Source organism: Octopus bimaculoides, chromosome 7, assembly GCF_046866305.1.
Source record: "Octopus bimaculoides isolate indiv1 chromosome 7, ASM4686630v1, whole genome shotgun sequence".
In the NCBI taxonomy this organism is placed as follows: domain Eukaryota; kingdom Metazoa; phylum Mollusca; class Cephalopoda; order Octopoda; family Octopodidae; genus Octopus; species Octopus bimaculoides.
This window is the reverse complement of record NC_142934.1, coordinates 63,211,934-63,353,013: the sequence shown is the minus strand read 5'-3', so window position 1 is coordinate 63,353,013 and position 141,080 is coordinate 63,211,934. Positions and strand designations below refer to the sequence as shown.

Here is a 141,080-nt window from a genome sequence, read left to right as displayed (position 1 = left end):
TTGGTTTTCTAAAAATTCTTCTCAATTTTGGATTGTTTTAACCCTTTTAGTATTCAGTTTACTCTATCAAACATAATGCTTATATATTTACATTATTTTAAATTACTTAGACATTGTCTTGTAGCTTTGAGATTTCAATGATTTTTTACTTTAGAAATGACATTGTAGGGTAGGTGTAAGAAGCCAGATCTGGTTAGTGTAAACATAAAACTGAAAGAATATTTCGGCCTGATACAGCCGATTGAAATGCTAAGGGTAAATTTAGCATTTTGGTAAATTTTGATATTTAAGGCCTAAATATTAATAGGATTTTATGTTGAAATGTTAGCTAAAAGATTCGTTTATGTTTTGCTCCTAGTTATAATTTGCCAATGCCAATTGCCTCTGTTGTCTCAATTTCAAGGTGAGTTAATTGAAAGGTGTTACCTGCCATCATCAACTGGCAACAGAATAGAAAAAGTAAAATAGAAGCAAATACTTCATTCCAGTACATAATCCTACGAATACTGTTGTCATTATCATCATCCATCTGTTTTCCATACTGGCATGAGTTGGACAGTTTGACCGGAGCTGGGGGAATGCACCAGGCTCCATTGTCTGTTCCCGGCATGGTTTCTATGGCTGGATGCCCTTCCTAACACCAACCACTCCATAGTGTGTATTTAACCCTTTACCATTCAGATTACTTTATCAAATGTAATGCTTTTTATATTCACATTGTTTTAAATTAATTATATATTATCTTGTAGCTTTCAGATTTTGATGATGTGATTATTTAGTTTTCAGAATGTCATTGTAGGGTAGGTGTGAGAAAGCAGATCTCTCCTGCTTGAACATAAAGCATGTAGAATATTTGGGTCAGATATGGTCAATTTAAAAGCTAATGGGTTAATACATAATATTTCAATGTCGAAACCAAATGGAACTCGCATAAATGATTGTAAAATCATCTCAATCAACATACTTCCCATAAAAAGGTAAAAAAAAAACTATCATCAACAAATAATAATTTCATTAATATAGTTATATTTAGGCAGTGAAACAAATACAATTCAAAAAAATGTGTCCATATTTTGGTTGAAAATAATTTGATAGCTACTATTTTAAATATTTAAAGAGAAAATATGATTTTGCGTTTTCTCTGTTCAGTCAGGTAATTTTGTAGTTTCTCGTATCCTGTTTCCTCTACCGGGTAGTAGTGTTTTGGTGGTGAGCCTTCCCTTAAGCGTATGTAAATATTGCAATATTTGTAATGTACTACACCATATCGGGGGCCTCTGTGTTTCCGCAAACCTTTCACAACTACACCTTTTGTAGCTAGGGCGTCAGCTGAAATTGAAAAAAGGAGAAAACTACATAAGAACTGTTAACACATTTTATGAAGCCATACATATTTACAGAACATTCTAAGTAAAATGCTTTGCATAAAATCTTTATACAGATGGTCAAATGTTTACATAGGTTCCTCAGTGAAATTTCATTTGAAACTAAGAATATTGGTTTAATTTCAACCTGCATAAGTATAATATATTTTTTTTTGCTGTTATTATAAATGAATTATTTACCCTGCACAGTCAATATCATTGTAACATTCACTTTTCCATGCTTACATGGATTGGACAGAGTTTATTGAGACAGACTTTCTATAGCTGGATGCCCTTCCAATCACCATCTGTTTCCAAGCAAGGTAATATATCCCCATAGCCAAACATGTTTATGCAGAAATGAATAACACTGTTTAAATGAAAGAGACACTCATTTGTAACTACCATGTATTATCAAAGCAAAGATACCAGCATGGTCACAGTCTAATGACTGAAACAAGTAAAAGTTGAAAAAATAAATTGAAATTTCCCAATGTATATTTTCTGTTAATCCCAAACCACTCTGTAAGTTGTTGATATTTTGCATCCATCTCAATAACATTCAAACGCAAATTGTGTGTGTGAGTGTCTCTCTCTCTCTCTCTCTCTGTTTCCCTCTCACTTGCCACGCATATACACACACAAACATGTCCAATGTAAATATATTTTAAGCACAAGCCAGCTCACAACAACAATAATCATTCAATCAATTAAATAAAGCTAAATGCTAATCTGCTATGCTACTAATTCCAGTAATCCAAGTGTCATTATAAAAGGATGCTATTATCAACGCCAGGCAGTAATAGACTATTGAATAGGTATTGAGAAAGATAATGATGTAAAGCAGTTTTTGTTGATAACTTGTATAAATGCCAACTACTGTTACAGGTGACAAACACTTGCCCCATTGCATAAAATAGAGACACGGTGGTAGAGTGGTTAAAGTGCTCTATCATAGGGTCCTTTACTACAAGTTCAAATCATGTTACAAGGAATGTTGCTTTGCGAGTTAATTTGTTTTTGTTTTTTCTTAAGCATATTCTTTTATTGTTTACTTTTTTCAGTCATTGAACAGAAGCCATACTGGGGAACCACCTTAAAAGGTTCAGCTGAAGAAACTAACCCTAGTACTTACTTTTAAGTCAAATACTTATTCTATTGGTCTCCATTGCTGAACCACTAAATTACAGGAATGTAAACAAACCAGCACCAGTTGTAAAGCAGTGGCAGAGACAAACACACACACACACACACATATATATGATGGACTTCCAAATTGTTTCCTTCTACCAAATTCGCTCAAAAGACACTGATTATCTGAGGCTGTAATCAAAGAAACTTGCCCAACATGCTGTGCAATGGAGCCAAAGCCTAGCAACATGAGCTTTTTGACCATACTGCACCTATATTGGTGCTGGTGGTGGTGGCAGCAGCAGCAGTGGTGGTGGTGGTGATGATGATGATGATTATTATTATTGTTAAGGAAGCGAGCTGGAAGAATTGTTAGCATGTCAGGTGAAATGCTTAGTGGCATTTTATCTATCTTCACATTCTGAGTACAAATTCCACTAAAATCAACTTTGCCTTTCATCCTTTTGGGGGTCAATAAAATAAGTATCAGTTGAGTACTGTGGTCAATGCAATCAACTTACACCTTCCCCAAAATTGCTAGTCTGGTGCCAAAATTTGAAATCATCATCATTATGATCATCGTCATCAATGTGGCAAGCTGGCAAAATTATTAGTATGCCAGGCAAAATGCTTAGTGGCATTTCGTGCATCATTACATTCTGAGATCAAATACTGCCATGGTTGATTTTTTTTTTTTCAGGGTTGATAAAATAAATACAAGTCTAGTGTGAGTGAAAATGATTATAATAATAATATTTTTAATTATGAGTGATCTTGACATTCTTTTTACTTTACATAAAATATTCATTCCATTCTACTATTGTTTTATTGCCATTTATTTACAAGTATTATAAATTTTATAAGTAAGATATTTTCTGGAAATGAATTACAATTTATAACATTGCTACCATGGGAAATTATTGGTCTGCTTTATGAGTTCCCACCTTATGAGCAGTCTCCAGGAACAAATTAACTCAAAGCATTACTGTACATTCTTTTAGTAGTGGTGGGGAGGGCTCAAAACCTAGTCTCTGATACAGCATTATAGAAAACTGCCTTCATCTTTAGGCATCATGTCTAGCCCTTAATCAACTTCTGAAAAAATCTCACTTGTACTTCTTAAAGTTTAGCTACACTTATTTATCTAGGATGTCTGAATTTCCAGAACAAGCAACAGAATTCTCTTACAATTAATTAACTAATTATTTCTTGATGGCAATATGTTACCTGATAAATAAGTATCGTGTATAAGGTGATATCAATAATCTGAATAACAAATATCACTTTTACCAGTTGAATTTTAATTCCCACTACAAGTGAAAGTTCAGTTATAATAGCTTGTTAATAAATTTTATAAAACCAAATAAACACCATTTTTATTTAATGACCTAAATATATAATTATCTATTTTGCTGTCACTGATGTTTCTAAAATATAAATGGAAGCAGGCATAATGATAAAAGGTAAAAAGAGATCAATAAATTCATTATATCATTTATAAAGTCTCATACTAAGATTAAATGAATGCCTACTAGTAATTTTTTTTTTTTTTTTTATTATTTAGACATTTAATATATACAAAAGTACAGTATATTGACCCAACTGAAACTGTGTATGTATCCTGAAGACGAACAAGTTGAAACAGTATTATCGTTGGATTCAAATCAACTTAAAAAAAGATTAACAAAAATTAACACTCTCACCCAAGATATAAATACTAGATAGGTTGTTTCTAGAATAAGCACAGACTTTAGTTATTTTATTCAAACACTGTTGGCGCAGAAAGTGGTGTAAAGAAGAAAAAAATTAAATTGTTGATAAACAATCGCTCTCACCTATCCATAAATTAGATTTGAATTCAACTCCATGCTGAAGGATGGTCATTTCCTGAGCTTCTAAAAGAACCTGCAGAGAATAAAAAAAAATAAATGCAAATAAATACCATAACATCCATTCTTAAACAAGACTTTCATAACTGGATAGCTGAAGTAATTGAATACTGATACAAAAAGGATTTGAAACAATTAATGTCACTGAATAATGTCCTTAAGCAAAATGCAGAGCTCTTCCCTATTTCTTTTGTTCAGTGGCTTATTTTCATGGCTATCTACAAAGGCTATACAGTTATCAAATTTCTGGAACCATCTCCAGAAAAGAAACTCATACATGAAATGTTAAAAGAAGCAAATATATATTAATGGGTATTTAAGGACTAGTTAACCCTTTGCATGTCCTGTGTATAAAATGTGATACACAGGACATATCTCCCTAACATTCATGCATCATTTATACTACACATAACCAATTTTTTTCAACCACCAGAGTAGCTTAGGAGTTATGAAAGGAAAGCTTTATATTATTCAGAATGTATGAAACAAGGGCTACTAAAAGCATGAAAACATTCATGGATGTATAGGACAAACTTATGAACTTATAAATATTACACCCACTACACTCTCGGAGTGGTTGGCGTTAGGAAGGGCATCCAGCTGTAGAAACTCTGCCAATTCAGATTGGAGCCTGGTGTCACCTCCTGGTCTACCAATCCTCAGTCAAATCGTCCAACGCATGCTAGCATGGAAAGCGGAAGTTAAACAACGATGATGATGACGATGACAAGTATAAGGGAAATATTTCACCCTTCAAATCCTGAAATCTGGCTGCAGTCATCCATAGCTTCAAAACCAGAAAAATCATCAGGGTCGTCAATACTGTATAAAGTGTCACTATTTTCAAACAAAATGACATTTTCTGTACCATCTAATGCATTACTGATGCCACATTTTTCAAAGGTTTTACTGCTACTTCAATTTTCACAGCGTTCCATGATTTCAGGACCCAATCACACAGCTGAGCAATTGTTGGCTTTTTCAAATGAGCTTCTGGTGATAGGTCATGGTCCTTGGCTCTCATCCACTGAGTCCACCCTTCTTTCATAAGTGCCTTAAAAGCCTGTTGATTAATATGTGGTTGTATTAGGTTGTCAAGTATGAAATTTGTAGTAAGGTATATGGTAAACTTTGACAGCTGCTCATTTTGCGCCATTATTATATTTTGACAATCTTTATTTTTTGTTAGACATCTGACATACCTATTTCTTTTTTCTAACTCATTCTGCACTTTAAGTATTTATAAATTGTTTTTTGCTATTTTTTTGTTAAGAGATAGATAAGTCAGAAATTCATAGTTTTGAAATAGGAGTTCTTTCTTGGAAACACGGCATCACAAACAGCTCGGAATATTAATGGAATATTTCATTCTAATGTTATTACACAGCAGACAGTATCAAATTGGTTTGCAAAATTTCATTCTGGTAACTTTGACCTCACAAATGAGAAACGCAGTCAACCAGAGACAAAGGGTGGATAATGGCGAACTGAAAGCCACCACCATCCAGATCCATCTCAAAGTGCCCATGAATTTTCGTTGTTGTTTAGTGTTGACTCTAGATTGCCAGGCTTTTACAGTTCCTGGCTGGACAAGCTACCGCTGAAATGGCAAAAGTGTACTGACAATAGGGGTGCATACTTTGATAAATAAAACTATTCCTTGTATTTATAAAACATTAGCAAACTTTTTTCCTTTTCTACAAATTTCATACTTGACGATCTAATAATTGGCTTGTTAAACCACCAGGGATCACTGTCATTTTCATCTTCAATTGTTTTGTGGGCACAAAACTGGTCCCACACAAGAAGGGATGGTATTTTAAGGAGGTCACTGGAACACCTTGACAAGACCTTATCTAGCTTCACACCCTCTACATCCGAGCATGACCGTTGCTAGGGCCACAGATTGGCTCCCATGCCAGTGACACATGAAAAGCACCATTCGAACATGATCGTAGCCAGTGTCGCCTTACCGGCACATGTGCCGGTGGCATGTGAAAAACAACTTTCAAGCGTGATCATTGCCAGTGCCACCAGACTGGCTCCCATGCAGGTAGCATGTAAAAACACCTTTTGAGCATGAGCGTGGTCATTGCCAGAACCGCCTGACTAGCCCTCGTGCCAATGGCATGTAAAAAGCACCCACTACACTCTTGGAGTGGTTACATTAGGAAGGGCATCCAGCTGTAGAAACTTTGCCAGACCAGATTGAGCTTGGTGCAGCCTCTGGCTCACCAGTCCTCAGTCAAACTGTCCAACCCATGCCAGAATAGAAAGCAAAAGTTAAACGATGATGATGATAATGATGTTACACTTTATTCTGAGAGATTTAACAGTAGCTTGCTGAGAGAGAATGTGATGTAAGACTGTTTCTTTAATTATATCTTTGTGTGGGTGAAAGAGACTTGGTCATTAGCCCCCACCACCACCACCACTGATAGAGGGCTTTGAGACCATTGTTCATGGAAACAGTGAAATCATTATCCACATTTTATCTAGATACATGTGAATAATACCTGTTAAGCAGGAACAAAGAGAGGTACTGGCTACATAAGAATTAGTGATAGCATATGTCTTTCATTAGATGTTCAACATATAATTACTGCCAAAACACACACTGAAAAGAGACGTGAGTGACAAGTTTGAGAAAGCATAGAAACTTACCTCTTTCACAACAGCAGAGCCTTTTCTCTTATAAAATGACAACTGTTTCAGGGCTTCATCGATGGACATTCCTCGGATCTAACAAGTAAAATAGAATAAATTATCAGCAATAATTATACAGTGAGAAATACACAATTTTAGACCATGTCTAATGTATCTCTGTATTAAAATAATTCACTTGTCCATGATATATATGCACAATATACATGCACTTTATTTGAGGGTTAACTTTCAAATTTAAAATTTTCTTTTGATTTTTATCTATGTTTTTACATTCTCAATACATATTTTTTCTAAATTTATCTTTTCTTTCTAAATTTTTTATGTATATTTTCTTTAGTGTATCATTTTCAATATTTTATTTCCGTTTCATATATATATGTATGTATAGGTGTACACACAGATACACACACACAAATATCAAACAGTGAGAATGAGTGCTCAATACCACACTGGAGGATAAATATTTGTGGGTGTACAAGACTACCATTGGTTTCATGTAAAGTGACCTTCACAATTGTTCAAGCATGCAGCATGAAAGTGTTGGTAGTCATCTCAACACTTTTATGTAGCACACTTAAACAATTGTGAAAATCTCCTTACATAAAATCATCAGTAGCCTTGTTAACCCACAAATAAAGTGCATATATATTGTGTGTACAAACAGATATATGATTGCTGTTGTTAAGTTTAGAGCTCCATGTAGATTATCATTGTCCAGTTTGCTTCCAGTATAATAGTTGAGCAACTACTACACTTAGTATTACTAGTTATGATATACACAGCAAATGTAGGAGAAATTATGGTACACAGAGATTTATATCATTTGTTCCTATGTACGTTTCAACATTGTGGTTGTTTAGAACTTTGTATTGGAAGTTACACTATAAACTTAGATCTTTTTAATTGTATCCTACTTTCATTTGATACAGCTGATTATGTTTAGCTTCCTTGTATTAGACACTTTCCTAATCCTTTTTTCATTAGAACTCCTTGTATTTGCTTTTCATCTTGCAATAATTCACATTAAGCTTGACCCTTGTTCAAACCATTCAGTTAATCTATAAATACTCATCTCAGTTCTGTAGATGGTTAACCATAGCCTGTCCAAAACATAATAATAACAAGAAGAACAATGACAGCAACAACAACTCCATCAAACAATGTAGCAGGGACAAAACTAACAGTAATTGGCAAGATACCTTAATTTGTCTTCTGAATGGGACATGAAAAAGCAGGAATGGAATGTGGTGTAGAAGAGCAATATTCTAGCACACAACATTAAATTTCACATTAGACCATTCAAAGATTAAAAAAAAACTAATCTGTTCACATAGAAATTCTTATTCTATCGCAAAATGCACTCATACAACAACACTTTCCAAATATATACAAAGACATGGGACAAGGTTGTGAAATATGATCTTCAGAAGTTGAGTCTCACGGAGGCAATAAGTGACCAAGACATCTGGTGATTTGCTATGCTAGAGAAGACATGTCAAGTGAAATCATAGTTGTGGCCAGTGCCAGTGACACGTAAAAGGCACCTGTGCTGGTGACACATAAAAGGTACCCATGTCAGTAACACGTAAAAGGCACCTACTACACTCAGTGGAGTGGTTTAGGAAGGGCATCCAGCTGTAGAGACCATGCCAAAACAGAATGGAGTCTGAGGCAGCTCTCTAGTTTACCAGTTCCAGTCAAACCGTCTAACCCATGCCAGCATGGAAAATGGATACTAAATAATGATAATGATGATATATATGTATACATCATTTGCATTATTTTTTAAAGTGGGCATGGAACAGATAAGAGTTACAGGGATTTTTCCCCCTTATTATTATAAATGTAGGCATGGTTGCATTTATAATAATATTTCAGAATCCACAGCCATGTTCATTGAGACTGTGGGTTCAAGTATAGCTACATGACCTTTTCTTTGATATGAAAATAAGAATGGAATACAGCTTGTAATGATTTGTTAAACACTTTATTATGACAGTTGTAAAACAGCAGAATAATAATTATGCCTAGATCATTTCTTCAATTCCATTCTATACCTAAAATCGTTAACTTCTTGACATAACATGAAAGATAATAGATAACAACTCTCAAAGTAGAAAAGATGAGAAGTATAAAAGAACAAGGACTATATAGCTTTCAGGGATGTCTCTTAAAATTGCACATTTAATAATGTTTTTATGAACTTTAACTCTATCTAATAAATCAAATGTTTCGAATAAAATATTATTTCATTTCATGTACTCCGTGGTTCTCTATAAACTTCCAATATATCTTAAAGTTTTACCTGTTATCTCCACAAGTTCCACTAGTTTTAATTGTTCTGCAAAATATGGGAGATAACTCTCGACGTATATCTTATAAGGCCTCATCAGTGAACCATGATTGTCATTGTACTCATCATCATTTCACATCCACCTTCCATGTTGGCATGGGTTGGACGGTTTGCCAGGAGCTAACCAGGTAAGAGACTGCACCAGACTTCTGTGTCTGTTTTGGCATGGTCTTTATAGCTGGATACCCTTCCTAACAACCACTCAGTAGAGTGGACTTACCGAAATATAAAGATGACTATTATTGCCTTTCTAATTAACTTCTTAGTGGAGGCGCAATGGCCCAGTGGTTAGGGCAGCGGACTTGCGGTCATAGGATCGTGGTTTCGATTCCCAGACCAGGCGTTGTGAGTGTTTATTGAGCAAAAACACCTAAAGCTCCACGAGGCTCCGGCAGGGGATAGTGGCGAACCCTGCTGTACTCTTTCACCACAATTTTCTCTCACTCTTACTTCCTGTTTTCTGTTGTGCCAGCAATTCAAAGGGTCAGCCTTGTCACACTGTGTCACGCTGAATCTCTCTGAGAACTACATTAAGGGTACACATGTCTGTGGAGTGCTCAGCCACTTGCACGTTAATTTCACAAGCAGGCTGTTCCGTTGATCAGATCAACTGGAAACCTCGACGTCATAAGCAACGGAGTGCCAACAACAACAATTAACTTCTTAATCTCACTGCATTAAATATGCCCAGAATAAAATAATCCTTTGCCATATCTTATTGCTATTTTAATTCAAATATTGGTCAAACCAACACACTATGTGTGCATGAGTAAAAGAAAAAGCAGTTAGAGAATAGTAAACACAAATGTGAGATGGCTTCCAGTTTTCATCAACCAAATCTACACACAAAGCTTTGGTTAGCTTAGAAGACACGTGTGGGATAGGATAAAGCCTAGAAGACATGTGTGGGATAGGATAAAGATCCTTCCTGAGGCATATAGGCTCAAAGGGCCAGTTTCCCAGTTTTTGTGGCATATATATTCCTCAGCTGGACTGGATGCCAGCAACCAAGTAGACTGAAACTACATGAAATGAAGTGTTTTTTTCTCAAGAACACAACACATCACTCAATTAAGGAATCAAAACCACAATCTTACAATCATGAGTTTGACACCCTAACCACTAAGTTACTCTATACCATGCAGTGGGAATGAACCCAAAATCACATTTTAAGAAACAAACTTGTTAACCACACAGCCATACAAGCATCTAATATTAGTTCAATAATATACATATATCTAAATTGTCATGCCAGTTTGGAAGATTGATGTATAACAAAAAGTGACAATGAAAGTGGACAAATAACTATTTTATCTCCAAGCTAAACTGGCCTCCTTGAATTGACAAACAAGTCTTAGTTCATAGAAAAGAAATAATTAAGTACATAAAACATTCAGAAAGTTTTTAACAAATATAAGATAACTCACCATACAAGCAATGTACCACATTTTTAATGGACTGTATTTAATATTTTCTCGAGAGTGATTTATTTCCTGCAAAGAGAAATACACAAGAAGCAAGGCAATATAGATTAACAACCAAAATAGAAAACAAGCTAACTTTCTGTTTCGACTGATTTAGTTTTTGATTCATAATTCCCAAAAAATAAATTACTATAAAACTAAAATTGAAATATAAGAAATATCTTATGATAGGCATTATTATTCAAATCTCACGTTTATATTCCATAGATGATGTTGTGAGTTTAATAAACAGATAAAAGAAAGCACAAGTAAAATTTAATGCTTTAGGCTATATTGTACCAGAGAATGTTATATTCTTTTACTTGTCTGTCATTGTACTGCAGCACGACTTTGAAGAGCTGAACTAATCAACCCCAGTACTTTTTTTTTCCTTAAGTTTGCTACTCATTCTCTTGGTCTTTTTTGCCAAACCACTAAATTATGGGGATGTGAACAAACCGACACCTGGTATCAAGTAATGGGAGAACAAACACAAGGCATATACACACATGACGGACTCCAATGTCCTTTCTTAAGCTTCAGCTTGAGCTAATGGATTTTACTGGCTCTGTTTCACTGCATTTTTCTCCTCCAGCTCAAGCCTCTCCATTTCTAAACTGATGATAATGATAGTCATTGTCTAGAGGTGACAATCAACATCACCTTTGGCTGTTGCTTCCAAGATGGAGTCAACATCCTTATCAAATGGGATGCACTCTTATTCTTTGTTAGGTTGGAATAACTTTATCTGATGTTGGTCTGTTACTCTGGCATAAGACTGGGATTAGAAACAGCTGTAATTCCAGGAAATATAGTTTCCTGGAATTACAGCTGGAATTACGATGATGATGATGATATATATATATATATATATATATATATATATATATATATGTGTGTGTGTGTGTGTGTGTGTGTGTGTGTGTGTGTGTGTATATATATTTTTCTCGACACTTTAACATCCACTTTTCCATACTATCACAGTGAGTTTAGCAATTCGGTGTGGCAGATTTTTTTGACAAAGAGATGCCCTTCCTATTACCAACCCCAACATTTTTCTCCATAGCCAGACATGTTTCCACAGAAGATTGGAAATAAAGATTGTATGATGCTCATTTACAACAACATTGCCATGTCAAGAGAAGACACAAACACATACACATATATGTGTATATACACCCATACATATATATATATATATATATATAAAATATTCTATAATTATATACATAATTATAATCAGGGGTCAGCTAAGTGCAAATAATAATAGAATATTTTGTACTATTTACCTAAAAAGGTTTTTTTTTTTAACATACTGACTACTTGGTAAAATTATTAATTAATTTTACCCTATGCTATTATTAATATATATATATATACACAATGGGGTTACATATATATAGAGAGAGAAAGAGACAAGAGCTGTTAATGCCAAAAGTTTTTCAGGAAATCATCCATTTGAATCTTAAACCATTTGCAAATGACTTACTATCATAATAAATATTTTTACTGCAAACGGAAAACATTCCACATCATAACAATATGCACAAGATCCGAATTAGAACTTCTATAAAACTGAGTTCAATTAAAATTTTAACTTACAGCAGGCCGTTCTTCCTCTCCAGGTTTTGTTGGTGGATAAACAATAGTGTTGTAATTATCCCACTTGAATCCATGGTTTACTGATGTGGTATGTAAAGACTGGGTTTGTACAGGCAATATTTTCAATGCAGCATTTGCTGTTGGCACACAGATTTGCTTTTCCAAACTAAGTCTGAAAAATGAAAGACTAATTTAGTTTCATCGAACAAGATAAAATATTCAGACATTGTAAATCTTGGATGAGACTGAAATTGCAAGCAATAATACCAGAAAAAATATCCAACATAGTACATTGAATTTTATTTAACAGTGGAAAATATTTTGACTTATTTCCCCAATTTTTGTCAAATCCAATAATTCTGTAGATAACCAAATATTCTAAACACCAGAGGTGGTACAGCTAATAAATTACAGTTTCCTTTAACATAAGTATTAAGCATAAGATTCATAGAGCAAAAAACTGGGAACATGCATTGATATGTTTCTCAAAGATATTAGAAATATAAGAGAGAGTAAGAGAGTAAACAGATGAACCAAGAAATGGAACAAATTTGTAAAATCACATCATAGATAGCTTGATTCTACAACTAACAGCATAATGTTAGGTATCCAGGATATTATTGTATAATACTGATGTCTTTCTCAAGAGTGAAATGCAATTGGCTTTAGTGAAAGTTAGTGAAATGCAATTGCCTTTAACTAGCTCAAAGTGGGTTTACTCTACAACATTCACTGCTGTCTTTTCTAAACATACAGTTAACATTTTTATAGGGAAAGTGTGTAGTCAGTTGAATCACTAACTCTACATTAATGATATTTATTTTCTTGTGCTACCGTCGAATGAAAGACACAAATCAACCTAGATTATATTTGATCTCGATACATAATGGGCTGAATCTAGATGCTTTAAGGCATTTCGTATGACAATCCACCATTTCTGCAATGTCATACATATTGCAGTAGCCACAGTGCTCTATAAAATGCATACAGTCTATACCCTATTAGAACTTAGAGCAATGCTACAACTGCATAATGAACAATGTTGTTCTGTGATGACTAGCACATTCTTATTTGTACACTGCCTCTCAACACATGTTGCCAGGTTAGACACAGTGGACAAGAACGTTCTGTACTCAGCTGTCAAATAGGGAACAAATTTTCAGAAACTGCCACCAGAACCATCTTGGCAGACAAGTTTCCAAAATCAGAGTGTACCATTAGAACTTCAAATAAACTAATGAATGGTTCGTTGGGACCCTGTTACGCACAAAAATTTTAAAATGATATTGTTTACAATGGCAATATAATACCCTTGTGTAAATGTGCTAATGTAAAAAGGTATCCTAAAAGAACAGAAATAATAGAATTGTGAATGATAATATAACTACATATATTTAGTGACAAAAAGAAAATATCTGTGAAGAAATTAAATACTTACCTGCTAAAAAGTGTACGAAGACCACAGCGAGACAACACTGTAAAAAATGTACAAAAGTAAAAAGAAAAAAATTACAAAGAACCTAAGTCAGAGATATTATAAATCAACATCAAAACACAAACACAATCGAGTGATAAATGAAAATAATTTTTAAAAAGTATATTCATTAGAATAGTTTATTAACTTTTCTTTTACTTTATATAACATTTTGTTTTCTTCACTTAACAGTCAGCACCATTAGTATGAACCCTATAATTATAGAGTCACCAATGGAAAACATTGTCTTGAAGTAGTATATTTAGAGTAAGACAGTTTGGCAGAAAGTAAATATATCTCTTTCCAAGAGATATTCACAGGAGAATTTGAACTCAATGTTGCAATCTAATAAAATACCTGTCTATAACACAGTGCTCCTACTAACGAACCTTTTAGCATTCATATTGCTCTATCAAATGTAATACTTATATATATACATTGTTTAGGATTAACCATGTATCATCTCATAGCTTTAAAATTTCAATAATGTGACCATATATGTTTGGAATGGCAATGTAGAGTAGGTGTGAGAAGCTGGATATGGCCAGTATTAACAGGCTGGTTTAAATGCTAAAGGGTTAAAGTCGTGAAATGTAGCACCTACATTCTTTACAGCAAACAGTATTAAGTGGTTGAAAGTTATCTTTGCTATGAACACAACACAATGAACTACTGATCCTCAACTGAGCACACTGTACAGTTGGAAAATGGGCCTAACAGCAGGCAATTAAACGTGGAAATATCTAAGTGCTTTTATTTAGATTCTACTAATTATAAATATTGTTATGAAATGATGGACTATATCCTTGAAACAGCTGGGGAAAAGAAAAATCTTGCTGAGATTACAGGCATGGGCTTGAAATTCCATAAATGCACAGTGGCTGTAGTCAAAAACGTTTTCTTGGTCTAATTAAAACTGGTATCACAGCTTGAATATGATAACCTTGTTTGTGAACCACGTTTGTTCATCTTGTAGGAAATGTCAAGGGAAAGCCACTAAATTGATTGAAACCTTCAGAAAATAATCACATTAAGCAAGTATAAAGGTAAGTCAGTGAAAGGGCCTCTACATGGTCACTCAACCTGCTAGAAAAGGCAACCAAATATCCTTCAAATTCTACCCTATCATTTTGAAAAAGAAGGAGGCTAGAATCTAGTCTTGGATATAGTTTGTCTGAGAATAAAAGACAGCTGATTGAAGGTTGGTCCAGCCAGGGATCTTTTTTTTAATGGGGTTAGTTAGGGAGGAAGGATTTGGTCCAATCATTTTTCCCTGTACCCCTGACCTTCACACGTTTTTCTACACTGATAAGATTGATGAGGTTGCTGAACAAGCTGCAAGATGTTAGCTGTAGAAAAAAAATGTGAACGGAAAATGGGGTACTGGGGGTGACCCAAAATGCATGACGAAAGGGAAACAAGCGTGTCAAATAATAATAATAATAATACTTTTTACTATAGGTACAAGGGCTGAAATTTGGTGGGGAGGGGCAAGTCGATTACATCGACACCAGTACTCAACTGGTACTTATTTTATCGACACCGAAAGGATGAAAGTAAAGACGACCTCGGTGGAACTTGTGATAATAATAATGATGATTTATTTTTTAACCACAAAGGGCTTATATTAAGAAAAACATTATGGACAGTACAGGACAAAACAAAGAATGTGTGTATGTGTGAGTGTGTTTTGTGAGGGTTTTGCGTGTAATCAAGATTAACATAATGAAAAAAAAATTCAACAATGTGCAACAGAAAAGGTCACAGAATTTAAAGGGGGGAAATAAATTAAAATTTTGGGAGACAAAAATATTTTTTGTCCTTTTCATCCTCCATAAGGCAGTGATAGCAGTAATACCGAAAGTCCGCCGATAAGACTTGGGAGACGGGTGTAATAGTAAAAATTTACAAATTATTCAACTGATGAATAATGACCGACTACCAAAGGAGACTATGGAATCGAAGACAACGAACCAATTCAAGAATGGCTTCTGATTTAGGTCCCAAACCAACAATTTTGAGTGGAGGTGGTAAGTCGATGGCTGGTATTTTTATTTCATCGACCCCGGCAGAATGAAAGATAAAGTTGACCTTCGTGAGACTTGAACATAAAATGTAAACAATCGGAACTAAGACGTTAAGGTATTTCTTCCAATGCCGTAATTATCCTGTCAGCTTGCTATCTTCAATCAATTTAATAATAAATTTGATAACTACTGGAAGAGGCTTAAACTTGAAGCATCATTTTAATTCGAGTGGAATAAAAAAAAGACAGAATTTACAGTATTTCTCATTCACGTTTACTGCCCGCACACTGGCTTTTAGACAATGCAAAACATTAACGAAATGTAAAATAGGAATAACTGTCAATACACCCAAAGAAATGAAAATTACATGCATTCGAATCAAAATGTTGCAGAATCTATAATTAGAAAAGCTAAATAAAGGTAATTTTTATCAACAACAAACCTACCACGCTGTGTGCACGCCATGTTCACCTTCTGACGAAAATAATAATTGTTTAGTTTCGTATTCTCTGTCGTTAACGAAATATATATATATTTCAACTTTATTTCTTTAAGTAAAAAAAAATATATACAATTTTACTGTTTAGAAAAACATGTTATTATTTCTTTGAAAAATATCACAACCTAGTTGATTATCAAATTGTTGCGATTTATAAACTTCCTCACACAAAAAGTAAAAATGTTCTGTTGGTTTTTTTTAATTTTGTAGAATTCAATCCGGTCCCTAACAAAGTCAAGACAGCTCTTCGAGCTTGTGATTATCTAAATTGGTTGGTATGTTGATGCATGTATGTATGTATGTATGTGTGTGTGTGTGCGTGTGTACGCGCATGTGTGCGGGTGTGATAAACTTGCGCTGCTGTAAAGGATGTGTACATCATATGAGAACACAAGTGTGTGCTTCGTTGCTGTTTACATGTATATGTGTGCGTGCTTGCATATTTCATGTGTAGATGACTGAATGCCTACGTTCAGCCTAGGAACCTCAAATGGAGAATCCCGGGAATGTTTTACAAATTTTCATTGTACATCTGGTTGATTTAATTCAGATAATGCAAATCAGTTTGCTGTTTTTTTTTGTTTTTTTTTTATAACACCAGCATTTCCAGCTTTTTATGCATGTCTGTCGTTACATAGTCAAGTACCTTTAATAGATATAAATGTATGCATGCATGTATGTTTACTTTCAGATTTATTCTTTTATCTCTTATCTGTTACTTGTTTCAGTCATTAAACTGCAGCCATGCTGGGGCAATGCCTTGAAGAATTTTAGTTGAATCAATCAACCCCAGAACTTATTTTTTTTAAAGACTGCTTCTTATTCTATCAGTGTGTTTTGCTGAACTTCTAAGTTATGGGAATGTAAACATACCAAGACCGGTTGTCAACTGGTGTGTGACAAACACAGACACAAAGATGCACACACATAGGTATACATCATCATCATCATCATCATCGTTTAACGTCCACTTTCCATGCTAGCATGGGTTGGACGATTTGACTGAGGACTGGTGCAACCGGATGGCTACACCAGGCTCCAATCTAATTTGGCAGAGTTTCTACAGCTGGATGCCCTTCTTAACGCCAACCACTCAGAGAGTGTAGTGGGTGCTTTTACGTGTCACCCGCACGAAAACGGCCACGCTCGAAATGGTGTCTTTTATGTGCCACCCGCACAAGAGCCAGTCCAGGAGCACTGGCAACGATCTCGCTCGAAAACCCAACAAGGTCAGTCAAGCGGTACTGGCAACGGTCACGCTCAGGATGGTACATCTTATGTGCCACCCGCACAAGAGCCAGTCCAGGGGCACTGGCAACGATCTCACTTCGCTTGCCGATATGTGTGTGTGTAATGGTAGAAGTTAATTAGTGTAATGGTTGAGTCACCAATTTGTAACAGTAGAAGTTTATTTTTGTAATGGTTGAAATTAATTTGTAAACAATAGTATGGAACGTCAGAGTTGTAATCAGTTTGTAAGGATTGGTTCTTCATTGATTGCCATTATGTAAAGATGAAAGAACAGTGATTGAAATTGTGAAGAAAATATTTATTTTACCATTACATTGTAAAAATACCTTGCCTTGATGGGCAGGTGATAAAATTGTAAAGTATGTGAAGTAAAGATAGATGTAGATTTTTCTTGTATAGTTTGTGTTTGTGTTCTTGTCATTGTGTAGTAGTAATTATAGATAGAGATGGAGTAAAGTTCTAAGAAGAAAGCGAGCTGAGCTAGTGATAGTGAGAGTTGAGGGAAGTTGTCTTGCATAGTTGCTGATTGTAACTTTCTTTTTTCCCCTCTGGCTGTTTGTCTTTAGTGGCTGCCTGCTTGTGGCCATGATTCTAGTGGTCTGTTCACTAACAGATGGTCGCTCTCTCTAACTCAGGTTCTCACTAACTGACTTTTGCTTGGGGGTTCTTCTTTTTATAACTATCCAGAAGGATAGACTTATTGTTGAGAACAATGGATTTCGTTGGTAGTACTTGTTATCTTAATTCTAGCTTTTGGTGGCTTATAAGAGGTTAGAAGGATTAAGTGGTGAAGATATTATTTTGCTTAGCTAAGGCATCTGGCAAATGTAAACTGCTGTCACAGAAAAAAACTATTGTTTTACCATGAGAAAAGTTCTGTTGAACTGTTAATTTAAATTTGGCTATCTAGGATCAAATTCACACTATGCCTGCATGATCCACTACACACACACACACAAATATATATATATATATAGAGAGAGAGGTAATGGTGTCAATAAGTCCCAAAGGTGTCAGGTAACGCTGAGTAAATGCTATGGACAGACTATAGTTAAGTTCTAGGTTCGGTGATTATGTGAATAAGGAGTCCAATGTAGGTCATATATCAGCATGTGTATATATAAATTTTTTTTTCTTTCAGAATGAGATAAAAATCCAAATCTGTGAAGATTTTAGAACATTTATAAATAGGTCTTACAGCTGTTTCCAGGATATTTTTTATATCCCTTCATCAAAGACAGTGTGAGAAAATGGTTAAGCAATAGTTAATTTAGATAAGATATGAAATAGAGAGTGAAGTGGAGGAATGAAAATAGATGTGAGATATGCAGGGATATTGCATTTGTAGATCCATTATTTAGGCAGAATGGTATGCATATAAGATTCCCATACCTTGTGAGTAAATTCCAATAGTGTTTAAAATTAGTTATTTTTTTAATCACCATCATTTTAACATTCAATTTTCCAAGATTGTACGGAACAGATGGAGTTCTTTGAAGCAGATTTTCTAGAGCCATTTGCCCTTTCTGTCACTATACTGCACCTGATTTTAAACACGGTATTTTCTCATAACCAGACAAATTTCCATAGAAGATTGGAAGTGAATAGCACCACCTGTATGATGAGGACTCTTATTTTCAAAGATCATGTGATGTGAAACCAAGAAGACAAACACACACTCGGCAGGTTTCTTTCAGTTTCCAGTTACCAAATCTACTTAAAAGGCTTTGACCAACCCCAGGGTTTATGGTAGAAGACACTTGCCCAAAGTGCCACCCAGTGGGACTGAACCTGAGACCAATCCCACTCTGTGGCACATTGGGAAAGCAATGTCTACAATACTTGCAGGCCTTCACAAATTGGTGACACAAACATGGTTGATATTCATTTTGAACATTTGTAGGTGGCTGGCTGTGGACAGATTATCTGCTCCAGAGTGTTACTGTTCTGGATAAGAATTCACCTCTTTAATACTAACCTATCTGGAATCACCTCTTGTTCTATGATAGAAATTCTATATTTTAAAGTGCTCTAAAGTAAAACTTGCTATCAAAATTTCATGATTATTTATGTTCCAAAAATACCAACATAATCACAAAATTATTTTGATAAATTCATTATTTTTAAAATTAATGGAAACAAAGGCAGAGTATTTCAACAGAAAAATGGTAACAAAATGATTATCCCTTTAGCATTTAAACTAGCTATATCAAGCCCAAATATTCTACCTGTTTTATATTCCAGCTGGCTAGATCCAGCCTCTCATACCTAACCTACAATGTCATTCTAAAAAACATAAGCTATCACATAACTGAAATCTCAAAGCTTTGAGATAATGCAGTATTAATTCAAAACAATTAGTATGAATAAATAAGTATTGTATTTGACAGAGTAATCTGAATGTTAAAGGCTTAAGCAAGTTGTTTTAATGTTGAGACACTGGAGATGGTAAGTGGAGAAGTGGATGGGATGCAATTTGTAAGTTCAGGGGGGAATGGAAATTGCAGAAGCAGTAAAAAAGCAGAAAGAAAATGCAAAGAACTGAAAATAATTTACTGATTTAAATCACCTTTACAATTTGAAAAATTCAGGAAAAAAAGTAATGAAAACTCAGAATTTATTGGAAAACACGGGCAAACAAATAAACTTTTAATGGGTGGCACTCCGTCGGTTACGACGACAAGGGTTCCAGTTGATCTGATCAACGGAACAGCCTGCTCATGAAATTAACGTGCAAGAGGCTGAGCACTCCACAGACACGTGTACTCTAAACGTAGTTCTTGGGGAGATTCAGCGTGACACAAAGTGTGACAAGGCTGGCCCTTTGAATTACTGGTGCAACAGAAACAAGAAGTAAGAGTGAGAGAAAGCTGTGGTGAAAGAGTACAGCAGGGTTCACCACCATCCCCTGCCGGAGCCTCGTGGAGCTTTAGGTGTTTTTGCTCAATAAACACTCACAACGCCCGGTCTGGGAATCGAAACTGCAAGTCCGATGCCCTAACCACTAGGCCATAGAAATATCAGAACATGGTCTCCATTAGTTGCATGTAACCTGCTGAGTTATCTTTTTTTTTTTTTCCAGAAATTTTCAAATTGTAAAGGTAATTTATGGATGCCTGTGCTAATGACATATAAAACAGAAAAGGTAGCAGAACAAGGGTATGTATCAAATGATAAAGCTGACTAAGCTATATCAATGAAAAAATTATTCTATAAATATAGAATTTTTTTATTACCTTGTTAAAGATAAGAAAATCATATTCTTTTAATTAGAAGTGAAGACTTGAAGATATATATGGGAGAGATAACAAGAAAATGCAACATTGGTGTTGCTAGGTTTTTAATTGGTTTGAACTGTTGTGATCCAGTCCATAATGAAGCAAGAATGAGAGATTAGTGGATTAGTTCAGAATAGCAAGCAGCTCAAAGACATTATCTGCCAAATACTTACAAAACATTATACAGTATAAAAAACTGAAGGGAAAGTTGAGCAAAATAAGATTTGAAAAAAACGTATCAGATAATACAAAAAAAAAGCAGCACACAAATATATATTATATATAGAATACATAAACACACATATAAAATGATGATATATATATTGTTGCTATTATGTTAAACTGTCATATGTCCAAATTTGGCCAATGCATTTTTTCAATATTTATCTTTGCTTGCAATAGCCAGTTCTTTTGGTTAAACTATTGTATCTCCAGCTGCTTCAGATGTGAAGCTATCAAAAATTGTCAAAATGTAATACAACGCTTTTGCTATGGAATGGTGACAAAGCAACATTTTGGACTTACAACACTTCTGCATAATAGCAATGATGTATGTGTGTGTGTGTATATATATGTGTGTATATATATATATATATATATATATATATATATATATATAATATATATTATATAATAATAAATATATTTTAATAATGATATGCATATATACAAAGGGTGTCCAGAAATTATTTAAACTGGATTGCATCTTCTAATCCAAGAGTTTGAAAAAGTTTAAGAAACTCTCAAATATTCAACCCCCAATGGTGCACCATCTTGCTGGAAAATAAATGCTGGTTGCAAGTAGTGCAACTGCACTATAACAAATTTTTTTCTGAAATTTCAAAATTGTAAAAGGAATATATGAACACACTGCATGTCCCTTCTCCAATTGCTAGATGTCCATTACATTTGAAACCTTAATTGTTGATATTTTATGCATGCTAGCCACAGGTAGAAAAATTTCTCTAATTTTCCTACCCTATATATTTTCTTAATATATATATATACTTGAGTAAATATAAAGGGTAGCAAAACTATATAAAATTTTACTACCAGTCGCCTAGCATGTAAAAAAGTCTGAAGTTTACTGAAGAGAATTTGCCTAGTAAATTACTTTATTTACTCACAAAATCCGAAACCTATAGGTCTAACCGTTAAAAATAAGGTAAAAGGTTTTATTTTTTCTTCCCTTTGAAATGTTTTACTTTGTGGTTTTCGGTTGTTTTTGACTGTCTTCTAACGTGTAGAAGTTACCTGTTATAGGTAATTTCTCTTATATTTTATACTGAGTATATATGTGTGTGTGTGTGTACATATATATTATAGTATTTTAATGGACATACTGGGTATGAAAATAAATGGAAGGGAAAAAATGGCTTCCAGTGAAGTAAGCAATATCTTCAAGCAATTTGAAAAAAAAAAATGTGACTTCAGTAGCCTCCACAATATTTCTTTAACAAAAACTTTATTGAAATATGAAGAAACTTTATTTTCCAATCATTTTCCTTGAATTAGCATTTTGTTTATTGATTTATTTATTGTATTTTGTGTCCATTTGTTGTTTTTATTTAAGTTGTCTTTCTTTTCCACTCATCAGATGTTTCACTGAACCATCTTACCCATCATTTCTAAGGAACTGGTCTTGTGATCAGTTGGATTAGCTCGTGCTTCATAATTACATATAGTGACTCCATGGCGTTTTATCTGAAATTGGTAAATTTTAACATAACTATCAAAGATACATTATATACATGTAACCATTTCCATTATGTACTAAATTAATAAATATATAAAAACTACAATTACTAATACCAGTACAAATAATATTACATTTGTCAGCAGAGGGTAAAGTCTGACAGCAAAATGCCTAGTGATATTTAGTCTTGTCCTGAGTTTAAATCCTGCTGGAGCCAAATTTCATTCTTCTGATTAATGAAATACATGTTAGTCAAGTAATGAAGGTGGTAGCAGGAGGATCAATATAACTAACTACACACACACACACCCAACAAAATTTATGGCCCTGTGCCTTATGTTAGAAACCATTGTTAAAACTTGTATAAAGATGGTGTGCTGGTAGAATTGTTGGTGCACTGGTTAAAATGCTTAGCAGCATTTCTTCTGGCTTTATGTTCTAAGTTTAAATTCTGCCAAGGTCAACTTTGGCTTTCATCCTTTCAGGATTGATAAAATAAGTACCAATGGAGCACAAGGGGTTGGTGTAATCAATTAATCCACCCCCTCAAAAATTTCAGGTCTTGTGCTTAACATAGAATGAATCATTGAACCCCCATATTATAATTACCAGTCTTGTACCTAAGTCAATACAATTGACAACTCTTCACCTACAAACATGCCATTTATTGCTTTGAAATAAATCATAATAATCTTTATAGGATGATGAATTAACAGAATTGATAAACCTTCTGATGCTAGCACAATGGCTGTAAGGGAGACATCTAGTTGAAATACTGGTGTATATATTTTATCAACCCTAGAAATATTTCCACTCAGAACCTAAACACAAACATAAAGCACCTTACCACTTCTATTATCTACATAGCATTAATAAGGATTTCTTTCGATTAAATATAGAGTCAGCTTTTGCAGTAAGGTATTGTTTGATGAAATGAAATAACTGTTATTACACACTTACTTTATTAATCATATAAGGAGCAAAAAAAATAAGTTAGTCACAGTATAGCATGAACTTGAAATATAGAAAAATGAAATTAGAAAATACATTTCAAATCATTGGTTTACTTTTTCTGCCATCTGACTGTCTTTTAGTGGCAATTTCTTTGAACAGAGAACAAAGATCTTTATTCATCGCCATTTAATGTTTGCACTCAATACAGACATGGGTTGGATGGTTTGACATGGAGCTGACTAGCAGGAAACTGTCCAGACTTCAGTTGTCTGTTGTGGCATGATTTCTACAGTTAGATGCCCTTCTTAATGCAAACCACTTAGCAGAGTGTGCTGGGTGCTTTTTACATGCCACCAGCAGGGGTGCATTTACACAGCACTGGTACGGGTATTTTGTAGGTAGCACTGGCACCTGAAAGGACAAGCCTGTATGTGTGGAAAAAGGAAATTTTACATCAATCATTCCATATAACTTAGTATTAATGACCAGAGTGGTGAGCTGGCACATTTGTTAGTATGTCAGAGAAAATGCTTAGTGGCATTCAACTGCACCATGTTTGACTTCGCCTTTTATCTTTTCAGGGTCGATAAATTAAGCACCACTTGAGCTCTGGGGTCAATGTGATTGACTAGTCCTTCCCACCAAAATGTCAGGCCTCATGCCTTAGGAGAAACAATTAATTTAACTAATCATCAAAGAAATGCATGGCAAAATTTTGACTTTCTGATACAATTTTAACTCGTACAAGAAAGATAAAATTAAATTAAACAAGATATTAACTTAGAGTACTCTATCATTTGTACCCATTTCCACTGCTATCTTTTAACATTAAAAAGAAAAGTTCTGCAAAAGATCTGCAGTCAATGATTGCTATGAACTTACTACAGTGAAATCTCCTCGAAGTCCAATATAATATATTCTTGTTAAATCAGCACCAAAATTAGTAGGAAAATATATTGTAAGGTGTTCTACTTGGTTAAAACGAGCCACTCTAGACAAAAAAAAAAAAAAACAGGAAGTTAATAAAATAATATAAAAGAATATTTATTTAGATTTTATTCATACATCCATTAAGATAACAAATTAAAATTTCAATCCAGTTTTTTATCTTATTCATTTATATATATATATATATATATATATATATATATATATATATATATATATATAGAGAGAGAGAGAGAGAGAGAGAGAGAGAGAGAGAGAGAGAGAGAGAGAGAGAGAGAGAGAGAGAGAGAGAGACAGAGACAGACAGACAGACAGACAGACAGATATATCATCATCATCATCATCATTTAACGTCCACTTTCCATGCTGGCATAAGTTAGACAATTTGACTGGAACTGGTAAGCCGGAGGGCTGCACTAAGTTCCAGTCTGATTTGACATGGTTTCTATGGCTGGATGCCCTTCCTAATGCCAACCACTCCAAGAGTAATGGGTGCTTTTTACATGCCACTGGCAATGGCCACAACTACAGCTTCACTTGGCCTAACAAGTTTTCTCAAGCACAGCATATTGCTATGGTCTTGGCCATTTGTCATCGCCTCCGTGAAGCTCAACATTCAAAGATCAAGTTTCACCACCTCATCCCTCACCTCCATGAGGCCAAACATACATACAAACTATGGACATTCTGAGGTGCAGTGGAGCCATAGGTAGGCTAACAGAGAAGGTGGACTTCACAAGTAGCAGGTAAAGAGAGAGAGTAAGTACTAAGAGCACGTGAAATAGACGCTTTCAAATTAATTAATAAATGAATGAAGATTAGAGTAAATGAATTTTTAAAAATTAAAAAGTTAAGTGAGAAAAAGTACATTAGTCAGTCAAGTGTGGAAAATGAACTGGAAAGATATTCAAGTGGATAGTTAATAGTATTTCTTAGACTGAAGAGTTATAAATCTATATTCTTTAAATGTGTTAAGGTGTTAACATTAGGTGTTGCAATAAATGTAGTTGTTTGTGCAGTTGTATGAATGTGTGTGTGTTTGTGTGAGTTTGTGTGGCAGTGTGTTGCTTACAAATATAGGTTGCATTAAAAGACTACTAAAAAAAGATATATTCATAATATTCTCTAACTAATTTAAAGTTTATGTTATGTATTATTCCAAAATAAATATTAACAATATCATCATCATCGTCTAACATCTGTCTTCCATGCATGCATGGGTAGGATGGTTGACAGGAGCCAGCCAGGTAGAAGGCTACCCCAGGTTACTGTGTTTGTTTTGGCAGGGTTTTTCTGATTGGATGCCCTTCCTAATACCAACCACTCCACTGGACTGCAGCTGTTTGGAATTCCTGCATCAATCACACTTTTCCTGCAGTCATTGACATACAAATTTCAGGCTGAATATTAGCTGCATCAACCTCATTAGTCTTGGAAGGCCTATCAAAATCATGGGCTCTACCCCTGGTATTCTAATTAATTAAAATGAAATTCTAAGTCCTTATGAATTTATGTCATCATCTACAATACAGTGCTGATGAACTCCGTAAAATCACTAGAGCCAAGATATAAAGCATGTTGAAAGAAAGTTTTAGTACTAGGTATAAGTGTTTCAATAATTTAACATGGAGATAGAAGTTGTCAAAAATCTTCAGTGAAAATCCCCCCAAATTTTTGACTCAACATCTCTGTCTGTCTGTCTCTCTCTCTCTCACACACACACACACACACACACACACACACAGGTTGCTATAGAACAGAGGTAAGATCCATTCTATAAACAGGTTTCCATTTTTGCTAGAAGTTATTCATTTCTGTCCTATGATAGTAAAAGCATGCATGTTATGTCATATTTTCTCATTCATTTTCTGATAACACAAAGTTTTTATCTCAAATCAAAAAAGAAATAAAAAACATCATTCTACAAAACAGAAATCTTAAAAGAACAACCAGTTGAAAAATAAATAATGCCTTTAGAACGACCACCTCTCCTTTATTCCTTAATTCAGGGTATGTTTCTCTAGCTTACTGACTTGCATGCAAACACAAAGCTAAATCTTCAGTTTTTATTAGGAAGGTAAAGCATGAGAATAAATAAAGTTCAATTGTTAATAATCTAAGAAACAGTGGTTGTAAAAGAGATAAATATTGGAGATACTGAAAACAAAAATTTACTTTGTTGGGTAGTGCAGTTGGCCTTCTGGGTCAGGATTAAGATCAAATTCTTGGTCTGCTGCAGCATTTGTGTCATCAAATGTCATTGCTGGACGGTTTTTGAACCTAAACAAAAGTTGATTGAATAACTGATAGGAGGTTTTCAATATCAAATTTCAGTCAAACTTATCACTATAGAAAAATATAGATGTTAAAACGAAATATATGTTATAGAGGTGTAGTGTTTAATGATAGTGGTCTCCAACCTTTTAACTAATTGAAACAAAGTCAATATACTCCAACAGACATATGATAACAAAAAAAGTTAAACTAGTTAACTATCCTCTCTACCTAGACCCATATACTTCACCCCTCAGAATCCACACTAAACACTTTACTCAGACCTTCGTCTGCTGGACTGCAGCTGTTTGGAATTCCTGCATCAATCACACTTTTCCTGCAGTCATTGACATACAAATTTCAGGCTGAATATTAGCTGCATCAACCTCATTAGTCTAGGAATGCCTATCAAAATCATGGGCTCTATCCCTGGTTTTCCAATTAATTAAAATGAAATTCTAAGTCCTTATGAATTTATGCCATCATCTTCAATACAGTGCTGAGGAACTCCGTAAAATCACTGGAGCCAAGATGTAAAACTGGAAGAAAATGAGGATAAAATTTTTTCTTAGCTTTGTGACTGTATTATTACCAACAACTCCATGGTGTTGAGATTTAGATCAAGCATGGTATAGGAATTAATGTTTTATATATTTTCATATCTTTAGTTCAAATCCCTGAAGTCCATAGAAGATATATATATTTGTTTTGAGCTTTGAATAGTTTACATATATTTCATCATGTTACTGGTTTATTTCATGTTGTTACATTCACATTGCTGATCAATAATTCAAAACAATACAATTTGAAGATAAAAATTTACTATGAGCAAAATATTCTTTTAAAAAAGAAAAAGGAATGAATTGTCCAACCCATGCCAGCTGTAAAATGACAAGATGACAATGACAACATTGATGATGATGGTGATGACAATGATGATGAATAACTTACAGCTTCATCTTTGATGGATCCATATTTTCACCACCTCCAATGACAATAATACTTTTCAGCTTAACATGGCCTGTAAATCTAGCAAAAAGAAGAAAAAAGGGGGAATACATGAAGTTGACAAATAATGAAACTAAGCAATTGGCAAACATATTTTCTAATCAGAATAACTTTGTTATTGATCTATTTCTCAACACATAAGCATATGTATGACTTTCAGCATTATAATAAACCACATGTGCATGACTGTGACATTAAGAAATTCTTGATTCAATCCCAATGCACAGCATCAGTCAAGATTCTTTGACCTATATTGTTAGAAAGATGTAAAACTTCAGTGTATAACAAAGTATTATTAGTTGGTCAGAAGTAAAACTATAATGCATAAGTAACTATTAATTATATCGAGAAAAGAAAATCTTTGGTGTATTAGTAATGATTAATTAATAAGAAAGAAGTAAGACTATCATGTAACAGTTAACATTATTAAGTAAGCTTAGGCGGTGATCTGGCAGAATTGTTAGCACACAGGGCAAAATGCTTACCGACATTTCATCCATCTTTATGTTCCACTGAGGCTGACTTTGCCTTTCATCCTTTCGGGGTCAATAAATTAAGTACTAGTTGAGTACAGGGGTCCATGTAATGGACTAGTCCCCTCCTATCAAATTTTAGGCCTTGTGCCTTTAGTAGAAAGGATTATTAAGTAGGCTAAAGGTAGGAATTTAATGTATTAGCAATCATTAATTAGCTGAAGAGAAGACTGATGCTTTAGTAACAATGAATTAGATCAGTGTTTCTCAACCATTCTTTATCTATGAACCCCTTTAATTCCTATTTTATTTGGGTGGACCCTCATAACCATTCGATGTTATTTCATTTCAATTACATTACAAATACCCTTAGGAAAGATATAATCATTACACTGTCTATTTCGATTCCTTCTAAAAATTCATGTCCCCCCCCCCCCCCCCCCGCAACACTCAGAGTTATTTCAACATTTTCTAAGGATAAATTACTGATTTTGAAATATATACTTACGGAATATTAAATAATAATTCTTCATCAACATCACTGTCAACATACTTTAAAAGAAAAGAAAAGGCACAACAATCAAGATGTAGAAATATAAATAATTATATAAAGACAAAGCACAACATTGAATATCACTTAACCATGTAAAAGCATGATTATACAAAACAAGTGAACTCATAAGATTGATATTTAGCTATATCTTTGTAATATAAGCAGATTATAATACAAATTAATGCAATGTGCTTGGAATATTGATAGAAATTAAAGTGAAATTCCTAAAGAAAATAAAATTAGCTCTCCGTTGATAAAAATGCATTCTTAGAAGGCTACCATCAAAAATGATTGAAACTCACTGCATTTAATGAATAAATTATGAATCTTTCCTCAAATAAGACACTCATCAATCACAGATAAAACATTTCCAGCAAACCTGGAACCTATTCCAAAGAATATTCACCCCCAACAGCTTAAAAAAGAATCATTTCATCTTTAGAAAATTGTTTTGTTTCTTTCTAGTATTACTAAGTCTAATTAAAAAAAAAAAAAAAAAAAAAAGACTTAGAGCTGGTCAAATCCTTTCAGTGAAGTTTAATGATTCAGTCCTTGTAATCAGTATACTGTTGTTTCCTCGTGGAAAAAACCATGCACAGTTTAGTGATCTCTTCAGTTCTAGTGAAGCTCAGATCAATACTGACGATATATCATCATTTCCCTATGCTAGCATCTTAAGGACAGATCAACATGATCAAAGACATATCACCAAAGCCAGCTTTCTGCATACGTTTTGGTGCATTTTATCATGCCACTAACAATGGAAAGTTTGTCCCACGCAAGGACTAAAGAGTCCCTCGTTATACTGCATCAGTTCTTATTCTTGCTCTCTTGCACAAGTAGCCTATAATGTGGATTGGTGAATCCACTCCTCGCTCACATATCCAGAGAACTATACTGCTAGTGTGTGCCTTTAAAGACGCGTCAACATCGCTATGTTGAAAATACTTGACCAGTCGAAAAATACTGAACTCAGGAATATATACAATTCTGTTCTCTATTTTCATATGAAGGGACGTAACTCTAGACAGTTATTTCCCTTCGAATCGAAATTGTTAGATTTATACACAAACTTGTACAATCTGAAGCATATTAGAACCAGCTCAAAAGCCCCACATTCAACTTGCCACTGCACTTTACTGATCCCAAGTTTGAGTAAAAGACGTTAAAGACAAACATGTTAAGTTGGTTACTATCTGATTAAATTAACAATGCTTGGGTTCTACATAAACTAGACATTTAATGATGTTTTACTTTAAAGTGGAAAAAGAAAACCAAAACTTAGTCGTAATATCCTTTTACTTGCCTCCACTGTCTTAAAAACCAAATTACTGCAATGGATAATGTGAGAACAGATATGACCATCTGAATTGTGAGCAGTGATTAGTAGCAACACACAAAGACAAGGAGTGGGGGTGATTTTAAGAAATTAAGAATTAATTTCACAAAATTACTACTGATTATCATTTCATTTAATTGTATGATTATTAATTTCATTTAACTATGTACTTCGATGTATATATCAAAATGCCCAGGGGGATACCAAATGTTTGCGAGATTTATAATACTAGCGCACAATAAACATAAACTCTGGTAAAATAATCAATTATAAGTTGTTAATGAAAATCAGTTAGGAAAGCATCGCAAGGTTTGGAATACCAAAAATAAGAGATTAAGAAATTTCAACTAATGGAACATGGGTATTTTCAACATTAGTAAGTCATGCTTGAAATTCGAATATTAAAATTAACATCGATTTCCTACAAAGTACAGGAACATTAATCACATAGTAATTAAAATTTTAACTTAAATATTCGCAGAAATAATAATAATAATAATAATAATAATGTAAAACTAAAAAAAATTGTTTGATCTTCGCCGAGGCGCAGGAGTGGCTGTGTGGTAAGTAGCTTGCTTACAAACCACATGGTTCCGGGTTCAGTCCCACTTCGTGGCACTTTGGGCAGGTGTCTTCTACAATAACCTCGGGCAGACCAAAGCCTTGTGAGTGGATTTGGTAGACGGAAACTAAAAGAAGCCCGTCGTATATATGTATGTGGATATGTTTGTTTGACCCCCCAACATCGCTTGACAACCGATGCTGGTGTGTTTACGTCCCCGTATCTTAGCGATTTGGCAAAAGACACCGATAGAATAAGTACTAGGCTTCCAAAGAATAAGTCCTGGGGTTGATTTGTCGACTAAAGGCGGTGCTCCAGCATGGCCACAGTCAAAATGACTGAAACAAGTAAAAAGAGTACAGAGTAAAGAGAGGTAGGCCTTCAAGCCAAGATTGGAAGAACACTGGCCGTATATGTGCGTGCGTTTAACACATACATGTGTGTTTAACATACCAATACTTTACATTATAATTAACAAAAAAATTAATGTGTGGTTGTTTGCTACTTTTACTATCTTGTTTACGTTTATGATACAGCAAGCGCAGTAATGTTTGCATATATTAAATTTTGTAACAGTTAATAGTATAATGTGTTTATATATGCGTGGTTAGAAGTATATTTCTAGAAAACATCTTGTCTGACAAAAGTGAAACAAAATGTGATTATTAATATTTATTTAAAAAAACAAAAGGATATTGAAGCTGTTAAAAAAAACCTTTTCCTTCGAGAGACGTTCATTCCATGGTTTAAAGACATGTTTTCCAGAATCCTCCACAGCTTCATTCAAACATACAATTCGATCTGTGTCTATTTTAAGATACAAATTAAACGCATTAGCACTGTCTTCGTCTGCTTGCCCAGTGCTTTTGTGTTCGTGACAACAATGGCCATGACCGTGACCATGTCCAGCCATTTTCTGTGTTTATATGTAACTCTTCAACGCATAACAATAAACCACTAAGAGTTATCCTGCTTGAACAGCGTTTTTGTATGGCAACACCAGCTTCCTCTTAACTACGTCATATCGGGAGATTTGTGCTATCAATATCGATTTTTTTTTTTTTTTTTTGTTATTTAAAATGAAGCTTTGTAATATCATTAACAACAAGAGGAAAATGAAATATATTGCAAGAAGGTATTGAAAACTGATTGCTGAGTATGTTTACTCTTGTATACGGTGCTCGTCAAATAATATAGACCCTAAAGGAAAGAGGTAGTCGTAGGGATGCAGTCTTAGCAATGTTAAGGATTTGTTTTCACTGGTTAATGTTTACACGTACACCGGCACAAAAAAAAATCAACTTTTTATTTTATTTATTTATTTATTTATTTATTAAGTATTGTTTCAATCAGTGAATCCAACATTAAGACAATTATATTCTACTATAGATTCAACTATAAGAGCTAGGTCATAAGCATATAGGAGTCCCCATAGACATCTGATCTTGAGTTCCTCTATTTGGCCTGTAAGACGGCAATGCGTAGACGGAGGCTGAGGAGCGAATTTTGATGCACTCTTACTTTCATGCTAAAATCATACTGGCCGCACCTTTACACATAATTTGTGTGACCCTCACTAGTCATTCACCTGCACCTACATTCCTTAGTCACCACTGGACTATTAAGAATGACACTATGGACCATTGGACTATTAAGAATGACACTATGTCAAAATTCTTCTCTAAGTCAACAAATACTAGATATAGCAGATTACTTTAAGCTGAGTACTTTTCTTGCAGTACCTGACAAGAAAGATGACATCTGTGAAATTTCTTCCAAGCAGAAAGCTGAACAGCATCTCATCTAGGCTTATCCAGTTCCTGTTCAATTGTGCTATGACATTTTCTGTAACATTCATAGTTTGAGCCAACAATTTGACACCTGTAATTTCCAGTCTCTAATTCATCTCCTTTGCCTTTGAAGCAGTTTACAATAAAACTGCTATACCAGTTATTATGTGTGAAATTTTCCTTTATTACCAGGAATGGCTGTGTGGTAAGTAGCTCATTTACCAACCACATGGTTCCGGGTTCAGTCCCACTGCGTGGCACCTTGGGCAAATGTCTTCTACTATAGCCTCGGGCTGACCAAAGCCTGGTGAGTGGATTTGGTAGACGGAAACTGAAAGAAGCCTGTCGTGTATATGTATATATATATATATGTCTGTGTGTGTGTTTGTGTGTCTGTGTTTGTCCCCACAACATCGCTTGACAACCGATGCTGGCGTGTTTACATCCCCGTAACTTAGCGGTTTGGCAAAAGAGACCGATAGAATAAGTACTAGGCTTACAAAGAATAAGTTCTGGGGTCGATTTGCTCGACTAAAGGCGGTGCTCCAGCATGGCCACAGTCAAATGACTGAAACAAGTAAAAGAGTAAGAGTTAACTATTTGAGAGACTAACAAATATCCCACTTTATCAGATATTTTGAGCAACTCAGTGACTATCCCTGATGGGCTGGCAGTTTTCCCAATTTTCATATCTTTAATCACTCTTATCTCCCATACTGCTTTCAACTGAATTGCTAATCCTTCTGTTGAGTCAGTATGAGGTAGACTCCCTTTATCCCATATATTCTCCTTGTTCAATAACCTTTCTTATAGCACTTCCCTACTTCTTTTTTGTCATCAGCAATAAAGGCAAGTGTTCTTCAATCACTCCTGATACTCTTCATCTTTAATGATATCTTGCTTTTTTTTTGTTTTTCTGATATGCTCTTCTTACAATCTGTAACACCTCATGCTTCTGACTCTCACATTGCAGCACATGTGCAAATTTCTTCCTTTCTGCCTCTCCCCTAATTCAGTTCTCCAGATCGGTGTCTCACCAATTGTCATGTTTCTTGGTCGTTACCTTTGTGAGATCAGCTCTTTTACAGTTTCATCCCACTTGAATCTCCTCAGGCTTCTTTATCCACTTGTCATCATCCATACACTTTACAAGTTCATACAAGCACATTTGTCTTTCTTACACATTACTTCTGATTTCTCATACACTGATTTTCTCTCAGTGTACCATATGGCCCATGCACACTAGCATTACACATCCGGCAAAGAATGCTTGCTTCATTTTTCTTCAGTCTTCACACACCTTCTTAAAATTCATGCCTCACTCTCATGCACAATCAAACTTTGTATACAAACAACAATCTACACTTTGCTCAGAGAAAAAATCCTCTTCTTGTCAGTAGAAGTAATAGCTCCCTGAAGTTTTTCCATCTTGTTCTTATTCTTGTTTACTTTCAAAGTAGCTGCCTCCACAACAGATTTTATCACCTAGGTAACAAGCAATCAACTTCAATGGAATCCTAGCATTAAAAAGAATTTGTTTTACTAGTGCTTGCGCATCTGACACATGCAAAGTCTTTATCCAATGAGAGCCTATCTATGACCCCAGTACATATTTTATGCACCAGTCGCTTATACAGTGTGCATCACGTGCAATTTCTACCTACTCTATTTCTGCATAACAAGCATAGCCATTTTCTTGAGAGCAGTAGAATCATGTCTTCTCTCCTACTTAGAAAAAAAAAAAACATTAGTCTTCACCAAGTTTACTATTCGGCCTCTCAAATCTGGAATTTCTGTTTTAAGGATTAGGTCATCACCGTATAATAGCCTATGAATAGCCTCTCAAACTCCACTGTGGTGGCATGGGGAATTCTAATAAACAAAAAGGCTGAAAACTTAACTTTGACAAACACCTAACTGCACACTAAATTCCTCAATAAACTTTTCCCAACTAACTTAGCTGACTGCATTTCTGCACATGACTTAAATCACCCTCACAAGCAATTCCTCAAAATGCAGTTTCCTTAAAGGCCACCAGTCTACAGATTATGGTACTCTGTTAAAAACTTAAACTAAATCAACAAATTCTAGGTAAAGAGACTTACTCTTATTTCCTTATTGCCCACAAGGGGTTAAACATAGAGGGGACAAACAAACGGATTAAGTCGATTACATCGACCCCAGTGCATAGCTGGTACTTAATTTATCGACCCTGAAAGGATGAAAGGCAAAGTTGACCTCGGCAGAATTTGAGCTCAGAACGTAACGGCAGACGAAACACTGCTAAGCATTTCGCCCGGCTTGCTAACGTTTCTGCCAGCTCGTCGCCTTACTCTTAGCACCTGTAGTACCCTGACCTGGCACACATCTGAACTGCATCTCATCTCAGCTGATTTTCTTTATCAACTCTGCTAATGCTCTTCCATTTCTTTCGTAACCTAATCCACCATTTTGATGCCGCTGTGGTTGCTTCTGTCTAAAGTATCTCATTTACCTTTGTATCAACTGATGATTATACTACTCTGCCAGTCATTGGGTATGATACTTTCTTGTATTAACTGGTTAGCTATGCAAGTGGCTAGCTTCAGCTCTAATTTGTCAGACATTTTCAGTATCTCATCAGCTATACTTGATAGACCTGTTGCTTTCTTCATCTTTATATCTTCAATGAACTTAATGACTGTCCACTTCATACTTACACACATATACACACATATATTCATGTGTGTGTGTGTGTGTGTGTGTGTGTGCGTGCACATGTGTGCACATGTATGTATAAGGAGTTGCTTTACTGAAAACTTCCTAGCTTTAAGGGTATCGGGAAAAGCCTGGCTGGAGGCCCAGCCTTCTGAATTCTCTTACAGGGCTTAGAATAAGTGAAGGACTGCTGCAACGAGTGTGTAAATCTGAGATGTTGAATAAAATCATAACTAATCCTCCTGTATTTTCTTTTATCCAAAGCCAGGAACTATTCAGTACTCCTCATACACACACACACACACACACGTAGATGTATATTTTCACCCATTTTTTTTATTATATAACATGACATGTACAGAAACCTGCACCCACTTTTCTCTGTGCAATTAATTTCAATTAATTTAGAGAAGTAATGTAAAATATAAGTAGCTGTGAGAATAGGATTAGGTTGGGCAAAGTTCAGAGTGAAAGGCAAATTGTTTGATGCCTGCGTATGAACAGCTATACTGCATGGCAGTAAAACATGGGCTGTGACAGCTGAGGACATGCGTAGGCTTGAAAAAAGTGAAGCCAGTATGCTTCAGTGGATATGCAATATCAATGTGCATGTTCAACAGAGTGTAAGTATCTTGAAAGAAAAGTTAAGCATGACAGGCATCAGATGTGATATGCAAGAGAGACGACTGCACTGGTATGGTCATGTGATGCATATGGACGAGGACAGCTGTGTAAATAAGTGTTGATCTCTAACTGTGGAGGGAACCTGTGGTAGAGGTAAACCCAGGAAGACATGGGACAAGGTGGTGAGGCTTGATCTTCAAACTTTGAACCTCACAGAGGCAATGACTAGTGACCAAGACCTTTGGTGATGTGCTGTGCTTGAGAGGACCCATCAAGCCAAATGAAATCATAGCTGTGGTAACTGGTACCCATGCCAGCGACACATAAAGAACACCTTTTGAGCATCTGGGCCTCACTGAAGCAAAGTGACTGAATTCCTTTATCGAGCATTGGGCTTCACGGAGGCAAAGTGGCTCAGTTCCTTTTGAGTGTTGGGCGTCATGGAGGTAAGGTAGCTGAGACCTTTGGCATTATGTCATGCTTGAGAAGAAGACCCTCAAGCTGAGCAAAATCACAGTCATGGCACATACCAGTGTCACGCAAATGGCACTCATGCCAGCTGCATATAAAAGCACCTTGGTGTCACACAAATGGCACCTGTGCTGGTGGCATGTAAAAGCACTCATTACACTCTTGAAGTGGTTGGCATTAGGAAAGGCATTCAGCTGTAGAAAGCCATGCCAAGTCAAATTGGAGTCTCGTGCAGCAATCCAGCAAGCCAGACAAGTCAAACCGTCCAACCCATGCCAGTATGGACAACAGACGTTAAATGATGATGATGATGATTATGGTGATTACTAAACTGGTGTTTGGCTCATAAATAAACTTGAAATTTTAATAAGTTTTAATTAAATCTATAATACATGAAGTTTGTATCATAGAACCAAGGATGGTCTTTGGTATGTTATATAAAAAAGGTTAAAATGAGAACTGCAGGCTTAAGTTTTAAAATTTTAAATGATGACAATCATCATCATCATCATCATCATCGTTTAACGTCCGCTTTCCATGCTAGCATGGGTTGGACGATTTGACTGAGGACTGGTGAAACCGGATGGCAACACCAGGGAGACGATTGCGCTGGTATGGACATGTGGTGAGAATGGAGGAGGATAGCTGCGTGAAAAAGTGCCACACCCTAACAGTTGAGGGAACCCGTGGAAGAGGTAGGCCCAGGAAGACCTGGGCTGAGGTGGTGAGGCAAGACCTTCGTACATTGGGCCTCACCGAGGCGATGACTACGGACCGAGACCTTTGGAAATGGGCTGTGCGTGAGAAGACCCGGCAAGCCAAGTAAGATCGTTGCCAGTGCCCCTGGACTGGTTCTTGTGCGGGTGGCACATGAGATGCACCATTTTGAGCGTGGCCGTTGCCAGTACCGCCTGACTGGCTCCTGTAGGATTTTCGAGCGAGATCGTTGCCAGTGCCCCTGGACTGGCTTGTGCGGGTGGCACATAAAAGACACCATTTCGAGCGTGGCCGTTTTCGTGCGGGTGACACGTAAAAGCACCCACTACACTCTCTGAGTGGTTGGCGTTAGGAAGGGCATCCAGCTGTAGAAACTCTGCCAAATCAGACTGGACAATAGTAACCATGGAAAGTGATGTTAAATTATGTTAATATGAAGGGAGTTGATTACAGGTAAGTTTACTGCCATCAGTTCACTGTGAGGAAAGTTTACTGAGAAAATATATCTTTTGTGAGAGTGGTCACTAATTTAAATTATGAAAGTGTTCATGAACAAGTCCATTAAATGCACTTTTGAGAAGCATCCAAAAATGAATATCAGAAAGTAGCTTTTAAACAAAACATTGTAATTTTATTAAATTAAGAACAAGTGCTGACAAGTAGCAAGAGGTGTGGCTTGTATGTGTATGTGAGTCAGGTAAAGCATTGTAACTTACTTTTGAATAAAATGTTTCTGTTGGAAGCTAATAGGAACAAAACTAGCTTAAACAAAAATATACAGTTCATTATGAGGCAGAGTTGTGGCTGATGTCATCCAGACTTTCGAGGAGAGAAGTTAGGGTAACTGAACTAAGCTGTTCAGGAGATGACAAGGCAAGAGCTGATATAACTCCAAGTTAGCTGCACAAAGATGGTGGCGAAGAAACAAAAACTGTTTCATGTTGAAAGAAGAACTGTTGCTGCTGTGCCATTTTTTCATCAACTGCTTAAAACTCCCACTTCTCTACTTTGACAGAATACTTTTGTATTCCTATGTGTCTAGCCCTGATTGGCTGGAGTATGCCATAGCACAACTGTACTATACTGTGGTAAAACAAACAGCTTTTCTGACTCACTATATATCCATAGTATCTCACCATTAATAGTTAAAAACTGCTTTATTGAAAAAAAATGGAGAATTGACAATGCCCTGTGGTGAATTGATGACGATGAACTTTCTCTGCAGTGAATTGATGACAGTGAACTTGCTGAACATGAAGGGAGTTATTACTGCTATATGTATGAATGCTTATGTTAGGTCACTTGAGAACACTTCTGGTAACATGTTACCCAGTACAACTGGTTGCACAGTCAGGTTGTTGGGTTGATAGTGGTTAAACTGGCAAACCCACCAAATTTGCTTACTGAGAATGATGTTGGACATCCTGCACAATGAAAAAAACTAGACCTGCCATAGCTAATGCTGGGCCATGAAGAGATATCTGAAGAGTGAATGCAGCTCTATATATATTTCATTCAATATAATCAATTTCACACAGAGGAACTACCTGGAAAACATACTACTGACCTCTCACAAAGTCATGTAGTGACATGTCATGTAGAGGAACATACAATCTTGATCACTGGAAGCATGTAACTGAAAGCCCTACATGTAGGCAGCTTGGAGTGTTGGTTGCTTCTTTTCCAACTATGGTGAAAGAGAGACTTGGCAGAAACCTGAAATAAATGAGCAGTCCTCCATGGGTACTGGCTACCTGTTAATCAGGAAGGATCTAAAAATGTATTCTAAACAAATCTTGCCTAATTCTGGAACTGGCTAGCAATCCTATGGCTAGCGGTTGTCCTTCCTTTCTGATCCAAAGTAACATTCAAGAATATACATTTCATTTTCTATTCTATCTTGAACGCATTCTCTTATCTGTTTTAACTTCTCACTTGTATTCTCTTCGATTCACATTTTCCTTTCTATGCTGCTGTTCTCATGCGTGTTCTGGTGATTTGATCCTCTCCTTCTCTTAACACCATTGCCTATTCTGTCTCATTCTTTCTCTTGTTAGCTTTACATCATTTATCATTCATAGTTTATAAACATATATCAATTTTCAAGTGAGCAGACGATAAATAATTGCACATATTTATACACGTGTTAAGTGATAAGTGATGTAAAAGTTCAATAAAAAGCAAAGCTGCACTTTTCACTATCCAGCCACCACAGTTACCTCCCTCACCATCATCACAACCACCACCATGATGTTTAAAATTTCTTTCTGTTAAACACTTTTATATTTCTCTCTCTCTCTCTCTCTCTTTCTTTCTGCCTCTAACTTTTTAACCATGTAATTACCATCTTCACATTATCATTTCTCTCTCACTTCTATAAACAATATGACACTGTAATGCATCAGCTGGTACAGCATCACTACTCTCAATTTATCTGCCCCTCACTCTTAATATAACTGCTCTTCCCTCTCTCTCTCTCTCTCGCTCTCTAACTGCATATCTTTAACCTCACTACCAGAGCATCAGCCTTCTGCTAAACATTGTACTTTTAACACTCTTCCTTTATATCTCTCCCTTCAACTAACTTTTCAACCTACATAATAATTATTACTTTCTCCCACTTTGTCATTAACACTTCTCTCTCCCACTTTTTCTCTCACTCTTTGCTTCTCCCTTCAACTAATCACATAACAGTGTAACATATTCAGCCTTAATATATTAATATATAGATATCATAATGTTCTAGTTTTGAATATTACAAAATTACAGATATCACATTGATATTAGTTATCACAAATCTTCAGATATCTCAGGACGATCAAATATTTCAGTAGTTAAGAATAATTATAATTCTATAAAAGTCAGTGTGTTATCAGTAAATTCCATTTTTGTGACATATCCCCACTCTTTCAGAATGTGCAATGATCCAAGCTATCACAACATTACCAGATCCACAACATTATCAGATATGACAAAACTGTCAAAAACCCTAGAGATTACAGCCTTACCAGATATCATATTTATCTCAAGGTGATAAATAGTTAGAAATAGAAACACACAATTCTTCAGTTCAAATTATGTTACTAGCTCTCTATTCACTACTTTTCCCTTGATTGTAATTTATACTTGTATTGTCATTGCCATACTAATGGGTGATTTGATGATTTTTGTTGTGCTAGCCACTCTTCAGGACTGAACTGTAAAAAGGAAGCTGTTATGAAGTATTCTTTTAAAGAATGTTTATTCACCATTATAGCAATTTATTGTCATGTCAGTTGTGTTAGATGACATTTTCATCATAGAAAGAGTCATTTTTAAAGCATTTTTGTTACAGAGATGTTATGTTATCAATATTAGCCATTTTTAATAGAAAACACATCATTTTAAAAGCACTTTTTATACAAAATTAATGAAAAACAAACAAGTAATATTGACTCTAAAAATTTGAAGCAATTTTACATTTCTAAAGTTGAAGTTAAAATGGAACTGTGGGGAGGTTTAATGTTGATTATCAAGCAAAGTAGAGGAAGGTGTATTATCAGTGCTTCTTGCAGATAACGTGTAATTCACATCCCCTTCATTATAAGATGGTGGCAAATTTTCATGTACATTATAAGGGGGTGGGCACAAATTAGGCCCACTTGTTGCTTCCTCGTATGAAGGGGATACAATTGCTCCAGATGCTCCAGTAGCAGACTGTTGGTTTTCGGGATAAGAGTCAATGATATATTGCAGAAACTGAGGATCATATAAATCATCATCAAATGTATAAGGGTAGGCGTATTCATAATTGATTGACATTGGAAGAAATCCAGGGTATTGCTTCTCGCAGTATTCATCAGGGTTGCTGAGGTTACTCATTGTGCTGCTAACTGTTGTTACTGATACAGAACGTTGAGCTTTTGGCTTATAAGCTGGATTGCGTACGGTTTGTTGGTCACCATTAGTTCCTGTTACAATGATGGTAGGTGGTTGGTTTTCTTCTTTTATTCTGATTAATTCATAAAACCTAGCCATAACCTGTATTGTGCTAACAGCCTGAAATTGAAGAAAAATAATGTGGAATAGAATAAAACATCTTTGGTATGATTTGCAGTTGCATAGCATGGCATGGCATGACTGATAGATTGAAATTTGAATTGACAGTGTATGGCTAGCATCACAGACATGGGTGTGGGTTTAACAAGTTTGCTTCCCAACCATGTGGTTTCAGGTTCAATCCCACAACAGCACCTCAGTTTTCTACTTTAACCCTGCTCTGACCAAAGTGTCTTTTGTGTGAATTGAATAGATGGAAAGAAACCTGTCATATATATATATATCTGTGTGTGTGTGTGTGTGTGTGTGTGTGTATGTGTAAGGTAATTTATCTATTTAATTTGAATTTGACAGTTAAATATAGCCTTATACAGAAATGTTGACATAGGAATAAACTTCAATAATAATGGATATTAGCGTCAAAACTCTCATTTAAATTTTTGATATATAACCAAGGAGATCGATCTATAAGGAGTCTACTTTAGACCTTTGCAGAGAAATCTCTTGCTATATTGGTAGCGATTACATGTTTATCTCATCAACACATTGTGGAGATATCACCATATGAACAAATATATATTTATATATATATATATATATATATATATATATACACATATATATATCATCATCATCATCATCATCATTTAACATCCATTTTCCAAGCTGGCATGTGCAGGACAGTTTGACAAGAACTGGCAAGTCACAAGACTACACCAAGCTCTGCTGTCTGCTTTAGCATATGAATATAAATATATATAGTTTACTTTTCTGTTATGATCAAATCAGATAAAAATGTCCTCTATCCAGTGAGAGATAAATATTATTTAATGTATACAGTATATAGTTATTAGCTATTAATAGTTTCATACATTGGAAATGTTGTCCAGGCAAGTTTTAATAAGAAGATTGTTTGGAGACACTAGGTATGTGATTAAAACCTGCCTAGAGAACATCTCTTATGCATAAAACTATTAGTAGCTCATAACTATTTACTGTGTACATTAAACAATATTTATATATGTACACAAACACACATACATCTGTGTGTGTGTGTGTATGAGTGTGCGTATGTGCATGTGTGTGCACGAGTGTATGTATGTGTGTGTGTGCATGCGTCTGACTGGCTCCTGTGTCGGCAGCATGTAAAAACCACTATTTGAGCAGGGTCGATGCCAGTACCATGCCAATGGCATGTAAAACGCACCCACTACACTCTCAGAGTTGTTGGCATTAGGAAGGGCATCCAGCTGTAGAAACTTTGCCAGATCAGATTGGAGCCTGGTGCAGCCTTCTGGCTTGCCAACTCTCAGTCAAACTGTCCAAACCATGCCAGCATGGAAAGCGGATGTTAAATGACGATGATGATGATGTTATTATTATTATCATTATTAGATGTAATAAATATCTTGCAGATTGGGGAGAACTATATACCAAACATGTTCAGTGGTGAATGGTTTGATACGTAAGCTCAGAAACGTAGGTGCTAAATTAGATATAGGGTTCCTATTTCCCTAAGGATATCAACACTCTACATGTAAAGATTAAACCATTTCAAATGGAAATTAAAAAATATCAGAGATTTGATTCACTTAGAAGATCACAATATCAATAAAAATGATTTCTCTTATTGGCATACAACCTCAAAATGGCAAAATTTGGTTGATTAAATCAATCATAGTACATACCGGAGACTATTGATCCTAGAACAATATTTATCAAAGTTGATCCAGAGGGATTTGAACAAAGAGCATAAAGAAATGAAGCTTGAGGCAGCTGAACATTTAGATATGTACTTCTCTTTTCTGCCATTCTATCACTTTCTACCACAAGCAGAAGGTCTGGAATTTCAAGGAAGGGTCTTGTTGATTATATCGATCCCAGTGTTCCACTGATACTTATTTTATCAACCCCAAAAAGATGAAAGGCAAAGTTAGAAGAAATGCCATGAAGCATTTTGTCTGGAATGCTAATGATTCTTTTCTACTCTAGGCACAAGGGGAGGGGGGGCCAGCCAATTAGATCGACCCAGTACGCAACTGGTACTTAATTTATCGACCCCGAAAGGATGATAGGCAAAGTTGACCTCGGTGGAATTTGAACTCAGAACGTAAAGACAGATAAAATACTGCTAAGCATTTCACCTGGTGTGCTAACATTTCTTATTTCTTTACTTCCCACAAGGGGCTACACACAGAAGGGACAAACATGGACAGACAAATGGATTAAGTCGATTACATCAACCCTAGTGCATAACTGGCACTTAATTTATCGACTCCGAAAGGATGAAAGGCAAAGTTGACCTCGGCGGAATTTGAACTCAGAACGTAAAGACAGATGAAATATTACTAAGCATTTCGCCCGGCGTGCTAACGTTTCTGCCAGCTCACTGCCTTATCTTCAGTTACAATAATGACAGTGATTTTTAATTTAGGCATAAGGCAATGTTGATGCAGATGATCAGCATCTAATTTCTGTCTTTGGAAGCATCTTTTGCTTTTCTTTTAATTAATTGAAATGTTGGTGAGACTAAATGTTTTTATTTAAGGGAAATCATTTTTGAGAAATTTTCTTACCAGAATAAAACTGCGGCCAAGCCAGAAAACAATGGTACTTATCAAGACAAACTGTAAAAAATAAAGGATAAAAAAAAAGATAAGATATATAAAAAAGATAAAAAAGTAAACAATGCAGTATATCAATTTGCCACAAGAAAAGAATTCTTATTTAATGTTTTGAGCAAAGTCTTTCATTGGAAAATAAGATGTTTTAGTCACTTTAATTATATATCAGTTAAAAGAAAAATAAGGCAAAAATTGTTGTGGATGTTATCACCTTCCACTCGTTACTGACAACTTAGATTCTCTGACTAAAATTTGATGACCTAAGACTTTATAAACATCATCCTATTGATGACAAAAGACTTTGATGACCAAAGACTTTATAAACATCATCCTATTGAAGCAAAGCACTTCAGTCTCCTTTAACATCACATCTAACACATAGTCAAAACTATGTCACTAAGATATGTTTTCTTTTTCAGTAGCAGAAACTCCTTCAACTCCAAACGGTTATCCACCTCTCATAAAGTACAAAGGAACCACCTATTTGAGTACTATTTGCTTATCTCACATATCTTGAACAGAGCAGCTTCTTTGTACCCAAACATTCTGGACTGCCTCAGAAAATGCATCTTATCAGACTGATTGGTATATTTTCAATCACCCACCAATATCATTAGTCTTCATTCATAACCCATTAATACTATAACTACATGTGACGATACACCACATATCTTCTTGTTTCTTCTACATCAATTCCCACTTTTCTGAACTAGCAAGTTATTTATCATCCAAACTAAATAGTTCTCCCAATCCCATAACTGTAACCCTTTGAGATTATTTCTTTGCTCAAGTGTTTGCAATGAACATTAATCTACAGAAATTCAAGTTGACCATCAAGAAATGATATGTCTATTGCAGAGATAGAATATCAAAGACTTAAGTGGAAACTGAAATAGTTTATATATTGAATTCTCTACTTCTTTAAATTCTCTCATTGTTAAGTATTTTCATTCTTTTCCTTTCATATAAATGTAAATATACCAAATGGTTAAAAGGCTAAATTTTGATAGACAGAAACACGCTTGTGCATTTGTTTATTTCCCTTTGTCTCTACTCTTTGCTATATTACATCAATATATAAAATTCAGCTGTTTAATCATTTAGTATGTTTATGCTTGTATTAAAAGAAAAGATGGTAAATATCCAATAATAAAGAAGTTTAGACAATGGAAGTATTTGATAAGTCCAAGCTTTTGGTATTCTGGTTTTTAGATTGTAGTGAAACCTCTCTCTCTGTTATTTATTTACAAATGATAATGTAGCGGCTAACATCTAGCCTTCGGCCGCTTGGAGCCTGTTGTGTCCATCACCCTGATTGGCTCTTATTTGCATGGCAAATAAGAGTGTTTTAGAAGTAGCATATTGAAGAAGTTAATGAGAGGAAACTACACCCAAACTTGGAAGTAGAAGTATTAAAAGAAAAGTTAAAAGAAGAACAATGTGTCGATAGAGGTGGCTTGTAGATGCTGTGAATCTCTTAATCAACAAGGTTTCAAAAACAGGTGGCAGAGAAGAAGGCCATTCAATCCTCTAGTGAAGCTGTAGGAAAATCCACATGTGATTTTGAATTAATAGGGCTGACCCATAGCAGATGTTTTTGAACTCCAAGTTAGGATCTGATCAACCTCACTTAGGGTATCTGAGTGAAATTGTATGGTGTTAAAAGACTTGCAATACCCATTGATTCTAGGTCACATCACTAATGATGCATCCAAACTCATCCAGATATCTCACTTTCTCACACCTAAGCATGCACACATGCATGCACGTATGCACACACACACGCACACACGCATGCACACACATGTGTGCACACACATACACACACACAAACACACATACCTACTTACAAGGTGGGGAGGATTAATCATGTTTTTATACTGAATTAATAAACATCTAAGTTAATAACCATATTTTGTTATTGCATCAGATGTAATTAGTCTTGATATATGTGCTAATTACAAAATTAACCTTGCCAGTATCTCCAATAACATTTTGTTTTGAAATGCTATGACTCAAACAATATAAGTGAATGATCTCTCATGTTCTTTTAATCCACACACACATATCTCTAATCCCTTGCTTAGACATAATCTGATAGTCATAATCTAGATAATTATGGGATTGTGAATTTCTTACAGCGCAATAATATTTTGTCTCTTCCAGAGCAGTAAGTTGCTAAGCAGAAACTGAAAAACTATCACATAGAATTATATTTCTGTTTACAACTGGACTAATATTTTATTAAATTCTTGGTCCTCATCTGTTCCACTATCAAACTCTTTCTTCACTTCTTCCAGCAATTCCTGCTGTCAATACTCTACATTAACATGTAGGGTTTTTTAAAATTCTACATAGAACAAATCTACCAAGTGCCAAGTATTTTCTCCTCCAGCTCTGGGCATCTGTTCAGAAAGGGAGACTGTAAGAATCCAAAATGGTTCTTTTTGAAGATGATGATATTGATGTGATATGAACAGTGTTTATAATTAGCAGTAGTGTTAACAATAACTATTGATTTACTATCAATCACACATACAGACATGTAGAGGCACATGTCTTAGTGGTTAGAGTGTTGGACTCATGGTAAGATTGCAGTTTCAATTCCTGGACTGAGCAATGCATTGTGTTCTTGAGCAAAACACTGCATTTCACGTTGCTCCAGTCCACTCAGCTGATAAAAATGAGCAATCCTGCAACAGACTGGCATCCCATCCAGGGAGAAATATATACACCAGAAAATCTGGGAAACCAATCTCGTGTTCCTTATAGGTTAATATGGACTGACCTAACCCACATAGACAGACATACATACAAAATAAACACAGAATATAGTATATATTTTTTTTATTTTTAAAAATTTGACTGGACCTTTAATCACTAACTTATCAATTCATTGAATAATTATCATAACATAATACTTACCTTTATTTGTTTATTTTCCACTGACCAATAAAGGAAACAACAATTCAGGAGGGCTTCAAATATTAAGTAGAACACCATGAAAATGACCCATACAAACAGAAAAAGACGTCCATTATAATCCTGGAAAGTTAATGAAAAACTCCTGATAAAATTTAAAGTCATGCAAAAATGCAACAACAGGAAGTTTAAACAAAAATCTAAAGGTATTATAATTGGAATTTAGTTATCATTACTTCTAAAGTTGGTTATTGCAGTTTGCTCTTCTCTTCAATTATCAATGTCTAAAGTGTTAAAATGAATATTTGAGGTACCCAACAAAACAACTACAATTTGTTTTTGTTAGGTAGACTCAGGTTGGTATAAATTAATCAAAGAATTTTTTAATTAACATCCTGTATTTATCTTAAATTTATTAAACAAGTTTTAGCATTTGAAGATTTAAGGTTTAGCCCTTTTGATACCAACTTGTCTGAGTTCACCCTGGTTCTATGATTCAAACTTCATGTTTTAAAGTTATCTAAATTAAAACCTTCTATCAAAATTTCTTGTTTATTTTTGTTCAAAATAGCAACTTAATTAAGAACATCTCCAGGCACAGAGCCAATGGAAGATGCACCAGAAATGTAGCACAACCAACACCCAAGCCTGGAAATATATTAGGTCAGCTGGGATGGCCTTCAAGCAGCATCTGTACAACCACAGATCTTCTTTCAGGATTCCAGAAAGATAATTTGTCACATCCCTGGCCGGCCACATATGGCACCTCAGTGATGAAGGACCCATATGATATCAGGGCAGCTAAGACCCTATATTAATGGGAGCGGAGGTTGCAAGCTTTGTATAGCTGAGTGAGCAAGGATCTTCAAAGATTCCCTGAAACTTTGATCACTGAATACTCGTCAGGAAATTTACTGTCCCTGCATCCATTTCAAAGGCTACTTGCTGCAAGCATTGGATTTTCTGTTCTCCAATTAGACCTGAAAAGGTCCTTATGAACTAAATGCGCCCGAGGGAAAATATTCCATTCCCCTCTTGGTCCAGACGAACTGGTTTAAGGGAGATAACCCATCCTCACTGACCTGAAATGCTTATTCTTTGGTAACTTACTGACCAACTGATCATAACAGATTCCTGCCTCTCAGAGATGAAGAGTTACATTTGTCTTCAGCTTTAGAGTCTAACAAGCCATCTACAGGGCTAAGCCTTTTGCAGATACAAAACCATTGGTCACTCTATGACCAGACATGAACTTTACATATATATATATATAATACAGTATACATTTAAACACTGGAAATGAAAATGTCTAATAATTTCCATTTCCCTTCAATATGATTAAGTATATATATATATATATATATATGCATGTGTGCCTTTGTGCCAATGTTTGTTCACCACCACTGCATGACAACCAGTGTTGGGGTGCTTACATACTCATGACTTAGCAGTTTGGCAAAATGGACTGACAGAATAAGTACCAGGCTTAAAACAAAATGAATACTAGGGTCGATTCATTTGACTAAAAATTCTCCAAGGTGGTGCCCCAGCATGGCCACAGTCTAATGACTGAGACAAGTAAAAAAAAAAAATAAATGGTAAAAGATAATACAAAGCATGTTCTTCCATTTTCGCAAAATCACCACCACCACCACCACCACATATGCAAGGCAAGAATTCCATAGGGTTAAACTTCTAAGAACAAAGAAGTGAAAATAGTGACTCGTCTAAGGATGCACATATTAATTTAATTCTAACTTGACTTAGCTTTCATACACATCAGTAGATGCTTTGCTTACTGTTTTTTTTTTTTCATCAGAACAAGTATTTACCGGCTTAGTTCAACACTGATGAGACTAAATCAGGTTGAAACACTGTGTCCCAGCAGTCCACAAACATTCTGAAGGAAACCTTGTGTTTTTAACATGCAAGTGTTTTTGAGAAATTTCTCTGAGAGAAACTATCCCAGCTAATGCTACTCCACATTTGTGTACACATTATAAATTTAGACACACTGGTATTTTGATTTAAGGCTGTTTCTATCTTGGTTAGCTTTCACACAAATCAGTGAATGTTCTGTTTACTGATTAATATTGGTTGAGCCACAATGTTCAAGATATTCATTACTGAGGAAACCAAATGAGGTTGAAACACTGTGACTAGTGATCCACCAGTTTTCTGAGCAAAACTGTTTGCTTTTAACACAGTCACTTTCAACTGTTTCTCAGGAACAAATTATTACAGCTAATGCCTTTCAATGTTTGTATATACATTAATAATGTTATACACACAAGATATTTTAATCTAAAGTCATTCCAAGTACATTTATTAATTTAAACCTATAACAGCTACTAGAATACATACTATGATACACACAGTTGTAGATACTGTAATAGATACTATAATAGATAAAATGATAAATATTATGATGGATACTATAAGTGTTATAACAGATACTATAATTTGTACTTTAATAGTTATAGTGGATAGTGAGTACTATAATAGATACTATAATATGTATTATAACAAGAGCACTGAGAGAGCACAAACCTCCACCAAAGCAACACCAGCATCTTCTCAATGATTAGCCAGGGATGATTTTTAAAATGAGAATATCTGAAATAAACTCGACTGCTCTCACAAACGAGAATACGAAAAATGAACCCAGCCACGCTAAAAAATTAAGTAAAAAAAAAAACAGGAGAAATAATACAGAATCCTTGTCTGGTACCAGATCGATCCCAAAATCTAATCAATTCATGCCAGTCATAAGGCCAAACATTCATGAGAGCTTCATCTGAATCCATCCGGTGGTTCTTGAGATATCTTGTCCATGGACAAACAAACAAACATGACTGAGGACAATACCTCTGCCTTCGCTAAGGCGGAGATAATAAATACAATAATGGGTATTATAATAGATATTCGTAGATATATTCATAAATAATTTAATATATATGGCTTTCAGAAAGATTTTTTCACCCTCGCAATTGTTGATACATACACTAAACTTCCCACGTTAGATTTTAACTGCTTCCTGAAATTTGACAACACTATTCTTGATGTTTTTATGCACTCTTTCCTTTTTATGGCACTTTTACTGTCCACTTTTCTGTCTTTTTGTTTTTTATTTCATGTACTGTTTATATATTTGTTTTTCATTGCTGCCCTTTTTCACTTGTCTTATTGCTTTTTTCTGTCACCTCTTTTACCCTTTTGCAAAAAGTTGGAGTGCATCCAAGCAATATATACCATATGCTCGTTACCATAATTACCTCCGCCTTAGCGAAGGCAGTGGTATTGTTTTCAGTTGTGTTTGTTTGTTTGTTTGTGGACAAGATATCTCAAGAACCACTGGATGGATTCGGATGAAACTTTCAGAGATGTTTGGCCTCATAACTGACACAAAATGATTAGATTTGGGGATCGATCTGGTACCAGACAAGGATTCTGGATTATTTGTTATATTTATATGAAGTATTATGATCTTAAATTCACTTTCTATTATTTCTCTGATTATCTCCCTTGAAAGCATGCTCATGGTTTCCATGTAAGTTATGGCGGCATTGCTGTTTCCAAAGTTTTATTTTTGTTTCTCTATTATTAATTTTACTCACGTCTCTATCTTAGTAGAAACTGATGGATAAAGAAATCAAACTACATAAACAAACAGCAGCAAAACTGTTCAGAAATTAAATAACACTAACATATTCAGTAACAATAATAGATTTAATTTATCCTCAACAATTTTTAGTTTTACTAATATTGAATATATCACTCCTATTAAAAACCTTTTACCTTCTTGACAATTGCATTTCCAGCTCTGTCTTGAAGGAAGCTTTACTTCTTGGACTCATGTTTTTGTGAGCAATGATGTTGTTAAACCTCCATTAACAGCACCATATGCAGGTCCTTTCCATTTTTTTCATGCATGGATAAATTTTTCACTATAGGCCTTAATGGTCATAAAGACACTATATCAGTGGATAGACTGAAAAAGGCCTTCATAGAGAAAACTGTCCCTGTTCCCACTGCAGACGACACACTCACTGCATTACAAACATGGCCTGCACACCCACCTTCACATTCCATGACTACCATTGGGATCGATCAGGTACTGGACAAGGATTCTGAATTATTTGTCCATTTATTTTCACTTAATTTTTGAGAGCAGTCGGGTTCATTTTTAGTATTCTCATTTGTGAGAGCAGTCGAGATTATCTCAGATATTCTCATTTTAAAACTTATCCATGTTTCCAAAGGTGAATTATCCAAAGAATTCCTCTCAACACATGGCTATGATTATTATTATTATTATTATTATAGGATTGAAGTTACTCCTATAAACATTATCAAAATGAAGTAGATTGACAAGTTTATTTTTTTAACCTGTGGAAGACGCTCTTCCTTTTTTTTGTTAATAATAATAATGATAATAATAATAATAATAATAATAATAATAATAATAATAATAATCATAATAATAATAATGATAATAATCCTTTCTACTATTGGAACAAGACCTGAAATTTGGGGATGGTGGGTAGTCAATTACATCGACCGTAGTACGTAACTGGTACTTATTTTATTGACCCCTGAAAGGATGAAAGGCAAAGTCAGCCTCAGAAGAATTTGAACAGAGAACGTGAAGACAGACAAAATACTGCTAAGCATTTTGCCCAATAATAATAATAATAATAATAATAATAACTATAACAACAACAACAGCAACAACAACAACAACAACAACAACAATGATAAATGCCCTGATGCAGTACCAGGCAGTGGCTCTTATGGCTTCTCATCTTAATTGATTGGAGGTGTTATCATGTACGTTGTTCTGTCTTGGTATAAATAATGGGCTACAGCAAATATTCTGCTTAATACCACAGATTTGCTTGTCAGTTGTTTAACATTAACCAGTTAACCATGTTCCTTAGTGGCTGACGACATGTGCATCTCTGATCACAAGCAGAAGTAGTAGGGGAGCATCATAGCCATGTGTTGAGAGGGAATTCTTTGGGGTTTGAATAATTCACCTCTGGAAACATGGGTTTTCATTCATTACCCTTAAACAAACCTTATTCAGGGACCTTTTGGGTGGGATGGCCTACTCAACCTGAAGAAAATTCTAGCTGGACCCCCACCTGCAAGGTCATGCACTGTTTATCTTGATATGAGATCACCATGTCGTGCACGTATGGTTGTGAGGCATGTGCCTTGTATACCCTTATCAGACGGGTAGTGATGATGGGTATATTGGGTTTCATATATTTATATCCCAGTGTCACTTTGATGACATGTGCTGCTCTCTCTCTTAATAATAATAATAACAATCCTTTCTACTATAAGCACAAGGCTTGAAATTTGGTAGGGGGGATAAGTCGATCACATCAACCCCAGTACTTGGCTTGTACTTAATTTATTGACCCCAAAAGGATGAAAGGCAAAGTTGACCTTGGTGGAATTTGAACTCAGAACATAGTGGCAGACAAAATACCATTAAGCATTTTGCCTGCCATTCTAACAATTCTGCCAGCTCACTGCCTTAATAATAATAATAATAATGATGATGATGATGATGATGATGATGATGATGATGATGATGATGATGATGATGATGATGATGATAGCCATGTGTTGAGAGGAATTCTTAGCAGCATTTTGTCCATCTTCATGTTCTGAGTTCAAATTGTGCCGAGATTGACTTTGCCCTTCATTCTTCTAGGGTTGATAAAATAAAGTACAAGTTAAACTCTGGAGCCAATGTAATCAACTAGCCCACTCCACCAGAATTTCAGGCCTTGTGCCTATAGTAGAAAGGATGGATCTTTTTTAAAACGGGGGCCACATTTTTCATTAATGTTTTACATAGTGTTTTTGGTACCGAAAGACTTTCAAACTTCGTATACTTATCTATTTTGTGTTATAGAACAGAAAAATATTTTTGTATTCGAATTTATTTCATGTAAAAAATTGTCTTATTTCGATAATTTCAACCAATCACTGACGTCCATTCAGCCGATATACATTAAGTGCCGACTACATAAACAAACGATTCTTCGTTTTATTTGCTTTTTTCATTTTAAATTTGCTTTAACCCTAACCCTAACCCTAGGGTTAGTGTTAGAGTTAGGGTTAGGGTTAATTGTTTCAGAATCGTTTGTTTATGTAGTCAGCATTTAATGTATATCGGGTGAATGGACGTCAGTGATTGGTTGAAATTACAGAAATACGACAACTTTAACATGGAATAATTTATGGATTTCTTTTTTTTTTAAGAAGCCTAAGAGAAAAAGATGTTTTATATGACACATTCTACCAGTGTTCCAAGTTTCAAAGTGTTTCGTTAATGAAAAATGTGGCCCCCGTTTTAAAAAAGATCCGAAAGGATTACTGTTATTATTATTATAGAATGAGTTTTGACATAAATATAAGAATGCAAATATTTTTTGGAGAAATTTATTGTTGATTTAATCAAACCCAATTCTTGGCTATTTTATTGAGCCTGAAATAATGAGATGTAGTATGTAGTGCTTAAAATCTATCATATTAAACACAAAGGACTGTAACTAAATACCACAAAGCATTAGGCCTGACACTACTAATTCTGCCATTTAGTATTCATAAAACACACAATATAGATGCAGGTGTAGCTGTGTGGTAAGAAGCTTGCTTCCCAATCACATGGTTCCAGGTTCAGTCCCACTGCATGACACCTTGGGCAAGTGTCATCCACTATAACCTCAGGCCAACCAAAGACTTGTGAGTGGATTTGGTAGATAGAAACTGAAAGAAGCCCATAGTATGTGTGTGTGTGTGTGTGTGTGTGTGTGTGTGACTTTGTCTGCTCACCATCACTTGACAAGTGATGTTGGTGTGTTTACATCCCCGTAACTTAGCTGTTAGGCAAAAGAGAGCAATAGAATAAGTACTAGGCTCACAAAGAATAGGTCCTGGGGTTGATTTTTTCTACTAAAAATCCTTTTAAGGTGGTGCTCCAGCATAGCCACAGTAAAAATGACTGAAACAAGTTAAAGAATGGAAGAATAAAAGAATACTTACTTTAGTTAGTCCAAACATTGCACCAAGTGATACCAATATACAGATGGAATCAGAGACTGATCCAACAGTACTTAACTGCGAAATAGCTGCAAAAAATGGGGAAAAAATCTTAAATGCATTTATAATTATCTTTTTTTATTTATTTTTTATTTGTTTCAGTCATTGGATTGTACATGCTGGGGCAGTGCCGTTCAGATTTTTAATCAAACAAATTAACTCAGTGCTTATTTATCAGTTTCTTTTGTTGTACTGCTAAGATACGGAGATGTAAACAAACCAACACTGGTTGTTAAGCAGTGGTGGTGGTGGTGGTGGTGGGGTCAAACAGAAATACAAAGACACACACACATTGATATTTACATACATACATACATGTGTGTGTGTATGACAGACTTCTTTTGGTTCCATCTACCAAACCCACTCAAAAGGCCTTGGTTGGCCAAAGTTTATAGTAGAAATTACTTGCCCAAGGTGCCATGCAATAGGACTGAACCTGGAACTATGTGGTTGGGAAATATATACCCTCCTTCCCTTCCTCCTCCTCCTTACCGCCTCCTTCTTTGTGTTCCCCATCTGTTCTTATTGGAGCTTCTGGCACAAATGCCAAGCAGTACAGCATGTTGTTTCCTAATTTCTGGCAGTGTGAATTGCATCAGGATGCTGTTTTTCTCACAGACATTGCCTGACTGACCCTATTATACTGTGTAGTCAACAAAACCAATAACAAACAATGCATATGTGTCAAATTAAAAATATAAAATGGCAACAATTTACTCATTGCACCCTGTATACACACACACACACACACACACACACACACACACACACACACACACACACACACACACATGATTTGGGGTGTGGAGTGTGAGGTGTGGTGGGGTGCATTCTTCCTGCTATTCCTGTAATTACTTTTGTAGGTTTGTATGCTTGTTTTATTTGTATGCAGGTATTCTGAAAATGACTCAGAGTGACAACCATGCCCTGCATTGTTATAGGCTGCTCTTTGGCAAGGTGTAGCATCTGTTCAACCACCCTGCCAGAGATATGGTGAAATCATGGGACTGCAGTATGGTTAATTGTGAAGAAGTAGCAGAAGAGCCAACAGTTCTTACATTGATGTTTAACAGAGGAATCCTAGAAGATCAATGGTCAGGATCACCAAGCTCTATCAAGAGAGTAACTGCAATGCACCCATTAGGGGTGGCATCCATGGTTGTGTAATCAGTTAATGAAAGATTCACTATGACTCGAGTTTCCAATTCAAATTCATAATAATGGAATTGGATGGCAACAAAGTCATGAGAATCCGCAAAAGCAATGGAAAAGCAATATTTGTTTAGCCCTAGATGATCTCTAAGTAGACAAATGAGCAAAGACAATCCATCAATGACCATCCTACTTTTTCTAAAATGCGGTATTGAAGTTAACTATGGTAAATGTGTTCTTTTTTATTTTACAATAATTTCATTGCTATTTCTAAAAATCTACATAAAGGCTTTCATTGAAGTATTTGTTTTAAAATACTACTTTCTTACTTTTAGCAACTCAACTGTGAAGTTGAATTTATTTTCAGACCAGCAGACTGAGACCAGAATATTAATTGACTCTAGTACTATCACTGCTTTGGAATAATTTATATTATCTATTTCAGTCATAACGATAGTGATTATGGTGGCTGGGAAATAGTTTCTAGTTTTTTTATTAATTAGTCTAAGAAGGAAGAACTATAGGTTTTTTTATGGGCACTGGAATGATTGTGTGGTTAAGAAATTTGCTTCCCAACCATGTGGTTTCATGGTTTCAGATTCAGTCTCACTGCATCACACTTTGGGCAAGTGTCTTTTACTATAGCCCCAGGCTGACTAAAACCTTGTGACTGAATTTGGTACACAGAAACTTATAAAAGGCTGTTGTGTGTGTGTGCGCACTTGCATGTATTCTTCCTTGTCTGGACATCATGTGATAGTTATTAAAGAGTGTCACTGCCATACAAAAGATGTCAGTTGTTTCCAGTCTTCTGTAAAAACATGTCTGGTCAAGGGGAAATATTACCTTGCTTGAAAACAAGTGAAGACTGGCAAAAACGAGAAAGCTTTGCCTCAACAAACTTCAGCTGATTTATGCAAGCATAAAAAAGTAGACATTACAATAATGATGGTAATAATGATGATAACCTGGAGAGAGCAGCTGTGCCCATGGCCTTCATAGATCCTTTGTGGCTTTTGAGATTGATGGGATTAATTTAGAGCTAAATAATCTAAACTATAGAGGCTTAAATGTTTTTATCAAGTACATAATATACCACAGGTGAGATAACAGAAAACATCAATATTTTTTCAGCATCTTAACCATTTAGCATTTAACCCTTTAGTGTTTAAACCAGTCATATCTGACCCAAATAGTCTATATGTTTTATATTCAAATTGGCCATATCTAGCCTCTCACACCTAACCTACATTGACATTCTAAAAATAAACAATCACATCGTTTGAAACCTCAAAGCTATAACATAATGCATGATTAATTCAAAACAATTTGAGTGAAAAAGTATTACATTTAACAGAGTAATCTGAACACTAAAGGGTTAAACCAGCCACATCTGACCCAAATATTTTACTGTTTTTTATTCAAACTGGCCAGATCTGGCCTCTTACACCTACCCTACAATGTCATTCTAAAAATAAACAATCGCATCATTGGAATCTTGAAGCTATGTGATAATGCATAATAAATTCAAAACAATGTGAATAAATAAGCATTACACTTGACAGAAAAATCTGAATGCCAAATATCAGTCAGTTATATCTTTAATGGAGTAGATCTTATATGATTCTGAAGATGGAAATTTGGCCAAAGCAAACTCTTTAAAACCTTTAGCATTCAGATTATTCTGTTAGATGTAATTCTTTTTCATTCACATCATTTTGAATTAATTATTTATTATCCCATAGCTTTAATATTTTGATGATGGAGTAATAATTCATTTTTAGATTGACATTGTAGCATAGGTGTGAGGGGCCAGGACTGGCTAGTTTGAACATAAAACAGATAGAATATTTTGGCTGGATATAGCTGGTTTGAACACTAAAGAGTTAAAAGATAAAAAAAAAATTATTATTAATCTCTATTTATTTTATTTTATTTATATTTATTTATTGTTTAGGTCTTTATATCAATTTTATATTGAAGAATAGTGAAAAAAATTTCTGCACTTCTTATACTTACCAACATGTGCTGGGATTCCATTTCGATGCAATTTGGGGGCATGCCAGCCAATCCTGAAGACTATACATAACCATAAGAGAAGATGAAGGATACAAAATGTCTGAAATAGTTAAATTTATTCAAGTTTTAAAATTTTATTACAGAAATTCTTCACAATAGATTAAATCCTTTAAATATTTTGAAATAAATTATGAAATGTAAGTGCAAAGAAATTATATGATCATCACTTCTCTAATACATTAAATGCAAAGGTTATCAAGATTCTTGAGAATATCAACACTGAAGCTTCCTAATAACAGAAAAGTAGAATAGATGACATGATCAAAAGAACAGTTATTGAATATTTTAGAACAAGTTAGGAAAGGCATCTTGCCGTAGAAACCATGCCAAATCAGACTGGAGTCTGGTGCAGTCTTCCAGCTTTCCCACCCTGGTCAAACTGTCCAACCCATGCCAGCATGGACATCAGACATTAAATGATGCTGCTGCTGCTGTTGATGATGATGTACCAAGGAACATAAATAATCTAAGGAGTTTTAGAATCTTATACATGAGATATATGTAATACCTGTAGTAATAGGATCTCTAAGTAATAGAATTTGTGTGGAAATCTACCAATAGTGGTAGCTGAAGTGCTCAACCTCAGTGCTCTACTAATATTCATTTTATTGAACCTGAAAGAATAAAAGGCAAAGTCAACCTTGGTGGAACTTGAAATGAGAAATACAGCGAACCATTTTGTCTGATGTAGTAATGATTCTACCTGTTCACTACTGTAAAGATAATAATAATAATAATCCTTTCTACTAAAGGTACAAGGCCTGAAATTTTGGAGGAGGGGACTAGTTGATTACATTGACCTCAGTGTTTCACAAGTGCTTAATTTATCAACCCCAAGGGGATGACAGGCAAAGTAGATCTTGGCAGAATTTGAACTCAGAATGTAAAGATGGATAAAATGCTGCTAAGCATTTTCCCCAGCATGCTAACAATTCTGCCAGTTTGCTGCCATTAATAACAACAACAACAACAACAACAACAATAATAATAATAATAATAATAATAATAATTATTATTATTATTATTATTATTATCATCATCATCATCATCATCATCATCATCATCATCATCATCATCATCATCATCATTATTATTATTATTATTTCAAATTTTGGCACAAGGCCAGCAATTCTGGAGTAGGGGCTAAGTCAATTACATTGATCCCCAGTGTTCTACTGGTACATATTTTATCGACCCCAGAAGAATGAAAGGCAAAGCTGACCTGGGTGGAATTTGAACTTGGGCTTTTGTCTAGCATGCTAACAATTCTGCCAGCGTACCACATTAATAATAATAATAATAATAATAATAATGGTTTCTGATTTAGGCTCAAGGCCAACAATTTTTTAGATCGAGATCAGGCAATGTCTTCCACCCCAGTACTTGACTGGTACTTTATTTTATGTACTCCAAATGAATGAAAGCCAAAGTTGACCTCATGGGGATATGAAATCACAACATAAAGAATCAAATAAAATGCCACAATGCATTATTCACTCCATTCGGGACTGCCATGTTGGCTTGGCGATAACTATTAATTTCCAGTACCGCTGCCGTAGTCTCCTTTAGAGAGACTTAGAAATATTAATAACTATATATATATATATATATATATATATATATATATATATATATATATATATATATATATATATATATATATATATATATGTATGTATGTATGTATGTATGTATGTATGTATGTATGTAATGTATGTATGTATGTATAAGTCATGGTCAAATTTAATAAGTAGCTTGCTTATATATATGCCAGCTCATGGAATAATAATAATGATAATAATGCTGATGATGATGATAACGATGACAACAATGAGAATGACAAAGATGATGATTACCATTGTTATTATCATCATCGTCATCATCATGAGGAGGATTATTTTATTCAATATAAAGAGTAAGGGCATTTACAAAAGTGAATATTTAAAAATATCTTACAAAATGAAATAGAAATGTGTGTGTGTGTGTGTATATATATATATATATATATATATACATATATATATATGAGATAAAAAATGCTAAAAAAAACTCCAGAAATAAATTAGAAAAAATAACAATAAATAGTCCAAATCAGCAGATCAATTCTATTTCATATATTTTTTTTAAATCCCATACTTAAATTGGAACCAATTACCAATTTGTCATCATTCATCTATTTAATACAAAATATAAATGCCACTCCAGATAAATGTATATAATACACATATGTGTATGTATGTATATATAAATATATATGTGTGTTCACATGTGCCTAAGTGTGTGTGTGTATGCATATGTGTGTATGTATGTATTTATGTACTTATGCATGTAGATATGTACATATGGAGGGAAATGAGACAAGAATTGACTCTCCATGAATAGAGCACAGAATGAAAAAATTTAAGTAGTATTATGTAATTTTTTAAAAAAATCCAGACATTTTATATCTTCTTATATGAATAAATAAAGAAAAGATACCTCTGCTCTATCCACCTAAATTTTATCATTTATCATTTATGCTAATTTAGAAAGTGAATTCATATATATATATATATATATATATATAATCACAGACAAACACACACACACACACACATACATGAGGTACTGCTTCCAGAATTTTAGCGTGCCAGAGTTGAGACATTTGAAAATAACCCCAATGTAATCGGTAGAACTGTACGCACGTCAAATTTTATGAAGACAATTTGTGTATAGTTCTGCAAATTATATTGATTTTAGAACAATTGTGCTGACGAACCACGGACGTTTTTACGTAAGTAAAAAATGTTGATGGCAAAACCAGTACACAATTAATTCTTTATTTTGTATATTTTTCCTTTTGTCCTGCCTGCCTATGCTCTGGTGTTTGCTGAATTTTTTTCTGGAGAACATTATTTTTCTTTGTAGTTGGGTCGTTGATGACCTCATTCTAGCATATTAGATGTCCACCTAGTGGTCATCCCTTCTTATACGCATGTAATACAATTTTTATGAATTATCAGATTTTTATATGCTAGACCACTGGTTTTAAATTGAAATTAATATTCAATTTATCACCCTCAGTATATATGTATATATATATATATATATATATATATATATATATATATAGAGAGAGAGAGAGAGAGAGAGAGAGAGAGAGAGATACAAACACATACATATATATGTGTGTGTATATGTATGTATGTATGTATGCATATTTATATATATGTAAGGTCTAGGCTTATCAATGAAAGATGATATCACTTTAGTAGATCAAGTTTTAAGACATTAGTTTCAGTTAGGCAACACTTCATCTTAGTCTGCTTCCCAAGCTAAAAATAGCAGCCACACTCAATAAAGATTGAGTGGTTAACATTGAGAAAAGCCATCAGCAATAAAATTTTTGCAGATATGCCAATATCAAATCTACAGATCTGTCTAGATAATTCTAAATTGGAAATATATTGTATAGAAATAGTGTAAAAAAATAAATATGGTAAATTTGAATGAATCACAGTTTATGATATAATGGGTTTTTCTGTTCAAACTGGGTTTTCTGATGCCAAAGTCAATGGAAATTTTGATAGCTTGGTAGCAGACCTGATGCAGATGAGTTTATTTTTCTTACCATGGGAAATACCAGTGACTCTTCACACTAAATTCTTAATATAGTTAGACACAGTAACTGGCACTTTGTCAGTTAGGACAATGAGGGTTCCAGTTGATTCAATTAATAGAACAGCCTGCTCATGAAATTAATGCACAAGCAGCTGAACACTTCACAAACATACATACCTTTAACATAGTTTTCAGGGAGATTCAGCGTGACACTGAATGTGACAATGCCAGTCCTTCGAATTACAAATATAAAACTCTGAGTGGACTGGAGCAATGTGAAATAAAGTGTCTTGGTCAAGGACACTACATGTCATCAAGTATTGAACTCATGGCCTTACGATCATGAGCTGAATATCCTAACCACTAAGCCACAGCCTTCAATAGACCCAGTATCAAATGTAATGAATGGGCAATGTCTGGCTGATGAAAATTTTCCAAAGTGGTTATGTGTATTAAGCATCGACTCCATGACACGCTTTTAAGAATTTTTCCCATTCAAAATGATGCAATTTGAGAATGGAACAGAGTGAATGCCATAACCACAACATACTGAAAGTACAAGTTCCATAATGGCATGCATATACCAAGGTCCACTGACAAAGAAGTGTACCTGTATTGTTGCTGAGTGGTATCTAAGAAATCAGAAAAGGGTACTTGGAAGGCCTCCATGATAGGAAGGTGATTTAGTTAAGTGATTTGGGCCGAGAGGGAAAGGAAGTGAGCAATCAAGAAAGAATTGGAAGAGCATTGTGGCTACTAGTGTATAACATCAGTATGGTTGATAGAATGATGTGTGTGTATATATATATATATATATATATATATATATATATATATCTATATATATATGTGTGTGTATATACATGTATATATATGTATATATATGTAAATATATAAAAATAAAAAGATAAAGAGAGCACCATAAAATACTTCTCCAACCTTACCATTGCTCTCTTTATCTTTTTATTTTTATATATTTACATATACACACGCTAATATACGACTTATAATCCCCAATCCTGTTCATACAACGACTGGGGCTAACTAGTCGGTATACAGCACTTACTCGGTATTACCTGTATCCTCTTGGGTCTGGTTAAATCCAATACCCTCCTCAACCTTATTATGTATATATATAAATATATATATATATATATATATACATATATTTGTTTTACAAGATTCTTGATGTGAAATCGTGTGTTGAAACAGATATATAATACAATACATAGATGAACAAATGGAATTAAATAACTACATATGCTAACAAAATTAAATTAAATACAAAAAAAAATGTAGGTATAAACACATGAACAAATAAATAAAAACAAATTAAACAGACATGTATAAACAGGGGATACAGATAATACAGGCACTCCCCATACACACACATGCACTTACAAAACATAGACACACATAGAGGGATACGCATGCACAAATATAGACACATACAATAAGAATACAAAATACAAAATGGCTGATTGCTAGCAAGGAGGGACACACATATAAGAAAGAAGAAAGCAAAGGACCACTGATGAGGTCACAGAAGTGTGACTAAAGAACTCTGGCCGAAATATGATTAATGTAATGTAATGTAATATAAAGCTGAAGCAAATTAACACCAAATATATAGTGTGTTTTTATTGGCTAAACTGGCAACATGACCATCCCCAAATACAAAAATACATATACATACCTATATATATACATATATATATACATCCCATATATATACATCTCATAAATAATGTGGTTTTTTTCAATTGCATTAACTAAAAGTTGGAGGGGGACTGGATAAACTACTTGCATCAACTTGCTATAAAGGCAGGTAGTAAATTTTACCTTGTCTTTATTCTTAGTGCAAGTTTTGAAGAGTGCAGTTCAATTTTAACAGTTATTTTTCTCAAAGCTATAATGGAAGTGACAAAGGAGCATATTCAGCATATTTTGCTTTATGTGTTCAATAAAGGCAACAACATAACGGAAATTGCAAGGAATATTAATGCAGTGTATGGGGATCTGACAATAAGCGTAAGCCAATGTCAATGGTGGTTCCAGAAATTCTGAGCCAGAAACTACCACCTAGAAGATGAGCCTCATCCTGAAAGATCTGTAGAGCTTGACGAGGATGTCCTGCAAACCCTGGTGGAACAAAATTCTATTGTAACTGTTGAGGAACTAGCAGAGAAGCTTGGATTTGATCATTCAACCAGTCATTCAAAGTACTAGAAGAAAAACGACCATCTTTGGTCTCAAAACGAAAGGTGTTCTTCCATCAGGAAAATGCTCGGTCACATACAGCGAGGATGACATTCCAAAGGCTGGAGCAGTTTGAATGGGAAATGATGCCCCCTTCCCTCACCATATTCGCTGGACATTGCCCCATGTGATTATCATTTATTCCACAGTCTTCAAAATCATTTGAATGGAAAAAATATGAATTCTGTAGATGAGGTCAGAATAGTACTGGAGGAGTATTTTTCATCAGGGACAAGTGAATTATGGAAGAGGGGCCTTGCAAGCCTACCAGATAGATGGAAAAGCATTGTAGAAAATGAAGGAGAGTATATTTTAGATTAAAAAAAAACTTTGTTTATCTTAATTTTGAAAAGTAAAAGAAGTATAAAAGAACCGCATTATTTATGGGATGATCCAACATATATATATATATATATATATATATATATATATAAATAATATATGAATATATGCATATATATGTACATGTATGTACATACCTTCATCTACATGTACATATAGATGCATATCTGGGTACATGACGTTGCAAAAAAACATGGAGAAAATGATAAACAAGGTACAGAAAACACACAGGCCACATAGAGAACATTTCCTTCATCAGCTGCCACCATTATAACACTGGCGTTTCGAAGAGTTAGGGCAGGACACATCGTTGCAAGGGCTCTTCCCACAGACACAAATTAAATTTGTTCCATAGAGGAATGTAGTGGCGGACAGAAAACAAGACAGGAAAACGAAACAGTGAAATAAACAAACAAAGAAGGCTATACAGCCAGACGTGAAAAAGTATATATATATATATATATATATATATATATATATATTGTGCATGATAATATACTAAACATGATAATTCCAAAATAATTGAATCAGCTTGATAAAGTCTGTATGATATACTTAATGTGGATTTTAACCCTTCAGCATTCGGATTATTCTGTCAAATGTAATGCCTTTTCATTCACATTGTTTTTAATTAATCATGCATGATCTCATATCTTCGAAATTATGATAGTGTAATTGTATATGTTATAATGTCATTGAAGGGTAAGTGTGATAGGCTGGATCTGGCTGGCTAGAACATAAAACAAGTAACATGTTTGGGCCAGATATGGCTGGCTTAAATGCTAAAGGGTTAAAGAAGTTCATAACTTGATAATCTGAAGATTATCAAGTTATAGCAATTCCCTATGTTGCTATAAATTAATAAACTATGACATAGATGAATACATTCACAAATTTATTCACAATCACTGAAATTAATGAAAAACAAGAGTTCTCCAGTGGAGAAGGACTCTCAACATGGTCAATTGACTTGCTAGAAATAACTGCTAAAAATAATCTTCCTCCAATTACATCCTACCTCAACAGCAATAAACACACATATATACAAAAACAAGCATTCTCCTCCCTCTCTGAAAGATACATACACATGCAAACAACCACTGAAAGAATCATATAAACATATACTAAAAAGCAGATATACAGACATGAATGTTAGAGCACATGTTTGTGTTTATGTGTATATAATGTGCGTATGTGTGTGTTTGTATGTGGGTGTGTATATATATATAATATGTGTGAATGTGTGTATGTCTGTATATATATATATATATATATATATATATATATATATATGTATATATATATATATATATATATATATATATATATATATATATATATATATATGTATATATATATATATATATATATATATATATATATATATGTATATATATATATATATATATATATATATATATATATATATATATATGCAGGCATGTATATACTGGTAAAGGCAGAAAGTGTAAGAGAGAAAATACTTTATGAATTCAGTTTTAGAAGACTTACTATGGTGACTGTTAAGGCAGCAAAACTTTTTTTCTTTTGACTCTTCATAAACTTAGAGATGTTAATGCCAGCCATCCTGCCAAATATCTATGAAACTGAGAAAGGAAGAATGGAATGGCCAAAGAAGAAAAACGAAAATAGTTAAGTATGCTCCACTTCTGATGACAGCTTGTTGTATACTAAAACACAAGCTGAATACCTATACATTTCTGGCTGGAAAACAAGTGAGAGTGAGATAGAAATTAGTGATAAATAAAGGGAGAGAGAGAAAGAGAGAGAGAAAGATAGATAGATAGAGAGAGAGAGAAAGAGAGAGAGGGGGGATCAAAGTAAACATAAGAAAGAAAGAGAAAAACAAAAGAAGAGGGTAATGAGATGAAAGAGAGAAGGAGGAACAAGAAGGTAAAAAAAATAACAATTTTCACCGATTTTAGCAAGATTATAGATTTGGATATAACTCCACGCACAGTCACAAAGCCGACCCTGTTTAGATATTTGTGAGATAATCTGCTCATTTCCTTGTAGGAAGAAAAAGAAAAGAAAAATTGAATTAGCGTCAGGGTGGAACACACAGCATAATCTTCCTGAATTCGTTAGTCAATGTCAGCAGAAGAGGTGAAAATAACAACAGAAGCAACATCAACATTTAACAACACACATAAATGTAAAAGAAGTAAAGAGTTTTGATTCAAAAATACCACAAAGCTTATCAAGCTAAATAGAAAAGTCTAAATCTTTAAATCAATGAGATTTATTTATCACTAACACCACACTACACATTTGACATTCATGGCTAGTTTCTCTAAGGATAATGATGATGATGTAACATAATCCCATTGCCATCCCACCCTTGAACACACATTTACTACTTATACATTTTTGCATTCAAATTATGTATGAAATGAAATAGGAACATATAAATAAATATTCATAAATATTCATAAACTATTATCTTCAGTCTTGTTAGATTTTGTCCTTCATACTTCCTAGTTTATCATTCCGTCTGATTCCTCACTTCAACTATAAATATCTTAAGTGCCTATAAATGCACTGTTACTGCTTCAGTTGGTCACCCAGATTATTGAAAATGTATAGGTATTTAGGTATATTTTACGTGTGTATTGCACACATGTTTATGTATGTGTGTATCAACTATGCTGATGTCTATAGAGAGGTTTAGCTCCAGTTAGGCTTATATAACACCTCATAGTTCATTTTCATCATGTTGGTATGATCCAGAGACAATCAGAGTCAAGATATTTGGTGTTAATAATGGTTGTAAGCATGGAAATGTAAAAACATCAGTTTTGTGTGTGACAGATATCCATTGGATACTCAAAGAAACACGTTTTGTTGGAATATGAATTATTTATGTTAGAACATACAAACTGAGTTAGCATAACATTAGCATTGCCACTCTCCCAGACACTCAACATGATGGTTGACTCAGTGAGGTGAGGCATGGAAGTTACTTGTTTTTTTGTTTTTTGCTTGAAAGGAAAATTGAAAGATGGGTACAGGCAAGATGGTATTGATTTTACAGTCAAAAATGTTTTTTCCCTTAGTATTTGGACAGGCTATATCTGGGTATGTGGGTATTTCAAAAATATCACAGAGTGACGACTATGCCCTGCATAGTAATGGACTGCCCTTTTGCAAGGCATAGCACCTGTTCAGCCACCCTGTGAGAGATACAGCAAAGTCACGAGACAGCAGTATGGTAGATTGTGAAGAGGAAATAAAAGAGCCTAACTGAGCCAACAGTGATTTTTACATTGATGCTGAGCAGAGGAATCCTAAAAGATCAATGGTCAGGATCACCAAGCTCTATCAAGAGAGTAACTGTGATGCATCCATTAGGGGTGGCATCCATGGCTGTGTAATCAGTTAATGAAAAATTCACTATGATTCAAACTCCCAATTCAAATTTATAATAATGGAACCAGATGAAGACGGAGAGTCATGGGAATCTGTAAAAGCAGTGAAAAATAATATCTGGTCCAATTATTCCACCTGTTTTATGTTCAAACTAACCAGATTCATTCTTTTGTCCATACCCTACAATATCATTCTAAAAATAAACAATCATATCAAAGTATCAATGTTTATGAGATAACGTATGTTTAATTCAAAACAACAGGAATAAATAAGCACTCTATTTGGCGAAGTAGTCTGAATGCTAAATGGTTAAGAAATTTCCAATCCCTATAAACAAATGATTGGTGGCTCTGCATCTGCACATGAAAAGTGGGTGATACACCCTTCTGAGATGTACCTAAGTTCCCAGCTTTGATGAAGACAAAAGCACATTCTATGCCCAGACGAAAGCTGTACTGAGAAAAATTCCCCAAGTCATGCAAAGTCATCATCTTAATGGAAGAGCTTCAATGCCAGGACTGGAAGAGACTGACATCTGTGGAACTCACTTGAGTGTACTGATATGGTAAAGTTGAATAACAATGATCTCATATTGCTAGAACTCTATAAAGAACATGGTTTGTATATTGCCAGCACCCACTTTATCCACAAAGGCGGATATGGGTCCACTATGAGTGGATGACCATGCTCTAATAGCTGAGTCACTGCCAGAACTAGAGATGACGTTTAGGGTGCGGAAGCAAGGTCTAGAATCGAAGGGCCTTAGGGTTAACCTAACAAAAACCAAAGTCTTAGTAAGTAGGAAGGCTGACAAATCACAAACCCCAGCTCAATCTGTAGAAAAGGCAAGGGTAGAAACTCGATACGATGTACCCGGTGTAAGCTATGGACACATAAAATTTGCAGCAATATCAAAGGAAGGTTAACCAGAAAGATAGATTTGTGTGTGGCAGATGTAATGAAAACAGATTCCATCACATGCAAGGGGGAAAACTAGAAGTAGTTGATAGTTTCTACTACCTAGGCAACTAAGTCTGTAGTAGGGGTGGTTGCTCTGAGAGTGTAGGGGCTAGAATAAGAATAGCCAGAGCAAAGTTCAGGGAGCTCCTGCTTCTGCTGGCAACTAAGGGCCTCTCACTCAGGATGAAAGGTAGACAGTATGATGCATGTGTGCAAACTGCCATGTTACACGGCAGTGAAATATAGGCCATGACTGCTGAGGACATGCATAGGCTTGAAAGAAATGAAGCTAGTATGATCTGCTGGATGTGTAATGTCAGTGTGCATACACGACAGAGTGTAAGCACCCTGAGAGTTGGACATAAGAAGCATCAAATGTGATGTGCAAAAGAGACAACTGTGCTGGTATAGTCATGTGTTATGTATGGATGAGTACAGCTGTGTGAGGAAGTGCCACACCCTAACTGGAAGGAACCTGTGGAAGAGGTAGACCCAGGAAGACATGGGATAAGGTGGTGAAGCATGACCTTCAAACATTGGGCCTCACGGAAGCAATGACGGGAGACTGAGACCTTTGGAGATCTGCTGTGATTGAAAAGACCTAGCAACTAAAGTGAGACCGCCGCCAAGGCCGATGCCAGTGCTGCATGTCTGGCTCATTTAAGAGTACCCTTGATGCGTCAGGCGATATGATATGCTTGAGAAGACTTGTTGAGTCAAGTAAAACCAAAATTGTAGCTGTGGCTAGTGCCCCCTGACTGGCTCCCATTCCGGTGGCACATAAAATGAATCATCCGAACGTAGTCAATGCCAGGTCCGCCTGACTGGCTCCTGTGCTGGTGGCATGTAAAAAGCACCATCCAAACATGGCCGATGCCAGTACCCACTAACTGGCTCCTGTGCTGGTGGCACGTAAAAAGCATTATCTAAACATGATTGATGCCAGGACTGCTTGACTGGCTCCCATGCCGGCGGCACATAAAAAGCGCCATTTGAACATGGCCGATGCCAGTACCCACTAACTAGCTCTCTTGAAGGTGGCATGTAATAAGCACTATCCAAACATGATCGATGCTAGGACTGCCTGACTGGCTCCTGTGCCAGTAGCACATAAAAAGCACCCACTACACTCTTGGAGTGGTTGGTGTTAGGAAGGGCATCCAGCTGGAGAAACATTGCCAGATCAGATTGGAGCTTGGTGCTGCCACTGGCTCTCCAGACCTCAGTCAAACCATCCAGCCTAAGCCAGCATGGAAAACAGATATTAAACGATGATGATGATGATGTATCCGAGGTCCGATGTTTAGTATTACTTGGATTACGTAAACATTCACAAACATGCTATCATCATCATCATCTTTTAGCGTCCTCTTTCTATGCTGGCATGTGTTGGACAGTCTGACATGGAGCTGGCTAGCAGGAAGCCATCCAGTCTCCAACTGTTTGTTGTGGCATGGTTTCTATGACCGAATGCCCTTCCCAATGCCAACCACCTAATAGAGTGTGCTGGGTGCTTTTTACTTGCCACCAGTGTGGGTGTGTTTATGTAGCACCAGCACAGGTGTGTTAACACAGCACTGGTATGGGTGCTTTTTAAGAGGCACAGGCACCTGAAGGACAAGCCAGTAAGTGTAGAAGACAGTGATTTTACTTAACTTAATGTGTCTTATCAAGTACAGCAAATCACCACATCTGGTCCCTTGTCATTTTCTCAGTGAGGCCCAGTGTCCAAAGATCCTTTCTCACCACTTCATCTCACATGTTCCTGAGTCTACCCTTTCCACAGGTACCCTCCACGATTAAAGCTTGGCACTTCTTTATGCGGATGTCCTCATCCATATGCATCATATGACCAAACCAGTGCAGTCTTCTCTCTTGCATACACATCTGATGCCTCTTACACCCAGATTTCCTCTTAAATCATTTACACTCTGTTGTATGTGCACACTGACATTACTCAACCAGCGGAGCATGCTAGCTTAATTTCTTTCAAGCTTTCACAGGTCCTCAGTCTAAGTCCAGGCTTCACTGCCATGTAACATAGCTGTACATACACAGGCATCATACAATCTGCCTTTCACTCTGAGGGAGTGGCCCTTAGTTACTAACAAAGGTAGAAGCTCTCTGAACTTCACCCACCCCACTCTTATCTCAGCAGCTACACTTTCAGCACTTCCTCCGCCATTGCTAACTTGGTCTCCTAGGTAACAGAAGTTATCTACTACCTCTGATGACCCCCTCCCACCCCGAGTATTTGAGAGAGCCTATCATCTGCATATTTTTAGAGCGTATTGTACCTGCACATTTGCCACACACAAAGACTATATGCTCTGTTAACCTTCTTTTGATGCCAGTACACTTCTTATGTGTCCAAATCTTGCATTTGGCACAAGATATGGAGTTTCTAATAACACCCTCCTTACATATCAAGCAAGGTCATCCCCTGGAAGGGACTTGTGATGCGTCTGTTTTCCAACTTACTAGGACTTTCAGTTTCCTCCTACCAAATCCACTCAAAAGGCTTTGGTTGGCCCAATGCTATAGCAAAAGACACTTGCCCAACGTGGTGCACAGTGGGACTGAACCTGAAACCGTGTGGTTCAGAAGCAAGCTTCTTACCACACAGCCACGCCTGCACCTAATTATTTAAGTACATTTTATATTCATTTAATTTAGAGTGTGTTGACCAACGTGACCACCCCTGATGGGAAATGCTTTGGAACAAAATGTTCTGCAAAATTAATATTGTACCTGTATTAGCCATGTAATTTGTGAAAAACAGTAAACTGAAATAAATGTTTGATAATAATTATATTTGCTTAGTGGGTTGGGTTAGAGTAAAAGTTAAAGACCCCTTCAGTCATGAAGGACCATGGGATTGCACCTAGAAAGTTACCCCCTGGGGCACAAGTCCAGGCAAGGTTATTTATGGAAGACCAGCAGTTGCCCATGAGTGGTACACCAAAAAAGCTCTTTGTTGCTAATTAAAAGAACTCGAGTTGAGTAATTTTTTCACGCGTGTAAAGTCAATGTGTACAAGTTATGTACAACCAGATAATAAACGACTTAAAATATTATTTGATTAATTATCTCAAGTATAATTTATGATATTTTAATGAAACATGAACGTTTTTTCTCTGGCTTCTTTCGTAAGCTAAAATTCTGATTTTTTGCTTTTTGGGGGTTTTTTTTTTCCTTCTCTGTGGCTATATCTGTTCCATAATAGTTTACGATGCGGTTTGCGACGCTTTCACTTTATTAAGAAATAGAAACGAAATTTAAAGGTAAGGGAGATAGCCACTAAGAAAAGTATGAGTTGTCTGTTCTTAAGTATATTCGCGCTTCCTGTTTGATATAACACCATTTTCCACGAAGACCTATATCGATACTTTAAAAGACTTAATTTATGAACAGTTTTTGATTAATTTACTGATTATGAATCCCGAAAAATGTTTGGGTCGGTCTGTAACAGTGGTGCTTCGAGAGGGAACTTATCATGGCATTATTAGTCGTTTAGATAGTGTTAGTCGGCGAATAACTCTTCGAGATGGTAAGATTTCCTTATTCTTTGCTCTTCGTCTGAGAATATTTTGGATATTTTGCTTAAGCATACGTTTAAAGTATAAATTTATATTTTCTCAAGCATCATTTGAATGTTATTTTCTTGTTTGATTTAGTTTTAGTTATTTTCTAACCGGAAGCTTTAGATTTATGTCATTTAAAATGCTTTGCGATATTTAGTTTCGACCTATTACGTCCTGTAATAAGATACCACCGAGGTCTAGCATTAGTCTATATAATTGAAATTGAAATAAACATTCTCTGAGGCCTTGTGACTATATTGGAACACAAAATTATATGTTATTTCTATTTTAACACTGAAATACGTGCAAAGCATGTTCAGTGATGGATACATCGCAATGTGTGTAACACATGATATGACTGGAAGTTGTGACAAGTAGATAATTTACGGATGTAGTGAAATATTTGATGAAAGATCGTATATATATATATATATGTATTACAGATTTTCTGCACTGGCAAGATAGTTGTTATGAACTTCTTTCTGGCAGGATGAGTCAATTGAGGACCATCGTTGAAGCCAGAATTTCATTCTCAATCTTAAGATCATAGAATCCTAAATAAACTAATAGCAAATTGTGTAATATTTATTCAAAGGTAAAACTTTTAAAAACTTGTACTTTCGATTCCTTAAGTACTTAGATCCATGCAATAATTTATTGGCATTAAGTTGGGAAAGACTTTATACTTAAGCTCTTCGTTCCCCATGGAATATAGGTCGTCGAGGACTTTTCCATACTGTTCACGACTTTAGGTTATCTTTTCTCTTTCTCTCGAGTTGGATCTCTATCTCAGTACTGATAAATGAGAGGCCTTCCTCTCCTAATTCTTGTTGGTTTTGAATTGCTACCGATGCTTTTATAACTAAGCTTTTTTTCTATGTAGGAGGTGTTGGCCCCACGCAAACCCATTTTTATTTTTAGGCTGTGATGGTCCATATTTGTCTGGCCTCTATCCTTTGACCTGTCCAACATGAGAAACCCTACTTGGAGCTTAGGTTCTGCTGGCATTGCTTTCTGGATCATTAAAGTACACAAGTCACCATACCTCAACAAGGACTGGACATTGTGGATTGATAATGGTGAATCTGACAGGTTAAACAAAAGAATTATAAGTGCACAATTCGAAAACAATAGAAATGAGCGTGAAGACTGAGGTTTCGATCCTTAGTCATGAATCTACTGTATATCTCCTACAAGTGCTTGTGACTGGTGTTTTGAGTTACTGGTCCCTTGGTTGGTTGTCTGTTACCTTATTGTTGCACTATTTTGTGCTCTCAAGGCACAAGATAGTTATGAACTTCTTTCTGGCAGGATGAGTCAATGGAGGCCCATGATTGAAGCCAAAATTTCATTCTCAATCTTACACATAGGATCCTGAAGAAACTAATTGCAAATTGGGTAATGTTCATTCAAAGGTAAAACTTTTAAAAATGATTACTATAATTTATGCTTTTTCGTTTCTTTTTCAGTATGTGACCCTGTTAATGGCAGAAAATATCCTGGACCTCGCCATTTCTATGTTGTAGAAATTTTGGAATGTAAGTATTTTTTTGTTTTCATTTCAAACTCAAAACCCATGACTTATTGTTTGCCAGGAATTTATAAAAACAACCAAAATGGCTTGGGATGTAAACATACCAACATCAGTTGTCAAGCAGTGGTGTGGGACAAACACTGACACAAAGACACGCATTAATATATGATGGGCTTCTTCCAGTTTCTGTCTACCAAAACCACTCACAAGGCTTTAGTAGAAGACACTTCCCAAGGTGCCAAGCAGTGTGACTGAACCTGGAACCATGTGGTTGGGAAGCAAGCTTCTTACTACACAACCACGCCTGTGCCTATGTATATAAATATACATATTAGAATGAGGAAGAACTTTGTAGTGTTCCTCCAGTTAATAGAATGTCTTATAAACCTACATTGTTTGTTCACCACTGAACTTCTTGAGTACAGGTTGTGTCAGAGCATGTTTTCATGTTACATTGTTCCCTAGCGTAATGACTGCAACCAGGAGTAAAGATACGTGGAGTGAGTGAGTGAGTTAAATGTCTCAATGATAAAAACTAGGGTTTTGTTTCCATTTTATAGCCGTCATATACTTCCAGACATTGCTTTAAAACTAAGATATTTTCTCATATTTATCAAACAGATTTCATGTTACATCTGGTTTTTATATTGTATAACTTTTTCAGTGAAATTTGATGTTGATAATGAATATCCTGAAGAAGATGCAACACAGAGTGACACGTAAGAGACTTTCTGTTTCATATTTGTTTTTCTTTTGTTTCGCTGCTGTCTTGTAAAATTATGTTTAATAGAGAGCTTCAATTGTGTTCCTTTTGTATCTCCAGTTTTCTGGTTGTGTCCATTTTTGTCTGGCATGAAACTGTCACTACCTGAGATTTTAATCATTCTAGCACATAAAAGAAAATAAAGTAAATGTACTTCACATTATTATATAAGTACATCAGTGTGTGAAGGTGCATGGCTTAGTGGTTAGAGCATTGGACTCAATCATGAGGTAGTGAGTTCATTTCCCGGACCGGGTTATGTCTTGTGTTCTTGAGCAAGATGCTTTATTTCACGTTGCACCAGTTCATTCTGTTGTAGAAATGAGTTGTGATATTGCTGGTGCCAAGCTGTATCAGCCTTTGCTTTTTCCTTGGATAACATCAGTGGCATGGAGAGGGAAGGCTGGTATGCATGGGTGACTGCTGGTCTTCCATAAAACAACCTTGCCCAGACTTGTCCCTGGAGGGTAACTTTTACATTAGTGTGCAACGTTGTCTTAGAATAATTTGCAGCTTGGTGTGTCCAAGAAACTTTATGGGTGGCTGTCTTCTAAATATTTAATCAAATTGTTGTATGTCTCAGTCTGCTCAAGCAAAGCTATGAAGACTACCCATCATCAATAATGTCTTGTGTAATATAGGCCAGTTATTCATGTAAATGGAAGCCTTCAGTTTATAGCATGACTGTTAAAAACTTTCAGAGTAGATAATTGTGTTTAAATATATTTGCATCTATGAATCTATGAAAATCACTCACTTGAGCAGTGTTGTTGTTGCCACTTTATATCAATTCATCTACCTTTGATGACATGTAAAATAAGTGATTCCTTACTTGAAAAATAGGCAAGGGTTAGCAACAGAATGGGCACCCATCTGTAAATGATGCTTCAATGTAAATATGTAAATCATATTAGCGTAGAAAAGTGGTTTTAAAAATGAACAAATAGTTGATGGAAGTCATCTCAAATACTGAAGATGCTGGGCTATATAGACCATGATGAGTGATGATATGGTGAATTTCAGAATCACTCACTCTAAATCAGCATAGAAAAGTGAATGCTTTAACCCTAAGTAAAATACACCTCTTATGTTTTTCAATTAAATTCTAAAATAATTCTGGTTTCATTAAACAACTGTAACTTTTTTTTATTTATCAACATATTAATGTGATTTTTGGAATACAGTTGAAGAAAAGCTATCTTTTTTCTCGGTTTGTTTACTTTCTGTGTAACGCTTTGTTTCCACAGTGATTGCTTCAAACAAGCTTACATTTGCTTGCTTTCTCCATATGTTCCATTGAAAAGCCCTCAAATTCAGAATTACTGCTTGATGGCATGAAACTGTTATCCATTTTAAAAGTTGAAAAAAAAATCGCCAAAGAAAAAATATGGAAAAAAATCTCCCAAAATTCGCAGAGTTCAGATATCACATCAAACACTGTCAGATACTGTAACTCAACTATCTACAAAGTGAAATCATATGTTTTTCACAAATGTACTAATGAGATTTGTGCTGAAATTAACACTTAAATATCAATGGGTTCACTTGGCCAGGTTGGTCATTTGAGCCAAAAAGTTTTCTGGCTGGCTGCAGCCGGGTTGGTAATGAAAGGGTTAAACAATCATAAAATTGTAAAGTGTAGATGGTATTAAAGATGTGTTTGAATGCACTTAAATGTAAACAGTAAACATGCATTAATTTGAGGAAATACCAGAGTTGAGAGGTGTATTTTCATTGTTTTATTTTCACTAAAAATATATCTTAATGATATTTTTGTATATATAACTTCTACCAGTGTGAAAAGAAAATTGCTCTTAAAAACAATGATATTAATGAAGAAAGTTCTTCATCTTCATTGCAAGGATTATACTGTCCAGAACTAAGTCACTTATTACCATTGTCCATACACACACACACACTAAATTTGTGGTTTTGTGTCTATTTTAGAAATAAATAGTCAAATGGTAGTAAACAAATTGGTAGCGCACCAACTAAAATACCATCAGTCTTTTTAGCATCATCATCATCATCATCGTTTAACGTCCGCTTTCCATGCTAGCATGGGTTGGACGATTTGACTGAGGACTGGTGAAACCGGATGGCAACATCAGGCTCCAGTCTGATTTGGCAGAGTTTCTACAGCTGGATGCCCTTCCTAACGCCAACCACTCAGAGAGTGTAGTGGGTGCTTTTACGTGTCACCCGCACGAAAACGGCCACGCTCGAAATGGTGTCTTTTATGTGCCACCCGCACAAGCCAGTCCAGGGGCGCTGGCAACGATCTCGCTCGAAAATCCTACAGGAGCCAGTCAGGCGGTACTGGCAACGGCCACGCTCAAAATGGTGCATCTCATGTGCCACCCGCACAAGAACCAGTCCAGGGGCACTGGCAACGATCTTACTTGGTTTGCCGGGTCTTCTCACGCACAGCACATTTCCAAAGGTCTCGGTCAGTAGTCATCGCCTCGGTGAGGCCCAATGTACGAAGGTCTTGCCTCACCACCTCAGCCCAGGTCTTCCTGGGCCTACCTCTTCCACGGGTTCCCCCAACTGTTAGGGTGTGGCACTTTTTCACGCAGCTATCCTCCTCCATTCTCACCACATGTCCATACCAGCGCAATCGTCTCTCTTGCACGCCACAACTGATGCTTCTAATGTTCAGCTTTTCTCTCAAGATACTTACACTCTGACGGGTATTCACATTGACATTACACATCCAACGGAGCATACTGGCTTCATTCCTTGCGAGCTTACGGATGTCCTCAGCAGTTACAGCCCATGTTTCACTGCCATGTAGCATGGTTGTTCGTACGCATGCGTCATACAGTCTGCCTTTTACTCTGAGTGAGAGTCCCTTTGTCGCCAGCAGGGGTAAGAGCTCTCTAAACTTTGCCCAGGCTATTCTTATTCTAGCAGCTACACTTTCAGCGCACCCACCCCCACTACTAACTTGGTCGCCCAGATAGCGGAAGCTATCGACTACCTCTAGTTTTTCACCCTGGAATGAGATAGAAGTTGTTTCCTGTTTGTTTACAGTCTTTATTGCACCTGAACATCTGCCACAAACAAAAACTAACTTGCTAGTTAACCTGCCTTTGATGTTGCTGCACCTCTTATGTGTCCATAGCTTGCACCGGGTACATCTTATAGAGTTACTACCTACTCCTTTTCTACATACTGAGCAGGGCCATCTACCTGAAGGGGTTTGTGTTTTATCTACCTTCCTACTTATTAGGATTTTGGTTTTAGCTTGGTTGACTCTAAGGCCCTTCAATTCTAGACCTTGCTTCCACACCTGAAACTTCTCCTCTAGTTCTGATAGTGACTCCGCAATTAGGGCAAGGTCATCAGCATAGAGGAGCTCCCAGGGGCAACCTGTCTTGAACTCCTCTGTGATTGCCTGGAGGACTATGATAAATAAGAGGGGGCTGAGGACGGAACCTTGGTGGACCCCTACCTCTACCCGGAATTCATTGCTGTACTCATTTCCAACCCTCACCTTACTGGCAGCATCTCTGTACATAGCTCGCACAGCTCTCACTAACCATTCTTCTATCCCAAGTTTCCTCATTGACCACCAGATAAGGGATCGGGGGACCCTGTCAAAGGCTTTCTCCATGTCAACGAAAGCCAGGTACAGAGGTTTATCCTTAGCTAGGTATTTCTCCTGCAACTGTCTCACTAGAAATAAGGCATCAGTAGTGCTTTTACCTGGCACGAACCCAAACTGCATCTCATCTAAATTGATTCGCTCCCTAATTAGTTGGGCTATGACCCTCTCTGTAACTTTCATAACCTGATCTAACAGCTTGATGCCTCTGTAATTATTTGTATCTAAAGCGTCACCTTTACCTTTGTAGCAGTTGACTATGATGCTGCTACACCAGTCATTGGGTATGACTCCTTCGTGTATCACCTGGTTCGTAATACGGGTGACTAGGCTATAGCCAACACTGCCAGATATTTTGAGCATCTCTGCAGTGATTCCTGATGGGCCGGGGGCTTTCCCGGTCTTCATACTCTTAATTGCTTTATCTACCCTGGTACTATCAACTCGGATAGCTGGTCCCTCTATTGGGTCGACATACGGCAGGCTCTCTTTCTCCCATTCATTCTCTTTATTAAGCAATCTATCATAGTGGCATCTCCAGACCTCTTTCTTTGCATCCTCATTTAATGCAAGCGTACCATCATCCATGCGAACACATTTCTCTCCTACAACATCACTATTCTCTCTCCTACACTGTCTTGCAACACGAAATACCTCGAGTCTTTGGTCCTCACGGCGCAGAACATTGGCAAATCTTTCCTTATCTGCTTCCCCTCTGGCTAAATAAACCTGTCGCCTAGCCTCCCTTCTGGCACATTGGTACAATTCCCTGCTACCACCGTTCTTCCAGTCCTTCCAAGCCTGTTTCTTTTGTCTAATAGCCCTGTCTACCTCCTTGTTCCACCACCACGTTACTCTGGGTCGGGAGGGGACCTTACACCACCCACAAATCTGGTCGGTGGCTTTCAACAGGTTGTCCCGCAGAAATCTCCAATTGTCTTCCACGTTGTATGATGCTATATCCCCTTCTATTTCGTTAAATGCTTCAAGTAACTTGTCTCTAAGTCTCTGTCCATTTGCAGGGTCTTTAAGCTTCCACACCCTTCTCCTCCAAGCCTGTCTAATTCTGGGCACCCATTTTGCCTTGATCCCAAAGTCGCTAACTACTAATCTATGTTGTGGGGTACATTCTTCGCCAGGGTAGGTTTTGGCATTTATAAGCCGCCCTCTTTCCCTATTTCTGGCGAGGATGTAGTCGATTTGGCTAGAGTGTCTGCCGGAGCGGTAGGTGACTAGGTGACTGGCAGGTTTCCTGAAGTTGGTATTGCAGACCATAAGATCGGTTGCATCACAGAACTCCAGCAGTCTGGTTCCCTCCTCGTTGCGGGAACCGAAGCCATAGCCTCCATGTATGCCATGGAAGCCTCCAGCACGACGTCCGACATGACCGTTGAAGTCTCCAGCCGCAAAGAGAAGGTCCCTGTCACTCGTCGACGAGGTAGTTTGCAAGAGGGTGTCATAGAATTGGTCTTTCAGACCATCTGGTAGCCCCGGTTGAGGTGCATAGGCTGAGATGACAGTAGCTAATCTATGATGAAGCACTAGTCTGATCTTAAGTACTCTGTCACTTACTCTAACGACCTCGATTACCTTATCCACCCATTTCTCCGCTAGAAGTATTCCTACGCCCCCGACCCCGTCAGTGTTCCCTGCCCAGAAAATCTTGTACCTGTGTTCTTTGCCTGTGAGGAACCTCGCAGAACCTCCTCTCCATCTTACTTCCTGGATGCAGCACATATCTACGCGTCTCCGTTCAAGCATCTCAACAATTTCACCAGATCTACCTTTCAGCGTGCTGACGTTGAGAGTGCCAATCCTAACAGTATGGGTGTTGGGGGTGTGGGCCTGTAGCCTGGGAAGGGGAAAAGCAGTGTCGTGTACCTGAAAAGAAAACTTGCAATTGGAAGAATTCATAAGCAAAACAGTACCTACAACCTGCAAACATTTCTCAAACTTAATGCGCTACCCAAAGGTAGGGGAGAGGATGGCCAAGGCCACTAGATGGGTTCCGGGAGACAGCCCAGGATGACAGAGGAATGAACTTCCGGTGGGGGGGGGGGGGGAGGGCGGTTTACCATCAGCAAGTAGATAGGGCTCTTAATTGTAGATTTTAAATATTTGAGAGACAACAATGCATAAATCGTAATTTTTAAAAGAGCAATGAATTCTAGGTGAATAGAATATAACGTAGCATGAATTTAGGAAGCTTAGAAAATGAATAAGTATGAATTTAAGACAACAACTGAATTCAATTGAATTTCATGGAGAGAAACAAGATAAATAATAGAGGGCAAACTAAAGCGCGAAGATATGAGATGTTTGAGGCCGTAAATAAATAAAAATCTCTATCTTAACTGCATCTTGGAGACTTCGTCATAGTATGTCAGCGGAGATAAGGGATTGAGATAATTTAGAATGGATTTCTCATTTATATATAGCCAGAACCTGAAGACCTTAAGGAAAAACTACGAGAGAGAGAGGATGGAGGGGTAGACAGAGGCATGGCGAGAGAAAAGATCATCATCATCATCATCATATATATATATATATATATATAAAGAGAGAGAGAGAGGGGGGACCAGTCAAGCAGCACATCACGCTGTAATTCTTGGGCTGTGAAATCAACACTTAAAAGCCATAATTTTAAGGAGCGATAAGAATTTTTGAATAAAGGAAAATGGGTAGGGGTGGGTAGGTACCGCCAGCGAGTAGATAGGGCTCTTAATTGTAGATTTTAAATATTTGAGAGACAACAATGCATAAATCGTAATTTTTAAAAGAGCAATGAATTCTAGGTGAATAGAATATAACGTAGCATGAATTTAGGAAGCTTAGAAAATGAATAAGTATGAATTTAAGACAACAACTGAATTCAATTGAATTTCATGGAGAGAAACAAGATAAATAATAGAGGGCAAACTAAAGCGCGAAGGTATGAGATGTTTGAGGCCGTAAATAAATAAAAATCTCTATCTTAACTGCATCTTGGAGACTTCGTCATAGTATGTCAGCGGAGGTCTCCTCTTAATATTTTCTTCATTTTGCATTGATGTTAGAAACATTCTCTTTGATGCTCTACTTCCCTTGTAATTGCTGAAAAGTAAATATAGTTAAGGACACCACCATAAATGTAACTCTGACAATTGGTATACAATAGGCAATAGGTATTACTAATATTTCCAGAAGCTTTATAGTGAATTGGCCTCACAAAATGTGTTTCTTTACACCTCCAAAAACTAACACGTCCCATTTCTGTTCACACTTTGCAGGGCCAGCTTCAGTTATGAGGAAGATGAACCTAATGAATTTGATACAGGTAAGTTAATATTGATTTCATTGGGTCTGTTGATGATAAAAGACTGTAACTTTTTGGGTTTGTAGGGACACCACACAAGACTGTCTTGTCCTGTGTCTTTAGATAAGCCTATTTTTACCAGTTTTCACCTTTGTACTGTATATTGTGCATTCATAAAACATTCATTAACATGTTGGCGTTTTCATTGATTTTAGTGGTGATGGGCAGCTATTTATGGATGGGTGGGTAAGGATGCTGCAAGTTTTAGTAATTTGTCTGGATTTTGCTGTTATGATGGAATAATAAGTCATGAAACTTTCAGCTGCAGCTTACTCTGTCTGATTACATTCAAACATCCAAGACCAAATTTTCCTATGATTGAATGTAACTGGTTGATTTTATCCTTGTATATTACTGATATTTATTCTATCGAAATTAAAAAGATTAAAAGCAAAGCATTTGTTTTATGTATTGAAATTAAAATTATATAAACTATGTAATACATTTAGATAAGTCTGTTGATTCATTTCTCTCCTAATCCTTTAACATTTAAACTGGCCATACCCAGACCAAATATTCTACCTGTTTTACATTCAACCAGCCAGATCCAGCCTCTCACACTTACCTTACAATATCATTCTAAAATTTAACACATTGAAATCTCAAAGTTCTGCAATAATGCATGATTATTCAAAAGAATGTGAATAAATAAGCACTACATTTGACAGAATAATCTGAATGCTAAAGGGTTAATAGTTTATTTTGGTTCAATTTAAAACCCTACATTTTTAGGTGATAGAAAGCAGAAACATGGATGTTTTTCCACTTTTTTTCAAGGCCATCAGTGGTATATGTAACTTCTGGCACATCATGTATTGAATTCCTCAGGACCTTAGCTTCTTTGCAGCACTCACAAGCACCAGAGAAATTATGAGAAAGTAACAGAAATCAAATGTACTCTATAGTTAAATCCATGTTGTTTAGATATATCTAATCTAAGTTTTTTTTATAGTATAATAAAACTACAGGGTAGTGCTGTTGGTAGGAGAGGCTAGGAAGGTAAAAGTCTGTTACTGAATGAATTAAGAGAAGTTAAAAGATGGTAAGAAAAGACAAAAAAAAAGGTGAAGAGGTGAAAATTTTTTTTTTAAGAAATCTCAACAATCACTTTTTTAAATGATAAAAATTCAAACAAAATCCACTGAAATACACCAGCACATTATCTAAATTGTTGTCATAGAAAAAAGTTATATATTATATAGTGCTTGTAAAATTATTCTCTTTGCCATTTGTTTCTGTTCTGTTGACTAATTTAGACGAGAAAAGTGAGGAAGATGAGATGACACAAACTGAAAAGAACCATTTAAACAAAGACCTGGCAAAATCATGTGATAAATTCACTATCGTAGAAAGCAAAAGTCTCAAAGCTACTGTAAGTTAATCCCTTGTTTGTCTCAAATGTTTTTGTGATACCAATATTCAAATTCTGACTGCGTGTTCCATGATTTTAGATGAAGCACTGATGGTGACAAAATGTTTTAACAATGTACTCATAAAGACCAGCACTTTTGCTTGCAGTAAACTGTAGTGCATTTCTGAGCCTTGGACCATTCAAAAAAGAAGAATTTTGTTCTATATTATACAAACACATAAAAGAAACTAGTTGTAATTGCTAATGACAGACAATAGAAAAAAATAATGTGTGCATGTAACAGAAAGACATATGCAAAGCTCACACGCACATAGCCGCAGTACATACATTACATATATCCAAGTCTTAAGATGCATAGAGAAAACATTCAGATCAAACACACATGTATGTGTACATACATATACACATACATGGTTTTACTAGCACAATGAGTGAGTAAAGAAAAAAATAACTTAATTTGTTCACTGATTATATTGTGGCACTCCGTTGGTTACAACGACGAGGGTTCCAGTTGATCTGATCAATGGAACAGCCTGCTCATGAAATCAACGTGCAAGTGGCTGAGCACTCCACAAACACGTGTACCCTTAACGTAGTTCTTGGGAAGATTCAGCATGACACAGTGTATGACAAGGCTGGTCCTTTGAAATACAGGTACAACAGAAACAGGAAGTAAGAGTGAGAGAAACTTGTGGTAAAAGAGTACAGCAGGGCTTGCAAGCACCCCCTGCCTGAGCCTTGTGAAGTTTTAGGTGTTTTTGCTCAATAAACACTCACAACGCCTGGTCTGGGAATTGAAACTGCAATCCCACGACTGTGAGTCTGCTACCCTAACCACTGGGCCATTGAACCTTCACACTGATTATATAGCACTATCTTCACAAATGAATAAACCTTTCTCTCTCTCTCTCCCTCTCATTGTCTTTGTTGTCATCATTTAACATTCATTTTCCATGCTAGCATGATTCGGATGGTTTGACAGGATGCAGTGAGACATCGGGCTGCATTGAGCTCCAATGTCAATTATGGCATGGTTCCTATAGTTTGATGCCAACCACTTAACAGAGTATATATGTGAGGTCGCCTAGTAAAATGCAAGACAAGAAAAAGAAAAGAACAGGAAGAAGGAAAAAACTTCCTCTATTAAATGGAGAAGGGAGGAATTGTTCTATGCCAGGTGTTGAGAGACTAAAGTAATAGAGCGCCAAACCCTGGTATTTGCTATATATATATATATATATATATATATATATATATATGTATGTATATACCAACAAAACTGGAGAGTTGGTTCATGTTGTCACATAAAAAGCACTGGTGCTGGTGCCATGTAAAAAACATCAGTATACTGTGTAAAATGTTTGGCATTAGGAAGGGCATCCAGCTGTAAAAACCAAACCAAATCAAACTATGGAATTTGGTGCAGCAACTGGCCTTGTCAGTTCCTGTCAAACTGTCCAACCCATGCCAGCATGGAAAACAGACATTAAATAATGATGATGTCATCTTATATACATTTCAGTGAGCGTATTGACTGAATTATGCAATTCAAACCAGGTAAGTTTTCCATTCAATATGGATCTCTGTGTGAAACTTTAGTAAACCTACTTGGACCAGATTACTTAATTCACCTATTATCTTCACTAAACATGTGGAAGATGATGTAATTTGATTTATAAACCAACTCTCCAGTTTTGCTTTGAATGTATATAAACAGAGGTTATAAAATTTGCTCCACTACCATGAGATTTCGAGTGCCTAGCATGCTGGGAAAATGACTATATCATAGCAACATGTCAACCCAAGCCTCATGAACAAAAATCCTTAGATGGAAAATCTAGAAACCTTAGAAACTTCAATTAAGATATAAAGATTTGATTAAGCATAACTTAATGTCACAGCTTGACCACAATAGCCCAGGATAGAAACCTGTGAAGGAAAAGGATCCACTTTTGGTACTACGATTTTCAACTATATTTGGGCAGTCATTGTAATACAAATGAACTGCATACTATTGCTACTGCAACTCAGCATTACTACTACCACTACTGTTACTGCTACTGGCTGAAATCCTCTAATTTATATATTTGTTTTACTCTTTACAGTTAGATTTAATTCAAAGAGAACACTCAATTGGCTTGAATATAGAGAGCTTAGGAGAAGGTCGATTTGGGACAATTGTCTGGGTTACGGTAAGTCTTAACATACAATTATTTTATTGCCCTATTCCATAAGAGCAGTAGAGTGATCACAACAGTAGTTTTTTTTCCTCTATTCATTTCATGATATTGCTCTGTATCCCTTTCATTTAAAGCTGATTAAAAAAGTACCAAGCATGTACTAGATTGAATTCAGTCAACTGTACCCCTCATCTGTAAAGTTATGGTACTGTAGCCAGTGTAAGAAATTTTATTACTTGGGACAGTTCCTGACAAGTTGCATGCATGCATTTATTGCAACACAGCCTTGTAACCAGTAAAAAGGTAATTTGATTGAATTCGATTCCCGGACTGGGTTGTTTGTTGTGTTCTTGAGCAAGACGCTTTATTTCATGTTGCTCCAGTTCACTCAGTTGTAGAAATGAGTTGCGATGTCACTAGTGCCAAGCTGTATCAGTCTCTGCCTTTCCCTTGGATAACATCAGTGGTGTGGAGAAGGGAAGCTGGTATGCATGGGTGACTGCTGGTCTTCCATAAACAACCTTACTTGTGCCTTGGAGGGTAACTTTCTAGGTGCAATCCCATAGTCATTCATGACTAAAGGAAGCCTTTTTTTTTTTTTACCTTTTATTTGATCGAAACCATGTTAATTGGAAATATATGAAGCATGATGATTAAATATTGGAGTCTTCTATTTTCAAATTATCATCATCATAAATCTTCAGTGCTGCAGTATTTTCCAAATAGATTTTTTTTTTATGCTTGATGCTGTGTGGATCACATATTTTGATAAGAAGGATTGTTAAAAAAAATATTATGAACCATTTTTTAAAACCATACTGCTATATGTGAAACCTCAGCAAGAATGTCTTAGTATGTTTACTACTATATTTTCTGGCATGCAGGTCAAATTTATTGACCAAAATTTACAGCCAAAAATAGGTAAGTAAACTTATACAAGACAACTTTGGACCACCAAAATTTCCATGTGAAATGCAGCAGGATTTGAAAAGATAATGATAATGTTTGACTGTTTACTCTAATATAATATGCTGACTCGTGGTATTCATCTTATCAATGTTTAATTTATTTTTTATTTTATTTTCTTTTACAGATAGCAGTGAAATCACACGTCTATATTTTTGACTTTAGAACTTTGGAGAAGAAAATTTTCAGTCTTGGACTGAAAGCCATTTTAGAGGACTTGACTATAACTAAAGTTAGTCATTTTTATTTATAAGAAGGAATAATTACTTTGTATTATTAAAGTTCTGTTCATTATAAGGAGTGTGAGTTGGTTGTTACTAGAGATTAGAACTAGATACATTACAAATATTTCTTCTCATCTACACTTAAATCTTGTTTAGGGTTCATGCACGACATAGTTATCATAATAGAGTATGTTAATAGAACCTAGTTTTAACGTCATGAGGCTCAACAGTGTAAGAGCTTGTTTAGTAACCAGTTGGTCAGGACTTCAAACCTTACTGCTACAGCTGGTGCATACTCCCCATTGAGCATGGCACAAAACTGTTTGGGTAAAAATAAAACACTGAGTGAATTTTGAGAACCAGAGAATTCATGAGATACATAATACACTTTCATTGGCTTGTCAATTTGACAAGCAGGTTCTGTTTACAAATGATAGGATAGATGTAGAAATGATGCTCTAAGTATACAGAAATGTCAGAATTTGTAAAATCTATCCCACTTATGTTAACACTGACCAGTGACATAAAGCAGTCCCTTTAGTGAATGCTGTCCAAGAGGTATCCAACACAATAGGACACATCACAGGAACAGTTTTATTTGATCTTGTTCAATAACTTACTATTCTTTATTTGGGTCTGTACTTTTTTCTTTTTATCTTCAGTTGACCATTGAAATCATTATTGTTCTCCTCCTCATCTTCATCATCAAGAACACCATTGTCATTATCATTTGTATTGTCTTTTTCATCCTCACCATTATAATTCCAAATATTATCACGATCATCACACCTGTTGAGTTAGATTAAATATTATTAGGAATAACTTTACATTAAGGAATGAAACGTACAATTTCCTGTAACTCAGACCACCTCATAGTCCCAGCAGACAAAATGGAAAAGGCGTTGCCCCAGAGAATGATGAGGGAGATGCGCTGAAACAGCCACTCTGACACACAGGGCTCACATTTGTAGACAGTCGTTTCTGCCCTAATAGTGGTGAGCAGGGATATGCTCTGCAGGCTGAGAACACTGGAGGTCTCCACTGCCACAGACTCAACTATAAACCTGTCGCTCAAAGCTGTATATTTTGTTGTTGTTATTGTTTTTTTTTTTGTTTTTTTTTCATATTTTATAAACAAAAATTAAAGAGGTATTTTCTTTTGTGTCTTTCTGTTTCAGTTTATCCATGATTGCCGTTTTATATCAGATCTTCTCTACAACAAATATAATGTGCAATTAGCAAATGTTTTTGATACACAAGTAAGTATTTTTCAAATTTAATTAAAAAAAAATTTAATGAGTTTTCTATTTTTTAAAACTCATACAAACAGTACTCCTTGTTGATTGAAAAGCCACACTACCTTATATGATATTGTTCATGCTTACTACTGGTACTTCACTCTCCCCCTCTCTTAAATAGTACATTTATCTCCTCCACCTGTGCCTCCTATCTTTACTAATTCTCCATCTATTTCTACCACTACAATTGATACTTCCTATCTCAAAAATTTCCCTACTTTATTGTGATGTAATATCATTTTGTCACCAATGTGTTATAAAGGCCTTTAGATGGTTACCCAACATATGAGGAAGAATATTGGGAATATGGGAATATATTTTTACCACTGGGTAATATCAGATAGTTTCCAACCCATGCCAGCATGGAAAACAGACGTTAAAGGATGATGGTGATGTTACAAAAGTCTGGTCTGCCTATCAACCAAACTGCAGTTTCCCCACCCCCATCCCTGTGCACCACAGCTCCAACTTTTCCATGTTTAAGTATTCCTTGAAAAATAACTTAGCTCCCTGCACCATACATATATCAGTTTGCCTTGAAATGGAAAATTGGCACAATTCACTTTAGCCATATCAAATTATTGATGACCAAAATTCGTCTTCTTTGTTGCAGGTTTATGATTTCATTGCCAAATTTCTAATGAAATGCATTGCCTTTGTTTCAATTAATTTTGAAAATTATGAAGAATTTAGTTATTATTTAGCTGGTGTTGGAAACATTAATTAACATGATAGAAAGTTTTAATTTAAATCACTTTAACCCTTTAACATTCAGATTTCTTTGTCGAACATAAAGGGTAAAGTCCCTTTATAATCATGAATGTCCATGGGATTGTGCCTAGAAAGTTACCCTCTGAGGCACAAGTCCAGGCAAGGTTGTTTATGGAAGACCAGCAATTGCCCATGCATACCAACCACCTTCCCTCTCCACACCAACAATGTTATCCAAGGGAAAGACAAAGGCTGACACAGCTTGGCACCAGTGATGTTGCAACTCATTTCTACAGCTGAGTGAACTGGAGTGAAAACAAAACACAGCCCACTCTGGGAATTGCACTCACCACCTCATAATTGTGAGCCTGGTGCTCTAACCACAGCCAAATGTTTATTTATTCACATTGTTTTGAATTAATTACACATTATCTTATAACTTCAAGATTTCATTGATGTGCCAGTGACATGTTAAAGGCACCTATACTGGTGACATATTAAAGGCACCCAGTACACTCTGTGGGGTTGTTGGCATTAGGGAGGACATCCAGCTGTAGAAACCAAGCCAAAACAGACTGCTGGAGCCTGGTGCAGCTCTCCAGCTTACCAGTTCAAGTCAAATTGTTTAACCAAAATGGAAAACAGATGCTAAATGATGATGATGATTTATTTTTAGAATGACATTGTAGGGTCACTGTGACAAGCAGGATGTGGCTAGTGTTAACATAAAATAGGTAGAATAATTGGGCTGGATATGACTGGTTCAAATGCTAAAGGGTTAAAATAGCAGGTTTGTATCATAGGGCTCTTAATGATTTCAGAAGTTTCAGTACCAAACGGCTTTAATATATCCATCTAAGTAATCAAAGTTGATGTGGAGTGAGTGATGTAGCTAATTTAACTTTTACCTGAAATGAAGCGTGTCAAAATACTTTCTTCAAATGATAGAATTCATCATCGTCGTCCTAATAATAATAACAATAGTAATAATGATAATTATTACTATTATGATAATCCTTTCTACTGTAGGCACATGGCTTGAAATTTGGGGGAAGGGATTAAGTCAATTACATCAACCCGAGTGCATAACTGGTACTTATTTAATTGACCTCAAAAAGATGAAAGGCAAAGTCAACCCCAGTGGAATTTGAACTCAGTAACTTCTGCCATGATTGATTTCGCCTTTTATCCTTTCTGGGTCGATAAAATAAGTACCAGTTGAGTGCTGGGGTTGACATATTTGACTCATCCCCCTACCCTGAAATTGCTGGCCTTGTGCCAAAATTTGAAATCGATAATAATAATAGATTTTATATGAGTGTGACTGCTGTGATTTTTAAGTTAGACTTTAATTTGAGAATTGAAGTATTTTATTTTTATGTTATTCCTGCTAAATTTTTCAGGTTGCTGATGTGTTTGTTCATCGTATATGGCATGGGTGTGGTCATCGAGATACATGGCCAAAACACGTCCAGAACCTGGCTGCTTGTTTATACGGTCACTTGGAACTAAGCACAGAACAGATATCTTGCATCCGAATCAGGCAAAACAGATCAAAAGTAAGTTAGCTATTCTTGTGATATTCTTTTTAACTGCTTTGCTAAAGTTGATAATTGATGAGTTCATAGTCATTATCATCATTTAATGTCCGTTTCCCATGCCGGCATAGGGTAGACGGCTTGACTGGAGCTGGTAAGCCAGAAAGCTGCACCAAGTTTCAGACGTCTGTTTTGGCTTGGTTTTACAGCTGGATGCCCTTCCTGACATCAACCACTTTACAGAGTGTACTGGGTGTCTTTTACATGTCACCAGCAAGAGTGCCCTTACACATAGCACAGGTGTCTTTTATGTGGTTGAACCACATGAAAGGATCTTTAAGTTATTTCTTTTTTTGTACACAGTTCACATATTTCACATTAATAAAATTCAGAATTTGTTTTCTTCATAAACCAAACTAGAGATGTAGGACAATATTTACAATTCAAATTAGGTTCAACATTTTTTTAAAAAATAAATAAAATTGTTATTTAAATTGATAGTAAAAAAAAATAAAATACCAGTTTGTTGTAAAATTTTAGTTCAGATCTCACTGGAGTTGTCTTTCATTTCTCTGAATTTAATAAAATTAGTACCAACTCCTTGATCTCGAATTAAGTATTTAATTTTGTGTTTCAGTCTGTCTGTATGTCATAATTTAGTATCAAATTATCAGGGAATATTAGCTGTAATAGGCTGACCTACATTCTATTTGTATCGGAGATTTATCCCTCTTCTACTTAATCCTTTAGCATTCAAGCTGGCTATATCCAGCCCAAATATTCTACCTGTTTTATGTTCAAACTGACCAGGTCTCATGCTTTTCTAAAAATAAACAGTCACATCATCAAAATCTTGAAGCTATGAGATAATGCATGGTTAATTCAAAGCAATTTAAATCATCATCATCATCATCATCGTTTAACGTCCGCCTTCCATGCTAGCATGGGTTGGACGATTTGACTGAGGACTGGTGAACCAGATGGCTACACCAGGTTCCAATCTGATTTGGCAGAGTTTCTACAGCTGGATGCCCTTCCTAACACCAACCATTTCGAGAGTGTAGTGGGTGCTTTTGCGTGGAATGCTAAAAGGTTAAATCTAAATCAGTACCAACCTTCAGTCTTAGGACATACATTAAAGTTATAAACTTAGACTGATTCAATTGACAATGTTACCACCCACTTTAAAATCAACATTGAACTAAGTCAACAAAATTTTTCTGTTTGTACTAATTTCTTATTCTTTCTGATTTGATCAGCAAGAAGAAGATTTTTGGACTCAACATCCACTTTCTGCTTCACTAGCAGAACGTCTGTATTCAAGTGTTGTCTACATTGAAGAACTAGGACATTTACTAATGAACAAAATGATGGTTGAATATTTGGCATGTGTAGATATCTACCTTGGGACCACAAGGGACTTGAATGATTCTGAAGCTCTTTGGACATTGGTGAGTAGTTTTAGACCTATCTTTCTTTTACAGTTGTCATATATGCAGCATATGATAAAAGAAATGTTGTTGTAGCTTTGAATAGGTTGTTAAGTCATTACTAAAGGTTTTATCTTCATTTTGTTTGTCAGTATTATTGAGCACATTCTTTTTCAGGCTGTTCTTTACATCCAGTAACCAGGAATAGGAATAAGTAAAATAGGTAGGTATTTCTCCTGCAGCTGTCTTACCAGAAATATAGTATCAGTGGTGCTTTTCCCTGGCACGAACCCAAACTGCATCTCATCTAAACTGACTCGCTCCCTAATTAGTTGGGCTATGACCCTTTTATATATATATATATATGTATATATATATATATATCTATATATATATATATATATATATATATATATATATATGTGGACGATTTGACTGAGGACTGGTGAAACCCAATGGCTACACCAGTCTCCAATCTGATTTGGCAGAGTTTCTACAGCTTTATGCCCTTCCTAACGCCAACAATTCCGAGAGTGTAGTGGGTGCTTTTACGTGTCACCAGCACGAAGGCCAGTCAGGCGATACTGGCAACGGCCACACTCAAAATGGTGTATTTTATGTGCCACCTGCACGGGAGCCAGTCCAGCGGCACTGGCAATGATCTCGCTCGAAAGTCCTTACACATGCTATATATATGTATATATATATATGTATATATATATGTGTATATATATATATATATATATATGTATATATATGTGTATATATATATATATATATATATGTGTATATATATATATATATATATATATATATATATATATATATATATATATATATGTGTGTGTGTGATTATATGTATATATATATGTGATGATGTGATTATATATATCCCCATTACTGCTTGACAACTGGTGTTGGTGTGTTCATGTCCCTGTAACTTAGCAGTTTGACAAAAGTGACTGATAGAATAAGTACTAGGTTTTTAAAAATAAGCCCTGGGGTCGATTTGTTCGACTAATACCCTTCAAGTTGGTGTTCTAGCATGGCTGCAATCAAATGACTGAAACAAATAAAAGAACGAATGGACATGCTTTCTTGGAAGATTGAAGACAAATGACATTGTTTGTAGTATGGAAACATTTACAAATAGTACATAATGTCATAGCAAGGAACCACACAAACTCATACAGCCCATGCTGGTGCTGCATAAAAGCACCCAGTGTATTCTGCAAAGTGGTTGGCGTTAGGAAGGGCATTGAGTTGTAGAAACCAAGCCAAAACAAGCTCTTCAGCTGACCAATGATGATGATGATGACAATTCACATTGTTCAGTCATTGATAAATAAAAAAAATAGCACACTGTTCCATCTTGCCCAGAATGGATGTTGCTTAGCAGAAATTTGTTTCAGAGGTATTTTGGGTTTTTTTTTTGTACAATCCTGACTGGCCAACATTGTATTTGTACCTCATAATAGAAAGGTTATGTGCCTCTGTCCAGCACGTCTGATGAGGTGCTTATATCATTAAGAGCATAATAGGTGTGAAACCTATGGTAACTCCCTGACTGGCCATAACCAACAACTACACTATGTGTGTGTGTATGTGTATATGTTATAGATAGATAGACATATATCTGTCATATATTTCATATGTATATAGTAAATGTTTATTGACCTCCGAAAGGAGTCAATAAAATAAACTATGACTTAGGATCAGTGGTGTCAACTTAGCTCCTCACCTCAAAATTGCTGGCACTGTACTTAAATCAGAAATTAATTTGGCTTCAGTGGCCCAATTAGTCTACCGAATTCATCTTCACTATCACTCATGTACAGGGATCGATGGTATCAACATATCCCCTCCCCTTAAAATTACTGATCTTGTGCTAAATTAGAAATCAAATAGGCTTCAAAGGCCCAATTAGTTTATGGAACTCACTATTATTATTATGTTGATTTGATAAATAAGCTGATTTGGCTGTTATTTCCCTGCCTCATATATCAGTTTCTTCTTTTTTTTTTTTTTTTTCAGAATAAAAGAGAGTATTTGCCGAAATCTTTTTCTGATCTACATAAATTTACTCATGTTATCAAAGAAAGTTTCAAAAACAAGGAAAATCGACCAGTTTATTTCAGACAACCCAAAAGTTGTTCTTGTAATTCTCCAACTTCAGATAAAGAAACTTTGCAGTCTTCTGAAAAATTTGTAAATGTTAAGGATACGAAATGTCAGAAAGCCTCCAAGGTGTTTTCTTCACATTGTAATAAAGTCTGTAAAAATGGTGAAAAATCTCCTTCATGTAAAAAATTGGCAGACAGCAAAGGTCATTCAACACTTAAACACTTTTTAAATGATAAAAAATCATTAAAAGATTGTGGAGACTTAAGCAAGAGAGAGCGTCCATATCAGAAAGATTTTGAATATGTTAAAGAGCAGTCTCCACAGAAACAGTTTGATAATGTTAAAAGAACATCTCTGCAGGAGACCTTGTGTGGTAAAGAATGCTGCACATGTTTTAAAGACTTCTCAAAAAACAAAGAACTTGCTTCATATAAAGAATATGAGGACTGCGAGCAGCCTCCTGCACAGTGTAATTCATTTTCCTCAACAATGTTGGAAGATCACAAAGAAACAAGGCATCAGCCTGTTCACCTTAAAGACTACTTTAAAGACAGAGAATCACCATCTCATAAAAATTACATGAACACTCCAGATCCTTCACTTCATTCCAAACGATTCATAAAGAACAAAGCAATTTCAACATCTAAAAATTTCACAGAGCAATCATCAGATGAGGAATTATCGGATAGTTGCTTGGACAGCAAAAACACACCAGTCAGGAGCATGGACTTCAGTAATCTTAAGAGTAAGTATGTTACAACTAAATTTTAGTTTAACCCTTTCGTTACCAAACCGCCCAAAGCCGCCCGAAAAAAATTTTGGTTCATGTGACCAAGCCGCCCAAAACCGCCCGTAATCACCTATTCATATTTAAATGAGAATATCTGAGCAAATCTCGTTAGTACATTCGTGAAAACACGTGATTATTTGTGTAAACAGTTCAGCTATAGTTTTGTATGACGATCAACATATTTTTTTAATTTTGTGAATTTTGAGAGATTTTTTTCCAAATTTGTTCCTGTTGTGTTTTCAAAATTTGTAATCCTAACAAAAAAATGGATACAAATTTTATTCTGTCAAGCAGCGAGTCAGAATTCGAAGGATTTTCCGTTGAAGACCTTGATAAATCTAACTCTGTAACCAAAAAAAAAAAAGCACGTGGTATTTGATAATGAATCTGAGGTTTCATTTTCCGAAAATGAAAGCAGTGAATCCGAGAGTTCCGATGATAGCGATAAAGAGAATGAATTAGTACCTGAATGGAGTGAAAAATTAAAAACTCCTTCTTTCAGTGATTTTTCTGAAGAAACTGGACCAAGTCACAGTCTTACCCAGGAGAGTAAAGCTTTAGACTATTTCTTTTTGCTTTTTCCGATGTGCCTATTTGAATTGATTACGGCGGAAACAAACCGTTACGCTAAATGTAAACAAAGCGTAAAAAAGGATAGTTTGAGGTTTCCCATAAACTTGAATGAAATTAAAGCATATTTTGCCATAAATATTATTATGGGCATTAGAAAGTTACCTAGAATAACAAATTACTGGAGTAGTGATGAACCCTTTGGCGACGAATATGTCTCAAGTATAATGACGAGGATACGTTTTTTAAAATTGACTCAATATCTACATGTAAGAGACACGAGCAGTACACCAGTACGTAGGAAACCAGACTTTGATCCCTTATTTAAAATAAGACCCCTCATTGACTGTGTTCAAAGCACATATGAAACAGTTTATAGATAAGGATATGGTGGGCTATAAAGGCCGAGTGCGTTTTCAACAGTATATGCCAGGAAAGCGCACAAAATGGGGGATCAAAGTTTGGAAAAGATTTGTGAATCAAATACTGGGTACTGCTCTGGATTTTAATTTTATACTGGCAAAAGAGACAGTAATAAATCCAGTAATGTGCACAACTCTTCTATAATAATATTTTGTTGTATACCCAATTGAATATTAGCTAATAACCCATTTTCTATAGCGATGTTTGAACAAAAATTTAAATAATTTTATATTTTGTTGAATTTACCTGTAATTAAAGTCACTTTGTGACAAAAATTTTGGTATAGAATTGGTTGAGAACCTTTCGTTAATTTATCTTCCAAAAATCACATTAATATGTTGATAAATAAAAAAGTTAGAGTTGTTTAATGAAACCAGCCTAAATTTATGATTATGTTAGAAATTAATTGAAACACATAAGGGGTGTAATTTGGTTAGAAATATGGTAACGAAAGGGTTAACCTTCTATCTGATTAAAATGTTGGCTTTCACACTTATGAATGCTTGAGAATTCATTACATATTCTATGGGTATTAGGTCCATTGATTTGTTTACTTACAGTGATGAAATAATTAAACTAAGAAGATGTTTTAACATACTGAGTAAAGTGATGAATATTCTGTCACTTAAGGTAGCTTGTTAATAAAACTGGGTACCTTGTGTTTTAACTAAGAAAGCATTCTTTATGGCAACTAAATTTGACTTGAGAAAACTTTTTAGTTTGAGGAGGCTTGCAGTGTATATGGGCCATTGCAGAGTGTGCATTTTCTGACACTGTTGATTTTGACATTGTAAGTTCCAGTTGATCCGGTCGACAGAATAGCCTGCTCATGAAATTAAAGTGCAAGTGGTTGAGCATTCCACAGACATGCATACTCTTAACATAGTTTTTCAGGGAGATTCGGTGACACAAAATGTGACAAGGCTGACCCTTTGAAATACAAGTACTACTCATTTTTGCCAGCTGAGTGGACTGGTGGATTAGAGCAATGTGAAATAAAGTGTCTTGTTCAAAGACACAACACATCATTGGGAATTGAACTCCTGAACTTATGATTGTGAGCTGAATACCCTACCCACTAAGCCACGTTCTTTAACAAGAACTAGTTTGGAGACAGTTAAATTAGTGTCACTGATTTTTCAAGCTGTTATTCAGATATACATTAGTATATGTGATGATGAGCTGGCTATGAGCCATTGACCAGATTCTGAATGCAGAATATCTTGAAAAGTCTCAGAAAAAATCCTAACATCTAGAGTTGTCAATCTTAGAAGCCATTATTGCCAAAACCAAATAACTAATTTGTATCTGAGATTACAAAATCCCTACATCATCTGAGAAATGATCTTGATTGATTAAGGTACATGTCTATTTAGTGAAAAAGTATGATGAGCTAACTGTGGTGGATACTTGTGGTGGAGGAAGGCCAAGTGAGGTATAGTTATGAATACTAGAATTATATTTTGTGACATTGTCTCACAGATGAAACATGTGGCCCAAATATTCTATCCATTTTATGTTCAAATTGGTCAGATCTAGCCTTGTCCTGCAATATCATTATAAAAATAAACAATCATTTCATCAGTTTCAAAGCCATAAGACATTCAAAATAACCAGAATAAATAAGCATTACATTTGACAGCAATCCAAATGCTAAGGGGTTAAATCTCTTACGTATTGTTTTTTTCATTGTTTGAACATCATTTAACGTCCGCCTTCCTTGCTAGCATGAGTGGGATGATTTCACAAGAGCCTGCCAGGCAGAAGCCTGCACCAGACTTCTGTGACTGTTTTGGCAGGACTTTTACAACTGGATATCCTTCCTAACACCAACCACTCAGCAGAGTGGACTTAGTGCTTTTTTACATGACACAAGCACAGGCGAGGTCAGTTTTGGCAAGGCTTTTACAATTGGACTGGGTGCTTAGAAGTGGCACCTGCACTGACAGGATCACCGAGTACTTGTAAGACAAAAAAAAAATTTCAAGAGGAGAGGGGGCATTAGAGGAGGTGATCTTATGTTGGATGATGAAAGGTTATATTGAGACAGAGAGACAGAAACAGGTGCCTTGCTGTAGAGGTAGTACAAGGTTACTCAGTCAGAGAGAGAGAGAGAGATCAGGAATGAAGATAGAAACAGGTGTACTACCACAAAGGAAATATGTGGTTACCCAACCTGAGGGAAGTGCAGGAGGAGAGAGAGAGAGTGGGGGACAAAAGGATAGAGATAGTGGCAAAATGTCAGGCATACTCACAAGGGATGGGAATCAGAATATAAATGATATGATTGAGTAAAAGAAGAATGAGGGCATACCCTTGAGGTTCAAATGCCATAACATAAGTGGTAGGATATTGCAAAGGGAGTGTGATTAAAGAGTGTGGTGGGGGTGGGGAGTGAGTGGCGAAAACCTGCATGTATATAGTCTGGAGGCTACCAGGTAGCACTGATACAGAGCAATTGGGGAGTGAGAGCTAGGTATAGTGTGTGAAGGAGGAAATGTGAGGAAGAGAAGAGATGTGGAAACGTAAATTGGTTTGTTGGGGTAGGGTGAGTGAAAAGTTTTCTTGTTACATGTGGGTGGAACACAGGTCGGGGGCTATCAGAGAGCAATGATAGAGTGGCACAGGGCCAAGAGGACAGGATTGGGGAGTGGGAGGTAAGCATAGTGCATGAAGCAGAAATGTGAGGAAGAGATGTAGAGACATAGTTTGGTTTGTTGTGGTAGAGTGTGTGAGAAGTTTTTTTGTTAAGTGTGGGTGGAGCACAACCCTTCTAGAACTCTGTTTCACTGATATGGTGGGTCTTCTCAAGAACAAACAATAACCTTCTTTTAATTCTAAATAGATTTTATAGTTTAATATTACAAACCTGAGCCAAGTAAACATAGTCATTATTGCTTGATATTGCCTGTAAAAAGAAGGATAAGGATCTATATTCACCACAAGGCCTCTACTTACTGCAAGAGTGAGCTTGCTTACCTGAGGAAATTTAGAATTGGACAATGCAGCCTAAGTGTTGAAGAAGAAGAAAGTTTAAATAGAATGGGGCTGGGGTTGTCATGGGCTTATAGAATATCTGTTACAGATATAACAGATGTCAAGCTGTGCATTCCAAAGTTGATATCAATCAAGCGAGACACAAATTCACATGGTGCACAAATACTTAGCTCTAATTATTAGAATTTAATTATTGTATTTTAAAATTAAGCAAAGCTTAGTTTAACCTAAGTGATTACATTCAAAACAGTTTACATTTAAATGAAATTTTTAAAAAAATCTATCACAATTTTTAATGGTACTAATTTTTTTTTTTTGTTTTTTTTTCTCATTTTAAGATTCTAAAGAGCCCGAAGAAGAAGATATTTTAGTTGAAGCTGCTCAAAAGATTTTTCAGAATGACTTCACACCGGGACTAAGAAAGTTTCTACAGCTATCATCTGATTCTCGGTCCAAATTAAATTGTTGGCGGGCTGAGAAAGAAAGCAGTAGCTCAAACATGGAGGATTCCAAATATCCCTCATGTGATGACCATCAGGAAACAGAGAAAGTTAGCAATAAACTTGATGTAGATGACAGTTCTCGTATAAATTGGTCTTTATACAAAGGGGATGTTCATAATTACAATAATGTGAACTTTTATCCAGCAGGCTGTACCATTCATCCACCAAAAAAGGGAACTAATAGCACAAGTGGTAAAAAGTATAGACGCTCATAGTCAAAATAACAATTCTGCTGAAAACCACCACTGCCGCTGCTACCACCACTCCTTACTTGCTGAGGAGTAAAGAAATATTGAAGAAACTACCAATCAGTTTTATAATGTTGTTGAAATTCCTGCCACAGATCAAATAACCGATTGTGTCAAAAACACAAGCTGTTTTAAAATGTATGATATTTTGTTTGTATTATTTTATGATTACATTATATTGTAAAGATTTTATACCTAAGCACTTTTGCCAATTGAACAGGCATTTTTTATGGTTTAAATACTGTTGAAAAGACATCATCATAATTTGCTTACATTTATACTATAGCTAACAGTTATAAAAGTTATACATGGACAACGAACGTTAAATCATGATGACGACGACAACGACAACAACTACGACTGATGCTGCTGATGCATCAATAATTGTTCGCCCATTCTTTCATAAATTGATTAATTCTGACTTTTTCTCTATTGAGTTTATTTTGGATTTTAGTGCTGATATTTCTCTTTTAATACATTTTTATCCAATTACTTTTGAATTAAAAAGTTTCTGTCTCAATGCATTGCGAGGTGAAAACCCCATTGCAGGAAGAAGTTAAGGCTTCTTCTTTTCTCTAGTCTAAGTTTTCACTGTGCAATAAAAACATGTATTTCTTTAACTTGGAGGGACTTTTAATTGCCGATAATTAGTTCTTATCTTATCCTGCTAAGTAGAAATCATCTATTACATATGATAATAGTCTATCACAAAAGCAATGTAGAATTTTAGGTTCAGCCCAAATTCACAGAGAAGCAGTTGCAATGGATTCAAGCTCAAGATCTACTCACTTAATCATTTCATTTTTTATAGTTGAGCTTTTCTTTCTTAACAGCTCAGGCTCCCAGTCTGAAATTTGAAGTGCCAAGCTCAATTTTTTTTTCTTTATATTACTTAAACTGTTGCTGTTTCATTTGACTAATGGATTTTCATTCACACAACACTTGACAGGTTCAATTAATGGGAATTGGACCTCAAAACTAGGAGTTATTTGGTAGTTACTTTACTGTTAACATTTAACCATACACAGTTAATGGAAATAAGTACATTAAGATTGAACATAACTAGTATTTGAAGTTGATTTGGTCTCATTTGATGATTGCATTCTTGTAAGTAGCATCTGCAACCAAGCTTTGGATTTTTGGGTATGCTATAAAGAAAACAATTCCAATGTTATGGAGAGGTGCTTCCTCTGCTGCAAAATCACATGTGCACTGCTTAGTACTTTTGTAAATCTGAATTTTTACATCTCTCTCTCTCTCACAGTGCATTTGCCTTCTTCAAGTTAGTATGTAAAATGTGAAAATCCATCAAACTATTCATGTGTCAAATTGTTGCTAACATTATTTTTACTTGAGGTCAGTGAACACCTATAAAATTTTGTGCAAGTATCTGACAAACCAAGTTTCATCTAGATATAATTCCTAGTTGTGCTTTCATTTGTGCTTACAAGTTCGTCTGTAATCTATAGACTAGAGTGGGTGAAATAAACTCCATTGGGTTGACTTACATTGTACATTATTTTCTCCTGCTCATACAGTTGGCTCTGCTACTTCACTACCATTCTAAGATTATGGAGAGTGGAGAAGGGGAATAAGTTGGAACAGTACAACAGAAAAGTGTTGGCTATATAATTGTCATTGACTACCCTCTCCAAATTGGAATTGGTGACTCCATTCAGGGAACATGCACCAATGAGGCTGAGACTTAGTATTTTCATCCACTATATCCATTTGTCCGTGCACTTCATATTTTTAAATGTGTCAAAAGCCAATGTAATACAAAAAGGCCTATCAAACCAATTACTCAAAATACAGTACTTAGTCAACATAGCTAACTTACAAAATACAAGCTGGTGATTTCCAGAATTTGTCATTTTGTATTACCATTATATATAAACCTTAACATATAGCTGTGGCTGTGGTTAAAGATAGACTTTTTCTTTTCATATTCTACCCAGCCAATAATAGCTCATTTCAGAACTCAATCAATCAAAAGTCATTGCCTTGAAAAGGCATTAAACTTACTACATGCGACACAGCCTCCTCCCCTATGTTTTCTACCATCTTGTTCTCTCATTTCTATCCTTCCTTTCACCAAGGGTTTCTATATGTATTACCACATATACTACAAGCAGTGTGTAATGGTGTTCTGTTATGTTAACAAACTACTTACTTTTCAGGCTTTTAACAATTAGCAAAAGGGTTTCATTGTTTGCAGTCTTCCGAACACTGATGTTCTGCATTATTCTGTCATTAGCTTCAGCCAGAGATTGTGGTTGCTCTGGGCCCCGACTATTATGGAATGCAAAGTTTCTTTCTATACAATTATATTTCAAAAGCCATGGTCATTTTCTTTCTTTCAACATCTAACTTATCTGTATCTATACAGTACAACTGAGATTACTGCTGCTCTTTGTACAAATATGTTTTTGTGTCATCATCATCATTTTATGTCCATTTTTCTATGCTGGCATGGGTTGAATGGCTTGACAGGAACTGGCAAGGCCAGGGGCTGCACCAGGTTCCATAGTCTCTTTTGACTAGGTTTCCATAGCTGGATGTCCTTCCTAATGCCAACCACCCGACAGAGTGTATTGGGTGCTCTTTACATAGCACTAGCACTCACATCAGTGCTTTAATTAAAAACATTTTTTTTTCCAGAGTCTGATTATGCTAAATCTACTGTAGTTCTTCAATTCTACGTTCCTCTTCATTATGTCTCTTGAACTAATATTCTCAGCAAGACATGTTGTTAGGTCTCTAGATTCTTCATTTTCTACCTTAACCCATTACCTTTTCCATCTATCATATTTGATACACTTGATATATTTCTCTGGTGTCACTGCATCATATATGATACAAATTCTGAATCTTTCTTTTCAACGACCAGAGTAACTTGGGAATTTATGAAAGGCAAGCTTTATATTACTCTGAATGTATGAACCAAGGGCTAACTAAAAGTCTGAAAACAAGAATGGATATTTAGGACAAACTTAGAAAAATTGCTTGGACACCCAAAGGATTAAATCAATATCTGTAGAATGGAAATTGCTGACTTTTCTACCTCTTACATTAATAATTTCCTTCAAAAATCACAATCATAAATTGTTCAGATTAGTGAAAATAATGTTTTGTTTCTAGATTTTGTGGTTATTTCTTTGACAGTGGCACACCTAGACATAATTAACTTTATAATTTGAATACATTATATGCTGACAGTTCCCCCTATTTTGTTATGTGGCAAGTTTGCAGAATTGTTGATAACTAGTGAACCATTTCAGATTGGTAAGCACATTCATAGTTATAGATACTTTGTAATTTCTGTTGTGTTGTCAATGAAAGGAAGCACACCTGACTACTGAAAAGGCTGTTTGATTAAATAATTATGTGACTTCAGGTTGGGTCATATGACATCAACATGCAAAACTCTTGTAATACTACTGTTGTAAAACAATATCTTCATATATCATTTATAAGCCAAGTCATTGATATCAATCTTAGTTTCATTTGGTGATAGGATATCCATAATCATCAGTTGTTGTACATTGGTCTTCTGAACCTTGCCTTTCTTCCAGTTTTGATTGAGAATCCCACTTTTATCTTTCTTGTCATGCTCAGGGCATCTTGATCATTGTACACCAAAACTGTTCTGTCGTTTTTTATCATCAATAACATTTTGCTTCCTTTTTGTACTGGACATCTCCCCCTGATATTGTGCCAGTTGTAGGAACATGTCATAAAGCAGCTTCAATACCAAAAGCCATTGTTAAAGCTGTTCTTATGTCCCATCAATGTTGAGGGGTTTTGCTTTCTTCTAGTATAGAAAATCAATCAGTAAACTGAGTAGAAATCTCAGTAAATTGGCATCAAAGGATCCAAATTTTTTTGTAAAGGTTCCTCATCTTTACAGTCTGCATCATTCTTTCATTCTGACTTAGATGTTGAATGGTGTGGTGGAATCTTAGAAGGTTTTAAACTATCTTTTTAACTCTTTGTGGAGACGCGTGGCTTAGTGGTTAGGGTGTCAATATCATGATCGTAAGATTGTGGTTTCGATTCCTGGACCGGGTGACGCGTTGTGTTCTTGAGCAAAACATTTCATTTCACGTTGCTCCAGTTCACTCAGCTAGCAAAAATGAGTAATGATGCGATGGACTGGCATCCTTTCCAGCTGGGGAACACATACGCCATTGAAACCAGGCCCATGAGCCTGGCTAGACTTTAAAAGGGCACATTTATTTATTATTATTTTTAACTCTTTAGCATTTAAACTAGCCTTATCTATTTCAAGTGTCAATGGTGCAGGCAGCACTGCAAATGTCATCTTGATAACTTAGATATCATAGCTATAATAATTTATTTTACATGGTATGTTAAAATATGATACTTGCTGTTATTGGCAGTGACAATCGTTATCCATCTGTCATTGACTACTCTCTCTTTCGAAACCTTTAAAGAATTATAAATAACATATGGGAGATAGATCTGGTGAAGAAGGTAACTTAGAATTTTAATTTTTTTTCCTCTCAATATTTCATAGATTATGTCAGTAAGAAGAAGCAAACTTGACTTTAATGAAAAGGCAGCCGTGTAAATGATCTTTATCATATGATCATCAGCTTGAGTAACATGACTTTGGTATTCAAAACTCATGCAACTCTACTACCATAAAAAAATGCTATTACTCTTTTCTCCATTATGGTTAGAAAGTTGTGTCTGAGATAGGTATAAACATAATCCTGTTATATGGTGCACTACATGAATATGAAGTTTCCAATGATCTCCCAGTAACTAAATGAAGGTAACAGAATATTTTCTTGGTTTTTTTTCTTTTTCATTCATTCATTGACAATACAGTGTGATTATCAGGAATATATTTATAACTATTTTGTTGAATCTGAAAAGAATACATAAATTTGAACTTAAATTTTATCTATTATTGTTTGTTTTTCATTGTTTTGCTTTTTTTTAATTTTTAAAAATGTTTTTTGTCATGAACCATATGATAATTGAATGGCTGTTCACCATCATTTTAATGTCCACTTTTCCATGCTTGCATTGGTTGGACGAAGCTTTATTGAAGCAGATTTTTCTCTGACTGGTTGCCCTTCTTGGTGCCAAGTTTCACCTGTTTCTCCAAACAAAGTAATATTTTCCCATTACCAAACATGATTCCACAGAAGATTGGAAATGCTTGTCTATCAAAACAAGAAAACCCATGCACACACACACACACACATATGAGTGGTTGTGGGGTAAGAAGCTTGCTTCCTAACCACATTCCTGGTTCAGTCCCACTGCGTGGCATGCTGGCCAAGTGTCTTCTACTATAGCCTTGGGCCAACCAAAGCCTTTTGAGTGGATTTAGTAGATGGAAATTGAAAGAAGTCCATCATATATATATATATCTAAGTGCATGTCTTTGTGTCTGTGTTTGTCCCCATCACCACTTGACAGCTGGTGTTGGTGTGTTTACATCCCTGTAATTTAGCAGTTCAGCAAAAGAGACTGATAGGTATAAGTACCAGGCTTAAAAAGTAAGTACTGGGGTTGATTCATCTGAGTAAAAATTCTTGAAGGCAGTGCCCCAGCATAGCTGAAACAGGTAGAAGATATATATATATATATATATGACAGGTTTCTTTCTATTTTTATTTACCAAATCCACTCACAAGGCTTTGGTCAGCTTGAGGCACTTGCCCAACATGCCATGCCCTAGGACTGAACCTGGAACCATGTGGTTGGGAAGTAAACCTCTTACTACACACCACCCATGCATGCCCACACCTTTTATTCATTAAAAAAATGTAATGAAACATGAATCTTAGAAATGCAGTGTTTAACCTAATTTTAATTAGTTTGGTAGGCTCTATAGTTAATATATGGAAGAAATGTCTGCTGGGGGTCATCAGTCAGTGGTTCATAACTGAGGTTTTAAAACAGTGTTTTCATTGTGAGAAAGGAAAGAAATGGACAAGCAACACAGTATAAGTTATAGTACATAATACAATATGATGCAGTGGTCTTATGATGAAAAATCCAAGTGTTGATTGACAGGTTACATAAAGGATCAATTTAGCAAGAGCTGACACTGATTATCTAACATGAACATGAACATCATTATCATAATCATCAGTATCATAATTATCAATAACAACAAGATGGTATAATCAATTCAACAAATAACAAAGTCAATGTTTACTTGTGGTATAAGAAGTTTCAGATACCAATTTTTAATCTGTCTCAAACATTCCTTTCTAGTTTTCCCCTCTTGTTTAAAAAAAAGAAAAAAAACTTTAATCATTATCCATTATTCAAAACATCAAAAATAAAATTTAAGTTTTACTCTCTTCATTTGAATGTAGAAGTGAAGTTCATCTATCACAAGGTGATGAGATAACTGTCAACAAGTGATTTTAATCTCATTCTTTCATCTGGTTGTATTGCTCAAGAAAAAGAAATCAATCAAGTACTGTTGTTTCCAGTTTTATACAGTACTGATTAACTGATAAGTCTTTCACTGATTGGTTTATCTGTAAAGTAAATATTCCATCACAATCTGACTGTTGCAGATAGTGAGATTTTTTTTTTTTTTATTACAGTGAACTCTTATGTAAGGCTGATATTTTGTCATATCAACTAATTTTAATGATGGAAGCAGCTATTATTCATACTTTGCTAACTGAAGATACAACACCACTTTTGTTCACTGATTAATTACAGCAATGGAATCATTTACCATTCATATTTTGATAAAAGAAGAAAACTATGTACATAAGAAACTCCACAACTTCTATTTACCAAATATTTACGAGGGATGGATATTCTTAGATCTAAAGTGCTAAACATTTACTTCAATTTTCATATAAATTTTTCGGCTTTACATATCTAAAAATGAACACAAAACTATTGATGTAATGATTATTAGAGTGTGGTTTATTAACATTTTTTTTTCTTTTATCCGAAAGAAATCAAATTTACTTAAAGAGAAACATGAAATAATTTTATAGTATTGATCACATGATTATGGATCGAAGGCAAGTAATTTATTTGTTTACTTCTTTTTTCTTTCATAATACTGAAGATGAAAAATATACCTATATTCTTTACAGAATAATATTCTTGTAAGAATATATATATAAAATTCAATATATCAAATCTAAAACTCTTTAACATTTAGGCCATGTTTGGCCACCATCATATTGACACTCTCTTTGATCAGTGCAATCACATATAGCCTTGTTGACATGCTACATTGAGTTGCAGTTTACCATCTCCATTACCATTAGATTGTACAGGGAATGATATTTTTCTTAGCAGATATAAGTCTATCAATAAATTTAACTCCATTCCTGTTATGAATGCTGAAATGCTAAGCCAATTTATAATTTATAATTTAAACAAGTACAAAATTAGAAAAGAATTTCTGCTAAGAATCAATATTGTGAAGGTTTCACTTACATATATTTATTGAAAAAATAATTAATAATACTAAATTTGTGAGATATAATTCTCAGATGGACATAAGTTTTATTTCTTGGATAATAATTGTTTGACACAAACAATACAAATTGTGGTAATAGTTTGTTGACAAAATACCAAGTAAGTGAAACATAATTATATTTGTTTACTATTGTCAAGTATTATTATCTTTTAATTCACCTTATCATTATCACCATCATCATCATTTTAACATCTAGTTTCCCATTCTTGCATGTCAGACAAAATTCATTGAGGTTAATTTTTCTATGGCCAGATGTTCTTCCTATCAACTGGCACTCTGTCAGTTATGACAATGAGGGTTCCAGTTGATCGGACCAATGGAACAACCTTCTTGTGAAATTAATGTGCATGTGGGTGAGCACTCCTCAGATACATGTACCCTTAACGTAGTTCTCAGGGATATTCAGCATGACACAGAGTGTGACAAAGCTGGTCTTATGAAATACAGATACTACTCATTTTTGCCAACTAAGTAGACTGGAGCAGCGTGAAATAAAGAGCCTTGCTCAAGGACACAATGTGCCGCTGGGAATTGAACTCACTACCTTACATTGTGAGCCGACTAACCCACACGCCTTCTTTCCTACCACCAACCCTTATTTCCAAGCAAGATTATTTTTCCCTTAATCCTTTGAACACAAGCAATATGTTTCCACAGAAGATTACAGACAAATGACATTGCTTACATTTGTTTGCAATTTGTGCACAGTATCAAAGCAAAGAGACATGAACACCACACACACACACAAACACATTGCTTATATAACACTGACATTTGTGACTCTCTCTGTGTGTGAAAGAGAGAGAGAAGTTTATGTATGAATCATAAGGAATAAAAGAATTTTAACATTAGAAAGCCTAGCTCTGAGAGAATACATAAGGATGTAAGCACATTCATTTTGTTTTTGATGTGTGTGAGATTGAAGAGAGCGACCATTTTATGGTTTGCTGGCCACTCTCCAGAGATGTGCTTGACTTTCTTCCCTATTGAAGAGTGTAAAATATTCAACTATAGCATAAAGCATAAGTTATAAATTAAGCAAAACCTGTAGTGTTTGCATAATGTATGACAGCTTTATCAACTGGTAGCTTAATATGCATATCAGAGCTTTCAATGATATATATGTGTGTGTATATATATATATATATATATATATATACGTGTGTGTGTGTATATATATATATATATATATATATATATATATATATACACGTGCATATTTACAATGCATGCATATATACATGTATGTATGTACGTACATATATACATAGATATATACATATACTCTCTCTCTCTTACTCTTTTACTTGTTTTAGTCATTTGACTGTGGCCATGCTGGAGCACCACCTTTATTCGAAGAAATCGACCCCAGGACTTATTCTTTGTAAGCCTAGTACTTATTCTATCGACTCTCTTTTGCTGAACCGCTAAGTTACGGGGATGTAAACATACCAGCATCGGTTGTCCAGCGATGTTGGGGGACAAACACAAACATACACACACATACATACATACATACATACATATATATATATATATAAATATATATATTTATATATGAAGCTATTATTAACTTGAAAAAGCTATTAACAAAGCAAGGTTTGACCTCAGCAACAAAAATCAAACATTCACTGTGTCCAAATGCAATGATAGCCGATGCAGTACATGCCAATCAATTCATACCGGCCCATATATGAACACAAAAACAGGGAAAATATTCACCAATGCGAACATGAACTGCAAAAGTAGAAATCTAATCTACTTCATCAAATGCCCTAATTGTGAAGAACTGTACGTTGGCTAGACAGGTAATGCACTATCGGAACGCTCACGTGTGTATCAACAACAGATTAAAAACCCAGAAGTCCGTCAAATACCACTGAGTAACCATCTGGCAACATGTGGTCGTGAAACTTTTATGATATTTCCATTCCATAAACTTTACAACCTGAATGAAATTGAGAGAAAACGCAAAGAAAAGGACTTTATTAAGAAATTCAAACCCACTCTTAACAAACAATGATTAAATTAATCTTACTTGGGGTTTAAAAATCTTATCCCTATAACTAAAACACAAAAAATCTCTCATATGTAATCATTCTAAAAATAAACTTAGCATCATCTCTAAAAATAGCCAAACACCTACTGCTGCTGTCCAAAGGAATATGTATAAAAGACAAAAGAACAGCCAGTCAACTACAGTACATCTGTCTGACGAGACCTTGATGACTACCATGAGGCAGGAAAGTATACTAGTCCTTATATATTTAATACTCAATATTTCATATATTGAATAAGACATTCAATACTTCATTTCATTTTACTATTTATATTATATATTCTATATCCCACATTAATTTTATAAGAATATAAATAAAACATAAAAAACAGAGTTGGAACTCTTTTAAATAATATATTCCTCTATACATGATCATACAAAACCCTCTTTTTAATATTTTTTTTATTTTTCATATATATATATATATATATATATATATATATATATATATATATATATATACGTATATCCATCTATCTATCTATATATATTACGTATATCTATCTATCTATCTATATATATATATATTACGTATATCTATATATATACACACACACATCTATATATATATATAGATAGATAGATAGATAGATAGATATATGTATATATACAGGGTGCAGTGAATAGGCTGTTGTCTAAATTATGCAAAAGTGAAAATAACACTGAGATCCCATTTTAACAAGTATATTTACTAAAATTACATAAAAATATCTCGAAATACTAAAAAGTAAATTTATTCAATGAAATCACCATTAGCCTCAATCACAGCCTCCAGATGACTTTGCATTCTCCTGCAACTCTTCTGGACGGTCCCCATTAAAGGGGTTAAAGTCTGCAGAGTTAGGTGGCCAGATGTTAGGAGTGACGTGGTCACAGAAATTATCTGTCAGCCATGACTGGATTCTCCTGCTTGTGTGGCATGGTGCAGAGTCCTGTTGTCAGACATAGGGTCTTCCAACAGCCACCCTCTTGACCCAGGGCAGCACTACCTCCTCCAAGCATTTGATGTAGGCCTCTGTGTTAAGTGTGAGGCCATGTGAGAAGATGAAGGCATAACGCCGCCACCACTAGTGATCACTCCAAACACCATGATGTTGGTTGGATGTTTGATTTTTATTACTCTCGGTACATGTCCTGAGATAACACCCAAACACTCTAAACTGTTTGTATTGGAGCTTCTAGCCTGAATGCCAAGCAGTTCAGCATGTCGTTTCCAAATTTCTGGTAGAGTGAATTGTGCCATGGTTTTTTTTCTGTTCACAGACAGTGCCCAAACTGACCCTACTATACTGTGTAGTCAACAAAATCAAAACAAACAATGTGATTATGCCTACAGGCATATGGCGTAGTGGTTAAGGGCATGGGCTACTGCCCCCAAGATTCTGAGTTCTATTTCAAGCAATGACCTGAACAATAATAATAATAATAATAAAAATCATAACATCGAAAAATACCTTAGGAATGAGAACCCAGGTTCGAAATTTCCCCAAGACACCTGATGAAGGCTGGAGGGTATATCAGCCAAAACGTTGTATTAACAACAAACAAGAGGAGGACAAAATATCCGTCAAATTTAAATAATGTGAATAACGTAAACAATGTACATAATTCCTCATCTCTTAAATATAGAACTGAAACAATGTAATTGCATGAAATTAAAAATATAAAATGGCAACAATTTACCCATCGCACCCTGTATATATGTGTGTGTGTGTGTATATATATATATATATATATAATAATATTATTAGGGACAAAATCCAAAATTACAGGTAAAAAACTCAATTAAAATCAATTTATAAAAAATTAAAATTATATTGAGCCTTATTTTAATTATTAATTTTTCTATATGTGATAGTGGATTTTCATCGATGAGTTCTTGAAAATTGGTTATTTTCCCTAAAACTATATATATATATATATATATATATATATATATATATATATATGTAAGGTCATTCTTGTGCTACTGGTTGGTTCATCAGCAACTAAACCAGCAAGGTCAGGTCATCAGCAATTAAACTTTGCTGCCCAAAGAGGGTTACTTTTCGAAAAATCCTGCGAAATAAAAAACAAGACCTGTCTAGAGACTGTTGTGGTGAAATCCAAACACCCCCATGAATGGATGGTTCTGAATTGTATAAATACACATGCATGCTGGGGATGGAGAACAGTGTTGTATGTGCAGCCATATATTATACAGAGAGTCGTAGAAGCTAAAAAGAAGAGACATCATGGATTACATGCTGGTGATTTGATAGTTGGCGAATGAATATACCAGAAGTCTGCAACCATAATAAAACATTATAACAGGGACAACAAGGATTTGAACTACACACAATGGAAATATTAAAAATCCTCTCATTTTGTAAAAGTGGTGACAAGGATTCTAATTTCATGCACTTCATAACAGTGGAGGTGAGGTTTTCGAATTTTGCACAGTGAAAAATAATATAAAACCACCCACTTCATAATAGTGAGACATTCAAAGTTTTTAGCATGCAAGAACTCTTAGCTTCTGTGATACAGCAACAGCAACAGTTGCAACAGCAATTTCTACAGCAGCATCAAGAACAATGAAAACAGCAGCAAACTCAGCAGTTGTTTGAATTATTGCTGCAACCGAAGAACACATCAAGTTTGTTTTTGGTGGACGGAGTAGCTAATTCGATTAAGGAATTCGTCTATAATCCTGAAGAAGGGATTATGTTTCCAGCATACTTTAGAAGTTATGAGGAAATATTTAAGGAAAAACATAAAAGTTGGACAAAAGAAAGAAGGTAAGGCTTCTCTTACAAAAATTAGCACCAGCAGAACATGAAATATACTGCAATTTCATCTTGCCAAGGAAACCGCTAGAAATTTGTTTTGAGGAAACAATTAGTCTGCTAGCAAAGATATTCAGCGAAAGGAGTTCTTTATTTAACATTCACTGGGAATGCTTGAATTTGAAAAAGAATGAAACAGATGACTTTGTTACATATGCAGGTATCATAAACAAAGAATGTGAAAAATTCAAGATAAGCGAGTTGACTCCAGACATGCTCAAATGTTTAATCTTCATAAAAGGATTAACTGCAAGTAAAGATGGAGAAATACAAGATCAAATATTAACAAAATTAGAGCAAGATACTAAATTAACTTTACAAACAGTGGTGGAAGAATCCCTAAAGATAATTAATTTACGACAAGACACAGAAAGAATTGAAAGGGACGATGTAAATATACAGGCATGTCAACCTATAACAAAAAAAGGAGAAAATATAACAACCTAGACCTAAACCATGCTATGGGTGTGGTGAAATACATTTTAAAAGGGACTGCCCTTATAAAAATGAAAAATGTTTTGGTTGTGGCAAAACAGGACATAAGGATTCACATTGTTGGTTAAAGGACAAAAGGCTGAATGAAAGTGCAAGTAAATAAGTGTTCTCAACAATAACAGAAAGCAAGGTACAAAAAAGAAAATTTGTATCTGTAAAAATAAATAATGAAAATATGAAATTACAATTGGATAAAAGTAGCAATATCTCGATAATAAACATTGATACATGGAAAAAGATTGGAAGGCCTACTTTCAAGAAATGTCAAAAATTGCTTGTGGTATTTCAAGAAAACAAGTATGATTTTTAGGGAAAATGACATTTTATGGGAAGATGTATACACACACACACACACACACATATATTATATGTATACGTATTAATCAATCAATTAATTGTATCCATTACAACTCACTGTTTTCTAACTCAATAAAAATGTTTGATATTTTATAATATTCTATATAATATATCCATTGAAGAATTATCTCTTCAAAATTTAATATATCAAACCAGTGTATCTTGGATAAATATCCCTATAAGAAGTTTAAATATCCTCATTGTGACTATACACGCACATGACAGAAGTAAACAGACACCCTATAAAACATCGTTTTATGCATATTCTATCTTGTAATGGTTTATATTTTTTATTAATTGACATTTTTGTTTCAGTTTCTATATGTAACTATTTAATCATGCCTTGGAACTCTCTGAATTTCAAAGAGGCCATATTGTGGGTCATTCTGAAGGTAGACATAGCGTAAAAGTGCAGAAAACCTTGGGATCCCACTTTCTACAGTTAATAGAGTGATTGTGAAATTCACTAGAGAGGAGGAGTCCACATCACCTTGCCCAAATCAGCCAGGGCCCTCTGACAGGACCCTTCTCTTTGCTAAGGGAAGTGTGGAGGATAATCCTCATTGCAAGGCCTCTGAACAAGTTGAAAGATTGTGTTTCTCTCTGGAAACAGTTCTGCAGCCATAAGATGAATTTGATCAAATAAAATGCTTAAATAGTCTTGATTATTAACTCTGCCATGAAGGAAAACCATTGGGCTGGTGGATTTCCAAGATATAGCCCTCAAGATCATCACAGATCCTCCTCCATTTTTAACAGTTGGAAGAAGGCAGTCTGGGTTAAATGCTTCTTTTGGCTGTCTACACACGTATACTCGGCCGGTGGTCGTAAATAAGGTAAAGGATGACTCGTCCAAAAAAGTAATATTCTTCTACTGCTCTAGGGACCAATTCTGTAGGTTTTTACTACACTCTAAATGCCTTACAACGTTTGTTTTTGAAAGTAGTGGTTTTCTGATTGCAACCCTCCTGTGAAATCCAGCTTTGTGCAGCTCCCGGCGAACAACTTTTATGGAAACTGGGTTCTCGAAGTGGTCATTAAGCTCTGCAGTAATTTTGAGAGCTGTACTTTTGTGATCCTTTCTAACAATTCAACGTTTCCTATCTGAAAGTTTTGTTCCGACGAGGAGGTTTTTCCCTCTTTCTCAAAGGCTGTCATTACTTTCGGGACAGTACTTCTTGATACACCAAACATTTTGGCTGTTTTCATTATGCACACACCTGCCATATGAGCACCAACAATTTGATATCTTTGAAAGTCTGATAGATCTGTCATTTTAATGAATTTTAATTACCTTTTACTGAAAAGAAACAGCAATTTTAGCAAAACATATTAAGCAACACTAATAATAAATAAAAAAGCATAAAAATAAATAAGCTTTTGACAGTTTTATAGATATTTCAAAATTATGATGCTGTGATGCTAGGCATTTCCGTTATTTTGTTCAACCCCCTGTATATATACATACATACATACATATACATATATATATGTACATCATCATCATCATCATCATCGTCGTTTAATGTCCGCTTTCCATGCTAGCATGGGTTGGACGATTTGACTGAGGACTGGTGAAACCGGATGGCAACACCAGGCTCCAATCTAATTTGGCAGAGTTTCTACAGCTGGATGCCCTTCCTAACGCCAACCACTCAGAGAGTGTATATATATATACATACATACATATATATGTGTGTGTGTGTGTGTGTGTCCTCTCACTCTGTGCTTTCCTCTCATTTTCAATCAAATCTCCTGTGTGTTAACTTGGCACCCCTTGACAACAATGTAACCTTCATTTAACTAAGATATCTTTGGCCTGATGTGTAGCTAGTGAAGTACTCTTCATTGAGTAATTATTTCTTCCGAGGTTCTGCTAGCTAGGAAACATGTAACCTGGATTTTACCAGCCCTGTTCTCTGTACAAGTAATTTTGGATGTGGAGGAATATCTGCCAATGATGAGAAGAAATGACTATGAAATATCTGCATGTGATGCTCTCGTTCACTTCTGGGGTGATTTCCTTTTGTCCAGCTTTAAAGTATGTTATGTATTTTAACACTCTACATCTTTAAAGAGATCTCCTTTAAACAAAATACCACAGTTTTTAACAACACATATATGTTAAGTACATATGTGACATTGATAATATATATATATATGAATGGAAGTGAGATGCCAGAACCTTTAGCATACTGGGTAAAATGCTGAGTGACATTTTGTCCCTCTTTACATTCTGGGTTCAAATACTGTGAAGGTCGACTTTGCCTTTCATTTCCTCACACTTGATAAAATAAGTACCAGTTAAGTACTGGGGTCAGGACAATCAATTTACGCCCTCTCCTGAAATTGCTGTCCTTGTACTAAAAATATGAAACCAGTAAGAACCACTAGTGATGGTGCCACGTATAAAGCACCCACTACACTCTGTAAAGTGGTTGGTGTTAGGAAGTGCATCCAGCTTTAGAAACCAAACCAAAACAAACTTTGGAACCTGTTGCAGCTCCTGGCCTTGCCAGTTCCTGTCAAGTCATCAAATCTATGCCAGCATGGAAAGCAGACATTAAATGTTGTTGATGATGATGATGATATACATATTACTCTTTTTAGTCAGGTGGGAAAGCTGTGCTGATAACCTCGAAGACTGGTGGAATGGAGGCGGGAAGGTAATAAGGTGTTCTCCAACTGGAGACCTGACCAAATGCTTGCAACTGAGTGAACTCTGCAAAAAGCTCTCAAGGTACCATGTAGACTTGTTAAACTGGACAAAAGAAAGAGTCTGCCACCCATGTAGATCATGGTTGAATTAGAACATGGAACACAAAGAGCTGAAATAAATGTAAGGTATCTGATCTGATGTTCTTACAATTCCATTACTTCAATCCCTTGGATTGGTAGGTCTTATTATCATCTCCACCATTATTATTATTATTATTAAGGTGGCAAACTGGCAGAATTGTTAGCAAGCCAGGCAAAATGCTTAGCGGTATTTCGCATGTCTTTGTGTTCTGAGTTCAAATGCCACCGAGGTCAACTTTGCCTTTCATCCTCTCAGGATTGATAAATTAAGTACCAGTGAAACACTGGGGTCGATGTAACTGGCTAGTCTCTTCACCACCACTACGTTTCAGGCCTTGTGCCTATAGTAGAAAAGATTATTATTATTATTGTTATTAAGGCAGCGAGCTGGCAGAATCATTAGCATGCCAGGCAAAATGCTTAGTGGCATTCGTCCATCTTTATGTTCTGAGTTCAAATTCTGCCAAGGTCAACTTTGCCTTTCATCCTTTTGCTGTCAGTAAATTAAGTACCAGTGAAACACCAGAGTCAATGTAATCGATCTATCCCCTCCCCACAAATTTCAGGCCTTGTGCCCTTAGTAGAAAGGATTATTATTATTATTGACATAGATGAACATGACAAGAGTTGATTTCAGTGAGTCTGAAGAAATACTTGCTATTCAACATATCAATGGTTAATCCTCCTCCTGCTCCTCCCCCTCCCCCTCCTCCTCCTCCCCTCCCCCATCCTCCCCTCCTTCTCCTCCTTCGTCATCATCATCATCACATTTAACATCTGTTCTCCATGCTGGAATAGGCTAAGTGGTTTGACAGTATCTGATGCACAGAAACCATGCTTTGGCACGGTTCCTGTGGCCGATGCCCTTCCTAATGCCAATCAATTAACCATGTTGGGTGGGTTTTTTTCATGGTATTGGCTCTTGTGAGGTCAAAATGTAGCTCGCAAGTCTAAGATCCCCTTCAAGTGAGTGGAACTATTACAAAGAAAGATTAGAAAGCATTAAGTTTAAGAAAATGAGTGGTGGATGGATACAAGGGAAGGAGAGAGAAGGAGAGAGAGAGAGAGAGAGAGAGAGAGAGAGAGAAAGAGAGAGAATGATGATACAATACTTTTTCTAATCTAAAAGAAGCATAATAGTGGGTGACAAAAATTTAAATTAAAGTATGAAACTAAAATTTTTGCTTACTTAGACAGATCTATCTCTTATATAATGGTAAATATGAACTTATAAATTATATATTTTTCATATAAAACTTATTGATATTTTGATTATAATTTGTAATACTAATTATTGATATTTCAGTCCTGCCAAAATGAATGAATCTTGGAATCGTGTTCTGCCTGACAATATACAAGGTAACATTCTAACAGGCAAGTCTCTTCCTTTTTATTTAGACCATTTCCACCGATGTTCAAATTCAAGGAAATCAGCCAAAATATTTGAACCAGATAATAATTTTCAACTCAGTAAGAACAAATTATTAGAGTTGGTTCAAACATTTGATAACTTGGCTCAACAAAAAACACACATAGAACGAATCAACAATCAAGGAACTGAAGAACTTCAAACAAATTCAAAGACACTTCATATTGATCTGACAGAACTCACTCAAGACAAACATTTTCATCAGTCAAAAAGCATCAATAAAAGAAACCAAAACTGTATTAGCCCAAGAATTAAAATTTGTAATGATCAATTTAAAGATACGCCAATATGGTCTCCAAAACAAAAGACTAACAATCTTCATTGTACAGAAAGAATGGTTCATCATAAACCAGTTAGTAATGGCTCGGAACCTTGTGTCAAACTACAAAATATAGATATTAAAGTCAATAATATGATTTTAAAAGCTGCATATTGTAAAAAACAAAATGACTGGTCTAAGACAGGATCTCCTGGCCTTAGACATATTGTCCAGTCTAAAGCAATATCTGAAAGAATTTCTGAGTTGAATGAAATTAAAAGAAAAACTGATAATTTGTCTAATGTATTATCTGTCAGAAACTCTTTAACATCAACACCAACAAAAAATCATTTCATGAAAGACAAACAAATAAACTCATCACATACATTTAGAGATAAAAGCCAGTCCCTTAAACAACAAATTCTTTCCCAACAGTCTGTTCTTGGAGAAATACAGAATGTTTCTAATAGTTTAGTATCATATAAGATACAGTCAAGTTCCTCATTTAATTATATTCCAAGTGAGAAATATCCAAAGTCTAAAACTATTTTAACTAAGAAATTATTATTGCCCCCAAAACACTTTAAAAAGCCAAATTATGCAGAAAAGACAGAGGAGTTTGGAGATGGTAAACCAAAGTTACATTTGTTTCATGAAATGGTTGTATCACTTAACAACCAAAAGCTGAGTTCTTCAAATGACAACTGGTTGAATCAGATATATCGTAAAATAAAAGAGAATAAAGAAAATAGAGACACCACTATTGAACAGTTGAGGCAAAGCATTACAGGTGTCAATGCATGCAGTGAAAGTGTGGGTTTTAAATCTAGAACCAGAGAATTGAATCGTTCAAATGCATTTTATTCTAAAGTCAGACCATTTTCTACAGTAACTGGACAAATGAAGGCTAATATAGATAGAAATAGTTCACTAATGACAAAATCAACCCAAAAAGAAGTTAATTTGAATAACCGAAGTTCCTTTTGTAGTGAAGCTGAAGCAAAGAGGTGTCCTAGAACCGCAAATGTTGTAAAACATTTTTCACTAAAAAAACAATTGAGCATAACTGCTCCAAACCAAAGAATTCTCAGCCAAATTTCATTAAAATATAATCAAAGAAATAGAAAAGATCTTGAATGGAAGTTAAATTTGTTTGAATTACAAAGGAGGGTAAGAAAATACACACAAAATCGAGTGAACCCTTTGAGTGAAGAGATGAAAATTAAACAAGAAAATAGAGCTACAGGTGAGTTCAAAGCAGAGCTGGATTCTGGCTTAAATGTCATTAGTTTCAAAGAGATTATTCCACATTTAAATAAAAAACAAAATGTATCACAGAGTAAAAATCCTAAACTAAAAACAGTTGTCAACTCCAAATTACCTGATGAATTAATTCTAAAAAAATCCAAACTGTTCCCATCAACTGTTAAAAACAAAAAGTCTTTAAAGAACTACCAGAATCTTTTTCGAATAAAACGCTGTCTTCCACAGAAACCTGACAAAGCTGTTCCTGAAATAAATGCAACTTCTTCCGAATCAGATGTCAAGAAAACTAACAATCATTTAGAATCAGATGATTGCAGAGCTAAGCCATGTTCTGGGCACACAGTTATCACAAACATGGATTATCACTCCTACAAAAACGAGGCCACTGTTTGTAGCAGTGGATCATCTTCGAAAATATTAAAATTCAATGCCAATTCAAACAAATACTCTAAAAGAAGTTCGAGCTTGGAGGTAAGTTAAAATTTATGGGCATTTTCTTCTGCTTTATGGACCTTTTTTAATGCTTAAACCATATCAATAGTGTTGCATTGGAAAATATGACTCACCTTAAGTTCAAAATTATCATAATTACATAATATTTCAACAATATATATATCAGGAGTGGCTGCGTGGTAAGTAGCTTGCTTACCAACCACTTGGTTCTGAGTTCAGCCCCACTGCATGGCACTTTGGGCAAGTGTCTTCTGCTATAGCCTCAGGCTGACCAAAGCCTTTTGTTGATGGAAACTGAAAGAAGCCTGTCGTATATATATATATATATATATATATATATATATATATATATATATATATATATATATATATATATATGTGTGTGTGTGTGTGTGTGTGTGTATATGTTTGTGTGTCTGTGTTTGTCCCTGCACCATCGATTGACAACAGATGCTGGTGTGTTTACGTCCCTGTATCTTAGCAGTTTGGCAAAAGAGATGATAGAATAAGTACTAGGTTTACAAAGAATAAGTTCTGGGCTCAATTTGTTCAACTAAAGGTGGTGCTCCAGCATGGCTGCAGTCAAACGACTGAAACAAGTAAATGAGTAAATAGGAACAGGCATGGCTGTGTGGTAAGAAGCTTGCTTCCCAACCACATGGTTCAGGGTTTGGTCCCACTCTGTGTCTTCTACTATAGCTTCAGGCCGACTAAAGCCTTATGGGTGGATTTGTTTGATGGAAACTGAAAAAAGCCTGTCGTATATATATATATATATGTGTGTGTGTATATATATATATATATATATATATATATATATATATATATATATATATATATATATATATATATATATATATATATATATATATATATATATATATATATATATATATATATATATATATATATAGGTGCAGGAGTGGCTGTGTGGTAAGTAGCTTGCTTACCAAGCGCATGGATCCAGGTTCAGTCCCACTGGTGGCACGTTGGGCAAGTGTCTTCTACTATAGCCTCAAGCTGACCAAAGCCTTGTGAGTGGATTTGGTAGATGGAAACTGAAAGAAGCCTGTCGTATATCATCATCATTGTTTCATGTCCGTTTTCCATGCTGGCATGGGTTGGACAGTTTGATTGAAGTGTGTATATATATATACATATATATACATACATATATATATATATATATACATATATTTATAAATATAAATATATATATAAATATGCATATATATGTATATAAATATATATATATATATATATATATATATATATATATATATATATATATATATATATATATATATATATGTATATATTTAAATAATAAGGGTCAAAAATTGAATTATTAATTAGATTAATATCAATTTAAACTAGTGGCCTAGTGTATTGAAAAAATCTGAAGATTCAGAAAAATTATATTATATACATATAAGAGGGAGGACCATTAAATGGACATCCAATATGCTAGATGTAGACCCCATATGGTCTGATCATTAAGAAAAGATTGTTCTCAAGAAAATTCAGCAAACGCCAGAACGTAAGTGAGCAAGACAAATGGAAAGATACAAAATATAATGATTAGTCACATACCAGATTTCATTGTTACCATTTACATATTTACATATGTAAATGTCCGCAATTCATGAGTGCTGAATTTTCTTGAGAACAATTTTTTCTTAGTGGTCAGACTATATGGGGGTCTACATCTAGCATAATGGATTTCCACTTAGTGGTCATCCCTCTTATATGTATATATATAAATATATAAATATACATATGTATATCTTTCATATAAATTGGACATGGGCGATCGTTGTATTCTTTCTTGTCTTGAGGTTCATAGCCAAATGGCTGGGTGGATTCGCGTGAAAAATGGCACACATGTGGAGACGGGTACATAAATTGGAATGCAGTTTGTATTTTTTTCATAGCCCCCCCCCCCCCCGCACTCATATTTACCGAGAAAATCAATTAAAACCTTTACTAATGGAATTCCCTCACCATTAAAACCAGTTGCTCACACAGCTGGCATATACCATTTTGGTAGCAACAAGGGGAGTACAGAATGACAGTCAGCCAAAGCCATTCATACATACATACATACATACATACATATATACATACATACATAAATAACCTCTCTTTCCTTTTCTCTGTCAGTCACTCACACATTCACGCACTACAAAAAGTGAATAACAAAATTTCAGTTTACTCTCTCTTGGCCATACATAGATACATACATCTATGTATACATACATACATACATAACAACCTGTGTGCGTGTGTGTGTCACTGAAGCCATTCATACATACATAACCTCTCTCTCTCTCTTTTTCTCTGTCAATCACTCACACATTCACTCACGACAAAAAGTGAATAAAAATTTTCAGTTATCTCTCTCTTTCTCACACATACACACACACCAGCAACATTACTCTCTCTGTCTCTTCACACACACTAACAAAAGCAATTCACATACACACCACACATTCTGTCTCGCACACCCCATCAAACACACACGTACACATACACACACACACTCACGCATGCACATCAGTTCTTCCGCTTCATGCCAACTTCAAATGAACTTCACTCATACAATTACGCTCTCTCTGTCTCTTTCGCTTTCATGCAGTATTCAAAAGATCCTCTTTCCACCCAACCCCATATTAAAAAAATAAAATTTTTTTATGGAAACCAACGATCATCTTCAAAAATGTAAATAAACACACATAGTTTTTAAGTGGTTTGTAAGTGACAGCCATGTGTTTCCATATCGAAAGATCACCCAATGTTTTAATTGGACAGATATCCAATAGAATAGCTCTCAGAATCAGACTACATACAAATTCGTTCTTCACAACTCCTGAAGCTGTTTTCTGACAAGTGGGGAGGGGTCAGGAAATTTTCATACAGCTGGAGGCTCCAGTCGAAACAGGGGACCTGAAATGATAAGGTTGAGAAACGCTGTTATAGATTATGCCTAACTGAAAATGATCACAGCCACATCATTCAAACAGGCCGGGTGAAACCAGGCTTAGCTGCTAGTATATATATAAATATATATATATATATATATATATATATATATATATATATATATATATATATATGTGTGTGTGTGTGTGTGTGTGTGTATATGTTTGTGTGTCTGTGTTTGTCCCTGCACCATCGATTGACAACAGATGCTGGTGTGTTTACGTCCCTGTATCTTAGCAGTTTGGCAAAAGAGATGATAGAATAAGTACTAGGTTTACAAAGAATAAGTTCTGGGCTCAATTTGTTCAACTAAAGGTGGTGCTCCAGCATGGCTGCAGTCAAACGACTGAAACAAGTAAATGAGTAAATAGGAACAGGCATGGCTGTGTGGTAAGAAGCTTGCTTCCCAACCACATGGTTCAGGGTTTGGTCCCACTCTGTGTCTTCTACTATAGCTTCAGGCCGACTAAAGCCTTATGGGTGGATTTGTTTGATGGAAACTGAAAAAAGCCTGTCGTATATATATATATATATGTGTGTGTGTATATATATATATATATATATATATATATATATATATATATATATATATATATATATATATATATATATATATATATATATATATATATATATATATATATATATATATATATATATATATATATATATATATATATATATATATATATATATATATATATATATATATAGGTGCAGGAGTGGCTGTGTGGTAAGTAGCTTGCTTACCAAGCGCATGGATCCAGGTTCAGTCCCACTGGTGGCACGTTGGGCAAGTGTCTTCTACTATAGCCTCAAGCTGACCAAAGCCTTGTGAGTGGATTTGGTAGATGGAAACTGAAAGAAGCCTGTCGTATATCATCATCATTGTTTCATGTCCGTTTTCCATGCTGGCATGGGTTGGACAGTTTGATTGAAGTGTGTATATATATATACATATATATACATACATATATATATATATATATACATATATTTATAAATATAAATATATATATAAATATGCATATATATGTATATAAATATATATATATATATATATATATATATATATATATATATATATATATATATATATATATATATATATATATATATATATATGTATATATTTAAATAATAAGGGTCAAAAATTGAATTATTAATTAGATTAATATCAATTTAAACTAGTGGCCTAGTGTATTGAAAAAATCTGAAGATTCAGAAAAATTATATTATATACATATAAGAGGGAGGACCATTAAATGGACATCCAATATGCTAGATGTAGACCCCATATGGTCTGATCATTAAGAAAAGATTGTTCTCAAGAAAATTCAGCAAACGCCAGAACGTAAGTGAGCAAGACAAATGGAAAGATACAAAATATAATGATTAGTCACATACCAGATTTCATTGTTACCATTTACATATTTACATATGTAAATGTCCGCAATTCATGAGTGCTGAATTTTCTTGAGAACAATTTTTTCTTAGTGGTCAGACTATATGGGGGTCTACATCTAGCATAATGGATTTCCACTTAGTGGTCATCCCTCTTATATGTATATATATAAATATATAAATATACATATGTATATCTTTCATATAAATTGGACATGGGCGATCGTTGTATTCTTTCTTGTCTTGAGGTTCATAGCCAAATGGCTGGGTGGATTCGCGTGAAAAATGGCACACATGTGGAGACGGGTACATAAATTGGAATGCAGTTTGTATTTTTTTCATAGCCCCCCCCCCCCGCACTCATATTTACCGAGAAAATCAATTAAAACCTTTACTAATGGAATTCCCTCACCATTAAAACCAGTTGCTCACACAGCTGGCATATACCATTTTGGTAGCAACAAGGGGAGTACAGAATGACAGTCAGCCAAAGCCATTCATACATACATACATACATACATACATATATACATACATACATAAATAACCTCTCTTTCCTTTTCTCTGTCAGTCACTCACACATTCACGCACTACAAAAAGTGAATAACAAAATTTCAGTTTACTCTCTCTTGGCCATACATAGATACATACATCTATGTATACATACATACATACATAACAACCTGTGTGCGTGTGTGTGTCACTGAAGCCATTCATACATACATAACCTCTCTCTCTCTCTTTTTCTCTGTCAATCACTCACACATTCACTCACGACAAAAAGTGAATAAAAATTTTCAGTTATCTCTCTCTTTCTCACACATACACACACACCAGCAACATTACTCTCTCTGTCTCTTCACACACACTAACAAAAGCAATTCACATACACACCACACATTCTGTCTCGCACACCCCATCAAACACACACGTACACATACACACACACACTCACGCATGCACATCAGTTCTTCCGCTTCATGCCAACTTCAAATGAACTTCACTCATACAATTACGCTCTCTCTGTCTCTTTCGCTTTCATGCAGTATTCAAAAGATCCTCTTTCCACCCAACCCCATATTAAAAAAATAAAATTTTTTTATGGAAACCAACGATCATCTTCAAAAATGTAAATAAACACACATAGTTTTTAAGTGGTTTGTAAGTGACAGCCATGTGTTTCCATATCGAAAGATCACCCAATGTTTTAATTGGACAGATATCCAATAGAATAGCTCTCAGAATCAGACTACATACAAATTCGTTCTTCACAACTCCTGAAGCTGTTTTCTGACAAGTGGGGAGGGGTCAGGAAATTTTCATACAGCTGGAGGCTCCAGTCGAAACAGGGGACCTGAAATGATAAGGTTGAGAAACGCTGTTATAGATTATGCCTAACTGAAAATGATCACAGCCACATCATTCAAACAGGCCGGGTGAAACCAGGCTTAGCTGCTAGTATATATATAAATATATATATATATATATATATATATATATATATATATATATATATATGAGAGGAATAGCCACCAAGGTGGATTCCTAATATGCTAGAAAAAGATGCCAAATCGCCTTACCACAAAGTATATGTTCTCAAAGATTTTAGCAAATGCCAGAATGTATGTGAGCAAGACAGATGAAAGGAGACAAAATAGAGCAATTAACTCCATACCTTTAGATTTCACTATGAATGATCCCTAATGTGATCATCCGTAGCTCTTTAGTGAAGTCGTTGCAGGATACATAATCTGCAGAACTCGATACAAAACGTCCCCATGACAGAGAACATGCATAAAGTTCCACCAATTATATATCAGGATCTCATTTTTCAAATGTCTTCACACTGGCACACCAAAACCGGAAAGAAATCTGCATATTAGGAATATTAGGAATCTATCTTGCTGGCTATTCCTCCGCATATTAGGAATCCACCTTAGTGGCTATTTCTCTTATTTATATAAGTAATATAATTTATAGTCTTCAGACATTTTGAAGTATGCTAGGCCACTGGTTTAGATTGATATTATTTAATAATATTAATTTGGCGTTATTTAGGGCATTTTGGCATTAGGAAGAGCATCCAGCTGTAGAAACTCTGCCAAATCATATTGGAGCCTGGTGTAGCCACCTGGTCCACCAGTCCTCAGTCAAATCGTCGAACCCATGCTAGCATGGAATGCGGACGTTAAACGACAACGATGATGATGATGAATTTCTACCCTCATTATTTAATTTTTAAATAGCCATGTTCTCTAGCCGGTGGTTTTGCTGCAGAACTTTATTAATCGCTGAGTTCTTTCTGGTTTGGGCACACCAGTGTAAAGACATTTTGTAAAATGAGATCCTGATACATAATTAATGGACCTTTATGCATGTTCTCTGTTGCAAGGACGTTTTGTATCTAGTTCCATAGATTATGTATCCTGCAATGACTTCACTGAAGAGCTACAGATAATCACATTAGGGATCATTGATAGCAAAATCTTAAGGCATGGAGTTAATTGCTTTATTTTGTCTTGCTTGCATACATTCTGGCAATCGCTAAAATTTTTGAGAACATATTCTCTGTGATAAGGCGAGTTGGCCTCTTCTTCTAGCATATTAGAATCCACCTTGGTGGCTATTCTTCTTATTTATATATGTAATATAATTTATAGTCTTCGGGCATTTTTAAGTATGCTAGGCCACTGGTTTAGATTTATATTATTTAATAACATTAATTTCTATCCTCAATATTTAATTCTTATATATATATACTAGCAGTATGACCCGACCTTGTCCGAGTGTGACTTATTATGCCATCTACGACAAGTCTTGCTAGCTGAAAATCAACTAAAAAAGAAAGCCTTACAACGAAAAAACCCTTATGATGTAAATATGTTCATAATTCAAAAGACGATGAAATTAATAGGGAAAGTCTGAAGGCTGTTTTGCGTAAAATTATTAAGCATACGTAATTTTCATCCGTGTAATTGGCTATAGAAATGCTTGTGCAAAACAACTTTTTGCACTGCCCTGATTATACATAGCAGGGTAATCCCTTTTCACAGGAGCTAGGATGGAAATTTGTAATGAAGCAATTGCTGGCGATCTGTTGCTAAACAGTTTTGCCAGAATTCTATCAGATTGGGCAGAAGGTGTTGATGCACCATTTTGCATTATGTTCAAAGTAGCTACTGGAATGTGGTGAATTGCTGCAGTCTGTGGCTGTCATTTTAAACCGGTTGCTGTCTTTCCCCAGCAAACTCTCTTCTTTGGAGGCATAATCTATGTATATATTAAACAGAACAACAAAAGTTATAATAGATGGCAGGGTCGGTACTTTTCACATATCTGTAATTTTTCAGATTAACACCCTCACGATTACCCAACCCTAATCCTAAACCTAATCCTAACCCTAACACTAACCCTAAACCCTAACCCTGACCCTAAAACCCTAACCCTAACACCCAAGTGAAAATCGTGGTAAATTTACAAAACATTGACGAACATGAGTTATATTTTACTGAATGATTGTGTACTTGCACGTGTATGCTTTTGAGAGAGCGAGAGAGGAAGAGGTAGAGAGGGGGAGAGAAAGGAATAGGGGTAGTTAAAAGTTTTCTTATGACTGCTTCTCTTCACTGACTATTACTTCATTAGAAATCTAAGGATGCACATAAGCACATAATAGAGAAAAATGAAACAAATATGGACGACTTGCTCCGAAACACCACCGAGTGGGGAACACTTCTCAAAAATAACCTGCAGTTGTTTCCTTCAAAATTCCTACATGCTTGAAATGTACATACATCAAGGTACATTTGTATAAAATTTCATGAAAAAATATTCATTTTCCTGGAAGTTAAGAGGAATTTAAGTGGAATTTCCGAATATTGTACCCCACCCCCTTCCAAAATATTTTCACCGAAATCTACATAATAAATAATATATGCATAGAAAATTTCATAAAAAAATATTCATTTTTATGAAAGTTATGACCTTCCAAAGTTGGGGGGGTACAACTCTGTAGTTATGCCATCAATGTTTTGTAAATATACAACGATGTGAATGATTGTGTTTACTTGCACGTGTATACGTTTGAGAGAGCGAGAGAGGAAGAGGGGGAGAAATGAATAGAGATTGAGAGCAATGTGTATGTTGTTGTCACAGGTCATGTATGTGTGGTTGTGTGTGTTTTTACGTATCTATGTTATGAAAAATAGGTAAAGAATACTGAGATGAAAGTTTAATCTATGACGTTGTATGTATTACTTTCTCTCTCTCTCCCTCTCTATATTTTTATGTTGAGCGCGTGTGTAAGAATGGCGTTCCAGGTAGAAGGGATGAAATATAAAAGTTGCTAGAAACAACAGCCAAATCTCCCTTAAATCACACAAAGTAAACGGAATTTTAAAAATCTAATTACTGCACTGGAAAGTTCACATCGAGAAAATTCCATTGATGTAAAATTTTTTACGAAAAAGTGGAAAATGTGGATTTCTATAAACATTCAAAAAGGCTTCACACAGACACACAACTTCAGATTTATATATTAAGATGTATACATATATATATATATATATATATCATCATCATCATCATCATCGTTTAACGTCCGCTTTCCATGCTAGCATGGGTTGGACGATTTGACTGAGGACTGGTGAAACCGGATGGCAACACCAGGCTCCAATCTAATTTGGCAGAGTTTCTACAGCTGGATGCCCTTCCTAACGCCAACCACTCAGAGAGTGTAGTGGGTGCTTTTACGTGTCACCCGCACGAAAACGGCCACGCTCGAAATGGTGTCTTTTATGTGCCACCCGCACAAGCCAGTCCAGGGGCACTGGCAACGATCTCACTCGAAAATCCTACGGAAGCCAGTCAGGCGGTACTGGCAACGGCCACGCTCAAAATGGTGCATCTCATGTGCCACCCGCACAAGAGCCAGTCCAGGGGCACTGGCAACGATCTTACTTGGCTTGCCGGGTCTTCTCACACACAGCACATTTCCAAAGGTCTCGGTCAGTAGTCATCGCCTCGGTGAGGCCCAATGTACGAAGGTCTTGCCTCACCACCTCAGCCCAGGTCTTCCTGGGCCTACCTCTTCCACGGGTTCCCTCAACTGTTAGGGTGTGGCACTTTTTCACGCAACTATCCTCATCCATTCGCACCACATGTCCATACCATCGCAATCGTCTCTCTTGCACACCACAACTGATGCTTCTAATGTTCAGCTTTTCTCTCAAGATACTTACACTCTGACGGGTATTCACATTGACATTACACATCCAACGGAGCATACTGGCTTCATTCCTTGCGAGCTTACGTATGTCCTCAGCAGTTACAGCCCATGTTTCACTGCCATGTAGCATGGCTGTTCGTATGCATGCGTCATACAGTCTGCCTTTTACTCTGAGTGAGAGTCCCTTTGTCGCCAGCAGGGGTAAGAGCTCTCTAAACTTTGCCCAGGCTATTCTTATTCTAGCAGCTACACTTTCAGCGCACCCACCCCCACTACTAACTTGGTCGCCCAGATAGCGGAAGCTATCGACTACCTCTAGTTTTTCACCCTGGAATGAGATAGAAGTTGTTTCCTGTTTGTTTACAGTCTTTATTGCACCTAAACATCTGCCACAAACAAAAACTAACTTGCTAGTTAACCTGCCTTTGATGTTGCTGCACCTCTTATGTGTCCATAGCTTGCACCGGGTACATCTTATAGAGTTACTACCTACTCCTTTTCTACATACTGAGCAGGGCCATCTACCTGAAGGGGTTTGTGTTTTATCTACCTTCCTACTTATTAGGATTTTGGTTTTAGCTAGGTTGACTCTAAGGCCCTTCAATTCTAGACCTTGCTTCCACACCTGAAACTTCTCCTCTAGTTCTGATAGTGACTCCGCAATTAGGGCAAGGTCATCAGCATAGAGGAGCTCCCAGGGGCAACCTGTCTTGAACTCCTCTGTGATTGCCTGGAGGACTATGATAAATAAGAGGGGGCTGAGGATGGAACCTTGGTGGACCCCTACCTCTACTCGGAATTCATTGCTGTACTCATTTCCAACCCTCACCTTACTGGCGGCATCTCTGTACATGGCTCGCACAGCTCTCACTAACCATTCTTCTATCCCAAGTTTCCTCATTGACCACCAGATAAGGGATCGGGGGACCCTGTCAAAGGCTTTCTCCATGTCAACGAAAGCCAGGTGCAGAGGTTTATCCTTAGCTAGGTATTTCTCCTGCAACTGTCTCACTAGAAATAAGGCATCAGTAGTACTTTTACCTGGCACGAACCCAAACTGCATCTCATCTAAATTGATTCGCTCCCTAATTAGTTGGGCTATGACCCTCTCTGTAACTTTCATAACCTGATCTAACAGCTTGGTGCCTCTGTAATTATTTGTATCTAAAGCGTCACCTTTACCTTTGTAGCAGTTGACTATGATGCTGCTACACCAGTCATTGGGTATGACTCCTTCGTGTATCACCTGGTTCATAATACGGGTGACTAGGCTATAGCCAACGCTGCCAGATATTTTGAGCATCTCTGCAGTGATTCCTGATGGGCCGGGGGCTTTCCCGGTCTTCATACTCCTAATTGCTTTATCTACCCTGGTACTATCAACTCGGATAGCTGGTCCCTCTATTGGGTCGATATACGGCAGGCTCTCTTTCTCCCATTCATTCTCTTTATTAAGCAATCTATCGTAGTGGCATCTCCAGACCTCTTTCTTTGCATCCTCATTTAGTGCAAGCGTACCATCATCCATGCGAACACATTTCTCTCCTACAACATCACTATTCTCTCTCCTACACTGTCTTGCAACACGAAATACCTCGAGTCTTTGGTCCTCACGGCGCAGAACATTGGCAAATCTTTCCTTATCTGCTTCCCCTCTGGCTAAATAAACCTGTCGCCTAGCCTCCCTTCTGGCACATTGGTACAATTCCCTGCTACCACCGTTCTTCCAGTCCTTCCAAACCTGTTTCTTTTGTCTAATAGCCCTGTCAACCTCATTGTTCCACCACCACGTTACTCTGGGTCGGGAGGGGACCTTACACCACCCACAAATCTGGTCGGTGGCTTTCAACAGGTTGTCCCGCAGAAATCTCCAATTGTCTTCCACGTTGTATGATGCTATATCCCCTTCTATTTCGTTAAATGCTTCAAGTAACTTGTCTCTAAGTCTCTGTCCGTTTGCAGGGTCTTTAAGCTTCCACACCCTTCTCCTCCAAGCCTGTCTAATTCTGGGCACCCATTTTGCCTTGATCCCAAAGTCGCTAACTACTAATCTATGTTGTGGGGTACATTCTTCGCCAGGGTAGGTTTTGGTATTTATAAGCCGCCCTCTTTCCCTATTTCTGGCGAGGATGTAGTCGATTTGGCTAGAGTGTCTGCCGGAGCGGTAGGTGACTAGGTGACTGGCAGGTTTCCTGAAGTTGGTATTGCAGACCATAAGATCGGTTGCATCACAGAACTCCAGCAGTCTGGTTCCCTCCTCGTTGCGGGAACCGAAGCCATAGCCTCCATGTATGCCATGGAAGCCTCCAGCACGACGTCCGACATGACCGTTGAAGTCTCCAGCCACAAAGAGAAGGTCCCTGTCACTCGTCGACGAGGTAGTTTGCAAGAGGGTGTCATAGAATTGGTCTTTCAGACCATCTGGTAGCCCCGGTTGAGGTGCATAGGCTGAGATGACAGTAGCTAATCTATGATGAAGCACTAGTCTGATCTTAAGTACTCTGTCACTTACTCTAACGACCTCGATTACCTTATCCACCCATTTCTCCACTAGAAGTATTCCTACGCCCCCGACCCCGTCAGTGTTCCCTGCCCAGAAAATCTTGTACCTGTGTTCTTTGCCTGTGAGGAACCTCGCAGAACCTCCTCTCCATCTTACTTCCTGGATGCAGCACATATCTACGCGTCTCCGTTCAAGCATCTCAACAATTTCACCAGATCTACCTTTCAGCGTGCCGACGTTGAGAGTGCCAATCCTAACAGTATGGGTGTTGGGGGTGTGGGCCTGTAGCCTGGGAAGGAGAAAAGCAGTGTCGTGTACCTGAAAAGAAAACTTGCAATTGGAAGAATTCATAAGCAAAACAGTACCTACAACCTGCAAACATTACTCAAACTTAATGCGCTACCCAAAGGTAGGGGAGAGGATGGCCAAGGCCACTAGATGGGTTCCGGGAGACAGCCGAGGATGACAGGATGACAGAGGAATGCACTTCCGGTGGAGGGGGTGGGAGGGTGGGTGTACCATCAGCGAGGAGATAGGGCTCTTAATCGTAGATTTAAATATTTGAGAGACAACAATGCATAAATCGTAATTTTTAAAAGAGCAACGAAATCTAGGTGAATAGAATATATACGTAGCATGAATTTAGGAAGCTTAGAAAATGAATAAGTATGAATTTAAGACAAAAACTGAATTGAATTGAATTTCATGGAGAGAAACAAGATAAATAATAGAGGGCAGACTAAAGCGCGAAGGTATGAGATGTTTGAGGCCGTAAATAAATAAAAATCTCTATCTTATCTGCATCTTGGAGACTTCGTCGTAGTATGTCAGCGGAGAAGAGATTGAGATAAGGAAAAACTACGAGAGAGAGGGAGAGAGAGAGATAGAGAGAGAGGGACTGATTTAGAGAGGATGGAGGGGTATACAGAGGCATGGCGGGAGAAAAGATCATCATCATCATCATCATATATATATATATATATATATATATATATGTGGGTATATATATGTGTGTATATACATACCTATATATATATATATGGGTATATATATGTGTGTATATGCATACGTATATATATATATATATATGTATATATGTGTATATATATATGTGTGTATGTGAGTGTCTGTGTGTGTGTGTATGTGTGTATATAAAAGTTCAATTAGAGTTTAAATAAGCCTCATTAAGGAATAATAATATCCAATGAATTTACCGTAAACTTAGCACATATATATACAAAAATGTAATGGTATATCTTTCTTCTACCTCCAATAAGATTCAGCTTTATAATGATTTAATTATTTTAATTAATTTTTAAAGTTTGAATCAAAATAGCTGTCAGAGATTGTGTCTATTTTCAGAATTGATAAATATAATTATTAATTGATTTATCACTATTTTCTTATTTTTCATATAAATGTATATATATTCTTTTCTTTATTCTTTTACTTGTTTCAGTCATTTGACTGCGGCCATGCTGGAGCACCGCCTTTAGTCAAGCAAATCGACCCCAGGACTTATTCTTAGTAAGCCCAGTACTTATTCTATTGGTCTTTTTTGCTGAACCACTAAGTTATGGGGACGTAAACACACCAGCATTGGTTGTCAAGAGATGTTGGTGGGAACAAACACAGACATATAAACATGTACACACACACACACACACATATATATATATGATGGGCTTCTTTTCAATTTCCATCTACCAAATCCACTCAGAAGATTTTGATCAGCCTGAGGCTATAGTAGAAGGCACTTGCCCAAGGTGCCATGTGATTGGTAAGCAAGTAACTTACCACACAGCCACTTTTATTCACTTATTTGTTTCAGTCATTTGATTGTGACCATGCTGGAGCAGTGCCTTTAGTTGAACAAATCAACCCCAAGATTTATTCATTGTAAGCCTAGTACTTATTCTATCAGTCTTTTTTGCTAAACCACTAAGTTATGAGGACATAGACATGCCAACATCAAATGTCAAGCGATGGTAGACACACAAACATAAACATACACACACACACACACGACATTTTTTAAAACTTTGCTCTGAAATAATTTTTGGGTTAAAATTCTATAGAAAATATACAAGTGAAGAACTGCAATTTAGATTTAGTTTGGTTTCATGCAAATTTCATACAGTTAGAATCATACACATGCTATCTTATCAGTATATTCATGTACCAGTTTGTTTATAAATCAGAATAACTCATATGGTGGTATTCATTTGATATTTAGTGCACAAGGAAAATTACACAATACACCATGGCACATGTGACAATTTTCAGAATCCTTGGAAAAGTTGAATACTCAACTGTAAATGAATAACTCTTCAATAGACTGGCATCCTGTTTGGTGGTGGGAGTGTTGTGATCTTTATCACTTGTACATCATGGAAACTGTTTACGAGTCCAAGAACTCTAGGACAGTACTATCCAGGGAACTTACTTATAAAGAAAGCAAAATAAGGCACACAAACATACCTGGAACACTTTGAAGCAGCACATTTGGTAAATACTCTAATATAAAATCTTGAAACTGCAAACTATATATTACAGGATCAGTCCTGTTTGAATTCTCAATCTTTTGTGCAGCAAATTATAATATAAAATAGCATATGTTGCTTCATCCCAGACTGCACCTAGGTTATACCTGCTATAATAGCAAAACAAAATTATCTAAATTGATAAAATGGTCTTTCTGCATGGGAAAGGAGCAGAGTGTGTTGCTGTAGCATACTGTGACCTACACAGTCCCTTCCATTCCATGCTCAACCTCCCTTTCCCATACATAAAAAAGCACATAAGCGAATTATACAGCCTCAAATGTCATTCAGATCAAACATTTTACTAGGTTACCCAATCCTCCCAACACCTAACACAACAGCAAAAGAACAATAACTGTAATGATCTGACTGAGTTCATTTTGGTCATCTTCATTGCGGGTCATGAACTGAAACTATGGCAGTCATAGATGATCTCTTTATAGCACTAGGCCTTATCAAATATTGCTCCTGATAAAACAGGCCACACTACAAAAACAACACATCTTAGATCTCTTTCAAAGATGAAGCATGTCTCATAGAACAATTACTGAGCTGTAGTGTTGATAAAGCATTAGATCCTTTTATTTGTGTCTCAGTTTTCTCACAGTTTTTGTTTACTATACATTTGTGTGTTAAAAATTATAATGAAAGATATATTACTGAATTTTGTTGGTAAATTATAATTTATATTTAAAAAAGAAATGAATAATTTATTATTTTAGTTTAGTTTATATTAATTTTGAAAGTATTATATTTCAGCCAAACAGAAGTATAGTTCCAGAGGCATCTGACTGTTGTTTACCAGAAAGCTTTTCTAAAGACACTTTAAAAGCATTCATTTACAATTCCAAATCTTCTTATACGGAATATGAGCACAGAAAATTCCGTGGATTAAGTCCAAAGTGATTTAAATGATTTAAAGGATTAAACTGATTTTTTTTTTATTATATGAAAAATATATTTAAAAAAAGAAAACATAAAATATCATTGTTGTTTGATGATAAGAAGTTATGAAAACTGATGGGTGTGTGTGTGTAAAAATATTGATTTCTTTTGAATTGGTTGAAGATTATATTTCGTAGTGAGTTGAGGTAACCACAGTATATAACTGGTAGTTATTGTATTGAACCTGGTGGAATTAAAGGCTGAGATGGTTTTGGCAGTTTTGAGCCTTAAACTGTAAGAGAGCAAACTAAATATCTTAATGCACAAGTCTGGTATTTTATCATACACATTTCCAAATGAAATATAAAAACAGATTTTAACATTGAATAAGAGAATAAATAAAATTTATGCAACACGTTCATTTTCCATGACAGCATTGACGGGGAGTTGTTTTGATTTATTTTTTTAAGTTTGGTTATTTATATAACTAGCAGAGACACCTGGCTTTGCTTGGGATTAAAATGGCATACTTTTTTATTGTTTTACTTGCTTCAGTCATGTGGTCATACTTGCTTGTAGCCATGCTGGAGCACCACCTTTAGTTGAAGAAATTGACAACAGGATTTATTCTTTGTAAGCATAGTACTTATTCTACCGGTGTGTTTTGCAAACAGCTAAGTTATGGGGATGTAAACACAGCAACATCGGTAAAGTGATGGTGTGGGTATCTACAAAAAGGGTAGCAAAACTATACAGAGTTATACTACCAGTGGCCTAGCATGTAAAAAAGTCAATAGACAACATATTCCATATAAAATATAAGAGAAATTACCCATAACAGGTAACTTCTACACGCTAGAAGGCAGTCATAAATGACCGAAAACCACAAAGTAAAACATTTCAAAAGGAAGAGAAAATAAAAACTTTTACCTTATTTTTAACGGTTAGACTTATAGGTTTCTGATTTTTTAGTAAATAAAGTAATTTACTTGGCAAATCATCTTCAGTAACCAGCCGTCAAGGAATTAATGTATATTTACAATACAGGAGGCCATAAGCACATGTCTTCTCAAATATACATTCTAATTTTCCCAAAATCCACTGCACAGATGCAGTTTCTGTCGGCAGGAAATGAAAAAGTGCCGAAACGAATCTTGAAATGCTAAAAGTATAGGAGAATTCAAGAATTCACAAAAAAAAAAAAGACAAAGACAGGTGGTGTAGACAACAAACAGATGTATTAGTTTAACGCTCGGGAAGTGAAAATGTCTTTAACATTTTGAGCCTATGCTCTTCCACAGAAAGGAACAAGGAGAGAAAATAAAGAATATGTAGTGGCTAGCGATCTATCATGTATACACACACACACATATATATATATATATACATGGATATGTGCATATATATATATATATATATTTACATGTATATATACACAAGTATATATATGTCTATAGAAGTATATATATATGCAGGAATATAAATATACATGTATATATATATATATATATATATATATATATATATATATATATATATATCACACTTCTCCACGTCTGGCTGTACAGCCTTTTTGTTTGTTTATTTCACCTTTTCGTTTTCCATCCGCCACTATCCTCCACGAAAAAAATTTAACTTGTGTTCGTGGGAAGAGCCATTTTAACGATGCGTCCTGCCCTAATTCTTTGAAACGCCGGTGTTTTAATGGTGACAGCTGAAGGATATGTTCTCTATGTGGCCTGCTTGTTTTTTGTACCTTGTTTATCATTTTGTCCATGTTCTTTTGCAACGTCATGTACCCAGATATGTATTTATATGTACATGTAGATGAAGGTATGTACATACATGTACATATATATGCATATATTGTTTGTATCACACGATCGAACGCACGCGTTATCTTAACACAGTAAGTTTTGAACTATTTTTCTAATGCGACTCTCTCTATATCTATCTCCCCCACTCATTCTTCCCTCTACTGTTCTTCGCATCTCCCTGTCACTACTATCTCTCTCTCTCTCTATCTCTCGTTGCTCGTCCTTCGCCTCTCACCGTCACTACTACTATCTCTCTACCTCTCGTTGCTCACTTATATTCTACTTCCTCCCCTTCTTCTTCCTCTGCTACTCTTTCTCCCTACCCCTCGCTGGTCACGTGTGTCCGGTTGCTATTTCTTTTCGGTCTTCGACTCCCCAAGCTTCGCACGCACTTCTTCACCTCTCCAGTTCGTGCTTCACAGCGTTCAATACACACACACTTCTCCACGTCTGGCTGTACAGCCTTTTTGTTTGTTTATTTCACCGTTTCGTTTTCCGTCCGCCACTATCCTCCACGAAAAAAATTTAATTTGTGTTCATGGGAAGAGCCATTTTAACGATGCGTCCTGCCCTAATTCTTTGAAACGCCGGTGTTTTAATGGTGGCAGCTGATGAAGGATATGCTCTCTATGTGGCCTGCTTGTTTTTGTACCTTGTTTATCATTTTGTCCATGTACCCAGATATGTATCTATATGTACATGTAGATGAAGGTATGTACATACATGTACATATATATGCATATACTCATATATTGTTTATATATATATATATATATTTTAAAAAATAACGTCGACCACTAATGTGGACAATTAATGCGCTAGAAATAGATCGTGATCTATTTCTAGCGCATTAATTGTCCACGTTAGTGGTCGACGTTATTTTTTAAAATGTACCTTAATCCCCTGAGATTGCAGATAATATTTCTGAATCTCTTTGATTCTTTAAATGTGCTGGCCCCCTGATAATTAATCGATATTAATTAATATATTAATATATGACTAATTACCAGATCTTATAATAATATTTATATATATATATATATATATACATATATGTGAATGTAATTACACTTTCAAAGGGGCTCTGTCCCATGTTATAAACCCCATTAAGGTGGTTAAATAATATTGTAAGATGGTGAAATTTTGGAAATCGTCTTTATTTAGTACCTAGTAATTATGTTGTTATTTTCATTGGAATCAGAGGTATCTGAAATTTCACAGAGGGTGTTTGCCCCCTTTTACGCCCCCTAATCACATTGGAAAGTAAATTTTATGTAGCTCATCATCTTTCTCATAAAATTTTACATGAGAACACATACTTTATTTTTATGTATTTTCTATTCCCTTTCGTCCTATAGATGTAGACACACAAACGTTGAGCTTTATAATATAGATTAAAAGTAAAATACATTGTGTATGTTCATCTCCATGACAATAGATAGTTGCAACTTCTGATATGCCAGCAATGGGGATTTTTGATTGGTTATCATTTCCATAACTTTAAATACTTGTAACTTCTTTATTATTAATTTTTAGGGGGGAAAAAATGAATGTGATTTTTGTCATCAGCATGCAAAACTATATCAAACTACAATTTTTGAAAATAATGTGGTGAAAACTTGAAATATTTTAAATGGTTGAAATAAATTTAACAAGGTAGTGCCTCAGTATGGCCACGGTCACATCACTAAAACATAAAAAAGAATAAAATCTATAAAATGAGCTAATGGAGATAATTAAATTAAACCAATGGTATTAATTTGGATAATAAAGTTAAAGGTCGATATTCTGAATGTTATACATAATATATTGTTAATTCCTTGAAATTACCCTCTGTAAAAGAAAGAAAACAAACAGCAGCAATTATTAGCAGCCCTTCAAGAATTTGGGAATTAATCTATCAAGTTTGATATTTGTTTGCGAGTAAGAGATGACTTTTGACTAAATCTTTATAATGAGACAAGCCGGTAAAAGACAAAGGTTAATATTTTGGTATCAAGTGCAGTGACATTGTTTTCAATGAATTTCACAAGGACAAAAGACTACAGGTGAGTGACATAGAAGAGCACGTGACTAATACCATTCTGGCAGTGATATAGAAGAGAGGTTTAACCCTTTCGTTACTATATTTCTGGCCAAAATACACCCCTCATGAGTTTCAATTAAATTCTAAAATAATCATGAATTTAGACTAGTCTCATTAAACACCTGTAACTAGTTTATTTATCAACATATTAATGTGATATTTGGAACATAATTAAAGAAAGGGTTCTTAATCAATTCTATTGCATAATTTTTGTCTCTAAGTTCTCCACGTACTGGGTGGGGGGGGGGGGTACTGCTAGTGTCTCTCACATGTAAATATTGGTTCAGCTTCACGAATCGTACTCGTTCATAATACTGGAAATATATTCATCGCCAAAAGGCTCCTGATCGCTCCAGTAATTTGTTATTCTGGGTAAGTGTCTAATACCCATAATAATATTTATGGCAAAAAATGCCCGTATTTCATCTACAGTTGCAGGAAACCACAAGCTATCTTTTTTTTTTCCGGTTTGTTTACAATCATTTCAGTAATCATTTCAAACAAGCATGAAAAAGAAGTCTAAAGGTTTCGCTTCCTGAGAAAGACTATGGGTAGACCCTGTTTCCTCAGAAAAATTGTTAATAAAAATATTTTAAAAATCTTTTTCTGGTGTAAAATCATCCTCGCTGTCGCAGTCGCTGCTTTCAGTTTCGGATACAGAAATATCCGATTCATTATCGTTCACCACGTACTTTTGTAGCTCATTCATTCTTTTCTTCGATATCTCGATATCTTCTGTTGAAAACCTTCAAATTCGGAATCACTGCTTGATAGCACGAAACTCCTCTCCATCTTCAAAGTTGAAAAAAATTAACGCCGCAAAAAATGTGGAAAAAAATCTTCCAAAATTCACTGAGTTCAAATATCACGCCAAATAATGTCAGAGACAATAACTCAACTGTTTGCAAAGTGAAATCAGGTGTTTGAACAAATGTACTAACGAAATTTGGGTTCAAATATACATTTAAATAACGGCCCGGTTAGTCTTATGAACCAAAAGGGTTAAGGTGTTGGAGAAGATAATTGTCAATGGCTGCTTCTATCACCTTAAACATGTTGGAATGAGCGTGATTGGTTGATAGTTAACAGGATCAGCAGAGATGTCATCTGGGGGATGGAACGACATTGTAGCCTATTTTTAAAGATTGAGATGATCCCCTATAGGGAATGATTAAAGAGTTTGGCAAAGATAATGGGCGGCTCTGAAGCATGGTATTTAAGGTTATGAAAGGGATAGTGGCTTTATTTGTTTGAAAAGACTTGACAATGTATGCAAACATAGTAGTGAGACTTGTGTAGTAAAAAGGTTTAGTCAAATGTGTATAGTGGAGATGGATGCAAAGCAAGTTGTATAATTGGAAGTTTTCTCTGTGGGAATGATGATTATGAAACTATCATAGTTGGAAGTGTTCAGAGTATGACAGAGACAGCAGATTAATTCAAAGAGGTGAGGAAATTTCTTGTTGCTACAACCCAGTGAGAGAGATAAATAACAAGGAGAGTGGATTGTACAAAAGAGCAGATATGGTATTACTGACATGTAAAACACCACATATTAGTATGTAGCATTCCCATCCATCATAAGGAGAGATATAAACACATTGTATCAACCAGAACCATCCTTAACTAAGTTTAGCATAATCAACAACTGAATTAGAGAAGGAGATAGATCTCCACTCAACACACTCACTATTGTCTTTATGAAGAGACTTGTAAGTTTTATCATATATTTTAAGACATGTCTTAAGATAAAGTTAAGATGAACACAGCTATTAATGAATTATCTAGAAGTCTTTCAGAACAGAAATCAGCTGGTTGAAGGTATTAAGCCAACTAACTGGTTGCATCATCTTAATGTTCCAAACGTTACTGTGTATGTGAGCTAAAGTATAAACTCCCAGAGAGGAGTACACTTTCTGTGGGCCAAGAAAACACTTGCGAATGATTCATTGGTCTGTAATGCTGAACTCTGAGATGCTGCAAACACAATAACAGCAACTGTAATATCAGTTATCTGTTTACATGATGCTCTTCTGGAATGTTTAGAATTTCTGTAACTTACACCAGCTATGTTCATACTTTCAAAAATTAGAATAAAAGTAATTGGCTTTAACAATAACTCCAAAATATACCAGTTAAGAAGCAAAATCTTAGCTTAAACTGTCTAACTCATGAGGTATTTCATACTGCATTTCTGATTTTATTTATTTTTTAAATCATTGTTGATTTATTTGAACATCCTCACTATGCAGTGTAATGGTGTCAGTGATAAAGTCACAGTTTCAAGTGATGAAAATTTTGACACCATATTACAAATAATAAATGTTTAAGTGAAGTTAACAATCTTTGTGTGTTTCTGAATGGCTAACATGTGTCTTCCACACTGCAGTTGTTTTAGTTTCAATGCACAGTCTCAGATTGAATCACTTCCCTGGCAAGTGATTTGATCTGAGACTGTGTATCTCTGTAATCCTAATTATGGCAGAAGGGTAACAACCTATGCAGAAATGTTCAATTATCTATTACCAAATGATGAGTCTTAACCACAGTTGATTAACCTTTTAGCATTCAGATTACTAAGTTTAAAGTAATGCTTTTTTATTCATATTGTTTTGGATTAATCATGCATTATCTCACTGAGATTTTGATGTGATGACTTACCTTCTTGAATGTTATTATAGGGTAGGTGTGAGAGGCCAGACCCAGTCAGTTTGAACATAGAACAGGTAAAATATAGATGTTTTTGATTTAGTTTGGATTCTTTGCAATCAAATTTGATTGCAAAGAATTCAAATTTGGTGGCAAAGAATCCAAACTAGATTGAAAACATCTATATATGGCTGGTTTAAATGTTAAAGGATTAAGTTGTTTAATTTCATGAAAAGAATATCAAAGAAAGCAATAGGTTTTCACAACACATTTTATTGAAACTTTCATTTCTAATTATATTTTAAATACAAAAAAAAAAAAAAAAGACATTAAAAATTGTTAGTATTATTACAATTGAATTACAAAGCTTTACAAATTTTGAATAAAAATATAACATCTTCAATTTTCCTCAATGTCTTCTTTTTACTGTGGATTGCAGTAAAGTGAGAGATGAAACCAGTGGACACACTTCAATTTTTTTATTTCACCAATAATAAAAAAAAAAAAGACGTTCATCTTTTATTAGCATTTAGATGCTAATTATGAAATTATCACATTAGTACTTTAAATGAAAATATTAATAATAATAAAATTATATTTATTCATTATCTAGAGTTTATAATATAAAAGAAATCCATAACTTTAGCTTATATGTTTAAGCTACTCCGATAGTAGAATCCAAAGTTATCTTTAAAAAGAATTTAAAAGATAATATTTGTTTCTCAGTGATTATTTATTTTGATATTATTCATACTAATTTTAATTTCTGTTGGTTAGTCAGAGAGTCAATTTGTGTATATATGGAAGATATAGTCAGCATGTTTCTAGTGTTTATGTTGTTAAACCTAGCCAGCTAAAAGCAGAATTTTAACTGAGACTGTAAAGAGAGTAAAGACTAATGTCTTAACCACTTTTGCTAATCTACTGCCCTAATTATCTCACAATTATCTTCTAATATTCAAACAACTGAAAGAAATAAACAAATATTAAAAAAAAATATATATATACTTTCATATTCATATATATATATATATATACTTCCATATTTATAAAAATTTAATGTAATAGTTGTTGGTGAAAAGTTAAGTTTTTCTAAAATTGAGCAATAAACTTAAAATATTCACCAAAGAAAGAAAAAACAGAGGGAAGTTAAGGGTGAAGTGCAGTTTTATGATATCAAAACATTATTTAACTATTAAAAAATGTATATTTCATATATAACATAATATTTGTAAATTTCTTCAGTTAAATATTTCTGAATAGAGTGTATAGGTGAAATTCTCAATTAACCTTTCAGAATTCAGATTACTCAGTCAAATGTAATGCTTATTAATTCACATTTGAAATAAGCACGTATTCTTGTAGCTTTGAGATTTTGATGATATGATTGTTTATTTTTAAAATGACATTGTTGGGTAGGTGTGAGAAGCTGGATCTGGCTGGTTTGAACATAAAACAGGTAGGGTATTTGGGCCAGATATGGCTGGTTTAAATGTTAAACCTAATATCTTTTTTGTTGAATTATGTCAGTATGTTTCCACGTTGATTTTGAACCCAAATGGAGATGTTAATGCATATCTACATTATATTTAACAAATTCTTTAAGCCATTTCTCATATCTAAACTCTAACTACAAATATTTAATGTTTTTTGTAAAAAAAAAAAATGTACTTTCTATAGAAGAGAACTTGTCTTTTTTGAACATCTATGCATGGTTTTTTTA

General features: G+C 35.4%; 5 protein-coding genes across 5 annotated transcripts; 2 read left to right on the top strand and 3 right to left on the bottom strand.

Annotated features, from left to right (window-relative positions):
• Positions 1–1,006: 1,006 nt before the first annotated feature.
• On the bottom strand, positions 1,007–16,756 carry LOC106884524 (large ribosomal subunit protein uL22m). The gene is made up of 7 exons (XM_014935949.3): positions 16,417–16,756; positions 13,908–13,944; positions 12,470–12,641; positions 10,832–10,897; positions 7,049–7,126; positions 4,331–4,400; positions 1,007–1,329 (listed from the first exon to the last, which is right to left on the bottom strand). The coding sequence occupies exons 1-7, from the start codon at positions 16,433–16,435 to the stop codon at positions 1,112–1,114; spliced, it is 660 nt and encodes a 219-aa protein (XP_014791435.2). The 5' UTR covers positions 16,436–16,756; the 3' UTR covers positions 1,007–1,111.
• Positions 16,757–22,446: 5,690 nt separating this feature from the next.
• On the bottom strand, positions 22,447–31,805 carry LOC106884523 (PITH domain-containing protein CG6153). Its single transcript, XM_014935948.3, has 6 exons — positions 31,521–31,805; positions 28,860–28,903; positions 27,822–27,899; positions 26,772–26,876; positions 24,531–24,639; positions 22,447–22,702 (listed from the first exon to the last, which is right to left on the bottom strand). Exons 1-6 carry the CDS (start codon positions 31,716–31,718, stop codon positions 22,601–22,603), a joined length of 636 nt encoding a protein of 211 aa, XP_014791434.1. The 5' UTR covers positions 31,719–31,805; the 3' UTR covers positions 22,447–22,600.
• Positions 31,806–40,328: 8,523 nt separating this feature from the next.
• LOC106884522 (uncharacterized) lies at positions 40,329–64,932 on the bottom strand. Its single transcript, XM_014935947.3, has 6 exons — positions 64,755–64,932; positions 56,982–57,081; positions 53,754–53,839; positions 46,692–46,811; positions 43,719–43,769; positions 40,329–41,142 (listed from the first exon to the last, which is right to left on the bottom strand). Exons 1-6 carry the CDS (start codon positions 64,827–64,829, stop codon positions 40,603–40,605), a joined length of 972 nt encoding a protein of 323 aa, XP_014791433.1. The 5' UTR covers positions 64,830–64,932; the 3' UTR covers positions 40,329–40,602.
• A 5,988-nt stretch (positions 64,933–70,920) lies between these two features.
• LOC106884521 (uncharacterized) lies at positions 70,921–102,744 on the top strand. The gene is made up of 12 exons (XM_014935946.3): positions 70,921–71,142; positions 72,646–72,714; positions 73,375–73,429; positions 80,353–80,399; positions 81,695–81,810; positions 83,916–84,002; positions 85,084–85,188; positions 86,359–86,439; positions 88,593–88,748; positions 89,987–90,178; positions 92,192–93,026; positions 97,400–102,744. The coding sequence occupies exons 1-12, from the start codon at positions 71,028–71,030 to the stop codon at positions 97,777–97,779; spliced, it is 2,238 nt and encodes a 745-aa protein (XP_014791432.3). The 5' UTR covers positions 70,921–71,027; the 3' UTR covers positions 97,780–102,744.
• Positions 102,745–115,166: 12,422 nt separating this feature from the next.
• LOC149134718 (uncharacterized) lies at positions 115,167–133,223 on the top strand. Its single transcript, XM_089354557.1, has 2 exons — positions 115,167–117,279; positions 132,680–133,223. The coding sequence occupies exons 1-2, from the start codon at positions 115,171–115,173 to the stop codon at positions 132,824–132,826; spliced, it is 2,256 nt and encodes a 751-aa protein (XP_089210683.1). The 5' UTR covers positions 115,167–115,170; the 3' UTR covers positions 132,827–133,223.
• The last annotated feature ends 7,857 nt before the right edge of the window (positions 133,224–141,080 follow it).

Bases quoted from the DNA above. Each gene is read 5' to 3' on its own strand.
- LOC106884523 (XM_014935948.3), bottom strand. From the start codon at position 31,718: ATGGCTGGACATGGTCACGGTCATGGCCATTGTTGTCACGAACACAAA. The intron at 28,904-31,520 runs GTTTTTTTTAAC...TTTCTTTTAAAG, and splicing joins AACGTCTCTCGAAGGAAAAG to TATGTTGACAGTGATGTTGA. The intron at 27,900-28,859 runs GTAAGTATATAT...TCTTTTTGCTAG, and splicing joins GAATTATTATTTAATATTCC to ATTTACAGGCCATGTTAAGC.
- LOC106884522 (XM_014935947.3), bottom strand. From the start codon at position 64,829: ATGGCTGGCATTAACATCTCTAAGTTTATGAAGAGTCAAAAGAAAAAA. The intron at 57,082-64,754 runs GTAAGTCTTCTA...TAACTATTTCAG, and splicing joins CTGCCTTAACAGTCACCATA to ACATTTTGTATCCTTCATCT. The intron at 53,840-56,981 runs GTAAGTATAAGA...CATTTTTTGCAG, and splicing joins TGGAATCCCAGCACATGTTG to CTATTTCGCAGTTAAGTACT.
- LOC149134718 (XM_089354557.1), top strand. From the start codon at position 115,171: ATGAATGAATCTTGGAATCGTGTTCTGCCTGACAATATACAAGGTAAC. The intron at 117,280-132,679 runs GTAAGTTAAAAT...ATTATATTTCAG, and splicing joins AAAGAAGTTCGAGCTTGGAG to CCAAACAGAAGTATAGTTCC.
- LOC106884524 (XM_014935949.3), bottom strand. The intron at 12,642-13,907 runs GTAAGTATTTAA...TTCATTTTTCAG, and splicing joins CTTCGTACACTTTTTAGCAG to ACTTAGTTTGGAAAAGCAAA. The intron at 4,401-7,048 runs GTAAGTTTCTAT...TATTCTCTGCAG, and splicing joins GCTCTGCTGTTGTGAAAGAG to GTTCTTTTAGAAGCTCAGGA.
- LOC106884521 (XM_014935946.3), top strand. From the start codon at position 71,028: ATGAATCCCGAAAAATGTTTGGGTCGGTCTGTAACAGTGGTGCTTCGA. The intron at 72,715-73,374 runs GTAAGTATTTTT...TAACTTTTTCAG, and splicing joins TGTTGTAGAAATTTTGGAAT to TGAAATTTGATGTTGATAAT. The intron at 90,179-92,191 runs GTGAGTAGTTTT...TTTTTTTTTCAG, and splicing joins CTGAAGCTCTTTGGACATTG to AATAAAAGAGAGTATTTGCC.